Below are 137,222 nucleotides of genomic sequence, written 5' to 3'. Positions count from 1 at the left end.
GCTGTTCATTTTACTGAACTTCATTTGAATGTCTCTCTCACATCAACTGGAAACTTAACATTATAGACAGCTTATATACACACCCTCTTGTTTGTCTTTAAGATCTCAATCTGCTTCAAAAAAATGTGATGTGTGGTCCAACCACGTCTAAAGTCAAAGTCTTTCTACCTATGCCCACACTGGAAGGTGGAGTGAAAAGCCTGCTGTCATAGCTACATCCCACTGCCTCCAACAACTTTGTGTCTTTTGTAAGTCTTTGTAGTCTCAGTCTGTCCTTGAGACATTCATGTAATTGTACTCAGTTGTTCAAAAGTGCCAAAGTGACAGAAGTAATTGTGTGAAGAATGGAAGAACTTGAGACAGAAGTTCAAACTCTGCCTACCTGCACACCTACATACTTCTGGCTTCACTGTGTGAAGTGTAAAGCTTCTGGATTGTCTGAAAATTACATGATTTCTTATTTAATCACATCTCTAGTTTAAACTAATCTAATACAATCTAGTCTAGTTTAATCTTGTTTAGTCTCTAATCTAATGTTGTCTATTCCCTAATCTAATCTAATCTAATCTAGTAATGTAATAATATATTCTTGTCTATTCTCTAATCTAATATGACCTAATCTAATCTATTCTAGTCAAGTCTTTAGCCGAATCTAATCAAATATAATCTAGTCTAGTCCAGTCTTAAATGTAATCTAACCTTGTCTTATTCAAATCCAATGCAGTTTTTTCTCTAATCTAATCTAATCTAATGTAATGTAATTAAACTTATTCTCTTGGGTAATCTACTCTAGTCTAGTCTAATCTAATATACTCAAGTTCACTCTAATCTTTTCTAGTCTAGTCTATTTTTTTGTCTATTTAATATAATATAGTCCCATCTATCCTCATGTCTAATCCAATGTAATCTGATTTATTCTAATGTAATCTAATTCTATCAAATCTAGTCTCAGGAAACTGAACAAAAAACTACAGCAGCCACCAGCTCTATCACCAACCCTCATAAATAATCCCATGAAAATAACCAGGAGGTCAGATGCAGGCTGAGTGGGCGTCGGTGTCACCCAGCAGCAACACAGATGACAGAAAAATATGTCCATAAATCGTGACACCAACCTTCCGGCAACCTCAGGGGCCAGGAAGAGGGGGAGGAAGAGGAAGAGGAGGAGGAGGTGATTTACTCGTCCTGTCCACCCCACAGATGAGCTCCATCATCCCGGTGAGTTTCAGGCCAGGCTCCGAGGAGTAGTGGTGTTATATGGTATTGTTGCAGACAGAGAGCCGAGGGCGTGGTGGTCTGTGATCCAGACTGAAACACAACCTGAGCTGTCCTCTGCTCTGTGGTTACAGCTGTTCATTAAACTGACAGCAGCTCAGTGTAAAAACAAAGAAAACTACAGTCTGCTCCAGGTTCATGTCAGCAAGTTTCTACCAAGAAACTGGATTTATCCCGTATTTGCCCTTTTTAAAAAATGTATTTATAGAATACATGCAGGGATACTCAAAAGACCCAGATGATGCTATTATTTATTATCATGATACGATCATTTATGTGAGATCAAGATGTTAACTTGTCCCACAGTTCATCATCATCCTAATGATCCAGATGATTTTCTACTCTATGTGGACTAAAAGTCTACAACAATGCTATTGCTAGTATATAGCGTACATACTACATGTACTTAATGATAAATGCTAATGCTAGCATGGCAGCATGCTCACAATGACAAGGCTGACATGGTAATGTTTAGCAGGTATACTGTTCACCATCTCAGTTTAGCATGTTAGCATGCTAACATTTGCTAATTTGAACTAAAGATAAAGTACAGCTGAGGCTAATGGGAATAGCTTTAGTTTTGCAGGTATTTGGTAACAAACAAAAGTAGTGGACACATTTTGACCTGATGATAGCGCTGGACGAAAAAGTTAAGGCATCACAGTTATTACAATTCATCCAGTAAGGAAGATGAATGTGTGTACCCAATTTCATGGCACTTTTCGGTTATCTTTTCCAATATAATACAGTTTATGGTCGAACCCTGTCTCCTTGAAATTACATCACTGTACTATTAAACATTTTTCATTTTCATTACAAGGAAGCATAATTGGCTTCTGGATTATGTTGATGTAATCTACGAAGTACTTCATCTCTGTACCGCATTAAAGTTGCAAGGAGGTGGTCAGGATGGATGGTTGGATACACACAGTGCAGGAGATTCATATCCTGGATGTGGTTAGAGCTAGGCTATTTAAACACTTTGGTGAAATATTAAAAAAAGTAAACACTTTCTTTCAAGTCACTGTTGACATTTTTAATATGTAGCCAAGACCACCATCTTTCCTTTAACCAAGTGCTCTGAGTTGTCTAAACAGGACCATAAAACTAAGATCATGCTTTGGTTGGTGGACATTGAAGGAAAACAAATGAAAAACATTGCCACAGAATATTTTGCAGTTAAAGTCAGTATGAACATTTATGAGCATTATTTCTTAATGTTGATTAAAAAAAAACCCATCTGAGCAGCATTGGATTTCTTCTTACATGCGTTTGTGTTGCACATTAGTAGGATAAAACTGGATTTTATGGGAGCCAGGGTTGTACGATACAAGCAGCATTGTATCCTACATTAAAGTTGGTAAAGAAAATCTCACCTGCATCACAGCTATTGTTTCTCATAATGTTTTGTATATTGTATTATGTATATGTGTCCTATTTCTTTAGTGGTATTTTTGGTATAATATCCAGAGGCAGAGGAGAGTCAGTATGGATCTGTTGTGGCATTAAGCCTCTTGAGGCTCAACCCTGAAGTTAAAGTGCATTTTTTTTAACCAACAGCAGCAATTAAGAGGTGGTGCACTTGAGAAATGTCACTGAAAACTGCTGGCTGCTATATTTTTCTCTCACAGTGCTTTTCTGTTCCAGTTCTTTTAACTGAGCGCAATTGGCTGATTTTAACAGATATATATCCTTTTATATATCCCTTAATTTGTCTACTTATTTGGTCAAAATTGTACCAAAAAGAAGAAATGTTTATGTAATTTTCTGCCATTAGTTGATGTCCTAGATAAGGATATTAGTCGATAAACCTATAATTATGTAATTATGTTGGTGCAGTATTTGTCTGAAACCAGCTAGCCCTCCTCCTTTAAATAATGCAGGTTGAACACAACACCGAGTTGACATTGTGGGAGCTGCGAATGACTCAACAGGTGTTGATATAACAAGAACCAAAGATAACGTCTGGTGGGAATCTTCCAAAATGTTCAGATTACTGACTGTGAAATCACAATTCTTCTGCTTATGGAAATGTTTTTATTTCACACTTGCTTTGGCAATGTAAACGCCTGATTCCCGTGCCAATAAAGCCCCTTTGAATTTAATCGAATTGAACATAGTCAATACTGTGCGCTTGCTGAAACAACGTTTCGTGCAGTGAAACCAGTAGGTTTATTTATAGATGTGATGAATTAGATGTCAGCATGACTTTTAAAAGTAGACCGGGCGTCAGAAATCTTTTGGCAGCCCCCTCCTCACACAAACCAGGTTATCAGCTGGTTTCTCTCTTCTCTCTCTCTCTCTGGCTTGAGCAGATTTCTTCCCTCTCTGCTCAATGAACTCGAGAAGCCAGATTCTTGACTTAGCTTTTACAAACTCTCTCCTGTGGTCCCCAGAAAATGTTAAAAAAACTAAAACCTCTATCACCAAGTGCACCTATACCTAAACATGGCAACTTCCACATTTCAACCCAGAAAAAAACGTTGGTTCAGAAACTGCATTAAAAAAGTTTTCTCAGAGTTTAGTTCTCAGTCATGACTGACATCCATCAGTGAAATGAGTCTGGAAAAGCTGAAGTCGAGGTAATTGATCGCAGAATTAATACATGAGTTAACAGTGTAATTGCAAATAACATTTTTATGAAGTTAATTGCCGCAGGCGGATAGTGAGAGAGAGACAGACTTCAGCGGTGGATCATTTCCTTGATCAACGATAATGTGAAGCAACACGTTGGGAGCGTGAAAACAACACAACAATGAGGAATGAAGGGCTGGATCATTACAGACACAAAGCATCAGAGAAGATCTCAAATATAATCAGGCAGACAGAAACACCAGCACAGGAACATTCATTCTGAAAAGTTTGATGAAATGAACATTCACTGGAGGTCAACAGCACGGAAACCACAATCATCAATAACCTGCCAAAAGATTTCAACAAATTATTTATGTGATGGGCAGAAAATGGATGAATTAATAACATATTTAAACTTTCCTGCTCTGACATATATGTCAATTCAGGCCTTCAACACACAATTTCAGCTCTTTACTGTCCGTTAAGATATAAAATGATGTAACATGATGCAAAATGCTTTGGTGAATGTGGTGAAATCAGAGTCACATCATGACTTTGGTGATCCCCTAACTTTTTTTCTAGTCGCCACCACAAGGTTGACATTTTTGATTTTTATTGAAATGGATGGATTACCATGAAATTTGACATTCTATGATAATTGACATTATATAATATGTTCCTGTGTTTTATATTCTCAATAATTCAGTTTATGAACAAATACCTGCAACAGTGATGATATTCCCATCATCCTCGCCTGTCACCAGAAATGACAACTGTCACAGGCAGATCCTATCAGCTAGCTAGTTAATTAAGTTAACCTGCTCCATCTGTTCATCATTACACCACAATATCTCATTTCCTGCCATCTTTGATGGAGCAGTATTATTCAGCATATGGCTACGTACCAAACTGGAACCTGTTGTATACTATTTCAAACTTCTGAGCATATGTACAGATGTTGACGTGTGATACAATCATCTAACAGTCGTTCTTCTTTGATCATCAGACAAGTGAAGGTGTTGCTGTGAAAACTCTGGGCTGTCGAACAAAACGAAAATAAAAATCTAGTTAATTTTGAGCACAACAGAAAGTACAGTACTTCCAAAGGACTGTATTAATCCAAATATGATGAAGACAGACCAACTGGAGGTGGCGGAGAACAATAAATTATATTTCTCTCACTTTCTGTTCAGAGAGCCGTTACTTCCAGTCAATTTGGACTTCATGTCCATTACTCGAATGTTAGAGAGGCCAAGCTTCCTTCCAGCAGCTGTGGGTGAATAGCCGTACAGTCACAGACTGACTGCGAGCTCAGCAGACCTTCCCGGGGTAATAAAGGTTTACAGCAGAGCGGTGACCGTTAGCGCTCTCAGCTGGTCCCCGGTGGCTTCCTGCGGTGTCGACACCTCCTCCGAAGAGAGTCATTATTCTGAGCGACGGGCCAACGGGAAGCCTCAGGATGAAACCAGCGTGGTCTTTATGAGCTGCTGCTGGACCAGAGGTGCAGACATAACGAGACCAAGGAGATGGATCATTATGGAGCTGGTTCAGGAGTGTGTGAAGTGTGAGTGGGTGTGTGACGTTTGAGAGCAGTGGAGTGTCGTGTTGAGGCCTCCGGTCAGACAGAGGTGGTTAGTTAAATGTCTTTAAGTCTCCAGAGTGTCGGCCAGTCAGACGAGCAGAGTTCGGCGAATCCCGGCGGAGAGAGTCTTCATATTCAGTTATAACATGCTGTTATACAGTTCTTTAATTCTTTCTAATTCTTCTCAGTCATTCAACCGAACTACAAATCACTTTGCAGAATCGAATCAATTCAAAGATTCACAGTCACTGACTATCTAGTTTGTGAACGCGTCACTATGCATACTGCTGCAGAGATCTGCGCTGATTGTGGAAGACGTCCTGTGCCGAAGACGCCGCGTCCCAGTGGCTCCAAGGACTACAGACCCGTGGCACTGACCTCCCACATCATGAAGACCCTGGAGAGACTCGTCCTGCAGCAGCTCCGGCCCTTGGTCAAGCCACACTTGGACCCCCTTCAGTTCGCCTATCAGCCCCGACTTGGAGTTGAGGATGCCATCATCTACAAGTGGAAGCACTAGCTAGGAAGTCTTCCCTCACAAAAAGTGCTATGTTGTTGACAAGCCTCCAGCAGCCCCACTTCGCTAATTTGCACATTGAGATCCGATCACAATGCGGGCACAATCGAGATAACCAGAATACATTTTAATGCCAGGTCTCCGTGCAAAGACCCATGGATGGGATGCCATTATCCAGATACAGATCACGCTTCAGGCAATTAATCAGACTTCACGCAGCTCCCTTTGGAGCTACAAAATGTTTTACACAACATTTTTCACATATGCAACAGTCCTCCCCAACACCTGAAAACAGATTTTGATGGAGTTCCCCTTCAGTAGCTCAGCCGGCAACTATTTGAGTTATCACGTGATTGCTCCAAAAACACTGGATTGTTCTGCCTCCTTGCCTGTTTATTTATTTTTTTTGTTTTACTTTGGTAAGAGGTCAGATCTTGGTGCCCCCCCCCCCCCAGACCAGGGCTGCAGAAAAGATTTCAGAGATACTGAGGTCATGATTCAAAATTTCCCCGAATAAGTCAGGACACTTCCTCCTGTTCACTGGTTGTTGTTTTAATGTTAAAAAGTTGCTTAAATTGCATACTGAACCAGTGTAATAACAGCTTACTGATAATCCCTTTCGTTTGGGAGCTTGGGAGTTGAGTTTAGCCGCCTGCTTCTCATAATGACACTGTGTGGAAACAGACGGGGGGGCTGTTAGGGCAGCTCCATCATCAGCACCATTACAGAAGCTGCAATATTTGTTCAGTTGTTTAATTAAAATTGTGTGTGTGACAGGGACGCTCCTCTCAGTCTGATAAGACTCTGAGGATGTTATTTGTCCGAATACTCTTATTGGGTTTCATGTGAAAGATGAAAGCCATTCACCTCGTACAGGATCTCAATTATCATACTTCAACAGTGGAGCTGTGCTAAAAGAGAAAAATGGCTCATTATTGGAATTGTTCTGGTGTAAACATTTGATTAAAGACAGTCAGCGTTCTGCTCTGCTACCCAATAACTTACAGCTATGAAGTGGTTTAATGTGAAGGAGGACAGCTTCGCACCGGTTAGATTTAGATAATCTCAGAAGCTCTTTTGTCTATCAAAACTTTAAATAACTATGAGGAAAAAACTTCAAGAGAGGTTTTTTCAAATTTTAACAATTCTTCATCATGAAATATTTTGCAATTACAGGACAGAAGTCTGCTGTGTTTGGCGTTTTGCATAATGACTACAAATGTGCAGAATCCAGGGGGAGACCTACTCTCCTCCTCCTGTTGGATCACAGATTCAGAGTTTAAAACCGAGAGCGTGAACACATTTACACACTTTTACAAATCCGTGGTGCTCATGTTAAAATCAGACTGTCAGTTAACATGTTCATCTCTTCACACATGTAGTAAAACAGCTCTGAAGATGGAAAATATCATCTTAGCTCTCTTCATCTGAGAATGCCAACCAGGTGTCTGCATGTAAGTGCGACACGAACATATGTGTCAATTTAAAGCATTAGCACACACCAGATGCGCCAGGCAGAAGGAGTAATGACGGTAAAGTAATATGGATATGTCCACAGGGAAGTGTATGTGATAAAATCACTGCACTGCAGGTGTTTTGACATGCTTCATAGCTGTCAGTGTGTGTCGCCTTTTAGACATTTAACATTCATTTTACATTAGATGGAAGGAAATCTTTGTGACCCGTTGGTAGGTCCACTAGTCCAGGTGTGTTGCTTAATAGAAGAGGCCTTTCTTGGTCAGGACAAATCAGGATTTTTGTTATTTTGCAGAGTTAGGGTTAGGTCTTGAAGAAGATTGCCTCCCAGAGTGGGCAGTGCTGATGTGCTGCTGATGTCTCAGGTCTGATGTGGATTCCCAGTAAGGAAAGAGAAGTAACGGAACCTAAAACTGGGGTTCACATGCAAAACTAGATTAGCAAAACTAGATTAGCATTAAGGCAAATACCCAGAACAGGGACGGTGCCCACTTGCCTAATTGATAAGCAGCCTCAAAAGGATCCCACAAAAGGCCAGGTTGGCTGTTTTACCTCCTTGCAGCATGAACTCACACTCCGGTTTTTTAAGTTGTTGCTGTAAAAAAGGGGAAGGAGGTTTTCCTGAGCCTGTAGAGAGTCTGAACTCAGCTGTACTGGAGAGAAAACGCCTCTCTAACCTGTAGGTAATCTTTAGCAGGCATTTTATCAGCATCATACAGATGTTCGTGCTTGATTTGATGTCTTTTACATGTTTGATTTTACCCTCTGCTCTCCAGGCCGCAGTAAACTCTTATTCTTTGCCTCTGCAGTGACCCGGCCTCGTCCGCATCAATATTTCACGTTGCCTAAAAACCTTAAATGTGAAGCGTGCCAGTCTTTAATTCCAACACATTAAATAATTGATGCTGTTGGATTCTGATGCACTTCAGAGCTTTAGTAGCGTCTCCACTGGAGGAAATTTACATCCACTTACCCACTGATCGACATTTCCCATCAGGCTTAGAGAGCGCCTGCCAAATTCTTCACTAAACAGAGAGACAGAGACGTGAACAGTATCAAGTTAATTCATTGTTCAAGTCCTGCAGTTCTTGATTTCCTTTTTCAACAGTGAATGTTCTTGTGTTGATAGCGCAGACAGAATTCAGTCATCTGAAACACCACTGTTCAGAAGTGTTAGAGGAAAAATGAGCCTGGTGATGTTTTTCTTCTTGCCAATAAATCTCATCTGCAGACCTAAACAACAATGAATTGATCCGACTAACAAGTTTTATTTTCTGTGTATCGAAGCCTGTCTTATTCCTCTGTGCCATAGAGCTCCATTGTTGTCCAAAAACTATTAAAACACATCAGGGAGCCACACTGTTGCACTGGGTGACGATTTCCATCAGTACCATGAGCACAAAGATGATAGTGCTATTTGTTGTTGGCAGCTTTACATACATTAGTCAACTATAACTGACCACACGATCAAATGTCAGACTGTCAGCCAAACATCTAGCTAAGGCGATGGATGTAGAAGCAATATGAACAAATGAACACAAGTAGTTTTGAATGATTTACTTTACTTCTGCTGAGCAAATGAAGCCACATTCGAAACATCGACTGTGAGGAAAAGTTGCAGTGCAGGCAGAGGTCAAGCTCGTCTAATAGGCTAGGCTACGTAGATCCAGTACAAAATATGGATCAGGTGCATGCGCCTCAGGATCTTCTTCTGTGACGGCTTAGGAGTGATTGACAGGATGCAGTCCCACCTTATGCCTCGGACCTCTCCTCATTGGTCGGATTGGTTTCTACACATTTCACACTAAAATGAGACGAGTAGAGGAACAAGACTTTTAAAACTCTCATATTTTATCTTCCTCTTTGTTTACCAAACACAGTGATTTATTTTTATCGTTCCAAAATAAATCTTAACTCCTGAAAGTTAAATCACCTGCAGCTTTAAACCCAAACACCAATGGGGGTTTTCAGAGGACAGTCCTGGATTTGGATCTCTGGGTTTCTCTCTGTGCGGTCTGTTTACCCCTAACATTTTTATTTTTTAATACAAATTGCTTTTTACTTTTCAGCTTGAATTTTCCATTTTCTCCTTCAAAAGGGTTTTAAACTGCTCTTAAACTTGTTTGAACTTAGCAATTAGACATGCGCTCTGAAACGTTTCACTGTCCCTTAGATAATTCCTCTCAACTTTAGATGTAAAATGAGCGCTCACACTGTCTTTCTCTCACTATCTACTCATCTCTGTCAACATATGATTGATTGTGCGCAGTGGATATAAATAATAAGCTTTATATGTATATATAAAGCTTATTATTTTCAGTTTTTTGACATTGCCAGATGATTGAAGTCTGTGGTCATTTTCAGCATGCAGTTATTAGTTAGGTTGCATTATATTTACAATTATATAATCTGTATATGGACAATCTGTGTGATATATGCTTTATATATTTATATCAAGTTTGTTTCCAATGTCAAGAATGACCTTTCAGCTAACGTGGACGAGAAATCCTTAAATTTCTCAGAAAGCTCCAGAACAGCTACTGAATGAACTTGGCAAGACAAGACAAACAAGGTAGAATGGGTTAGTTAGTGAGCTTTCGGGGTGTTGGTAGGTGTGTTTTTTTACCTTTTTGATGGCTAGCTGTTCCCCTCTGCTTTCAGTCTTTATGCTAAGCTAGGCTAACTCCAGCTCGGTTTTTAAAGAGAAACTCAAAGTCTGTTTACAGGTCTTGGGGAGTACTACTACATATGTGAACAAAGTAGTATAAAGCCTTTAGTGTCTCCAGAGGGAGCTGTGTGAGGTCTGATAAATGTCCTCAAGTTTGAAAACGAAATCAATCTGTTGGTGTGGAGTTAGAAAGAAGGGAGCTTACCAGACCTCTGTAGCTCCAGGCTACATTAGCCACTGCTAGCATAACACACCCCAATCTCTGACCAAACTGTTGGAGGGGTGGTTGCATCGTGGGTAATGTAGGCACCAGGTTTTGACAAGGAAGAAGAATGCATGGAATAAAGAATGATGAAGGTGCCCCCTCTGGACTATTAAAAAAAATGATTCAAATAAAACAAGTGAAAAAATCTGAATCATCAACGATGACCCCTGTTGAAGAACACAAGCTAAAACATGTTGGTCTCACGTGAAGTTGTGCTTTATAGGACATGAGCTGCTGGAGTTTTGACCTTGTCGTTGTAAGGGGACACCCCTGGTGGAGCACACACTTGTCATTTGTTGATGTAGCTTGGCTTTATGCAATGGATCTCCTTGCTAATGCGGACATGACAGAACCGCTGTCACCTCAGGATGATGTATAGAGGCGTGAATGAAACCTGCTAACATGAATCGTTCAGCACGACTGCCAGGACCGTTGATTCAGTCAGTATCGGTCTCATTTGATTTAGGTCTTCATATTGAGTCGGGTTTCAAGACTTTTGGGATCTTGTGACTTTCTTTTTTGCCAGAGAATAAAATCACTGTGGAGAGTTTCGCGCCCTTTGAAGCCTCTGAACGGCATCTCAAGAAGTCTTTTTGGTGACACAGCAGCCTTTTTTATACAGCACTAAAGTCTACACTATAATCTAAAACATCTTACTTAACCCTGCTCTCTCCACACACATCTGGTTCCATTATGCATTTTGTTCTTGGAGAATAAAGTGATTCAGGGTTCTGCTTTGGTACTTGCACTCTCATGTTTTCTTGTCTGTAAAATCATTTGTGAAGCTCCAGAGGTGTTTTAACGTATCGGCAGGAAGCTGCTGTTTTTCCTCCAGCGGGGCAGAAAATGTGAAACGCTTCAGGGAGTTTCAACAGGTGCTGAACCGAGACACAAACTCCTAAAGTGCTTTCATCACTCCCGGGACAAACAGGATTTCACAGCTTTCTGCAGTGAATCCTGCCGCCTGGGACTGAAAATGGCTTTCTGCTGTGAAATACCTGTAAGAGCAGCAATAAAAGGAGCGATGATGGCGCTACCTACTTTAATACTAATGACTATCCTGATTTAAAACCATAGGCTGAAAAAGAGGAAGTTAAAAATCAATAGATTCTGAGTGCATTTGCCAATTATGGTAAGTTGAAGCCTGTTTACTCAACATTAAAAATCACACATCTAATCTGCTTTATTATGTTCATTTTATAATACTGCTTATACTTTGGTGATTTCAAGTCAAAGTAAAGTCTAGTCATTAAAAATGTGCTAAAATTGGTTGAAGAGTTTTAAAAGTTTTTTTTTACATTTAACGTTTTCAAGAGCATTTAAATTATTTAAATTTAAATATAAATTAAATTAACTACCTGCGCTGGAATGTAACAAAGTATAAGTACGCTACTTAAGTACAATTTTGAGGCAATTGTAGCCTACTTAAGCATTTCCATTTTATGCTACTTTTTACTTCTACTCCACTACATCTCAAGGGGAAATACTTTTTACTCCACCAGTAACGTGCCCACTTACTTCCTGGAGTCTCTGCTGGTTGCCTTGCAACTGCTCAGAACCAAGAAATAGTCACATAACCCCCCCTTTAAAATGGTGAATACATGTTTTTACGCTTTGATTTTTGTAAGGATCAAACAAATGAAATACAATGCGTTAATTAGTGAACTTTAGAATACTTTATATACCACTTTACAATAAAAAATAAACATACACAAAGAGAAAGAAACAAAGTAAAAGCCATGATAATGAACGCATTATAAAACACAAAGACAGTAGAATGAACTAAAATGTCGTGTAGGTCGTACAACATGAATAAAGAGATACAGAGTTCGCCACCCTGATGTTACGTTCTTTATTGTCTGAACAAGAACACCACAATGTTGAAACAACAGCTTACAGGGAGGTCAAATCTTTGCTGTGTATGAGTGAAAAGACGACACTTTCCCGTTTCTGTCATTCATTTACCTGACAGCTTTTGTTGCTATAGTGACCTCGGCATGTGCTGATGACTCAAATGACACACTAAATAACACGTGGACGAGGTTGGTGGAGAAACAATGACAGACTCGTGCTGCTGTCTCACCCTCGATCTTGTAATGTCATTAAATATTGATTTAATTGAAAAAAAAATCAGAAATCTGACAGCTTTCTTCCGTCAGACAAAGTTGTGTCTTCAATTTGCAAAGTCTGATGAGTTTGATATGAATTTGACTGACGGGGTTCAGGCTGTTATGATATAGAAGTATTATTATATGGAGACCTCCAGCAGCTTGCAGCAGCGCTACCTCACTCAACCTCAGAGACATCAGAACGGCTCGGTTCGTCTCCTCAGTCTGTCAGTCTTTTTCTGTCACCAGGTATTACTGCACTGTAACTGCACCATAACTGTATTTCTGTTCTAATTATAGTTTTTATCCATTTGTATTTTATTTCATTCTATAAAATGAACGTTAAACATTTTTAAAATCTTGTTTAATTTACTTTAATTGCCTTTCCGAGTTGCACTGCTATTTACACGGCTATAAAGTATGAACAGTACATGAGTTGTGTACTCATGTATATAGATGTATAAGAGGTCCAGCTTTTGAATTTAGTTTCCTCTGAACTGGACTGAAGGACACAAATGGAGGTGATGGACTCAGTTTCCAACTCTGAACAGAAACATGAAGAGAAATAAGTACACACTTTCACACTCATGCACACATGCACTGCATGAATAAACACACACACTGTGAGCCACCCACAGACAATTACAGTATAATTACAGAGCTCATTATTTGTCTCTGCAGGAGGTTCAGATGGTTTCTCTGTTAAAGAAACATTTTTAAATCAGCAGCTGGAACAGAAGACAAGAAAAACCAGCAGACTATTCAGCATCAGCAGCAAGTACCAATCAGTACATAGGTTTTTTTTAAAAGGTCCCATATTGTAGAAAGTGAGATTTCCATGTATTTTTGATTATAAGCAGGTCTAGGTGCTGTATAAATACTGTGAAAGTTTCAAAACGTTCAGTCCACGTAGAAATACACACAGAGGCATTTAAACGATAAAACAGACAGAGGGGGAACTGAGGGGCTGCATGAAGGGCAAGTGTAAGATAAATAAGGACTTTTTTGAATACTGAATCATGCAAAGCTCCTCCAGTAGAATCCCAGAATAAAAATATAGAGCTGAAATGAGCATAATATAGGTCCTTTAAAGATACACCGCGGAGTTTTTGACCACGAGTACCACTGTGGAGCAATGTTTCTACGACTGGGTCCCTGTTTTGTTTATTGAGGACACATGCATGCACACGACCACTCAGGCTGCTGATTTACTTTATATGTATTTCATTATAGTTCAAACACCTTCAATATATTGTTATTCAGCTCATACAAAACAAACTATCGAAAAACATTCTAATGGTACGATTTGTTAAATGTTCAGCAGGAAACAGAACAATTACCCTGAAATGTTGTTTGTTTAATTGCATGTTGTCAACTTGTTTGAATTACGTTCTGTGGTTCTTCAGGAATAATGACCTGAAAATCCAAAATGTTTTCGTCCGATCAGAGCTTCAGTGTCCTTGAGAAGCTGCAGGACTTTGACCGTCCTCTCACTTTTCTGGGAAACAGAACAATTTCCTTTATGTCAGTCGCAGGTAGCGTAACTATTTTGACACTCCAAATTGAATTTCCAACTTTTGTCTGGCTCTGGGTTTTTCTCCATCAGAGGACTTATTGAAGTGTCACTCTGAGTGGTGCCACTGCCCATTTATTTTTCCATTATTCCTGCTGATAAATATTTTGATGTCTCTGTTTTGTTGCGGCAGCGTTTTAAATGTCACTTGAAAGACACAAAAAGAGAAGGACATTCTCAGGAGACCACTTTTTTTCTTTGTTTTATCAACCGCACTTCAAATCTGACTCATATTAAACTGATTTCAGCACAGATGATGCACACAGTTAACAGTGTTTGAGGTCAGGCTTCATTACAAACAGCACACTGTCACTTCTAGTTAATTTGTGAAAATTAGGATTGTATCGTTTATTTCTGAACACTCAAATGAGATGCATCTTTTCTTATTTTTTTGTGAAAACCAGCAGCTACCATTAAGCTCTCCTCTAATGTCCACTAGATGTCGCTACAGAAAACATTAAAAGTAATTGAAGTGAAGGGGAAAACCTACAAGTAAAAAGTCAATGAAATATTTTGTACGAGTTCAACTTGCAGTAGATAATTCCACCTCTTTTGATGTGGGTCTGAGTGGAAAATTTCAGAATAAATGTTCCAGGTTTTTTCTCCTGGAACATAAATCTTTCAGGAACCTGAAAATACACTTTATTAAGTCACCTGTTCTCTCAGGGGCTCAGTTGGTTGTCTCGCTGGCTGGTTTGTTGGTGAGTTGTTTGGTTGGTTGGATGGTTGGTTGGATGGTTGGCATGATGATTTGTTAGTGGGTTAGTTGGTTTGTCAGTTGGTTTGTTGGCTGGCTGTTTGCTTTATTTGGGTGGTTTATTTGCTGGCTGGCTAGCTGGTTGTTTGGTTGGTTGGTTTCTTGTTTGGTTCATTGGCTGGCTGGTAGATTTGCTGGCTGGCTAGTTGGTTGCCACCAAAGGTGACCGGGCCTTTGCTGTTAGAGCCTCCAGACTGTGGAACGCCCCTACTGAAACCAGACAGGCTACATCATTAGCATCTTTTAAATCCTCTCTTAAAACTGTATTTTATAGGAAGATGACTGTGAATTCTTAAATATAAGTTACTGGGTTTTCTAACATTAACATTTTTTAACTTTATTTTATCTCCTGATGCTTTATGATCCCTGTGTTGTTTTTCTTTGGTTCTTCTTTACCTGCTGTTCTGTACCTGTGTTGTTTTTATCTGTGCTCTTTTATCTGTTGTTTTCTTTTTCTGTGAAGCACCTTGTAACCTTGTTAAGAAAAGTGCTTTATAAATAAAGTTTATTATCATTATGTTGCTGCCTGCCTATGGGGACAGTGTGGTAACAAAATCAGTTGCTTTCTGATTAGTCAATGAACAGCTGTATGAGTTTGATCTCATGATTAATACTATTAGTTTAGTTTCCTTTTGTGTAATAAACCTTTTAGCCCCAAAGGGCTGCTGGTAGTTTACAGTACCACGAGCATGAAATCTGACAGGATGTGAGTTTCATTCACTGCTCTTCACTTCCAGCCATCACTGTATGCGTGTGTGCTGAGATGTTTCTGAATGTGCAGTTGGATGATCTTTATGCGTGATGGCAGTGAAACGATTGAACTTTCAAACTTTGAACTTTCAAAGCTCAAATCATCAACATTTAAGTATGTAATTCCCTCCAGTGAATGTTCAATGTTGTGATATCTGGTTCTGTTACAGTCAGTGATGGTTGTCAGGGGTAACAAAGCAGATTAGGTGAAGTATGAGAGCTTCAAGAGACGGATTTCTTCTGACTTACTGCTGCATGTGACACAATTGTATTTACAAAGAGGTGCGTTTGATTTGTATGTACACAGACAAGACGATGCGGTTCAGCCGCTCCGTCTCAGCATGAATTGACCACTGAAGACATGTCGGATGACAGCGGGAGACGACTGATGAGTAACAGCTGAGCTAAAGGCTCCCGTGCAGCTCCACGTCTCATCTGCACTGACAGATTCAGGACGGCAACATCGCAGCGCATCGCGACCTGCATCAGCGAGACACGGGACAAAACAACAACAATAACTGCATCAGTTATTTTGAGATTGAGGAGTTCAGGTTGTGAATAAGCACGTTGCATAATCTGAATTTGCCAGGCATAATAAATGTACAGGAGCTCATGCCGGTGACACTGTAAAGAAGCAAAAAAAAAGACTTTACACATTCATGTATTTTAAATGTAATTATTAACACTAAAGTTGCAGCCTCTCAAGTTTCTTGCTTTTGCTTGTCTTCTTTGATAGTAAACTGTTGGTCGACTAAACAAGGAATTTGAAGATGTCACCTTGGGCTTTTTTACACTACTATTTTACAGACAAAACTATTAATCCATTAATAAACAAAGTGTTTGGCTGATTAATCAAAAATACAAATAATAGGCAAAACATTCATCTATTCTGTCTTTTTTTGTTCAAATGAATATATCAGCATTTTACAACCCATGTCTTGTTTTTCTAGTCATGGAAATTGCTGGAAAAAAGCTTTCTACGATGCACACGGTCACGGTGCAGGATGGGTGGTCTTCTTGTCTACTTGTGCTCTTTTCCTGTCTCTCTCTCTCTTCCTGCTCAGTTTATATTTTGAGACATTGTCCTCGACTGTGTTTTCAGAAAAAAAAGGCTCGACATTGAGTATATTTAGCAGCTCAAACCCTGATATAGGCCTATGTACAGAACAATACATTGCATGTCTGTAATTTCTGATCAAAAGGTATAACCACAGTGCGTCGGTGTCGTCTCACTGGAACTCCCATGATCCTCTGCTGGATTTCTGCGCAATCACAAAAGCATTTCTTTGTTGAATCTGTTTAGGTGTTACTCATCGCACTTATCTGTCCACAGCATGTGTTCTTCCCGGCTCCTGCCTCATTCTGAATGCATTACACCAAGAACACTCATCCCCTGTCAAACAGTACACCTGTACACCCAGATACACTTCACTGATTCCCTTCTATCCCCGCTGTCCTATTTACATTCCCTCCACTGCTCATCTGCTGAGGTGGGAAAATAAGCTGCTGGAAGGCCTGCAGCCCAGAATTAGTGTTGTGTAGTGTTGTTTGTTTCTGTTGGCAAAAAACACACAAGATCACTGCGGAGGAATTTTGAGCAGTAAAACAAGTGGCACACATCAACATCATCAGCGTCTTTGTGTTCGTCTTGCAGTCAGGTTGATCCATCACTGAGCCTGAGGAATGTTTCCTACCTGACGGATAGTTTGGAAAGTTTCCTATGAACTGTGTTTCTGACCATCTGCAATATCAGCATTTTACTGAGTGACAGTTACAATAACTGGGTGTTAAAGAAAGTTGAGGCGATTCAAGATAAACCATTACACCTTTGCAGGAGAAGATGCCGCAACGAGATGATTTGATTAAAATTGCAGCAGTCAAACCTCAAACGGTGGAAAACAGTATAGAAAACGTTTCATGCATTCATTTAAGAGACGTTACAGTCTCCTCATTGTTCCACACGGATCTGATGTTTATGCTCCACTGTCTTCATCATGATGTATTTCCTGAGTCTGTTTTCATTGCACTTTGTCACATTTTGCTTTTATCAATACACCAGCATTTCCAACTCAGTGAAGCATGCATTTTTTGCAATATTATGATTTTATTTTTTAAATTTCAGTGTTTTCACTCCATTTTTTGGGGGGCAAATTGAAAATGGGCCTAAAAAAGAAGTGGATGGAAACGCTTGCCACTCTAGCGGATCTGTAAGGCTGTACTTTGAGCTAAATGCTAATGTCAACATGCTAACATGCTCACAATGACAATGCTAATATTCTGATATTTAGCAGGTATAACATTTACCATGACCATATTAGTTTAGCATGTTAGCATGATGATATTTGCTAATTAGCAGTAAACAAGTTTAGCTGAAGCTGCGTTGAAATTTTGACCTGATGATATCACCAGAAGAAAAGTCAGAGGATCCTCAAAGTTATTATGACAAATATTATGATAGATTTTGTGCCAGTTAGTCCAGTAGATGTTATATTTAGAGGCTTATTTAGAGTCACAAGTCAACATGACCTGGCGTGAATGCATCATAGGACTCATTGGAGGTGTCAATCTAAAACTCTACGGCTTTCTGTCTTAGTTTTTTCATGTTTCAGGAAGAGTTTGATCTCAGAGGAACAAATTACCTTCACTTTTATCTGCAGGATCTGTACGAGACTCGGAGGAAGCCTCGGCTCAACTCCCTCTGAGTCTAAATCAATAACAGCAATGATGTGGAAAAGAAATGAAAGTGAGTGTCCTTGTTATGTTATGAGGAAGGTTATCTTAATCAGAGTCTGTCAGAGAGGCTGAGTGTGTCTGCAGGTTCAGGAAGGTAAACGTGACACTCGATGTCAGAATTCAGTGTGATCTCTGTCATGTTCATCGTCCTCTTCATCTTCATCCTCCTCTGTTATTTCCTGTGAAAAATTTGGGCAGAATTTCTCTTTGGTACAAAACTTGCTGCTGCTAATCTCACAGTTCTACAGTTGGAGAGTTTATTCTGCATTTGATCAGTTTTGTGTTTTCATTTTGACCACTTGCAAGCTAGCTAGCTAACTGCTACAGCACCTGGATTTTATGGAATTAGCTAGCATGCTAACATTGCAGAACAGGAGGAATTTGTCACTGAGGTGTCACTGTCATCCACCTGAAATTGAATGAGATTTTCAACAACGCTAAACGCTCATGTCTTTGTAAATTAAAACAGCTGAATGTTTGGGGCCACTGTGTTATGGAAGTAGCATTAGCAGCCAACACTTCTCTCAGGTTGACTGCTTCTGTCTGTAAATGCACCAAATCCCGACATATATCAACAGATTTTACAGCTTTAAAGCCTTTTAAAATATACAGTAGGTATGGCCTCATAATAATTTGAATAGGATTTTCAAGCTTAGTTGAAAAAGTGAAAAGTTGTTTGCACTAGCCTTTTAAAACCATCTTACCTGCCCGATCAAATAAAATGAGAAAGAGAAAGTTACTTGAAAACTTTTGGATCAATTCTGTGGTATCGACGTAAAGTATCTCTGCCTCTTGTATAAGTTTTTCAATACCTCCACCTCTACATAACAAAAAGGTCAACGGGCAGGAAGGAATTTCCATACTCGAACATCAAAGACGGTTTGAGTCAGTATGTCAGCCCGATTATTGCAAGTTTGTTTTTAAAAGTTAAGTCAAGATGAGCGGTTTTGGTTTTTTTGTCACCAGTTCGAGCCTCGTCTGCTGAAACCACCTCGTCCTCTCAGCTCAGACTATTGTTAATGACATCTGCAGACAGATGGCAGGATGGCGAGGAAGGAAAAAAAAACAAACCCCAACTAAATCCACAGCTATTAGCGCTGTAGTCGTCCTTGGTTCCAAAGCCGGTTTCTGTCTCCTACAATCCTCGGGGTGTATTTGTGAATAAACACTCTGCCTCGTAGCGACGCCTTAATGAAGAAAAATGCAGTGTTTCCTTCACAGCCACAGTTAACAGTAAATAATGCACCGTGTGCGTGACAGGACAGCATGTAGATCATTAATTTCAGGGCGTCCAGGATGGGTCATCTGCGCCTGCAGGGGCCCCAGGGGGCCATCGCTAATTATATCCTCCACCCAGGAGGGAGATGATGGAGAGGAGGCTGCTGGAGAGAGTGTGTGCGTTTATGTGTGTCGGGCTGATCGTGTCTCTATGCAGTGTGTTTGTGTGTAATGTGTATTCAGCACCTGGGTGTATTTTTAGTTACACTTTACTTGACGTGTTAGTTTTCCTGTATATCACCTGCCGTGCATCATCAACAATATAATTACATTACACGGCTCTGAGGTTGAGCTAACGTCAGCATGCTAACACGCTCACAATGACAATGCTAACATGATGATGTTAAGTAGGTATAATGTTTACCATAATCACCATCTTAGCTAATCACTAGCTAATTAGCACTTCACACAAAGAGCAGCTGGGGCTGAAGGGAATGCCATTAGTTTTGTAGGTAAGCCGATTTTTATCAGGCAATAAATCATTTTACGTTGTGGGGCAAAAGAAGTACAAACCTGTGTACAACCACAGTATTAATCAAACCAGCCGTCTCCCTGCTTATATTTTCACCTTTCATTCATGCCAACAGAATTCTCCATCTGACAAATGATGAAACTTATGAGAGGCTTAATTAAGAGACTATAGAGAAACGGGGGTAGGCATCACTCACACTGGTCCTCAACTAAGGCGTCAAATGAAAAATACGCATTGCACATTTAAACTGTTTCCCAGCAGTGATACCGCTTCCTCTCGCACACAAAGAGTACCGCACCTTCATGCACACACCATAGGCGTTTTTCATCAGGATGGGGGACAATTGTTTCACCGTTCGACGCCATCATCAGGAGGCCACAAACACGACTCCGGTGGGATGCTCATGTTGCTCTGTGTCTCTTCTGGATGTGGAAGTGGGCTGCTGTTTGCTAACATGTTTTATGAGCTGATGATATGTGTTTTCAGCTGTATACACTTGACTTAAAGCCAGTCCATCCAACAGACGCCTCAGGGAACAGTTTGATGTGTTTCTGCTGTCGAACAGTAAAGACCTTTCTGCAGGAATGAGCTGCTGCACCTCTGCGATGTCTGCAGGCTAATGTATGTATGAGTTTGCATTTAGAAAAAGTCAATTTGTTAAACCACTTTTCATTGTGCCGTTTATAAATAGTCATCACAGACGCCTGCGAGATGCAAACAGCAGATTTCACATGCTAATCATCCGTCTGATTTACATGTTAATATCACACAAGAATCACACTGTGACCAGCCTTGATGAATATGAATATGTTCAATCTGCGAAAATAAGTCACCCAGAATGTTTGGAAAATGTCAGGCATAATGTGTTTTCACAAAAAAACAAAAAAAACAAAAGAAGACAAAATGTGGAGTGTGACAGCAGTTCAGTTTTGGAGAGCTGACGGTGAGGCATAAACAGACAAGCTGTCATTTCAGCCACAAGTGTAGTTTTATATTTCATGCCTCGGGAGGGTTTGTAGTTTATGGACGCTTTAAAGAGCAGAACTGGAAGTCACTCTCTGCTTTACATACTCCTGCAGTTTCATCACAGGTGGCATTTTGAGTTCAGGTAAAAAAAAAAAAAAGAAATCTTTTCCAAAGTCGGCTCAGGTCATAAATCAAGAGTGTGAAATGCAAACCTCAGCTCTTTGGGATTCACCTTTCCAGATTTATATCTTTGAAACTCTCATTTCAGGCCCATTGAATAGTGAAAACTTCAAATTGTATTATGATACCCAATCTACCATTAACCCTCATGTGTGTCTAGTTATTAAATTTTTTTAATGTGTGTGTGTGTGTGTGTGTGTGTGTGTGTGTTTGGAAAGGTCCCTCCTCATCTTGTGAAACAATGTTTTTGATTCAGTTCTTGGGATGTGTCCACGCTCATCAGCGACTCTCCAGTTGTGTTTCGTAACGTTTAATCTGCAGCTCCAGTTGTGTGTTTCCTGTTTGGAAAAGCAGTTAAAAGAAAACAGTATCACAGAACAAAATAAAGTTTTTTATTTGGGCGGGGGGGTTGACTCACATTGTACCTCCTCTCTGTCTTTGATAAATTAACGATACATTTTTATTGCCCATCCAACCTTTTTTTTTTTTGAATCAGTTGTTGATGTGGTAATCGTCTCCGCTGTTTTGAAATTTGGTGCCTCTTTTCTGATTGGTTGTTACAGCCTGTGGCTTGAGTACAAAGATGTGTTGTTTCACATTGGGAGTCTGATGCCTGACTAAAGTCCATGACGTGCTGACAGTGTGCATCAGACAACACTTCCTTTGACGGAGACAACTTCAAACTGTGCATGAAAAGTGTCTCTCTCACTTTCTAAGTACTGTGTGTATAAATGTTATGCACAGTAAATAGAGTAGATATGTACTGAACCCAAAGCCCGGTGAACATGTGGTCTCTGAGTGGGTCATAGAGGGTGAGCAGTGGATTGTGAGCTGACCAACCTCCTCTGAACCACTACCACTGAATGTGTTGCTGCAGCTTAGAGACCACCTGGGACTGAACCCACCTGAAGCCAATTAAAACCTCCAAGAGTCAGAGAGAAGCTGTGACCCCCCTCCAATACACACACACACACACACACACACACACACACACACAGAGCCGTGAATCGATATCTGCGAGGTTAAAAATAAACTTTCTTGTGTGCGTCAGAATCCATCAGCGCCGGCGAGTTGTGAAATCAGCTGACAACATGACGGGCAGGTTCCGGCGTCAACGTTGGGGAGAACACAGGATCAATAGTTATACTCTTAATGTGAAAACTGATGAAGCAGCAGTTGAACTTGTGTTACAATAAATATTGATTATCGAAGATGACAGAATCTGAGCAGCAGATTTGATCCTTCGCTTCCTGCTTTCGTCAGCAGTCTGGAGGTGTCGACAGGAGAGCTGCTGTGGAGCCGTTTAAAGGAATATTCCGCTGTTTTTCAAACCTGCTTCTGTATTCTCATCAGGGTATCACAGCAGCTGTCGTCGGTGCCTTATTGTATTCTGCAGTAGTAGAATTTCAACATCATTAACGTCATCACGCCAAGCTGCGATCATAATATTTATTTATTTACTATTTATGTTGACAAAAGAAAGAGAAAGGGTGCAAAAGAAAGTTGTCTTCTTGTCGTCTTTGCTGCCAAAATGCCAAAATATGATTGGCTTAACTATATAGAATAAAAGCCTTTGTGAATGTTCTTTCTATCAACACTGTGAAGCAGTGAAGACAAGACAGAACAAATGAAAATTAAGAGCACTGACATTTTAAAGCTGGGAGCAGACAGAGTGTACGGCTGCTATTAGATGTCATTTAATATTGATGTTAATTTGACGGATTCTTGTTGAAACAGTGTTTGAGTTTCCAGCGCAGCTCTCTGCGTCAAACTGTAACCGACACCAGTCGATGTTAATCGCATAAAACGGGACTGTTTTCAACATTTCGCCTTCTCAGTATTAAACTAATAAGCTCTTCTTTGGTGTTTTATTGCGGCGGAAGCCTGTTTGAATTGATCTGCGGTCCCTCGTATCCTCCTCGTCTCTGGAACGCAGATTAGTTAAAACAATGTAAACTCTCAGGGAGTAATTGGCCCCGGGGCCACCTACGGCGTCTGGATGAAAGTGCTTAGTAATGAGAAAAAACTACAGTGTGTCTGTCAAAGAGCCAATTAAGCTGATGGTGCAGGATTTCCCGCCGTTGTCAGACTGGTTTACAGGAGATATGATACAGAGAGGAAGAAGCTGAACCTGGTGGAGTCACTGCCAGCAGTCAGAGAGGACAAACTGACTGTTGTGTCTGTCGGATAAGTTGTGGTGTTTTCAGGGGCGCAGAACTCGTTACAACCCCTTAAATACTGTTAAATATGGGTGTGACACTCGTCGTCTTACTTACAAAACTTTAGTTTTTTGTTTTGCAGTTCACTTAAAAGACACCTGCAGCCCTCTTCATTATCGTTGTTCGCCTGCTGCAGAAGTTATGAACTTCCATCATTCTGGATATTTGTTACGTCAGCATGGATGAAAATCTTCCTCAAAATATATTCATTATCCAAATTGTCGTCTCTTCGGTTCAGACTTTGAGTCTTGACCAGCGTGTAAACGGTTTGCTTCGCTCCTGTTCCCATTTGTGTCCATAGCTGAGATGGAGATCATAACACATGCGTTTACTGTCCTTTTTGCATGTCTTAGCACGACATCTCTGAACCACTTACAGGTGGACCAAGATGCTGCTGCCGAGCTTCTGCCCAAGTCCTCCAAAAGGTCTCACTTAACTGGCTTCCCATCAAATTCGGAATCCAGTTCAAGACTCTTGTAATCCCGTTCGGGGCCTTTCGTGGTCTGGCACCTGCTCACACGAAAGAGCTACTGCAGCCACATAATACCAGCAGAAATCAGAGATCCTCTGATCAGGGTCTGTCGGTTGTTCCTCGCTCCAGGTTCAAGACTAAAGGAGGCTGTGCTTTTGAGGTTGAAGCTCCTAAACTGTGGAACTGTCTCCCATTAGATGCCTTTCAAAAGCAGCTCAAGACCCATTTGTTGACGTCTGCCCTTGAAAGGTGTTAAATAAATCATTATTATATGAATACATATTAATATTTGATGCCCCCCACGTGTGCATGCATCTCACTGATGACTGTTCAGATGCAAAATGTTAATATGATCACCTGGGTCGGCTTCACTTATAGTAGCAGTGCTGCTATGTACTAATTCTATTCAGTATATACTCCATACTAATTGTCATAGTATACAAACAAATCAACATATTTAAGGGCTTTATACTAACAGGAAGAGTTGTCAATGTTTATTATTATAAATTAAAATTTTTATAAAATTTAACAGTCAAAACTGTCGAATCAATGAACAGAACATGTCGGTGATACGAGCATTGTTTACAGCAGTGACTGTAACTCTTTAAATCAATTAAATCGGTAGGTGAGCGCTCTGTCTTGTTATTTAAAATTCTTATTTTGGACACCTCGTGGGCCTGAATTTAATTTCCCTTTGGCTGATTATTTTGGCAGTGTCCACCCTGGAGCTGATTGCTTCCTGGCAGTCACTTCATGAATACAACCAGTGTGTTCTGCCAACCTGCTCGGCCGATTCTTCCTCCGTGGGAACAGATTCAGACCGGTCTGTCACATATCTGCTTCAGATGGTTCCCCCTCAGACGGAGCCCAACAGTCACTGCAGACAGAAGCACTGCTGATCATTATTATTATTATTATTATTAGGAGATGGATTGAGACTTTCTGACACACACAGGATGTTGAGAGTCTGCATATTCTTGACAAACATCTGCTGACAGGTCATACCTTCATTATTTGGCTCCAGCAGGAGAAAACAGATCCTGTTCATGACTTTTTCTTGGTGTCAGGTCTCTGAATGTGCAGTCAGTCGGCGTTTGGTGTGATTTTGGAACATTGTGGTCCACAAAAGATGATTTTTCCTTTGATATATTTTGTCATAAAACAATTATCAGAGGCTCATGGAGCAATAAAACATTTTTAAATGCAACAAAAGGCAAATTTGTTTAAACTTAAGCGATACACACAAATGAGAAGTCACAAATTAAGTCAATCAAGTGATGCTGTCACTAGCGTCACCTGATTTTGTTAGCATATTAGCATGTTTGACGTAGCTGTTTATATTGACCAGACAGTGTTGCTTTAAATTAACAATGTTCAACAATGTTTTTGACCTGAGAAGTTGAGGATGCTCAGCGTTACCGCGGTTCGAGTCGACAAGTTGTTGCTTTTCAAAACTTGCGAGTTATCGTATTTTCTACATTTTATCGGCATGCTAGGAGCAAAAGCAGCGCAGACTGGAACAAAAATAGGGTTTGGGTTAAGTAACTTCCATGGGTGTCGACATTTTGAAAAACAGAATTTATCTTCAACAATATGAAGATTAGATTCCAGCAAACTAATAAAGACTGCAGTTTTTTGGTTCATATTGAACAGAAACTGCAGGACCTTGCAGGATGAATACATGTTCAGCCAAACACAAGCTGACAGTGATGAAGGTCATGGCAACCTGCGTTCAATAACAAAACGCACAACTGTACTATTAATATTCCTTTTTGAGGTGTTATTGACGCGTCCCTTTCATTCCCTCTCTCTGTTGTCCATCTGTAATTTTCATTTTCAATTGGCCCCCTTGTGTTTCAGAGCTGTGGGGGTCCGAGGTCTTCGCCACATTAGTTCCACTTCACTAAACGAGCCAATCATGTGACCCCAACAAACAACCTCTGAACCCTTTTTTAAGACGTATTCAGCAGCTGAAGGTTTGTTTTTGTTTTTTTCCATCAGGTTCAAGCTCCTCATCATGTCTTTCAATAAATGTGAAAAAAACAAAAACAGACTAAATAGACTCATTGGGAGCTTCCCATTAAAAAAATCACACAGTGTGAGCAGTAAAAGATAGATACTGTACACTGTGGTGCTTCTGCAACTCTTAATGGAGGAAAATCAGAATGATGCATTTATCAGAGTAACACTGAGTGTACAGCAGAGAGACTGTACGGTCGCTTTGGGACGACAATGTCAACATTTATCAGCTGCTACTTCAGCTGAAATGTGGACAACAACAATCAGATCAACTCATGAATCCCTCTGTCTGAAGCATCAAGTCTTTCCTATTGGAGGTTAGTTTGGGTGGTTAAAATACCAATCAATACCACTCTAACGTCTGTCAAATATAATTCTAGAGCCAGTTAGCTTAGCTTAGCACACATAAACAAAGTCAAAACTGAGCAGAAAAAGTTCAAAGTAGTTTTCTCTTGTTTGAGAGTGTCACATGTGTTGATTTGTTTTTTTAGTTTCACACCTCATCAGAAGACGCTGTGTGCACAATATTACAGAAACAGAACAATATAATGCAGCGTACTGTTGGAACCGTTATAAAAAAGGCAGATAAACATGAAATCCTACTTGTTTCTCTCAGTCTGTAGAGAGTACAGACGTCCCGAAAGCAGGAAATACAAACTCTTACCTGAAGGCTGTTAAACTGTTAAACAGATGAGCCTGAGGACAGCAAACAGCTGATCAAACAGAAAACCAAAAATGAAAACCTGTGGAGGAATTCAGATGTGCCGTTTCATCTCCAGTATTTATTTCAGTGTGGAGGTGGAGGTTCTTTTCTTTCACTTGGCTGCAAGTGCGAGAAATGAGAGCTCTGTCTGGGGAAATAAAAGCAGGATGCCCGGACGCTTCATCACTCAGGCTCTACCTGTCCTCTTCTTCTTCTCTGCCAGGAGATGCAGAAATATTCATTACATGCATGAGGAGTTCTCTCTGGCAGCTCGTATTGATCCGGCCTCTCCTGTTCCACAGCACGTATTGATCACATCGACTGTTGTTTTTTTTTTAAAGTCTGGAATGAGGCGCATACTGTTCTGAGTTTCCTGCCAGACTCAGGTCTGTGTGGCGCTAAAGGTCAAATCCAGTTTCTGTTCATTTCCTGCTCTGCAGCTTTATCATGTTGGGACGTGAAGTATTTGCTATTGTTTCATATCTTGAATAAACACTTAATAAACATCTTCTACTCACACAATGAATATGATTCTCTTGTTAAAGCAGAACTCACATTTAAACACTTCCGTCTTCTTCCTTTGGACAAATGTAGATGATGTCCAGCAGCTGGAGTGTGTTCTCTGTTAGGAGCTCTGAATAAACACTCGCTGATTCAAGGTTCTGGTGTTGTGCTTACTGTTTCCCCGGTTGCAAACACAACCATCTGAATGGTCGTCCTTGGAAACTGTTTGGAAAACACTTGGCAGGTGATTGGATGATCACTGTCAATCACGGGCTAACTTCAACCAATCACATTGCGCCGAAGAGGAAACACAACAAGCTGCAGGAACTTTGGAAGCTAGCAAACAGTCAGTGTAGCTACCTTAGATGATTCTTGCCATCTTTGTAAGGACAATTTGCGCAGAAAAGGCAGTTAAACCTCGCCGGTAGCTGCCAGCAGTTCCTTATTGGACGCTGATTGGTCTCAACTGCTGTCGTTCGGCCACAAGCGCATAACTTGAAGCCTCGCAAGATCGATTCTCACACGATCTCACAAATCCAGCTGCCTTGCAAGGTAACATCCAGCAGCCATCTTGATGAACATTTTGTTACTTTGGTCCTGCGAACCCCAACAACCATAACAAAACAATATATTTTCGTCATTTGTCCTCTTGTTCAAACTGTTCCCCCTCAGAAGGACACAAACATGGCACAGATTTGTGAAACATTCCTTTATTATAAATAGATCATTTGTATAAAAAACGGGCATGCTTCAATTCAACCATGGCATTTAGACGTTTCACAACCAAAAGCTACCGTTCAGTTAGCCGAAAACAGCGATGGACTCATCTCATAATGCAGGTCGACGGACGGACGACATGAGACAAGAATCAGAAATTTTCACAACCACAATTTTTTTTTGTTTGTAACGTACAATTAGAATAACAACAAATATGGTTGGTCCCCACAATTTCTTTTTTTGTATTTCTTTTTGAAGATTTGTTTTAATTTTTTTATTTATTTTTTTTTGTCTTTCAGGTTAACCATCCTCCTGCTTCCTCTCGGACGGTTTTCAGTTGTGATCCTTTCAGGTTTTTGGCACCGTTCAGGCCTGTTTCCTGCTGTCTGTAAACATAAAAACACCACAGATGTGTTGGTTCAGTTTGTCAGTTGTTCTCATCCTTCAGATTGGGCTCCGGTGACGTCTCCTCTGAGTCTGACAGAAAGCTGCTTGTTAAATGTCCCGGGGCGTCCTCGTGTCGAAGGGGTCATTTTTTTTCACATGGCATGGTTGGTGTAGCTGACGTAGGTGTTTTTTGTTGGCGGCACTGAGGAGAGAAAAGCAAACAGTAGATCAGTATAGTGACACTTCAGCCTACTTCGAGGCTGATTTCTGATCAGTGGATGTCACAAAAGTCAACAGATAATGTTACGCCCCTAATAAAATGGGGAGATAAATACAAGCAGTGACGATCTTTGCCTCAGCGATAACTTTGCCGTAATGAGGAAAAGACCGCGACTTCCCCAGGTATGTGGGTGGAGACCAAACCAGTCGATCCTAGGATCTCAGATTGAGGCGATCAGCTCACTGACACAAAGTGAACAATGCAATACAAACAACTTCTCTAACATTTTTAAACATTTTACATTTTACCCAATCTTCTATCATAAGTGTATGGTCTTGTTTTTAACATTACAGATTTTAACATTAAAGACCATGAACTTAATGTGCTTTGGACCTATAACACAGACTATAAAGTGCTGTATTTATTGTATTTCAACTTGTCACAATAACAAGGCAGAATTTCCTTGGAAGATCCTCTCTTCAGCTCCCCTATAGCGCAAACAGTGTGCAACACTTGCTAACGTTAGCTTAGAAATGGAGTCCGCTAACGTCAACAAATGACACCCACCAAAACACAGAGTCCAACAAAAAGTCCACGTAGCTTGCTTGCTAACGCGGACAAATTGCTAGCTAGCTAACGTAGCAAAATGCTGTCTTGAGTGGATAACGTCAGCTATTTCATCCAGACCCCCCGGGGCTGATCTGGCTGGCAAATTGTCTAGCTTGCCGTTTGCACATCACTTCATCAGCTCACGATACAAAGCAACCAACACCAGATCCATGCAGCGTAGCTAAGTTACAGCTAGCTGGCTAACCTTAGCTTGCTCGCTCGCTAATGTTATGGTTAGCAAAATACAAACTTTGTTTGTTGGTTAACCCTAGCAACAGGATGCTGACTGAAAATACCCACTTTCTGCGACCATATACTGTATGTTTGAGCTAAACTCCTACTAGCATCCCATAGAGGCTGCAGTGTTAATTACAGCCACAATATGATCGAACGACATCCTGATCCATTAGCTATTCTTAGAGACTCATCAGTAGTGGAGCTGAAAATGTAAAGTTTGTCCTGAGGGTGATGCTAGAGGAAAGGTCACCAATATTCATACTAAATGTGGTAATATTTAAGGTAATATATCCATCAGCTGTTGAGATATATCGGACCAAATCTCCTCTCAAGCGTTTTCATATCATGTAGTTTTTCACGATTGAATCTTTGTGACTTTCACACTGAGTTCAGCCTTGCGTAAGGTTGAGAAAGTAAAACTGATGCGAGAGCTGCTGCTTGTTAGATTAAGCAGATCAGTTCAGTCAGCACATCTCTGACGAGTAAACAATCCGACGTCTCCCACTTTTCTGCTGACTGAGAAGTAGCTTTGAAGTGTAACTCTGAGATGTAAACAGATTGGCTTCATCAGATCTGGTCTCAGGTGACGTCTGAACAAATTCAAGTCAACTTCCTGTTAAATCCTCATCACTGCAGAGAGGCTTCACTCTCCGCATGGTGCACCTTACAGAGAAACTCTTCTTACAGTACCATTGTTCAGGGAATAATTAACAGCATTTACCTTTTCTGGTTCATCAGTACTTGCTGCCTGAAGGTAAATGCTTCTAAAGGAGCGAGCCCCACATGTAGGTAAATCATCTTGTTCTCTGCCTACTCCACGATAGGAGGAGTTTGTTTTATTTATTTGAATTTTGTATTTAGTTGAATTTAATTAAGAAGCAATTTAACATAGTTCCAAAACAGAGCATGAGGCTGATGAGAGTTTATAGCTATTGCTAATTTTCAACTCTTGTCCCTAGTTGGGCTTTTATATGTACAGTGTGGTTAAAATATACAGCTTTCAGTATCATATGTAAATACAATAAAATACACGTACCACAATACACAAATGCACATACACCAAGAGTACAATTAGCTAAAAATGGCTACAGCTTTTAGCCAGCACTTAACCTTTGTTTTTTTTTATATATATCTGTGTCCCACAGTTCACAGCCCTTTGTGGAAAAAGCTGATTGCCCAAATTTAGATCTACGATGTGGTATTTTACATCTTTCATCCAGAACAGAAATACACCATAGGGCCAAAGGTGTGTCGACACCTATTCTCATCGGTTCAGCTGCCTCAAGCGTGGCTCATCGTTAACAGGTGCATCAAGTCAAGTATACAGCCACGTAATCTCCATTGACAAACATCTGCGGTAGAGCCAACTGACTCAACATGGCTCCGTGATGAGACGCCGTCTTTCCAATACGGTAATTTATTGTCCTGCTAGAACTGTACTGTATACCTGTGAGTCCTGCCTTTGCTTTTCTTGTTTATTTTTTAAAATTTTTCCTGTACAGCGTTTTGTAACTTTGATGAGAAAACTGCTATACAAAGAAAGTTTTATTATTACAATAACATGTTTAATTTTCTATATACTGACTAACTTATTTTTCCACCATTAAACCATAATGCCAGCTTTCAACCAATCAGATTTCAGACACCATATTAAAACATGGCGTAAGAAGCCCCTTGGCCCACTCACCGCTGGCCTCCACACCCTCGCACAGCTCTGTCTTCACCTCGCCGTTGGGCCGCTCGGCCGCCAGCTGCGACAGCTTGCTGGTCATGGTGGCGGCGGTGACAATGGCCTTGAAGCTGCGTTTGCGTTTGGGGACGTTCTGCTCAGGGTGGAAGATGATGATGTAAACCTTCGGCATGTAGAGCATGCCCAGAGAGACGGAGGCGCTGAGGCTGAGGGAGACGGTCAGCGTGGCCGTCTGGATGTACATCTGAGGAGGAAACAGAGGGGGGGGGGGGGGGTCGATGTCTTTAACAATCATGGTGATAACCTGAGAAACTTTTACTGTTTACTTCCTGTCAAATGTGATGTGAAAGAAACCTCAAAACTCCACTAATGGAGCTTTTCATGTTTTCACTTTGACTTAATGTCAGTGTCATCATGTCATCAAATGAGTAATGTCATCTGCTCTTAAAGAATGTCAAATAATGGGTGAATTCCCTGAATAGGTCTGTTTTTTTCTGTATGCCGTGTATGTGTGGTGCGATGTTTCATGCTCCTCTGCTGAGCGACGGTTGGTGGCTGTGATGTCCAAAGAAACGTAGCAACCAAAGCGAGAAAGAAGAAGACTGCAGGCTCGCAAACCGGGATGAAAAACAATGAAAGTTTCCAAATATTCAAAAATTGTCTTTGCAAATATTTTCTGATATTTTCTGAACATAAGACCATTTAGTGATTTACTAATTCCATCCCTGAAATGACTAATTTTGTGCCCTCAGACTCTTTAATGTTTAATTACTAATTCACTCCATGAAAATAATCATTCATTCCCTCAAATGCTTCAAAACTTGCTTATTTGTGTCCATTTTATGGAAGCCTGCAGGTGTCATTGACGGAAATTTTTTTTATTGTTTACTAGTATTACTACTATATGCTCCTGAATTAATAAATGTTATTATATTATATTATATTATATATTATATTAAGATATTGTTAACTTTTTCACATGTGTTTAAGGGATGTCGATCCCTTGGGTGCGCATTCCAAACTGACAGGAGTAGAAACAACACCCTTAACTTTAGTTCCTGCTGCTACAGAAACTTAAATTTGTATTAAAACATACGTCTGATGCCTGCTGACCTCCATACAAAATAAGTTATTTGTTCCCCTAAGACATTTTCCTTAATGATTAAAATATATATTTCTTATATATAATTTATTTTCTTTATATATAATTCACTCAAAATATCAATTTGTGTTTGCTATACTGGTTCCTAAAATATTTCCTTTAAATGAATTATGTCCCTCATTTGTTGCTCAAAGTACTTAATTTGTTCCCACATTAATAACTGTCACCTACAATTTATTAATTTCCTGTGCCACCCCATCACTCTCTGCCTCGAGTTACGTCAGTATTTGCTTTTCGTGTGGATACAATGTTGTTTCGTCTTTAATGTCCATGAAATGTATTTTATAGAGACAAACATTAAATTAAAAAATATATAAATATATCAGAAAAAACTTCAAGTATCCGTCATTGAACAGTTTTTATTGTGGGACATATGAGGTTTTCAGCTGACAGGACTGACTCCACTACATGCGGATAAACCTGATGATCTGAACAAGAGGGTTTATTCAAATGATGGTCTGAAGCACTGAACTCAGCAGTAATAACTCCATCAGCCTTCATTAAACCAACAGATGGTCGACGGCTCGCTTCATTTACTGGAATCAATCTAGTGATCATTTTGTCTGCTCAGGCAGATACTTTGGCTCCTAACCAGCCAAAGTTTAGAGTTTTTACTCTCCAGCTGACTGGTGGAAAAGTCAAAGTGGTGAACACTCGGCTGTAGTTTCCTGTTGTGATGTCAAAACAACCTCCCAGCAAAGTGAAAACTGATCCAAACCCGTCTGTTACATTACTAATAGGCGCCTTTGCTGTCTTTTTGATCACTGTTACCGCTAATGAAACACTTCCTGCTGATTTTACACATAAAAAGGGAAGGGATCGATTAAGCCCATAGACTCTATATAAAGATGGATGACATGACAGCCAAGTCAAAAAAAATTTTCCCAAAGATGGTTTTGGTCATTTTAGGTAGTTCTTATCAGCTGATATTTGTTCAAGTGGTCGTGTTTCCGATAAGTTTGGTTTTAATTAGTTATTTGATGCTTTAAAAAGGGGGTGAGACATCACGATTGACAGCTGGGTGGGTGTATGGGCGGGACCTCAATACTGTGGCTCCACCCCCCATCACCACTGCACAGACTCTGGCTCCAAATGACATCACCGGCGCAAGATGGCAGCGGCCGTATCCGAAATATTTTGGCTTCGTTTTTGTACAGTGGGAGGAAGCGGAGACGCGCCGGCCATCTTTACATACAGTCTATGATTCATCACTATGAGCCACTGGAAGACTTTAAATGTGCAACATCTGCAGGAAGTGATTAGTTCTACTGACAGTAGCTTAGTTACTGTTATACCCGCTTATCCGTTAGAGGGCGACGGGGGACTGGAGCCAATCCCAGCTGACACTGGCTGAGAACCCGGGTCAGGTCCCACCCAGGACAGGTCGCCGGTCAATCACAGGATAGAGAGGGACAACCATTCACGCACACATTCACACCTACAGGCGGTTTAGAGTGGCCAGTTAACCTGCATGTCCTTGGACTGTGGGAGGAAACCGGAGCACCCTGGAGGAAACCCACGCAGGCATAAATAATAATAATAAAGTAAAACTGAACTAAGAGGGCTCTTGCAGTTCCACCTCCTCTCATCCCATTAACTGTGAGCTGTGCAAATGTTTTCAGTAGTGGACTGTTTAACTGTTGGAGCTCCATCATGTGAGCAGCGGGACAATCATTAACTGATAATCTCTGTCTTTAAACGACGACAGAGCAGAGAAACATCAGCACTCTCTCTGTCCTCGTCTCAGTTTGACAGATGACCCTGAACGCATCATTAGGCTCCATGCTGCGTTTATGAGCCAGTACGAGACTATTGATTCTCTGTGTTGTTATCTTTGTCTGCAATGTGCTGTGAAGGCTCTCAGTGTAACTTTGAGCCTTTACTGGCAGGAGGAGGTATTTAGAGACCTGATCCACAGTCACACTCTGATCCTGGACCCTGACTGGACTTTATACTCACAGGAAACGCCATCAACCCCAAAAGCAAAGTCAATAACTAACGAAACAGAGCAGTAAATATTCATTTCATGTCACTTATCAATAAATACATCTCAAGCTGTGACAGAGCCAAAACGAGACGCAGCCGCTTCCACGTGGACGTCGTGGATAAAAGACAGAGAGCATCTGTGTGCTGTCAGCTGTGGCAGGAAGCATTAACGTGTCGTTTGTGTTCTCTCTCGTCGGCGCCATTAATGCTGATAAAACTCGTTTTGGGGTGGAAACCAACCAACATCGACTTGGCTGAGTTATTGTAGAGAGAGAGAGAGAGCAGCCTGATTCAAGCTCGCTCAACCACACACACACACACACACACACACACACACACACACACACACACACACACACACACACTCCATGCAGAGCTCGCCCAGGCAGCACAAACCTCTGTTTCTGTCACAGCACACCTGTGCACATCGCTCCCGACACACAACACCGCCCACCGCCACCACTGCTCAGGGACCACCCGCGTCGCCATGGCAACCGCCTCACGAAAGTCGAGGCCCGGGTTAATGGTCCTCTGACTGAGCGTCAAACTGACAGCGGGGAGTCCTCGGCGGGGCTCCGCTCAGCCGCCAGGACAGAGAGGAAGGAGAGGAAGGAAGGAAAAGTGGCGACAGATGGCGAGTTTCACCCCCAAGAGCCCAAAACAACGACGGCGCCGGTTTCAGCGACGCATCAAGGAATCATTATGAAAATGTATGACAGACAGCGAAGCATAAACTCATTTGTGGGCCTGTGAGAAAAAACAAGCTCTGAGGTGATTGATGTGGCCTCTCCGACACAAGCTGTTATTACAAAACCAACGTCACGACCAGTGTGAAGGTCAGAGGGGTGTGATGACATGTTTTAGCAAAGCGTAACGGAGAAAGGTGAGGAATCGCTGGACGGAAAGAACAACCACTCAGTCTTATAAAGTCACATTAAGGGACGTCCCTCAAGGTGCTTTTGGCTGATCCGAGTCCTTTAATAATGAGTATCTTCTCCTCGGCATGCCAACACAAGGGAGCGGAAACTGAGCCGAGTATGACCAGAGCGAGTGTTTATGTGCATCTGCGTCTCCTCTAGCGCCACCATGAGGTTGACATGTGTGGTTTTGAGTGAAATGTCTCAACAACTATTGGATTGATTGCCATGAATTGTGATACATGCAGTCGTGCTGAGGATGAATTGGAATCACTTTGGCGATGCCTAGGGCATTCACGACTGCTGCACTTTAGTAGTAATCAACTACTCCTATTAGTTGACTATTCTGTGAAACCCCTGGTGATGCCCTGACTTTTCATTGTCATCAGGTCACGACTTAAATACATTTGAATACATTTTTTAAAATGTTTATGGAATAATAACAATAAAGTTATGTATTACAATATGTACAGTATAGTAAACACTGTATATGTATGTTGGCAAATCAGAGGATATCAAAGTAGCTCCAAACTTCACCTTCAGGAATCAATAAGCAGAACTGAAAAAATTCCCCAATTCCTACTAATTTGGAATCAGTTTCCATTCAGAAAAGTTGATTGGAACATACTGAGCAAACGTGGACAGCATAGAGGTGGACTTATTTTGGGGAAATGTGTCCAAAATGAGGCGCATAACGTGGAATGGTGCAGCCATGAAAAAGTCTTCGGTTTCACAGAATCATCAAACTTTTAAATCCTCGGAAGTTTTGTGAAGGTTTGGGAGGTTAATGCAAGGTGAATCCTGTGTCTGCACAGCTCTCTGTCTCTCTGACCTGGATGCCACCGTCCTGCCTGATCAAAGCGGAGCTGGTTTAAAGCTCAGGTCTGTGGTCTGATCTGAGAGCAGCTGAGGCCTAAGTGAAACTGGAGCGGCAGATCTTTCATTTCAACGTCTGCAGCGGGTTTCAGGATGGAAGAAACCAGGTGGAACACTAGAAGACCGCAGCACGTTGGTCCAAACTTGAGTGTGACCCTGATTTTGGAGATTGGACGCTCCAGCCCGCTGGTTCGATTCCATCTACTGAACTAATACGCTGCTGTGATCAAGTTTCATGGACAAGTATTAACACTGACTCTTCTCTACTCTGTCTCTGTCGTGATTTCACATTCTTACATTTGGCCCTTTCTCTCGAACAAAAGCTCACACTGTACCTCAAGCTGAAATAACTTTTCAGATAACGTCTATATTTCGTGTGCAATCCAACTCACAGCACATACTGTACTTCAGCGAGACCTCCAGTACAGGCAGATCCAATTATAAGGCAAAGAGTCGGGATGTTCCGGCAGTTTTAATGTCACTCATCAGTTATTTGTTGGAGCGAAGCTAAAGTGCCTTAAACTGCAGTTTCATCAAGTTCTTCAGAAAAGGGAGATGACATTTGCAGAAGAAACCTAAGCCCCGTATTCCTCGTACATCTCCGTATCTGAATGTGTTTCAGTGAAAGTTAATAATTACATGATCCCTCACTGGCTGCCCACCCACAAACATGGCCACTTGTGTTCATTATCACCAGGCTGGAGGTACTGCTACTAGATATTACTGTGTTTACTACTGTGAAAGGTAAAGAAACACTCCCGAAAGATCATCATCATGTAACTTTTATTATATCCTGCAACAGCTCCCCCAAATCCCTCAAGGTCCTCACGGATGTTTTAATACTCAACTGTTGTTGGTGTTTAGTTTCAGAATGAGAAAGTTTGGAGCTTTTAGGGGCTCTACTGAACGCTACATTCAAAATTGTGCGTATCTGTCAGGTTAGACTGAATTATTGTGGTCACATCTAGGTTAATGTTAAGTTAATGCTTTGTCAATGCAGGCCTGCTGGGACATATAAATCCCTCCAGGGTGTTCTGCGTCTGCCCCAGGATCTCCTCCCAGTTGGTCGTGCCTGGAAAACCTCCACAGGGAGTCGTCCTGGAGGCACACTTGTTAGATACTGAGCAACCTCAAAGGACTCCTTTCGACTTGAAGGAGCAGCGGTTCTATTACGAGCTCCTCCTGGATGTCTGAGTTTGCAGAGCGTCATGCCAATTGAGGCCCGAAGCTGTGCCGGTCCGGGGAGCGCATGTGAGGAAATGTCTGCTGCATGTTCAGCGCGGGGAAACAGGGTCGTGGTGTATCCCGGCAAGTTTACAAGCATAAACCACAGACTGTATATAAAGATCGCCGCCAAAACGTCTTGATCGCCCTCTGTGGCTGGCTGCAGTATATGTTGTTATATCCATGTTAGCAGATGGGACATGGGCCAAAACTAAAAAAAATCAAAGTACGCATTGAAATAAGTTGTTCTTATTTCTTTCATGTTTGTTCAAGTGTTCATTTTTCTGATAAGTTTAGTTTTAATTAGTTATTCTTCATTTTCGTACAGTGGGAGGAAGTAGAGACGTGTCATCCATCACCTGCAATGACTCCCGTCCTGCCTTCAGTCTCAGCTCCCTCTTTACAGCGACAGCTCGGTCCAACGCCCCGCCACACCAATCCACCCATCAACCTCCGAGTCCATCTGACTAACAAGACAACAAGATTCTGGAAATCTGTCACCGTCGCAGCAGCTCGCTCTACCATTCTCCCCTCAGACTTTAATCCAAATTGCTTCACACTCAAACGTTTTCCACTGGAGGTCACAATTGGTCACATTTAGGCTCAATTATCAATGTCAGTTTTGGCCCACGAGGTCGGTCCGGCTCTCTTCTCTCATACCTCCTAACATCCCTGACTTGCACGTGAATTCATGTTAATTGCTATCATCACTTATTCATTACTTTCTCTTCTCCCTCTCGCCTCTTTTTTCTCTTATTCATTTTCATCCCTTCAGTTTTCCTTTGATTCATTATATCTTTTACTTCTATCACTCTTTATCATTCTTGCATTGCCTACCTTATATTTGTTCTCATCTTGTTTTTGTTTCTGCAGTTTATTGCTTTTCTATTTCTATTTCCACAAAAAAAAAGCAAAATAAAAGGGAATAAATGGGTGTTTATGTAAAAACAATGCTCCCATCGAGTCAAAGTGATTGACATGGTTACAATGACGAGAAGATGGAATACATTTTTGTATAAATACAGTAACACTGAATTGCCCCAGAGAGATACACAAAGAATGAATCAGCTGTAAGTCCAGCATGAGGCTGTTTGATGTATATTTCCTGTGAGATTTTGGAGACATTGGGATTCATCTCATGCTCATCTCTCTCTCTCTGCCGTAAACCGGTGATATGTCCTCTTCATTTGGCCCCGAGCGAACTTTCCCCTCTCACGAAATAAAAAAAACACCACTTAATCGACAGCTATGGATGGCAGGCAATAACACTGTGGTTGGTATTGACTTTCTCTCCTCAAGTCTGACGCTCACGAGAAAGATAAGCGGCGGAGCAAAGCTAATCGCTGCTCACACACACAGTTTTTTATTTTTACAGAGAAGCAGAATGAAGTGATGGCAGTGAAAAGGCACCAACAGCAGGTTTTCATGTTGTTCATCTCCCATAAAAAAAACACCTCAGTTGGTGTCTCTGTTGGTTCGGGCTGAGACCCCTGGAGCTAAACAGGCCTTACAGCGCATTTATTTTGGGGGAAAATGTTTGCTTTCTTTGTTAGTTGACATTTGAAAGACATTTATGGAAGCCCACAAAAAAAACAGATGAAAACATAGAAAGTATTGTAATTTCTATGTTTATTTAGTAATTATTTATTATTTCGATTTTATTAACTATTAGATTGATTGCGATGAAATTGAATACAGATCTCCATGATTCCTGATCTTTATGGTGAATCCCCTGACTTTCCCTGTAGCGCCAACATGAGACATTTTTGTCCCCCTCAGGATGAACTGAAATAACTTTGGTGATCCCTCCAAAAATAAAATGTGTGTCCACTACTAAGTGCTTGCAAAACTAATGACATTCCCATCAGCCTCCACTGTACTTCGTATTCATTGCTAATTAAGAAATGTTAGCATGAACTAAGCTAAAAGTAAACTAGCTAAACTAAAACTGTTAACATTTATCTGAAAGCACTTCTTTGTCTTTAATAATTATATTGAATTTAATAATAATTATAAACTCAGACCAGCTCAGATACAGTAGGACACACTTTACATCTAATAACAATGAGGAGGGACGAGGAGAAGAATCAGGAGGCTCAAATTGTTGCTACTTTTCACTCGTTTGGATCCCGAACATCCCGAACTCTGGCTGTAGGATCAGCCATAATCAGCACTGTGGGACAAATATTGCCTTTGGAGACCTTAGTCCACGTGAGTGTGCAGGCCGTCCCCTCTTTAGACAAATATGTGGAAGAAATGAAACGTTTTCAAAAAGAAATGCTCCAGGTACAATCCAACTGTAACCTTAGAAATCTGACAATCCAACAGAGTTTTAAGTCCATGAAAACTTTAATGTCTAAATGAATCACGATGATCAAAAATAGTCCATTTTGTTTTCATTTGGGGCGGATCACCTCCAAAAAGGGGGGTGGGTGACAAGGGGTTCAAAGGGACGGTGCAGTGAGTTTCCAGATGAGGTTTTGAGTCAGCACTTTGATCCACATTTACATTCACCACAGTACTCTGATTACTGGGAGAATTTAATCTCTGAGTCCAGATATAGGTCCAGAACATGTTTAGTCTATTTTAGCACAAAGACTGGAAGCAGGGGGAAACTGCTAGTCTAGCTCCATCAAAGGAGAAAAAAGAAATATAGCTTCTAACTCCAAAGCTGTTTAATTTACATCTCTGTGGTCTTTACATGTCGCCATGTGTGGTTTTGGCATCTGGAGATTTAACCTACAAGTGCCTATGTGTGTTTTTTTTATCCTCCCTGATAAATCCTGGCAGTGTGAAGTAGCTGTAGACACCGATAATAACACTAATAATAGTACCGTTAGCATATTTATATGATAAAGTAGCTCATCAGTCGAGGTCAGAGGAGCTGGATTCCCGGGAGGAGCTGCTGTGGGTGGAAGCTGCATGTTAATCTTCTCTGGGATGCTCCGGCTGAATATCAAAGCCTGGTTCATTATGTATGGAGGCAGCGTGACTCTCTCCCAGCGGCCCTGACTCCTCTACCTGCCTGTGAATGTGAGCGGCTCCTCGGCAGCCCATGCTGCGTTCAGGGCCCCTCTGATGTGCTTATTAGTCATTCTCTGGCTTCTCTCTCTCTGTCGGCCACGCGGCCGAGCACTGCTGCTACTGTAAATGTCAGCAAGTTAGCGTCCTGCTCCAGATTCACAGCCTGACCCAAAAGATCAGCTGATCGGTTCTGGTGCACCTGATTCTGGATAGAGTCCAATTATCCTTGGATCTATTTTGGACTGGTTCTGGCTGTCTATTCAGATCAGATTTAATTCATGCACATCAGGGTCAGGTACATTTTCCACAGGTCAGTTTTGGATTGAGTCCAAATGTGAAGAGCTCTATGTTACGGTTAGAGCAGCGGCCAGCAGAGACACAATTTGAGATTGAGTGAACAGAAACAAAGCATTCAGTGTGTTGGTGATGTTCATTTGACTGTGTAATAATAATAATAATAATAATAATCTGTTATGAGTTAATTAAACTGCACGGGATGACAGAAACCCTCCTCATTGACTGAAAGGTCCTGCGGTCACACGAGTTCAACAGAAGATCTGCGGAACAGAGACCAATAAATGCTCTGTTTCTGTTTTAACAAAGCATCTTAATAGAGACCTTTATAAAGTCATGGTGTGACAGAGAGGAATAGAGGAGGTTTACAGAGACGCCTCACTGGTGCCCCCTCCACCAAAACCAACATGGAAACTGCAGACGATGCGGTCGCAGTTGTTGCCGTACCCCTTCCCGAATCCCAAAGCTGGAAACAGGGGGGCCAACCCCACAATACGCAGTGATTAGCCAGGCGTGTGAAAGGAGGAGGGGTTTGAACGTCTCCCAGTCTTTTTGTTTCCGTCTTGGCGCAACTACTTCTATCACTTTTCATGGAAGTGCAATGACATGAATGTCTCCGAGGACAGACTGCCTGAACGCGTTCGCCGTGTTCATTGTTTATACGATTCATGAGGTCCAGACTACAAGACTGGGGGGATGCAGCCAGGACTGTTGGATATTCAGAACAGGTAGGAGTTTGTTCCTGTGAAGAATTAATATCTCCAGCTGCATCGACCCACTTGTTAGATGATGGCGCCACGCCCCCCTTTTCCCCTGGACCTCAAGAGAACAGTGAAAAATCCCAATCCCAATCTCCCAAGAAAAACTGGGAGAGAGAGGGAGGGGCAACTAATAGAAGACAACAAAAGTAGTCTCAGGAGAGAGGAGAGAGAGGGGGCCGCCAGCTGGTCCCAGTGGTAAAAGTAACAATACGTCAATAATAGGCTACTCCAGTACGAAGTAATGTAAGCGTATTTACTTACTTATTTATAACTACTTTATATACTGATGGGTTGTTTATTCAAGAGCATTTCATCGTAATTTAGTAAATCATTGTACATTTTATGTCAAATCTTTATCTGGAAAGTAACCAGAAACTCTGGCTGTAAGATAAATAAACTATAGTAAAAATTACAATATTTGCATCTGAAATGTAGTGGAGAGGAACATGAATGTAGCAGAAAAGGAATATACTGACGTAAAGTATAAGTGCCTCAAGACTTTTACTTAGATGCAGTACTTGAGTAAATGTACTTTACGTTCCATCACTGGCTGCTCCATAGAGCAGTTCATGTTCAGCAGTTTGATGGGATTAAAGGGAGGAAATGCTCGACATCATCTCCCATCTCCCTCTTAAACTCTCCGGTCACATCTGATTCATTCTTTTTAAAGTTTAGTCTCAAAATGGACATTCGTCTGTAAACTTTTCCTCTTCTTTTCAGAGTCAGGAAAGCAGAAAAGCACAAAATCAGAGCAGATGAGCAGAGAGCAGTAACCGGAGTCCTCATTGACAAAAGGATACCGTTTCTACCTGCAGCTTTACAGTCGCTGTATGTGAGAGAAATGATGATGATGAAACTCTGGGAAATGATTTTTCTCCAAACAGCATGTATAACATTATGGAGAGAAACCTTTCTGTTGATAAATGAAAAAAAAAAAACAACATGAAATAAATCTGGAGGAGTCTGGCAGAGGGACAAAGACTTCTGAAAGTAAAAAAACGTTTCTGAATAATTCAACAGAGAGTTTAAAAAGTTTGCAACTACGAGGGTAGTTTTCATACGTTTTTTCCCAAGATGTGTTCATGAAGTATCGGCAGTCTGTCAGTACAAGAGGGTGGACAAAATAATCCCTCATGGAAAGGTACTAACTTGTGATCTGTATCTGGATATTTTGTCTGGATCATGAAAAACACACGTCAGTACATCTAAAACACAACGACAGTGTTTGTTTAAGTGCAGCAGCTGCAGATTTTATTTGAACTGAACCTGGCTGAGACTCTCTGAGCAGCTCCAACCTTCAGAGTGGAGCAGTGACTGAAAAAGCCGAACTGACAGGCGATCGACAGCACTGATGCCTCACTAAATGAACAGGCTGACCTCCTGTATATTTACAGCCCTGCTCTATATTTTCATTTTGTGATTCCACTAGAGTACCTTTGCATGATTCACAGATCAAAAAAGTCATGATTCATCTTATTCTGACCCTTCACGCAGCCCTCAGTCATCCTCTGTCTGAAACAAGCCGGTTGAGCTCCTGTCTCTTTAAGGCCCGCCTCCCTAAAAGCCCACTTTCTTCTGATTGGCCGGAACTGTAAACTGCAAACCTAACGTTACTAAGCAACGTTGACATAAACATAAACAAGTCGTCTCTCCTGGAGCAGAGATACCATATAAGGACATCTGTGCCTATCTGACATCACGGCGGTTGAAAAAAATGAAACGTAGCGTTCAGAGCGGTCTGCAGCCTGAGCTTTTGGCTCACAGGGATTACTTTTACATACATTTACCTCATTATTTGGCAACGTTTAGTATGAATAGCTGACATTACATATGACAGAAAATAAGGAAAAGCATAATATTTCCTCTTTAATCTTTTCTTACCTTTGATTTGTGCTTGTAAACAAACTGAGCTAAAGTCACCAGCTGTTTGATTTTCTTTTGGTTTTCTATTTTCATTCATCATCAAAACGAAGATCCCTCCCTGCTCTAACTGAAAGTAGAGTACTAACATGTTGTTGGGATCTCTATTTTGAGGGTTTCAGGACCTAAACCTTGTTTGTTTGGGATATAAATCAGGGTCATGTGCCTGGGAAGGTTGAGGAACGCTGAGCTTGGTGAGGAAAACCCAGCACCATGTCCATACTGACATCATCTTTGTTTTTACGCTTGAATAACTTCTTTCAGGGTTTGCATTTTCACATCTTCCAGTGCTTAACCTTTGGCTGAATCTTCAGTCCTTTCACTTCAACTTTACCCAATGCTTACACTCAACAATTACACTTAAACTGACACTTAAACTTCATTGAGTGATTACACCTAAACTGACAGCCACCTCAGCTTCTTTGACTAAATCTATTTTAATTGCCACTTCAACTCTAAACTTTAAACTATTTCAAATGTTTCAACCACAAATTTTGAAGAAAAGCAGAGATTTGATTTAAATTTGAGATATTTACTTGAACCCGTCACATTATTCATGTTTACAGCAGGTCGGGTCAGTTTGAGCTGCGGCAGCAGGTTGCAAAGAGTCGATCGGCAGACACAACAGAGTTCAGTGAATAATGAGTAAGAAGGCCTGAGGTGTTTGTTGTGCTTCCCTCCACAATTAACAGTGTGGATGCTCCAGGGCTTTAAAACAGGTCTGTCTGCTGTGTGATTACAGAAAAATATTAAATACTTTTTTCTCTCCATAATAAAGAAAATGTTCTTCTTAGTCAAATGCATTCTGTTTCTTTTGGCTGCAGGTTTTCAGTAAAAACCTGCTGCAGTAGAAGTGGCTTCTGTCTGCAGACTTCTGTTCTGTGAAGCCTCGGGGGGGGGGGGGGGGGGAGCCGCCGGCTGCTTGATGTGACACCTCAGTCTGTTTGGGGATGGTGATGTAATCTTCATCTGAGCATGTCTGAATGTTCAGTCTGAATCTGCTGGGTAAGTCCTTTCTCAGGGTAAAAATAACCCAAGGTAAAACTAATACCGCTGTTGGACATTTCTAGTCCTTATAAGATCAGGGTATCAGACGAAACCTTAACATTTCACTTACTCAGTTGTTGCTCAAAGCTCCACTTACTAGCTATCAACGCCCACCTTCTTCCTCTCCCCAGGTGCATCTCACAGTCTTTATCAGCAAATGGAACTGGCTAAGGTGTCATGGGACCTAAGTAGGGGTGTAACGATTCAACGATACGAATTGGAATCCGGCTTTAACGTTAAAGAAACGACTACATCGACACGCGGATCCCTGGAAGCTTTGATGCTAATTCTGCACAGCGTCTCCACTCTTGTAAAAGGTCAAAGGTAAACGCGAGACTCTCGCGTCACGAGAGTGACTCAACAAAACATGTCCAACACGGTTTACAGTGCACCATCAAATCTAAAGTTTGGAACACTCTCAGCCGAATGCGTCTGTTGTTGTTGTAGTCTGATTTGATTAGTCTTGTTTGAGGAAACGTGTCACGTAGGCTTGTTGTTACAGAATTGGTTGTCACTCTGTTTGAGCAACAAACACACTTGGGTTTCACTGGTCTTTTACAAAATATACAGTATTTATTTGAAGGTAAGCAATGCTACTATTATAGAATTGGCTTATTCTAATTTTTAATGGAAAATGAATGCCTACGTTAAACAAATGTTAAGATCTGTATCAGATTGCATCGTGTTGCACCAAATCGTTCTGTATTAAAATGTATCGTCCCTGAATCGTATCATAGCCCATGTATATGTATCGGATCGTCTTATAAGTGAGAGACGCACCCCCCTAGACCCAAGTATGGGACTTCAGTCTCATGTTGTATGAGACTGAAGGTGGTTGTACAGGGATTGGAAACCCCTTTAAGTGTTAAAAGACAGTCTCTGATGTCAGATGTGGAAACAGCAGTTGACAAAACAATCACCACTCAAGCTCCACTTACTTGCTTTTTCTGGAGCTTTTACTGAGTGTTCAAACAGGTGCCGTGAACTGACATGACGATGCTTCCACGCCTGTTTCACCCTGAGCAAAAAATAAATCCCTGAGCTTTATAGTTTCTACTTCATAAACTTGCAGAGACGAGAGGAAAAAGGAAAGAGACTGGAGGGAAATAATAAGAAACAACTGGAGTTTCTGGTGAGTTTTGAGTTCAGTCAGACGCTGAGCTAAACACAAACACACACTGACATGGCCAGACTGTCTGTTTGGGGTGAATAATAAGACAAAGTTGTCCAGCGGTCAAGTCCGTGCAAATGATGCAAGGCAAAAATTAGCTTCGCTTTCTGTCTGAACACACCTTTAGACTGTATCACATGGTCCTCATCAGCACACTATTATATATTATACAAGATTTAATGGCAAATCCATCAAACAGTTGTTGAGATATTTAACCAAAAACCAAATAATTAAACATCATGGTGGCACTAAAGGAAAAGTCAGGGGATCACCAATGTCAGGATCCTCTGGGATCCATGAATGTCTCTTCAAAAGTTCATGGCGATCCATCCAAAGGTTGTTGAGATATTTCAGTCTGGACCAAAGGTGGGCCGACCAGCCAACAGGCAGACTGACAGTCGAACATTTTATTGCTGTAAGTTTGAAACATCCCAGTTTGTTAAGTGGAAACACAAGATTAAGGTTAAGTTCTTGCAGTTGAAAATGGGCTAATTGTCTCTAGGTGCTGCTGCTGTCAATCAAACTTGTATATTGAATTGCCCACTCAGAGGCTTAAAGGCTAAAGAAGCCTTTTATTGGCTTTATTAGAGATTTGGACAGAGAGACAGAATACATGGGGGGAAGAGATGGGGAGCAGCATGCGACAAAGATCCCTGGATAGACGCGAACAAGGGTTCCCTCGCAAATTGTAAATTTGAGAATCACTTTGACCTGACTGTCATGGGATGACTTTTGTAACTGACCTGTCCAGAACTCTCCAGGTCAGCGACTGTTAGTTTCAGGCTCAAAGCAACACTTTGCTTTTACTGACTTTCCTCCCAAAAATCAGATGTCACATCCACATGAGGGTTATTGTCAGTGTTCCTGGGTTAAATCTAAAACAACCCTTCAAATCCTCTGTAACTGAACAGTAGCAGCAGAAAAAGACTGATAAACTATATTTAGAGGAAATCTCAGTGAATCGCTCCACCTGTCCTCTAGATCTCCCCACAGACACGATAATGAGCAAAATCTTCCATCTGGCAGCTCGCTTTCAGCAAACTCAACCCAAAAAACTGTTGTCTGAATGTACTAAATTTAATTCTGCTCTAATTAGTTTTGTGTCGAGAGGCAGCAAAGCAGGCTGGGCTGCGCCTGTGGTGATCAGAAACTAATCAATCATCCATCAGTCAGTCAGAACAGAGCATTAACTCTGAAAACAAATAAACCGCTGTATTTAACACGTGTAGAGACCGAAAATGAGACGTTGTAGTTTTAAGTTTACACAAGCAGCCGGCCTTCATGTGTTGACCATTAGCAGCTAACGGTTTAGCCCATGTGACTGCTCGTCCTCATTAAGCTTTGTATTTGTTTGGAGGGTCATGTTCATTTTTATTTCCTTTCCAAAGCCAAAAACACAAGGGATGGATCAAACTCTGTTTGTTTGCGCTATCGTAAGCTGCAGATGGTAGCATGTCCGGCTAACTAGCTCACTACTTATTGTACTAGCTAGCATAAATGCCAAGGAACATATACGTTTATATACAGGTGAGTAGGTTCTAACTAAGCTCTGAATATAAAAGTGATGGATTAAATTGATTGCACTGCAGCCACTTATTTGTCATGTGAAATGTAAAATATGTTTGTAGTATTTGTTTTGTTGTTTGGTTAAATGTTGTGTTTTCTTCTGTAAGTGAAACAGTAGGGTTGGGCGATGTCTACATACTGTAGTTGGCATACATAGTATGTGTGCGAGTAAATGTAGATGCTGCTGACAGTATGTGTTTCCATATATAAACTCTGCTCAAGGGTTGAATATTACATAAAACATGACAGTACATTATTTATCAGAGAAGGCGCTCACCCGCTCCGCCGACTGTGCCGTGCCAAAGAAGATGGGGATGAAGGCGAGCCAGATGATGCAGGTTGTGTACATAGTAAATCCAATGGGTTTGGCCTCGTTGAAGGTCTCTGGCACGCCACGCGTCTTGATGGCGTAAACAGTGCATGTGACCATCAAGAGGATGCTGTATCCCAGCGAGCAGATGAGCGACAGGTCGGAGATGTCACACTTGAGGACCCCGCGAGCGTTCCCAGGATCCTGCGTGCGCTGCTCACCGTAGTCTACAAAAGTGTGCGGCGGGTCGGCCACAAACCACACGAAGACCCCCAGCAGCTGAACTGAGATGAGTGAGAAGGTGATGACCAGCTGGGAGGCCGGTGAGATGAAGCGCGGCGCCGTCACGGCTATCTTGCCCTGCTCGAAGATGCGGTGGATGCGGTTGGTCTTGGTGAGCAGCGCAGCGTTGCTGAAGCACATGCCGAGGCCCAGGAAGATGCGGCGGAAGGAGCAGACGACAACATCGGGTGCAGCGATCATGGGGAAGGTGATGATGTAACACAGGAAGATGCCCGTCAGCAGCACGTAGCTCATCTCCCTCCCAGAGGCTCGAACAATTGGTGTGTCATTGTAGCGGACGAAGGTGGCGATGACAAAGGTGGTGGCGATGATACCCAGGATGGAGATGAAGACGGGCAACAGCGCCCAGGGCGAGTGCCACTCCAGCTTGATGATGGGGATGGGCTGGCAGCCTGTGCGGTTCTGGTTGGGTCTCTTCTCATAGGGGCACAGCTCACAGGTGAACTCGCTGGCCTGGAAGTGGTATCCCTCGCAGCGTTCGCAATGCCAGCAACACGGGACGCCCTTCACCACCTTCTTCCTCTCGCCGGTCTGGCAGGGCAGGCTGCACACGGAGGCCGGCAGGGCGGAGTCGCCGATGGTCCACTGCAGAGCCTCCATCTGAGGGGAAGAAGGAGGAACCAGGAGTTCAAGGTACATTAAACTGCAAACTAGCAACAGTACTGATGCTCTGCTAACTGACTGGTGGAACTCACCTGAACATGGGTTAACCTGACGACAAACACACTCTAAAACATGGAGGACGATTTAAACACAGCCGATTTTCATTCCTTTAGTCAGTGGACAGAATGTTCTCTCAGGTGTCCACGTAAACAAAATAACGAACTCCCACACAGAGACAGTAAGGATTCATAATGTGGAAATATTGCAGGAGTTAACAAAGTTAGACAGTTATTCCAAAATTAGTTTTTTTTCTCACTCTTGAGAAAAGAGATAGTGGAACCACAGATTTCTCCCCGCTGGCAAATGTAAACAATTGAGTGAAATGAGTTAATTGCGTTGTGGGTCTCTCGTCGCAGCCACCATGCTTATCATTTCGTGTGTTTTGAGTCCTTTAAAAACAGAAAATGGTCAAAATGCTTTGCAATCCTGACTTGACTCTTGACCAGCAGGGGGCGACTCTGCGATTCGCTTTTCTCAAGAGTGAGAAAAACACAAATTGTGGCTTTTTTTTAAAAACATTCCCTCCTGCTGATGTGTTCGTTTGGTGCAGAGCAAATCAGGCGTGCCGAGAAATTAATTTGATCTTGTATGGGACAAACAACATGCTTCATTTAGAAAGTGGATCGTTGAACTGCTGTTTCCAAGGTCAAGAACGAACCTTCGGTCCGGAACAAGCTCGTAAGTGGACGTTGAGTTGAGATTGTTTTGTCGGACTACTGTTTCTAAGGTCAAGAGTGAAGTTATGATGTTTCCTAAGCAGCTTCTTTAGGTTTGCTAATTAAGAGGAGGACAAGTTAGTGAACAAACTTGGAAGAGCTGGATTTGAAACATGTCGTTCGCTCCATTAAACTCGGGTCAAATTCACTGTTTCGACGGACGTTGAAAAAATACGACAGATGGAGATGATTGGTCCTCACGTTTAGATGCAGCTGATTGGTCCAGTGTCCGATGACCTTGTACTCTGCCGTCGACCTGTTGTTGATCTGATACTGGAAGATGTCGTAGCGTCCGGGAGCGTCGCCGTTCTCGTTGAAGGTGACCGGAGTCCCTGCGCTTCCTGTAAAAACACAGATATTTATTTAGGTGTCTCTGTTAGCTGGGACAGTCATTTTACCAGACCTGCCTCCACGGAGACCGAGCCATAATGCTGCGATAAGATACACCAACATTTTTTGTTTCTGTCATGTGACCAAGCTTGTGTTTTTAGACTTGTGAGCTGTAGTTTCTTGATGCGAGACCACTCGTGTCTCTCTTCTATTTGTCAGAACTGCTCCATCCTAGATCTATCATTGGCAAGTGTCACAAACGTACCTCATTTGTAATTGTTTTAATTGTAGCTCACTGATTGGCTCCTGGTACTGTCACTCATGCTTCTTCCTCTACAGTTTCAAGACAACCTGAGATGCAAGACGTGCTACTTCTACTGAAGTAGGTGGAGTACGTGTCCCGAGTGTGTTGTACGTTTATATCACAAAAAAAGTCTTCAGTCTGTCTGTGTTGTCTTTTAAAGCAGAAAGCTGTTATTTCCTCTAGTTTCCATTTGCAGGTTTTCCTGAGTCATCCTCTTATCACAGTTTCCCCGCCGCCTCGTCACCACAACATATTGACTAAATCCCTCCTGCCAAGTTATAACCGCATGCTGTCTGACACTGTTCACACTTAGCCAGTAGTTTAATAATACAAATAAAACGACTTCAGTCAGGCACCAAGGTTCTTGTTTCCGTCATGTAAAAACTGCCACACACTGTAGTAACATGTAAAATAATAAAAATCCAAATACTCAACTATAACGTGTTTTTTCACCTGACATAGTTCACAAAATAAGCTCCTTTATTATTGTGATTAACGACGCTTTATTTTGTTTAGGTCATGAATCTATGAGTAATAATAACCCCCCCCCCCCCAAAAAAAAATCTGTGAAACTGAAGTGTAAATACATACAAGACGCATTCAAGATGGACTGAAATCGGCTGTTCAAACTACCTCGGGAGGTGATTTGAGACGCAATGTAAAATCTGTTTGTATAATCTGTAACTCGTTCATGCCCGCGACACAAGAAATCAAATTTTAAAATCCAACATGTTGGATTATCGAGTGTTTGAACATTACAAAGAAGACGCGGTTGTTCAGTTAATCCTTCCAAACTTGACGTTTTGTTTTCAGATTCAGTCTCTTTTCCTCTCAGCTGCTGTAGTCACTGTATTGTGTTACGATACAGTAGTGACGCATTCCTCGCTACAGGGCAAATTTAACATCGGGGACAGAGTCCTGAACGTGAAGCGGATTAGTTTGGAGCTGCAGAAACCGAGAGGAAGAGCAGCAGATTGGAGTTAAAGAGCAGAACAACAACAACGAAAAAAAAGAAAAAAGAAAACAGATTCATAATGAAGTGAGTGGGCGCCTGTTTGATTCTATTCTGCCCCGATTTCCTTGTTAAACATGATAAAAGCATCACAAATCACATCAGTGTGGCGGTGAATCACCACCGCTCGCCTCAGGAAGTAGAAACCACCACCACCTCGTCCTCTCCATCCCCCACTTCACTTCACTTCACTTCACTTCAGAGAATCTGTGTTGATACAGAATTAACATCCTCGCTCCGCATTATTTCCAAACATGGTAATCATGATAAATCTGTGGTAACACATGCTCCAGCTTTGTCATTAAACACAATACGAGACCCACAAACGAACAATCGGCTAGAACACAAAACAGATGTTGCAGTCGAATCCAGGACCAAACAGCTGGTTTCACACGTTTCAGCTCATTTGCTTAAATGAATACATATTTTATGTTCACTGTAAGGTCACGTCATGTTGAGGATGTTGATTTCTGCCCGTCTAGATAAGAGGTTTTCAAACTGGAGAGGGAGGGTCTCACCAGCTTTGTGAAAACAACAGGAAGTTAGTTTGTAGTTGATGTGTCCATCGCAAATAAACGTCCATAAATCTGCTTAGAAATCAGAAAAAAAGATGCTTCAGAACTGAAAATCATCAAGTTTTCTTCACTATCAAAGTAATCCAGTGATAGTTGCATACATGGAGTCCTAATAGCTAACTCTGCTGATTGTGCCAACTTTTGCCAACAATTACAAATATGTCAGAATGTCGAGAATAAATGGAATTAATGGAAATCAGTCTTATAGTTGTCGAAACTCTTTACTCTGGACCAAAGTGTTGGTACGTATCCGTATCCGCTGTAAGATACAGGCAGCTGTAGGTTCCTACATGTTTCCACTGAGACTTTCCCTTGACATTTACACTAACACTCGTTCAGTGTGTATAGAATAACTGACTGGTTGCGAACTTTATTTCCAGGCTGTCGATACTTTGCCGCTGTCATCAAATCAGAGCAGAAAGAAACCTGAAGCTCCATTAATCCACCTGTTTCGACCTGAATGCATCCGACAGCAGCAGCTCTTTGTCACCGCGCTGACAGGAAGCGGCGCAAGGCCACAGAGTTTTATTGAAGTGGCTGTTTCTGGGGACCTTGGCAGATGGTGTGGGTGGTCAGAGCTGCAGCCTGGCAGCTCGTCTATTTATCTGTGTGATAATGCCTCTGAATGCACACATTCACTCTTACCTCTGCATCCTCACTCTGACGGCAGCTTTACATTCAGGTTCCTTCGCTCCTCCTTAAGCTGTTGAGCTGTTCTGTTACCATGGCGCTTTTGTGCGTCATTCCCTTCAGATGCCGGGATCTCACATGTACAGAGACAGATTTGTGATGTGATCTGCTTTTACAAAATTGTTGACAGGTCGGAGTTCTTACTTTGGTGTTGGTGATGATGTTGGTTTGTGATAACGTTTATATTTAAATCATGTTTCAGCTTTTCAGAAAGTTTGTGTTTTGCGGTTGTATTTTCAATGAAAAGTAGCTAAAGCAGGCTCGAAAAGCCACCACATATCATTGGAAGAAGTTAAAGAAGTGATCCAATTTTTACATATATACAGCACAGCTTCTGTCATGAACTTGTATTTAGTTTGTGAGAGACGCTGAACTGCTCCTTTAATCCTGAGGTAGCAGACAGCGGAGCTCTCTCTGGTTGTTTCCTCTTCCTGCTTTGTTCAGCAGTTTCTAAAAAGCCGCCTGTTTGAGGTGAAGTCACAGAGGGAGATGAGCTCCTCACATATTCATCACTTCACTCACCTACAGTATCTGCCCCCCCCCCCTCCCAACACTGATCTGACTGTAAAGGGTTTCTCTCCCTGCAGCTCCACAGGGTCAGTCATGCTTCATCCCTCTTAAAAACGGCAACAACAAGCTTTTATCGCCTCTTAGTAAGCATCCGCCGTCTAAATGAATCAGGGGGGAATCTCTCTGACGTCCTCCCCCCTCCTCCCTCCCTCTCTCTGCTGATCGTGTTCAAACAGGACTCTACTACAAGATGGCCTTAGCACAGCGAGCAGTAACATTAGCACAAGCGTCTCGATTAGCCTGCCGACACTCCTCTAAAAATAAGCACATGGGCGAGGAGCACACGGGTGAGTTAGCGATTAGCCCCGCGGCCGCCGTCGCCACAGAGCCCCGCTTCGGCCTGGATTCGCCGCATTTCATACATGGAATTATGGGTAACCCCGCTGCCCCGCGTTCAGAGAAGTGAAGCATAAAAAAACAGACGCAGCTCGAGTTTGATTTATGTCAACGTTTGATGTATGTGAAGGTTCAACCGAGCATGCTGTTCACAGATTCACACAGGAAAGCCCCAAACGCAGCGTGGCATGAGTGTGTGTGTGTGTGTGTGTGTGTGTGTGTGTGTGGAGGCCCTAATAAGCCTAATCAGGCACAGACCACACATGAGCCACATGCTGCTGAGCCAGGATTCAGCAGTGATGCACCGTGTGCTGCTGCAGCGCTCAGAAGCTGAAACCTGGACCTTCACAGAGGAGCTGTTCTCTGCGGCTGCAGAGGTACACATCATTATCACCTTCAGTGTCTCCAGATGTTGTGTGGGGGGCTGTCTGACATTAAGTGGCCTGAATATTAGAACAACATTGAACAAGAACAAGTCCTCCTAATGAAATGAGAGAATACGTTGATGGTCCATGCCCTCCAAGAGCGACACCTATCAGCACTTTCTGATTTGATGCCTTTGATGCATCACATTTTCTGATCTTTCTTTTGTCAGGTTTAGGCACAAAAACAGCGTGGTTAGGGAAATTGGGATCATGGGTTAAAGTCACTTCTTGCTAAAGGTTATCAAAATCACTTTTAAAAGAAGTCTCCCGCGTTAGTCTGATGTTTTTTTGACCCACCCATCCATCCTGACCTCCTTAAGGACTTTATGACACCAAAGTTCCTCCTTTTCTCCCAACAAGAGCCGCTCGAGGGCTTTAACATGAACATGCCGTTATGGGGCTCAAAGACTGACGCTGTTGTGTTCTTCAGTCTTGACAAGAAGGTTGTTTGGTCAGCCGCCGGATCGGCAGCATAAATCTGGGTAGGTGAAAGTGAAAAAGACGTGCTTGCCCCTTCCTTATGCCCTTGTGCACGGCACTTAACCCCTTACTGCTCCACTGGAGCTGCTCAGTGACCAGCAGGTCAGACTATGGTATGTGAGTGTGAGCAAGGACTTCCTGATAAAGAGAGCACTGCTAAAAGACAAAGAAAAAGTAATGTGCTATATCTGCTCCTGCTATCTGCTGCCTCCTCACCTGGTGGGTGTAACACCCACCTGCAGCCCCACTAAGCAGCTATGTTACTGTATTTGCAACATATGCTACGAATCAAGCTGTTAATTTTAAACGCTGTAAAGTCTTACATTTTTTTGATGCATTTCTCCTGCAGCGCCAGGAGGATATTCATTTCCTATACTTTCTATATTACATTTTTGACATAACATAATGTAGTCTTGAAAGTTCAAAGCAAGTTTTGTTCTAAAACTGGTACGATTTTTGAAGATCAGCCTTAATCCCGAACAGCTGTGAGAAGAGACCAAGAAGTTCTGCAATAATGAAAATCAAAAACTGGTCCTCACAAAGATATAAGTACAGGAACACAATCCTCGCTGGATCAGCTGTATTGTCATGAATTCCTCCACAGTGAAGTGTCTCCTCGAGGCTTTAATCTGAAAAGTGACTGACTGTGAAACGTTTCCTGTTTCTGTTCCTTGTTTGCTTTAATTCACCGAAAGAGGCAACAAACTGTTTAATGTTTAAAAACCACCATGTGCGGCCCCGAGTCCGGCTTTAACTGAGCACAGATTTACCGTTTCAGCCCAGCGGGTTGAAATTCACCGCTGATTCAATGTTTAATGTCTCTCCTCCTCCTGCAGAAATAACATCCAGCAGCTCCTCACATCCGTCAGGCCCAGAGAGCTGAAACCCTGAGAGCTCAACGCGTCCGCTATAAAATCTGCACAATCTCCTCTGTTTTATTTTTGTCTCGTATCTCTCTCTCTGTGTGCTGAGCAGGTAGATAGAAAAATTATTCAAATTGAATCCCCGTCCGCAGGTAGGAGGCTGGGAGGGAGGGAGGGAGGAGCCTCCTGTCTGAAGTTTTATAATTTACAGGAGGATCCCGGTGGAGTGGAGGGTAAAGACACCGGAGAGGAGAGGATTTCTGTTTAGTTTTTTCCTCCATACAGAGGAACAGATGAATAGATTTTACTGCATTCATACATTCTTTGATGCTGAGCTGATTCCAACTAATACCAGAGGAAGATTCATTATATATTACTACAGACAGAAAGTGAAGCGCGTTTTTCGGCTAGCGCCATTTGCTGGAATTGAAACGGCCAAACTAGCGACTGTACAGACGGAAGAAACTAGAAAAGGAAAACAGGCCGTGTGTGAAACTGTATCTGTGTGGAGCTCAGTTATTTCCCTCCAGTCTGTCCTCCTTTTTCCTCTCGTTTCTGTGCGTTTATGAGTTTATGAAGCAGTTCCATGAAGCCCGGGGATGAGTTTGAAGTGTTTGAACTCACACGGATGAGTCTTCCAAAGTCATTCGGATGCATTCGGGCACCACCGGGTATCTGTGCGAAATGTTTTGGGCCCAATCCATCCAGCAGATGTTGAGATATTTCACAGGATAAGTGAACACTTCGAGCTGCTGGTGGCGGCAAATTCAGTGCCAGAAAAAAACAGTAAAGTAGTAGCAGTTGTGGAAATGTACATTATACTGAATATAAAAGGGTAATATTTGAGGATTTACAGTAGTTGGTGAATAAAACGAGCAACATATTTTGTGAACTCCAGCTATTAACCCTGTTTCCTATTTAAAGTTACACAACTGGAATAAAATCTCATGTGGAAAACAGTTTACTAAAGAGGCAAACTGAAACAAATGACTGAGACGAGAGAGGAGAACAATTTAAAGGTTTGTTCCAGTTGAAATCCCAGCAGACTGTTGGTTCACTGAGACTCCATCCTGTTTTGGTTTCCTTTGATTGGGGATTATTTCCCTTTATTTTTATATTTCCCTTAGTGTCTCTTTTAGTCATTTGTTATGAATGACTCACTGAGTTTAATTTTATTAGGAGTTTGGGTTATACTGTGTGATTGTGTTGTGTAATTAAATGGTCCCTGGGAAGATTAACACGAACACTCTCACCTTGAAAAAGAAATTAAAAAGTCACATTCAGCTTCAGCCTTCAGCGGGAGCGAAGAAACTGAAGACCGTTTCTGGAACGTGTGTTTTTTATTTCTCCACTTTAAATGGCAGAAATTCTCCTTGCTGAGTCGTGAAAAGAAAGTCAGCCTTGGCGATAACTGCCGGCGTTCAGGAGCCAGAGAGGGAAGAGTGGGCTTCATCAGAGCTTTTGTGAAACCTACAGACGGCCTTGATTCAACCAGGGAGAGAAGGTTCAATCACGAGTTTGAACAAGCCACTTTGGCGGGTCGGGGAGAAAGACAAATAAATCATAAATGATATTTTATTTGGAGCTTCTAATAAATCAAACGAACGTGGGGGGAATTACTGGGGTCTCTCACACGTTTCAAAACCCTATTTAGAGGTTCAGACCATCTGTGTTTCCACAAAAAAGGGACTCCGTCTGTGTTGTTCGGTCTTTTCTGCTGCTTGTTACCACCTTGCACCTGCATTTCAGCAGAAATCTGAGCAATTTTGCGACATAACATCCAGCGTGAAGGACAGACGGAGCTGAGAGACAATGAGACGTGTTTGTCCACCGATGTGCTCTTAGTCTTTGAGCGCTCATTTTTTTTTGTATTTGGTGTTACATGTTTTCCCCAATAATAATAGAAGAATAGACAGAGGTGCCTCTAATAGTATATATATATGAGTCCGTTATGAAATACAAACTACTCGGGGTACATTGTACATACTGTGACTTTTCTGTATATATATATATATATATATATACTGCGATTTAATTAGTAATAATATCAGTTCTGCTGCACAGTTCTGGGATCAGCTGGTCATGTTACTGTTATAAAAGACAAAACAGAAGTGACATAAAACTCCAACTACTGTGAGAGTTTTAAGATGACGATGACATCAAACTTCCTCAACCTTGAAGAAAAAAAAAAGTTTAAACTATTTAAAATCAATCTCTCTGATTGTCCGACTGCTCGTATTTATTTTCAGTGTCCCAGATCTCAGCCAGGAACTTGGTGAATGCAGCAAACTACTCAAATAAGACATCATAACAAGCTGGAATTCACCGGCCAATCCATAGTCCTTCCCTCGTTTTCCCAAAAATACCGAAAGCTCTATAGAAAAACGTATATTTCCTGAGATGTGTGACAGTGGATCTGTAAAACGAATGCACACATGAGGAGGAGTGTGAGATTTAATTAATGAATCTGGAAACAGGAGGAATAAAGAAACGGGCGGCCATCTTTGGTGTGTAATAATGAGCGGAGGATTCCCTGATGACGGCGTCAGCATTCACGCTTCCTGCTGACGAAGGCCTTCTCCCGCCGGGAGGTCGACTGCGATGACGAGGAAGATGAGGGGGAATGAATGGAAAGACATTTTAAAAAAGGGTTAATGTGGGAATGATGAGATGGAGGGCAAACAGCAGCTGGAAAAAAACGAAGATGCCGATGAAGGTCGGGATGATTAATAACATCTTCGTTTTCTTCAACCTTGTCTTCCGTCACATCTTCCTCCTGCGTTCGATTGTCTTTTCCCAACGTTTTCCAGCTCACGCTTCATCGCCACACTGTTCGTATCTCTGAGACACATCAGACAAACTTCAGTCGCCTCCTCGCTGTTGGCTGATTTAAATGTTGGGGATCTCGTTGGCGCTCACGTCACCAGATGTGCGTGAAAACGTGGAGAAATTCAAGAACAAATATTTGTCAGAAAAGTGTGGAGACGCTGTCAGATGGCTTTTTCAGAGAACTCGCTGGACACCGAGGTGTTGACTGTGGAGGAGGTGACAATTCAAACTCACAGCCAACCAAAAGACTTGTACCCACATGAAAATGTTCTACTTCCACTTCTTCATATTAACCTTTATTTATCCAGGGAGACTGGAGATACTGGAGGAGCAGATGAGCTGATACTAACCCCCAAACTAAATGTTACTGTGAGTCTCACATTTTACCTGTAAAACTCACATTAAAGTGCCTTTACTGGCACATTATCTGTGATGTAAAATACATTTGATTTCACTCAGTCAGAGAAATAAAATAAAATCCAAACAGCTTGCAGAGTCTCTCTTCTGACTGTCAGCTGAGGTAGAGCTCAAACAGGATGAAGCAGTATCAGATCCTGATCTGGTTCAGGTGCACATGCGGTGCTGCCTTCGCTCTTTCCATTCCAGTTATTCTGAGTTAAGACTCGATTTGTAAACCTTTGTCATGCTGCTTTGCAGTGTTGGTTTGTGCTTCACCTGATTTATTCATTGATTAGTGGGCAGGCCTAATTGTTCTCCCTGATCCCTCAGACGTTGATGAGAATACATGAATGTGAAGACTAAAGGTATGGTCACATCATCCAACGAAACCGCCGTGCAGTCAGCCCAGAAAAAAAGACGTGATGCCACGATTCTGTGGCCGATAAACGAATATTGATCAGGGATCGGTCACAGAAAAACCGAGGGTGATGAGGCAGTTTCTGGTCCGGTAGACTGAACAGAACAAGGTGACGGCATGTTGCTAGAAAAATGTGTTTGACAGAGCAGGTCCAGCTGTGATACAGTTTTTGGGGGTTTAAGATTTTAAAATAATAATGACATAAACAGGAACAGTTTACTTCCTGTAAACCTTTCAGTGTTACATTTTATGAAGTCTGTTGTGTTCATTTTAAACTTTGAGGAGAGGAGCGCTGGCCAAACACCTGCTTTAAAAAAAACACTACGAATATGAGGGCGAATGATGATGCTGATGAAGATGCTGCAATCACTCAGCAGTAGCTCTTACCGTTGAAGCTGACGCCGCGGACGTGGGCCAGCAGCTCCTTGCCGTCGATGTTGGCCATGCGAGGGCAGAGGCCGGGGTATCCGGCACAGAGCTCGCGGTGCATGTGGTGCAGGGCGTGGGCCATGGCGTAGACGGCGTCCATCACAAACTGAACCTTCCCCTCCTGCTCGTAGGTGGAGTCGCGGCCAACTTTCTCCAGCCCTGGCACAGGAACAGAGAGGTGTCAGATGATCAATCACATAAAGGTACACTATGGATTGAGATTGAAAGTTCATTCAATCACTAAACTCCTCGAGAGCTGCAGAACAGCTATCGAGTCGACCTTGAAACTGTTTTGTCAGCTGTTGTTTCCAAAAGCAAGACTGAGTTAGAAGGTAGAGCAGACACAACAGCGAGGCCTGTTAACAAACTTCACTCATTCCCGTCTGCGCTCTTCCTGCCTCCTTGCAGAGTTTGTCCTTGCCGCCAGGCAGAAAGTAACTCAGGATTATGGGAATGTGAAACGAGACACATTTCCGATAACTAGCCCATTAACATAAAAAAATACATTTGGCTCCATCTCATTAGCTGTGATTAAATAACAGAGAGGAGAAGACGTCGCCATCTTTTATTTGAAAACTCTGTAAAGTCCTTCCAAAAATTTTCAGTGAGTAATTACCGTTATTAGAGCCGCAACGCTCGGCGATCACGCCGCCGGCCGGAGAAGCAAAGAGGGAAGTGAAAGAGAGGAGGAGGAAACTAACTGCTGGACTGGACCCTCCATCAACAGACAAGACTTCTCTGAATTAATAGGAGCTTAGAAATGAAATCCAATTTAATTTTAATGGCAGGCGGGCAGCGGGGGATCTGTCCGAGGGGAGACATTTGCTCCGGCAGTAAAGACTGATTACACGTCTGTACGGCGGTAATGAATGAGCCTCGAACGGCGAGCGGAGAGCCGAGGATGTCAAACAGCCGAGGCAGGGAGGAGATGTACGGCCGGGCTGCAGATGATCGCTGCTCCCTGCAGATGATGAGTCTCCTCAATATTTAAAGAATACACATGTTTGATCCTGGAAATTCAGATGGTGCCTGAAGGCAGCGTTTTGAATTTACAAGAAGCTCAGTGTCCCCCGGTCTGACTCTGACTCAGAGAGGTTTTCCAGGAGCTCTGAGGAAGAAGCTTCTGTGTGCTGGAGAGCAGCAGTGTTCACAAACAAGCAGTAAGTGTGATGATTTTATATTTAGATTAAAATCTAAGCTGACTTGTTTTGAGTAAGGATTGAATCATCTTGTGGTGACTGTGCAGGCTGTTTGACCTCATTCCGGTAGGTCTCCCTTTTCTTGTTTTAGTTTTAATCTTTTTTTTTTTGGTTAGTATTAGTCAGATACAAGGAACATATCTGTTGCAGATCCTCCAGAAATCATTTAAAGTAGCTATAATCGATATTTTTACAATCATCAGCTGAATCTGCAGCTCCACTCGGCTTTATGGAGCTTCATAATGAGTTTCAGGTTTAAATATCTGACCCACAACTTTTCTGTTTTGCTTCACTCTCACCGCCCTCATAGTGTTGCTGTGTTGTTTCAGAGACGACGCTCTAAAAAAACCACCGTACACGACCTGCTCAGCAGCAAACAGCAGACAGACACAGTTAGAGACTAGCTGGTCAACACAGTGGAGCATTTAGCAGCTAAAGAGCCAGATATTCCTCTCAGGAAGAGACCAAAAACAGATAAAAACAGAGTAAATATTGGACTTACTTTCACCAGATCGACACAAACACGACTTGAAATGAATGATAATGTTGCTCTGTAATGGCTAAAGTTCATCATATCAACTTAAATGCTGATGATGTGTCAATGATGTGTTCAAACCTTGTTTCTGTTGTGGGTAAAAAAATCCTTTATGGCAGGTTTAAACCTAATTTTAAGCTCTGAAGTATCAAGAGAAAAATATTAGCTATAAATATTATATTTTCCATTGATGTCAATAGTGCTTCAGGTGGTGAATGAAAAAACTACAGAAGCTCATAATCAGACCTAACAGCGTTCTCAGTTGATCAAATAATATCGTCTATAGAATAACACATATTGTACATCTACAGCACTGACCACAGACAAAATGATGTAAACACTTAATAAAAAAAAGGACCAACTTTGATGTAACTACATCATTATTGGTCAAAGTTAATGTTATTAAACCAGACTAAGAGCCTACAGCCATGCCAGCCGCTCTGTGTTATTACAAGGTTATTACAATTCATCTGGAGAGAAATGTGAAACGTTTGTACCAAATGTCATGGCGATCCATCCAATAGTTATATAGTGAAAGTATTTCAGTCTGAATGTGGAAAAGGCTCCTAGATTCTCTGATATAAACACTCACTGGAAGTATCTCCTGTAGATTTCCTGGAGCTGCAGCCTGTAGTTGTGGAGATACTTTGGAACAAAACGTCTGTTTTCTGATGTCTGACTGACATCGACGTTCTGGCTGTATGTGTAGAAACGATGTAGAAACGGTTTCACACGACTGCTTCATTTCAACCAGTTATTTAACAAACTCTCACTGTAATTATGTCCCTGACTAAAAAAGGAAAACCTGATGAATTATCCATCCTCCCCAGAAACGTCATGAATGAACATGATTTCTGAGAGAAAGTGGAAAGTGAGCAGCGCGTCTGGCCGGGCCTTGATGACCGATGATGATGATGGTGGTGAAACACTGACTGAGGTGAGGCGGCGCGCTCCACAGACAGCTTCATCACGACTACCGGCATTTCAATTACACATCACTTACAGGGTAAATTTAATTCCTCCTCGACAGGACGGACGTGCTTCTTTTTTCACGTCTCTCTCTCTTTCACAGGCATCATCCTGTTTCAATTAGATTTGGAAATTAGATAAACGGCAAACTAATTAGAGAGGTTACCGGTGATGGGATGAGTTCGGGGGGGCGGACCAGCTTAGCTGGATATACACCTGAATATATTTACATTAATAGAGTTTTTTCTTTTGCTCTGTTGTTTATCAGTAACGTCAGTCTGTGTCAGATTCATCAGCAGAGGATTAATAATGATGTTTCCTCACAACACTGATTCTGGCCGAGAGCCATAAAAACATGACAGACACGCATGAGAGCTGATCAAACATTCATGAATTCATCCTGCGTCCGTGCCAGAACTGAAGGCAATTCTCCACTTTATGGTAAAACAGCGTTATTCATTTTCTGCTTATCTTTGTGTTTAGAAACTGATTTGCATGAAAAAGAACAAACAGCATGACGCATTGGAAAAATGAAATCACAGCACATGAGAGGAAAAGTGACATAAATCATCTTAACGGTCGTTTTTTTTATCATCAAGAACAAACAAACCTTCAGTCGGACGTGAAAGTTTTCTCAACCTTAACAGTGAAGTACCGATTCAAGACCCAAGACAAGGCCAGCAAGGCCTAAATCAAGACCAACAAGTCCTAAATCAAGACCAGCAAGATCCAAGTCAAGACCAACAAGATCCAAGTCAAGACCAACAAATCCTAAATCAAGACCAACAAGATCCAAGTCAAGACCAACAAGTCCTAAATCAAGACCAGCAAGATCCAAGTCAAGACCAACAAGATCCAAGTCAAGACCAACAAGATCCAAGTCAAGACCAACAAATCCTAAATCAAGACCAACAAGATCCAAGTCAAGACCAACAAGTCCTAAATCAAGACCAGCAAGATCCAAGTCAAGACCAACAAGTCCTAAATCAAGACCAGCAAGATCCAAGTCAAGACCAACAAGATCCAAGTCAAGACCAACAAGTCCTAAATCAAGACCAACAAGATCCAAGTCAAGACCAACAAGTCCTAAATCAAGACCAACAAGATCCAAGTCAAGACCAACAAGTCCTAAATCAAGTCCAACAAGATCCAAGTCAAGACCGACAAGATCCAAGTCAAGACCAATAAGTCAAGACATCCAAGTCCCAAGTCAAGACACTTAAGTCCTAAGTCAAGACCAACAAGTCCTAAATCAAGACCAACAAGACCCAAGTCAAGTCCAACAAGTATCATGTCAAGGCCAACAAGACCCAAGTCAAGACCAATAAGTCAAGACACGCAAGTCCCAAGTCGAGACACGCAAGTCCTAGGTCAAGACCAACAAGTTCTAAGTCAAAACCAACAAGATCCAACTCAAGATCAATAAGTCAAGACACACAAGTCCTAAGTCAAGATCCACGTCAAGACCAACAAGTCCCAAATAACAACCAACAAGTCCAAAGTCAACACAAACGTTAAGTCTTTTAAAGTTTAAATTTTTGAAATCAGCCAAAAACTGCTGCATGGTCCTTTGAGGCTCAGTAATTCCACCGACTGGTCAAATCTCATGACTGTGACTGAACACAAACACGATGTGTAGAATTGTAGGGGTTAAAGGTCAGATCAAACCAGCTTGATTAAAAACCAGCAGCTCTTTGATCTGCGGCTCCAAATCTGAGTCCTTCATACCAAAGTCATCACTGAGAGGGAAAAAGAAAGCTGCTCAAAACGACTTTCTCCTCTTCAAAGTGTTAACAAAAAAAAACCACACACACTTTACAGCCTGAGTGCTGCTGAACTCTAAACAGCTGCTCAATTTCTGATATGAAGGCAGCTCTTTTCCCGCAGAGATCATTGCTGCTTTCAAACAGAAGAAAGACACCCGGCCCCTGCTGACATCACTTCTTCACCTGCTGACGTTTCTAACCAAACAAACTGCAGCACAAAGGAAAGAAAACAACATACACAAGAAAACACAAAGAGGTGTTCAAATGCAAATCTGGCTTTCATATCCACTCAGCGTATTTCAAGGGAATCTACAACAGAGGAATACAAAAGGAGGGAGCAGTGCTGTAAAAAGGTGAGGAAACAATGAGGCTCTTAACTCAACAAACACATCATTCAACAAAGAAGAGAACATCCATGTTCTCTGGTGAAACAGGTGGGAGAACTGATCCTCCGAGCAAAAAACATGGTTTCCCCTGAATGAAAGAAACTGTATCCTCCACAACTCCATTTCTGATGTTAAGGGAACAGTTACGCTGCAAAAAAAGATCCCCAAAGCAACTGAAATGTTTGTTACAAGCCCACAAACAAACAACATCCTGGTGATTTAACAATTCTCTAGAGACTCACCAGTACTGGTAAGCAAAGTTTGTCCTGAAGGTGACGCTAGAGGAAATCATATCTGGATCTTTAAATATACTAAAAAACAATTTATGGACTGGAGTCCAACCAAGAAACAACAAACTTCCATGTTTCCACCTTTTATTAATTTATGCATTTGAATCAATTGTCTTTTTTCTTTTTGTGTAGCAGGTGAAATGAGGGAAATAGGAATTTGACACATTTTTTATGCTTCTGCAAGATATGCAGCAAAAAGCATGTCTGCCTGCCTTTGTGTAAAGCTGAAAGGCGCTATAAAAATGCAAGCTATCATCATCATTATTATTATTATTATTATTATAATTACCTGGTGATGGTGGAGACAGGGGATAAAATGATGGTAACTGATTATTTTCCAGAGATATAACTCATTGATCCAACTGGACTTCATGAACCATATTTAATCCTCTTTTTTGGTCTGAATGCTCAGTAAGCAACTTTTACTTTACTCAAGTAAAAGATCTGTGTACTATATTTTGTGTTATCCCATTGTGCTGCAAAAATCGCTCGTCTTCGTCGTAACTCATACAGATGAAAACATGATCAGCATATTTTTTAGACTCACTTGGAATTACACTTTCTGAGGATATCATTATCTTTGATCACAAACGCCTATAAATCCTAAAGAAGTTCTTTATAGCCCTAGAACTTGCATGAGAATCATCAGGTTTTTAAGTTTTCTTCATTATCAAAGTACTCCAGTGATAGTCGTCGGTACACTTAACGGCTACATTGCAAACAGAAACTTCTAATAATTAATTCGGCATTTTAATGGTGTCAATTATCCAAAATGTATTGGCTAAAACAACAGGGCTCAATTTGTAGCACACAGATTAATCAATGAATCAATCCAGGACCACTGAGGTGGTGCTTGAGGAGAAGTTAGGGGGTCCCCAAAAGCATCAGTACATTTTATGTAAATCGCAGATAAAGATATGTTGCTCTGAAAGTGTTGGACCTGTGACACCTCCATCCTCAAAATTCTCCTTGAAGGTTGAATATGAGAAAAGATAACTTGCTTCGCCGCTGCAGCCGATCAGAGAGCGCTAACACGCTGTAATCAGGATCTTAACACCTGAATCAGGTGTTCAAATGACTAACGTGTCTCCATTATCCAAACAAGCCTGTCTGTCGGCTGCTGCTGCTCGCGCACAAACAAACAGAACACTAATTATAGATCACAATCAATGAAAGGCTGACAGGGAATCCATCGGCTGGAGGCTGCAGAGACCAGAGACGACAGACAGATGCAGATTATGTGGTTGGAGGGGCGTGCCCCTGTACGTTTGATTGAAAGCAGCTGCAGACGTGAAGTAAACAAACCAGTGCTGTAGCAGACAGCGCGTTGTTAGTGGTAAGATTGAGATTAAGAACTACAGCAGCATCTAACAGGACCAAAGTGACATTTGCAGGTACGTTTACAGCTGTTGAACACTTTCACCTGGTGAGTGTTTGTCCGGTGGCTCGTTCAAGAAGCCAACGTGCAGGACAAGACGTGAGTTAGATGAGAAGGAGACTTTAACACGAAGTTAATGTGGTTGTAGCAGGCTGCTGATTGGCTCGGAGTGACCGTCTGCTCCGCCTATGAAAGACGCTGACATTGCTGCTTTATGCAAGATTTGATTGGCTGTATTGAAATAACGTCTCCATATACATTGGTGGATACTGGAACGGTGTTCTGTCAAATTAATTCAAAACTAGAACCAAAAAATCCATTGATAATTAAATCTGGTAAAAATCTAATCCCTGAATACCGACTAAGAATCCCTTAAAATATCATTAATTTGCAGCTAAAAATATTTCAGAGCTCTTTTTAGAGCCAACTTTAATAACACCTTAAAGTAAACATTTATGGATTTCTCAAATATTCCTAATTGATGTGTAAATTAAGGGGACAGTCACATACCCCTTAAAATCTACTTAATTAATTATTTATAAATTAAGGTGCTTTTAGAGGGTCCAGATTTTCGAATGAATGGACAAATTAAGTGAGCTCAAATTTAGATTATTTAGATTTAGGTGTTATGTGTGCTTTAAGGGCTAAATTAAGGATGAATTATTATTATTATATGAGCCATTTTAAGGGATTGTTGTTTCATGGTGAAAGTCTCAGTTGTGAGGAGGCGATTAATGACGTTAACTGTGAAAAGAGCAAGAAAAGGAGGAGGAAAAACTGACTTTCTAATTTACTCTCATGGGGCTGCAGGTGGAGGTTATTGAGGGATTGGGGGGGGGGTCTAATTGCAGTATTGTATTGCTTTTTAAAAGCGACACACTCTATCTGGCAGGAAATGAGGTGCTCAGAGGTGGTGGCGGCCATGAACGTGGCTTCGGCGTGGCTTCGGCGTGGCGGCGACATTATCCCTGAGCGGAGGGTGATGGAACGTGTCCCTCAGACCGCAGGCCACCGTGTCTCATGGATATTTAATTATCCTAATTAATTACAATTAATGAGCCGGCCTTCCCCTGTGCCCTCTGGAGGGATTGTACTGAGCGCGCTCTAATCTATGTCAGCTGGCGAGGCGCTCCTGAGGATGCTTCTTCTTCTCTTGTGGAGGGCTTGAAGCTCCGCAGCTGCAGACATACAGGAAAACAGATGTTTACAACAAACACAATCACACACAGATGTGTATGATGTTTGAGGACTTTGCTCCACTGACCTCTCCACATTTATATTCACAGAAAATGACGAGAGGTCACAATTCATTAAGGGTCCAACGTGATTTCATTTTGCTTTTACAAATACATAAACTCACTGTCTCATAGATGCATCCTATTCTATTCATTGTGAGCTTTTTAACATCCCTGTCTCCTAAAAATGACCTGATTTGCAGGAAATATGTTTTTTCTCAACATAACAAAGAACCGTTTAATTAACATATCTGGCAAGTCGTCAAATGTTCATACAAAACATATCTAAAAAATGTTTTTCATTTGTTTTCCTACAATATCTGCTTGTAGCAACTAAAGCATAATTAAACTTGCTTATGTTGAGTCACTCACAGCTCTTGGTTAGGGTTCAGGGAAGATTGAGGTGGTTAGTATCTGAGCACATTTACTCTACTACTGTTCTTCAGTTCAGTTTTAAAGTACTTTTCAAAATTTCATGGCAATCCATCAAATAGTTGTTGAGCTATTTCAGTCTGGACCAAAGTGGTGGACCGACTGACCGATACTGCCATCCATAGAGCCGCTAGCATTTCTAAAAAACACACATTCACAGACGTGCATGAGTGTCGAGTTTTAGGAACCTCTAACATGCTGTGAAGAGGAAAAAGCACCAGTGTGCAGTAAACTCAACCTGAGCAGCTGTTAACACCGAACAAGATCAATTTATTGAAAACATGTGATTGCTTTAATTAGGGGAGGTTGTTTTTTCTTTCTGTCTTTGAAGTGAATCAATACAGTCATGAAGCTCCTAATTTCAGATCTCTGCTCTGAGATAAATGTTCAGACTGACAGAAGAGACAGACGAATGTGCTTTGGCACGAGGGTCATATGAGTTTGACAGTTTCATGATCAATTCTCAATCACAAAATGATGCCCAATGTCTGGAAGTGATCCAGCTAATCTGCACCTCCTATACAGCGTTCTGAAGTTAACAATACTTCTTCATCGCATTTTGAGAAATGGTAGAGAGTTACATGAGAAGGTTGACGCCGCTCTCATGTCCGTCTTAAATATAACAGGCAACAGCCAGCAGCTGGTTAGCTTAGCTGGAAACAGGGGGAAACAGCTAGCCTGGCTCTGTCAAATGGTAAAAAAAACAAAAAACAATTCTGCCTTCCAGCACCTCTAAAACTCAATAATTAACACGTTACATCTCGTTTGTTCAATCCATTCAGAGACAAAAGTGTAAAAATGACAATCTGCCGTTTTTATGAGGAGTTATGTGCCGCTCTGTTTCTCTGCAGCAACAAATAACTTCATTGAGTCTCTGCTGGTTGCCTGGCAACTGCTCAGAGCCAAGAAACAGTCAGGCACATTATCCCCACAAAAGGCTGCAAGGTGGATTTTGTTACCTTTGGACAGAGCCAGCCTAGCCGCTTCCCCCCGTTACCATTCTTTGAGCTAAGCTAAGCTAAGCTAACCAGGAGCTTTCCCAAACTGTCAAACTACTCCTGTAAGTTTATTTCCTGTCATTTAAACACATAAAAAATGTATTTATTTGTCCTTTTGAATATTTCTGTCTTTCTTGACATGTTGTCTTTAAACTCCACCCTGTGAAGGTAACACACAGTGAAGCATCTTTATGATCTTTACGTAAATGAAAAGAGACGTATGCATGACCATTACAGTGGTGCAGTGCGACACAAACACACACATAACGACACAAACATCTGTGTCCCCCCCCCTCCACACACACACACACACACAGAGGTGGACGCTGACCTGCTGACTCAGCTGTTTGTCTGCTTGTGTGATGACTCTGCTGCGGCTCCAAAACTCGATCTGGAGCTTCTAACACAATCAGTGGAGAGCGGCGTCCTGACAGCAGCAGGCCGATCAAAGCCGTCCACTGAGCTCAGGTAAAGACTCGCAGCGTTATCAGCAGCTGGGACAGAGCAGCTATTCTCAGAGAGCTGACGCTGTTGTTCTGCTGTTTCGTTTCACGTCTGCACGCTGGCCTGCATTTACCAAACACCTGCCATAAATCCTGTTTCGCGTGTCGGACATGTTTGTAAGGGATTTGGCCGTCAGTGGCCCCCTGTTCTACAGAGAAAGTCCTCCTGAATCAGGGAGGATTACATCCTGCTGCAGGGTCTCTGCAGTCAGCACAGAGGGACTCAGCAGACGGCCGCTGCACGTGATTGAAGAGGAGAAGAAGAATTCACATTAACCACTTCTGACTTACATCTGAATCCATCGTGACTTTAACAAAGTTAGGAGAAGAGGAAGCCACTTTTAGTTCAAATGTAGAAACCACAAGAATCAGAACAGCTGACGGGTCAAACCACTGTTCTCCCCAGACGTTTACACACTTCCGATAATCTCATTACGTTTAAGCATCAGTTTGTCTGAAATATAAATCCCGGACGTTCTCTACAAAACCCAGAAGTTCAGTGAACAACGCTTAAATAATTCTCCCGGACTCATCTGTCCACGTGGATCTGAAAATATTCCGTCCGCTGCAGGATAAAGAATGTATGTTCCTATCTCCAGAGCTGCATTTATTCTGTATCCTGTTTGATATATATAAAGTACTCTCCTTCTACACACCAGGACTGAGTTTCTGATGCATGACGCCTTCACTTCTTATTAAAAATACAAACTACTGTTCAAATGTGGGAGACAATTAAATATTCGGGCTGTAATGACCTGTTTGAATTCAAAATTCACAGTTCATAAGTGCAACAGACCGTCACTCTTATCTACTGACGACCTGTTATTGTATCAGTAAACTAGACTGTTGTTCTCTGTGTTGATGGAAAAAGGAGGAAACTAGATAGATAGATAATCTTGACATCAAGCGTCATTGCAAAGTAATTAACCAGGAGTACCTGGTACCCCCACTGGACTGGCTACATTCAAATGAATAAGGGGCATGTGTTGTTTCCTGCAGGGTTAGACTACAGAGGTTAACCGTTCCCTTCACCAGTCCAACAGCCGAAGCAAACTAGTTTACCTTCATGTGGAGACGAACTAACTGGTACGGTGTGTGACTGATCACAAGAGTTTCGCTCATCTCAAAAGTCATTCACACGAATTTGACCACTGGACTGTTTGCGTCGTCTGTGTTTATTCACCCCAAACAGCCATTGAACCAACTGCACAGTCAGAGTTTAGCTGTAATCCAGCTAGAAATGATCTCACCGGCCGACCGCGTCTGTGTGTTTGTGCTCAGCTCAGCTTCTGACTGAACTCAGAACAACTCAGAACCAGAAACTCTCCCTGCTATTTCCCTCCAGTCTCTCTCCTTTTCCCTCCCGTCCCTGTACGTTTATGAAGTCGATTCAAAAAGCTCCGGGATAAACGTACATTTTCCGGTAAAGTTCAAGAAACATTTTGTGCGGATGTTGCCTTTGTGTCACTTTGAATTTAATCCAATTGTTGTTCTTTCTTTTTTTTCCCACAAGTTCTTGTTGAATTTCTGTTCTTGGCTCACTTTGGAGACGCTCGTGACAAAGGTTAAGGTTACATTAATATTACTTTCAGGCTTCTTGGAAATCCAATAGATCTTTATAACTTAAATCCTAAGGTCTTTTGCAGAAGGTTAAAGAAAGCACTGCCTTCTTCTCTTCCAGCTGACTGTAGTTTAACTCTGCTCTCTTCTGACACTGATGAATAATCTCCTGTATTTTGTGCTGATTGCAATCACTTTTTCATATTCATTGTTACACTCGGCATGATTGAGTGAATGCTGGATTAATTACCGGCGGAGGATGTCAGAGACGCTCCGTGTCGCGAGGTCAAGAGCTCGGGCCCCAAAATAATTATCCAGCGTGTTAATTGGCAGTCGGCGCCGGTCAGAAATCCAGCTCATGAATACAAATGGAGGGGAAGTCGAGTGCTGGAGCGGCCCAAAGAGACAGCAGAGCCTGTAAACCCTCCAACATGGAGAAGATCCAGGACAGCCGCGATGTAGTGACATACCTCGACCGCAGAAAATATAATCCCTCTGAAATGAAGATGAAACCATATTCATATCTTTTTCTTTCTGTCTCACTGGGCTGTTTTTGTCGACGCAGTCCCACCTGGTCGCTGTCCTGCTCCAATCAGGCCCTGAACATAACTACAAACGTCATTCCAAAACCATCTGCATTAATGTGCTGCTGTAACAGCCTCCACTCTCCTGGTTTCAGTCTTTGCATCAGATGTTGGGACCTGGCTGCAGAGGTTTTCTCCCATTCAGCAACAAGAGCATTAGAGAGGTCCAACACTGATGTTGGGTGATCAGGACTCACAGTTAGCAGTATTATGTGAATGAAAACTGAAATATAGTTGTAAACTACTCTTTTTCCCCTCATGATGTAGAGGCGATGTTCACAAGATGAAACTTTGTGTGTAGCTAAATATCTGTATGTTGTAATTGAACAAATCCAGGTTTGTGGTATTTTATTTTTTATATTGAAATGGCGCTTTGAAAGTGTGCAATGTCTCCATCTATAAAGTCAGCTGTAACTAGCTAACTTTAATCTTGTGAGTTCGCCAAATTTCAAAGCTAAACTCTTGCGTTACATCGGCCGGTTTGAGAAAAAGGATCCATCAACAAGCAACTTCCTGATTTGATCTTGTCTCTGATTATGTTCGATATAAACATATTTTTAAAATGATTTTTCTCCGAAATCGTGGGGAGAGAGAAGGGTCCACAGCCGGAATCGAACCGTGGACGTCGTGGTTATGTGGCGTTCTCCTCAGCTATTCGGGTACCAGGGTGTCAACATATCAAACATATCATGATTAACATTACGCAGACAATCGATGCAGGTCTGGAGTTTGATTTATAGAAAACAATCTCAATTTAAATCAAAATATTCATGAGAACCGTTATAAATTCCTGGTCCTGTTGAGTTTGACAGACGGACCAACATCACCACCGGCCAGAAAAAAAAACTTTCAGAAAATGCGACAGTTCTTATAAAAACTTTTAATGTGAAAATAACTGCAGTCGCAAATCTTCTGGAACTTTCTGCATAACAGACTAAATAAATGCTGATTCAGCAGCTTCCGCTCTACCTTCACTGTCAGTATCTACAATGCTGCTGAATGTGCTGATTTTTACAGAATGATTAAAAAAAAATTTTTTTTTACAGGAGCACAAACAGAAAAACCTCCAGAGCTACAACAACCAATCACACAGCTCCACCTTATAGCAGGAAGTGTACGGGTTTATGTCATCGTGCTGTCACAGAGTGAAATCAAAAAGCAAACACGGATCTGATCACACTGCGTGTCTGACAGGTGAATCTGTCGGCAGCTCCTCTTCATCTTCCTCACGCAGAGAAGAAAGAGAGATGGAGTGAAACGATAAAAAGATGGAAGGACGCAAGGGTGGATAATGTACAGGCGACAACAATGTAAATATTTACATTACTTTCAACGCGTTTGTTGGATTCGAATAAAACGACACACGTCTGCCTGATTGTTGCATATTTTCTTTCTGGGTGGAGATAAATGTGGAGGTAAACATGCCCGTACTGCATTAATAAACACACGAAGGACAAGAGGACGCAGAAGAAGTGCAGTGATGGTACATTTACTGCACTGTACTTCTACTTCTCTCCATCTCAGAGGGAAATAGTCTACTTTTTACTTACTTCACTACATGTATGACAACTACAGTTACCTGAAAAACACATGATACGCTTATAACCCCTCACCAGGAACCTCTGGACTGAACTACCTAACTTGTTAAGTATACGATCTGAGTAGCAGAAGCTCCAAATGCTGTATCTGAAGCATAGTTTACTTCCTGTTTCTGCCCCTGAACTTGCTCTCTGCCTCCCCAGAACTGCTGAGTCAGGAACAAAAGATTTAACCCAATCACGGTTCTGTAGTTTAGAGGCTTCTGACTGCAGGCGAGAGCAGAGTGAAAGCAGAGGAGCACGTTTGATTTCCATGATGTGATTTCAGTTGTTGCTTCAGGGAGAGGATTAGAGGGGTAGGGGTGTGTGTGTGTGTGTGTGTGTGTGTGTGTGTGTGTGTGTCGGGTGCAGCAGAGAGTTTTCGGGGTGTCTAAAAAAATCATAAGAAGGAAAGTAAATGATTAACTTTCTGAGTCAAGTCAGTTTTATTTTGTAGCCCAAGATCACAAGTCAGCCTCAAAGGGCTTTAAAAGCCGAAGAAACTGGGACTGTTTCTCTGCGGAGGAGGTAGAGAAGGTGAGGAGGAGGAGGAGATAAAAGGAAGGAAGGAGGAGGTAGAGGAAGGAAGGATGATGTAAACAAGGGAAGGAGGAGGTAGACAAGGAAAAGATGAGGTAGAGGAAGGCAAGAGGAAGCAGAGAAGCGTTTGCTGCTGAGATAATGAGGTCCGTGTTGACCTTTGACCTGTGTTTCCTACCTGTACATTTCTTGGGGCTGCCGGGTCTCTTGCCATGCATCCCCAGCTTGCAGACGAAGTTCTCCTCCCAGAACTCAGCGAACCAGACGTTCCTGCGGTTGTTGGACAGCGAGCGGCTCTTGAAGTAACGGTCAAACGCTGTGGGAACAAGGAAGGCATCATCAAACTGATGATCTCGGGTCTGTTACGCGACGTGCTGTTCTGTGCTCTGTTTCCCGCCTCACCGTCCACGGACGCCCTCTTGGGGAGGATGGTGACGGCGCCATCAGCCACCTGCTCTTGCTGGACCACCGGAGAGATCTTGGAGCCCCAGCTGTCAGAGCCCACCCACAGGAAGTGACCCGTCAGGTTGTTGCGTTTCGCCGCATCCAATATTCGCCTGTCAGGGTCACAGGTGAGACAGTCGAGGCAGCCAATGAGAAAAAGCAGAGAATCAGTACCCACTTCCCCTTAAAATATAAACTACTTTGTTCATTTTTTATGAAACAAGACTCTAAAGTCATGCTTTACTTTATTCCAGGTCGCTTGTTGTCCACTATGATGCGCTTCACGGGATAAAATGATCAATTATTGCGCCCAACAGCTGTTTTCATTCCCGACGGGGCTACAAATCATGTAACCCGGCATGAGAGGCTGTACTTAAACACAGCAGTGTTTTGAGATAGATGCTAATGTCAGGATGCTAACATAATGACAATGCTAACATGCTGATGTTTAGCCGGTATAACGTTTACCATCTTCGTTCAGAGACCTAGCATGATAACGTAATTAGCACAAAGCCACTAAACTAGTGCAGCTGAGGCTGATGTCTTTAGTTTTGGGAGTATTTGGTCATTAACAAACGTTATGACATGTTAACCTGAACATGGACGTGTGCACCAGACTAATGGTAATCCATCAGATAGTTGTTGAGACATTTCACTCAAAACCACAAATGTCAACTCTGTGTTTTTCTTTTTGTGTTTGAATCAAATGAGCGATGATCGGTCTGCTCCTTCACATTCTCATCCGTCTCTTCTCGTCTGTGAGGCCTCAGGATGAGTGATTTCTCTCTCTGCGTGTGAATCAGAGCTGCAGATTAACATCAGCTGTTACTCTGATATCAAGCCTGTGTGTGTGTGTGTGTGAGTGTGTGAGGCTCTCAGTTCACTTAAATAATTGGAAGCTTGTTATCTTAATTTGCACTCAACAGTTGGTGGATGAACTGATTAAATAAATTGAGAACGTATAGATAAAGAATGTATGTGTGTTTGTAATGAAGTCACAAAGTAAGTGTGTGTGTGTGTGTGTGTGTGTGTGTGAGAGAGAGCCCTGTGTTATATTTGGAAAGTCATTTGAGATGAACTCAGGGGAAGTGGGTGTTAGTGGTTTGTATTCATCGCAGTATCTTTCAGAAGATGATCATCAGATTGTATTTTGTAAAACAGTGAGCAGAAATCGAATAATAAATAACAATAATACCAAAAAGGTCAAATGAATAAATTGGTCATTGGAAATTGGAAAGACCGACCGTCTAAAGTCAAGCTAGCTGTGTTTGAGGTAAGTGACACTAGCAAGTTCACAATGAATGCTAACATGCTGATGTTAAGCAGATGTGATGTTCATATCATTCAACATCTTAGTGTAGCATGTTAGCAAACAAAAAGTACAGCTGAGGCTGATGGGGATGCCATTCGTTTTGCAGGTATTTGGTCATAAACCAAAGAATTAGACAAATAAAACATTTGACCCGATGATGGCGCTAGAGGAAGAATTAAGGGATCACTAAAAAAGATAAAAATTCATCCTGAGAGTGACAAGAATGTCTGTACAAAACTTCATGGCAATCCATTTTGTAGTTAATATCAATCAAAGTTTTTTGTTAAATTCCTTAAAGGGACTCTGGTTTATAATCTCATCATAATAGCAGCTCATTTATGACTTCGTAACTCTTTAACTTTCTGAAGACTTTAAGTTGTGCTTCTCTAGTGCATTTTCATCAATCAAACTGTGTGTGTGTGTGTGTGTGTGTGTGTGTGTGTGTGTGTGTGTGTGTGTGTGTGTTTTTACCGGATATCGTCCTCGTTTGCGAACATGATGACAGCGCGAGCGTTGGGAGTCTCCAGCAGACGCAGGACGATCTTGTCGAACTCGCCGGGTCTCGGCTCCCGAAGAATCTTCAGAGACTGAGCGATACAAACTCCACCTGAGAGACAGAGAGAGAGACACACCGAATAGTTCAAATGCAAGACTTGAAACATTGCATCCGATCAGCCAATCATAGTCGTGAATTGAATATTGAATATGAATATCTGTACCACATTTCATGGCAATCCATCCAATAATTGTTGAGATATTTAACTCAAAACTAAAAATTCTAACCTGTTGGTGCTTTATGAAAAGTTGGGGATCACCAAAGTGATGAGGATTCATCCGCTGGGGACCATGAATGTGTGAAAATGTTCATGGAAACCCATTTAATAGTTGTTAGCGCCTGACACTAAAAATACCAGGTTAATAAAATAACCAGATGCTTCCTGCTTCACGTTACCAGCTTCCTGTCTGACAAGTTAACAGCGAACTTTCTCTCAGGTTTCTGCTGACATGTGTGACTCTGCTGGTATGTTCGTTCAGGAGTGTGAACATCTGGCAGCGACACATCACGCCAACACATCTGCTTCTAAATGTAAATCTGTTAGTGAACACATTGACTGTTTGACTGTGGTATTATTTTGTCTGCGTGCTTCATTATCTTTGTAATGTTCTAATTATCTTCACTATTTGTCTCCGCTGCTGTGACGTGTCACCGCAGAGATCATTAAAGTTTTATCTGCAGACACTGAAACAAAGCTTAGGCAGTTTATTAATGCTGCCAGACAAATTATCACTAATATCTAACTAATGATACTGTACGAGTAGGAGTCCTTTGTGCAGCATTCACTGCAAATAATTCACTTGAGGAAACTACTGAATCAAATACAGAGTTGAAAATCTAATTTTTATCAAAAAACAATTGATCTGATTTATTCTTGTCAGGCTAAAGACGGCTGAAGAGGAAGATGAGGACGAGAAGGAAAAAGGGGAGCAAAAAGGAGGAGCAGCAAGTGGATGATGAGAAAGACGAGGAAAGTAGAGGACGGCCATTAAGGTGATGGACAATGTGGAAGAGGAGGAAGAGTGAAGTGGGAAAAGAGGAATAGGAGGAGGACAGAGTGGAGGAGGAGGAGGAGAGAGTGAAGAAGAGTTGGAGCTACAACAGAACAGGAGGATGAACAAGTGTGAATAATGGTGAATATTTTTACAGCACAAACTACCCAGTCCCTCTTCTTCTATTAATTAGTCCCGAGTATAAGTCAAACTCCAAAAACACTGGATCCTACATTCCCCATAATGCAACTGAAGAGTATCCTTCATCAGACCTTCCCTACCTGGTAAACGTCTTTCACCTAAACACCTTCAGTTTATAACGTTGGCTTTTCTGTTATAAATTTGTATTCTCCGCGCCGAAGCTGAGATGACCCTCATGACATCACTGTGACATCATCAGGGTTCTCAGTCTTGGATAGACAACTGTTGATGCCGCATGAGTAAAATCATTGGCGTGCCACATTAATTTGAATTCTTTTTTGTTGTGTCACTAATATAGTTTGATCTCACGGTGTTCTTAGTCCTTTAAAGTCATGACTATTTGTTCTGCTTCCTTTTTGATTCTGCTGCAATCAGCTGGTTTCCCTTTAAGGTTCAGTTATAAAAGTTGATGTTTTCTCTTCGTCTCCTCTTCATCACATCATTAAACACTCTGCTTCGTCCTCGCTGATGACTCCGCTGCTAAAAACACACTTTAAGTTTGTCCCCCCCCCCCCGGGACAGATAAACGAGAGCAGTGGTGGAGTTTTGAAGATGAACTTTGTGCCTCTGTCATGCAGTGAAGTAAAGTACAGTAGAGGCTGCAGGAGAACCAAACCTCAGACTGTAAGATGTTACAAATTAATTGGCTCTTTCATTTTCAAAAGACGGAGCGACTCGCCGGCCGACTGTCGCAGGAGATCTCCAGGGAAAAAGAAACAAGAGTCACAGCTGAAAATAATCACGTCTGGTTGGTCTGACCTCGATTGTTTAAACAGCAGAGCCGCCTGAGAGGTTATTTAAGGAGGTAGAACTGGAGCTCGAGAGTTTAAAGATAAAAAGGTAAAACTATTTCTAAGAAAGTCTGACTATACGTGTGAGATATTCACACTGAACCGAGCAGGTAGTTAAAGCTTGTGTTTCCAAAGATGTGACTTCAAGTGGTGGAAAAAAGTTTGTTCTGTCAATAATGTGCGTTTGACAAATTAAATCTGTGTTTGTCTAATAACGTTTCAAGACTGAGAGCAAGAGCTGAATTCAGTGAACGATCTGAAACAAACAGCTCAGGCTGAGGTCACCATAACAACAAAAGCTGTGAGATAGAAGGTGAATGACAGGAACAGGAAACAAATGTTCCTATAAACTACATAGTTCTCTCCTCACAGCAGTGTAGCCCTAAAAAAAAGAAAAATACAGTATAATATCACAGAAATGTCATGTGGAGTTGAAGTTTTATCTCTGCTGAAGAAAGAGGAGCTCTGTGAGTTCAGATCTTGTCTGTTCGGGCTGATCTCTGAGGCTTCAGGACAAAGGCTGAAGATACACTGCAGCGTCCACAGCGAGCTGAGGGTCCGCCTACAGTCTCGCCCCCCCCCCCCAGACACAGCTTCATTCAGACGCTTTCAGAGTAAAATTGATTCCATTCTGAGGTCATTACTACATTACACGGGTCCATCAGACCATCAGATTGGAGCTGAGCATCTCTCTTGTACAGGCCCTTCTTTTTACGAGGGTTTGGGATTATATATTTGAAGGTCTGAAGGTCAGGCTGCTGAGAGCGTGATGGCAGCAGTATCATCTCACATCTTAGTCAGAGGGTTTTCTTTCGTTTATATAGCGCCAAATCATAAAAGAAGTTATCTCAGAGTCTAGGCCGTACCCTTTATAGTATCATTATTCAATTTAACATCACTTTCCTTGACACCTGAAGGCCAAAAACACAAATTACACCTAATTTATTGTATGAAAGACTGAATGAAAGGTCACAGTCAGTGAGTTTACCACGAGAGCTGAATGGTAAAAGGTGCTGCCAGCTCACCACCAACAAACCTCATCGCAGTTGTGCCTCTAAAAATAAAAAATAAAGATTAACGCTAACAAAGCACATTAAAATGCTATCGTGAGCGTGATGATCTGCGTCTGTGAGTTCAGACTGAAAACAGCACTGCCATAAGAAACTCAAGGGTCTGTGTTGTTTCAGGTACGAGTGAGACATTAAAATACAACACAGGAAGTCCATGTTGAGTAACAGATCCATGAGTTTGAAGGCTTAGCAGACACCAAAACCTTTACTGTGCTAAATGCTATGTCTGAGTTTATCTAATATGGGGCGGCTTGAAGCGCCGTTGAGGCATTTTCGTAAACAACCAAAATGGCTGCCGCTGATGTGGAACGTTCTGAATAAAAACCAAACTGACCTGATGATGTTGCTCGATTAAAAAATGAAGGGATCACCAGAGCTGCTACAATTCATCCGTAATTCATTTGTGAATTTCAGTCAGTTATTTCAGTCTGGATCAAAGCGGTGGACAGAGTGATTGACAGACTTGGCATCCATAGATAACAATAGAATTACATCCATAGCTACATCTTTGCTCAAACCCTCTTTTTGGAAGTCGTAGATTTGTTGGAATCTGATCCTCCGTGGTTTGAACAGCTCTTCTTCTGCATCTCCTGCTTGTCCTTATTTGTTTTCTGTGTTTCCCTTCCTTCATGTTTGAACTACATCATCCATCCATCCATCCATCCCTTCCTGCGTAGTACCTGATAACTGCTCCAGAGTCGAGATTTTAATTTGAAAGTACTCAAGCCTCTGTGCTGCTGCAGCACGCTGCTCAGTAAAGTAAAGCACCTCTCATTTGTATGCAAATATGAGGCACAGTGTAGAGAGTGAGAGATAATGTTCACCTCAGAGTGAACTGAATATTTAAACCAGACATGTTGAGATGAAGACGCAAACACATGGCAACACGAGGTGTTCATCACCAGCTGTAATGAAACCTCAGGGATACGTCAAGTCGCAGAATACTGATGTGACTGCCCTGAAAATAACCTCTGGTGACACGTTTTAGTTCCTCACAGGCGGTTTCTACAAGTCATTAGGATTCATCCTCTGGGTACCATGAGTGTGTAAAATGTTTCAATTAATCTATTCATTATTTTAAGTGACTGTCACCTGCTTTTTGAATCTTAACCACCTTTAACCCTGAAGGGGAGAGCTGCCATTTTTGTTCTCCTGTTTATTTGTATTGATAGGGAGTCCTTTGTTTTTGGGGCAGTTTATTTAGTATTGTGATTTTGTTTCTACTGAAGGTTTGACTGTTGACTGGAGCTCTCCCTTATGTTTCATTTAAGCAATAAAATATTGAAATACTGAACAAACTGACACCTCGTATTCTTCATCTACTTTTATGTTACTCACATCCTCCCTAGACCAACTTGAGGTCGTAACACAGACGCAGATTTTATAGAAGAAATTGAACAAAGCCACAGAAACACAAAGATTCAAATACCTGCGTGGTAACACTTTTACTTTCATAGTTCTGTCAATCATTTCTATAAGTTATATACATGTCTGACCTCTTCATAGTGATGTTATCATGTTTCCAGACATTAATTTGATAAGTGCAATGTTATTATTACTGATAAACGTGGAAAATTGGACCCATGTTGTAATAAACCTAAATTATACTTTTGTCTTCTTTTTTTGTTTCTACATTTATATTTTTCTTTGTTTTCTTCATATATTTTTTTTCATCTTTTTTTACGAAGCGTATTTTTGTATAAAATTAAAAATTATTTAGAGAAATTTAAATCACTTCATTTTCTCTCAGAACTTCTTTGAGATGATTCCTGCTCAGATGTACTCTGGTTATTTATATTGTATGAAAGACTGAAGGGCGTCTCTGCTGATACACAACCATGTGGTGTTATTGCATCACACATCATTGACAGCAACACTGAGGATTTTACAGCCGGCAACTAACTAACCCACCTTTAACATCTGTCAATCACCTGTCCGTCAAACAACACTGATGATTTTCCTCCTTAAAGTTTTACAAAGTTGTGATTCTCCTGCTGCTCTGAGACGTCAACAGGATGAAAACCTTTCACTCCTTGATCTCTGGTTTTAAAGGATAAGTCTGTTATATTGTATTTTTCTTATTGTCAATAAATCCCATTAAAAGACCCGAAGAAACAATGTGTTAGTCCGTCTCTCAATAGAGTGCTGCAGGAATGAGTCCTAAAACCCGGAAATTAGTTAGCATCTTTACACTTCCGGTTCCCTCGTCTCAAAGTCTCAAAATACGTCAGTAGATACCCCACTCGTGAATTTTGAAGCTTTTACGAGTGGCTAAATGAGACTACAGTGGTTGTCGCGGACATTAACGTCTTCATGCCGAACACGGAAAGTCATCAACTCACTCGTCCGCCTTTACAGCCTCGTTGTGTTTATACTGTCTGTCTATATATCTGTATCTATCTATATTCTCTTAAAAGTGAAGCTTAGTGGTGGTGACGTTGAAGTAATGCGACCGCGCTGTAGTTCGTTTACAGCCTAACGTTAGCTTTTTACTTCTGGCGATTCCATTTACGCTTCAAAAATCACAAAAGTAATCCCATTTGCTTTTTTTTCGAGGGAACCAGGGCGATGCTGACTGAAGCAGTGCAAGCAATGAGTCCTCAAACCTCTCATTTTTCGTTCAGGTATGGAGCCCTTCGTTTCACAGCAGCCCTTCAAAATAAAAGGTCTTACGTGTCCCTTCTCCTCCGCTGTCACCGTATCTGTTGACGTCTTTTACATTTTCTTGTGCTATTTTGTCTCCTGTTCATAAAATATGACTTGTGACACAATAAAGAACATCTGCATTTAGCCATCAGCGGTTGCCGTGGTAACATGGCATTGCCCAAATACCTTGTCTCTTTACATTCCAGCAATTGTGTGTTACCTAACAGCACGTTGGATCTCTTTATCAGTGATGGATTTAGAAGAACGTGGAGACTTTATCTTCAGAGTTCTCACTGATGATGAACCGTGTTGAGGCCCCGCTGACCTTAACTCTCTGATTTTATCTCTCAGCACAACAGAGCGAACCGAACTCTCTTCTCACACTCTAATAGCTACAGAACGTTTTTCATTACTGCTCTAAACAACCTGAGATTTTTATCTCTCCAAAACAATTTTACTTCTCCCCACTTTATCATTTCATTTTTCACCTTTATCTAAAGACAACATCAAGCTCCCTCAATGCCCTTTTTCACACTGTATGAAATATGTATAGTTTAGTGACAATTAGCACGCAGCGTTTCAACTACAGAGCCCTCTGTGGTGCACTGCCAAACAAAGAAAGAAAGAAACTTCCAGAATGAAATGACGGAAGTGGACGGTAGAGATGCTCTCATCTTTGTTCTGAATGGTTCTATACAGTGAAAAAAAGTTGTTTGTAACACACAACACACTCTCCATTAGGACATTAGGACAGTTACAGCCTTGATACAAATCTGACCTTCAGCTCCCATTACAACAGTCCAGTTAACTAACTCCACACAGGCCTCCATGTGTGTCATTGTAAATGGGTTCATACTGATCAGGTTTGGCACATTTCCAACCTTATCACCAGACAGAACTGCTATTGATATTGGACGATTCTGCGAAACGCCAGATTAAACTCAATTATATTTTATAACCGAAGTGTATCTGATAATAAACGCGTTTATCTGTATGAAGCTAAAGAGAGTGTGAAAACCCAGGGTGGCTCTCTGGAGCTTCCCGAGGGCACCGCTGCAGATAAATGTGGAAATAATAAAGATGGACACACACGACATGATTTTAATGAGTTTTAGCTTCGGCTGAGACTTTTCCAATAAAGGAAAACCAAAGCTGCTGAGGCTTCTTCTGCTGCACTTAAATCCACTAAATTAACTGTGACAAAGTGAAATAGTCAGTTAACAGACCCTGCATGAAATGTTGTCATCTACAATTTACACTCCAACGTGCAGCACAATCATACACACACACACACACACACACACACACACACACACACACACACACACACACACACACACACACACACACACACACAAACACTCACACACAGATGTGATAATGTGGGAATGTGCTCCCATCTCCTGGGAAACAGATAAGGAAATCCCTGCTGCCTCTAACAGGCTGAGGATTTAGTTTAAGCTCCGCAGGGAACATCTCTGCAGTAAGCTGCTGCACTGAACTGAAGGAGTTAATTCCTACAGATATATATACGTTTTCTGGAAAGGAAAATACAAAAATCATTACCTGGTGCTCATCATTCAGCACCTCTTTTAAAAGACGGATAAAAGATGAACTTGAATTGTTATCGTCTGGACCGAAGTTAGTTGCAGTCTGTGGAATGCTTTTGACATTATTTCTTTATTTAGTCTTTATTTTCTTCATTACCGTCTGCTTTCTGTCACAGTGATAAATCTACTCTACGTTCACCTCAATTTCACAAAAATGCCTGCAAGTCTGAAAAGACTTAGAACAAAGAAACATTTTTCTCGCCTGCAGCTGTTTTATATTTTATGAAATGCACTAGATCAGGGGTATTCAACTAAAGTTCGAAGAGGTCCAGTTGTCCTCAAGCAAAGGTCCGAAACATCATAATGTCTTACCTGCGTTGTGATTTAGTGTGATATATATTGAAGTAGCCTTGTAGTTGTATCAACGTCTGCATGTAATCAACAACTGACTGTCAAATCAAATAAAGAAAGTACAATTCAAAAACATTTTGACAGAATTTGCCACTTAACATTGAACTATACAGATATATAATACTGTAGATATGTATAATGTTCTCCTCTCATTAAGTAAAAGAAGGGCTGCATTTAAAAATAAAATAGAGAAAATAAATAAAATAGCTTTTGAAAAATTGTGCGTCTTAAAATGAAGTGCTTAATTTTAGAAAAACAAAATAAAGTGTAGCAGCATATTTGTGTTAAAAAAGAAATTGACATTATACTGACTTAATCAATACAACAGTTAAACACAGAGGAAGTCTCTTAAGATTGTATCAACAGCAAATTAGACCGTGAACAGTAGATAAGAAAACAGGGAGGCTTCTTACTAAAATATACTCATAAAACAGGGGAAATTAGAAATAAAGGCTGTTCAAATACAGACCTGGTACTGGTACTGTGCGATAAATAAAGACCTCAGCCACCATTTAACAATACAGAAGTACGCTCACGTTGGAAACGTGCAAACCTCACATGAACGTATCTGGATTTTTCTCTTCTAAATTATGGCAGCGGGGAGGAAGTTCTACATAATGTGAGCTAAAACATGATTTTTCAAGCTTAGGCCTTTGTCTTTCACACACAAACACAAGCTCTAATGCAGCACAGTTTTAATGATGTGGAATCAAGTGAAGCGTATTAGAGGGACAAGGGACCAACAAGAGGGAATAATTCAATTTCACTTTGCTTTTCGACTCAGCTGAGGAAAGTCTTCACAGCGGGAGCCACTGATCTCAAAGGCGGACCAAATAAACACGACTGCAACATTCAAAGGCACGTCGTCTAATGGAATTATGGGTAATAACAGATGTCATTAAAGCTAGCCTCGGGCAAAGCCTTTACACTGACCTTTCAATTAACAGTTCACCATGACAGCGAATGTTTATCCGCCCCCCCCCCCCCACTTCCCTCCTCCAAATGCTGAGTCAAAGTGACAGATAGAAATAGGACGTATGTGCCCACTCGCCTCTTTCATTCCTCGCCTTTGAGCCGCTGAACGCCGGACCATGAAAGGTTTCCTGGGTAACACATGCACAGCCTCGACTTGAAAGCCAGATGAAACAAGCGAAGCAATGAGTCCTCAAACCTCTCAGTCCATCTTAAAAAAATCTCCCTTAAATTTCAAAGCGCATTCCCGGCGTCTTCGAGATTCTTCGCGAGTCTTCTCTCACGTCAGATTCAGGAGACGGACTAGTTAAAACTTCCATTCATATAAAATCAACAATTATTTAAGCTGATCAATTTAATACTTCTGAAAGTAACTCTGGAAAGAGAAGGTGTGTAAGTGACCTCCTTAATAGACTACCACTAAAAACTGAAGTGTGCCTTCTCTGACTGCAAAATGTGACTCAGAGATCTCAACAGAAATCTTTAAGCATTATTCACAACTTTGGTTACTTGCAAATGTTATTGCTAAATGTGCATTTGAAGGAATTCAAAAGGACCAATGAGAGGATTAGATGTGGATTTGGTCGAACCCCTACCCAGAAGGATTGGTCAAACCATTATTTGATTACATAAAACGATGCCGTGGACTAACAGCAAATTGTATTGAACTTTAAGGGAAAGGAGAGCTGGAGTGTCAAAAATGGAGGAAGCTATATCTATTAGCTGCAGCTAGCTTCAAGGGCTATTGTGGCTGGGTCACGCATGTTCCCAGCTGGCTAGCCGGTTAGTGTTTAGCTAACCAGCTACAGTAGTCTGTCGTCTAGCCATGCGAGTAGTCGGTAAGTCTGCAGATTTCGCGAGCATGTGAAGAGGAATGTTGCAGTTAATATTTAGATGTTTCCACCAAATCAGGTGGAGTCTGACAGAAAATGTTTCAGTAACAGTAAACATCAGACTTTGGTATCAGTCCCTCTGAATTGTTGGATTGTTTCTAGACCTGCCATTTTTAAACAGATTTCTCTCTTAAACTGGTTTCTGATTTCTCCAGAATCACTGGCTCTGCTCCCTTTAATTACTCAGCTGTGGATCAGATATTATAACCCTGGAAGTTTGGACTAGAACTTCACACGGCTCTAAAAATACCCACAGAGCAGAGAAGAAAAGTCAGAATTGGGACACTTTCAGCTGCAGTGTGAAAGGTCTTCTTTTGGGCGGACTCTGGGCTCGTTGTTAAGAGGAGCAGAAATTCTGGCTTGGAATCAGTGACCCACATGTGAAACTGCTTACAGTGTTCTCTGAACAGTGCCAGAGGAAGGCTGGACTGCCAAAATTTCACAAAATAAGCACCATGTCTTGAAATGCAAATGAGGAGGAGAGAAATGTGTTTCACAGACAGTAAAGATTTAAATGGGAGTAGCTTGTAATTGAAAGTGAGGGTGTCCAGACGGACAGACATTTACCTTCAACACTGACAATCGAAGTTACCTGCTGGGAGGGATTTGATTTGATTTCATTGATTTCACCTAAAGCCTAAAATTAACCACAACTAAGTGGTAGTTGTTGATAAACTGAATCGTAGCTAGCCTGAACCAAACAGCTGCTAAACCTCTGAACTGAACCTTTAGCTAACTTGTACCAAACTGTTTCAGCTACTAAACTCTTAAACTGAACCTTTAGCTAATCTGAACCAAACTGTTTCAGCTGCTAAACTCTTATACTGAACCTTTAGCTAACCTGAACCAAACTGTTTCAGCTGCTAAACTCCTGAACTGAACCTTTAGCTAGCCTGAACCAAACTGCTTTAGCTGCTAAAATCTTAAACTGAACCTTTGGCTAACCTGAACCAAACTGTTTCAGCTGCTAAACTCCTAAACTGAACCTTTAGCTAACCTGAACCAAACTGTTTCAGCTGCTAAACTCCTGAACTGAACCTTTAGCTAATCTGAACCAAACTGTTTCAGCTGCTAAACTCTTAAACTGAACCTTTAGCTAATCTGAACCAAACTGTTTTAGCTGCTAAACCCCTTAACTGAACCTTTAGCTAACCTGAACCAAACTGTTTCAGCTGCTAAACTCCTGAACTGAACCTTTAGCTAGCCTGAACCAAACTGCTTTAGCTGCTAAACTCTTAAACTGAACCTTTAGCTAACCTGAACCAGCTGTTTTAGCTACTAAAACCCTAAATTGTTTTAGCCAACCTGAACCAAACTGTTTCAGCTGCGAAACTTCTAAAGCAAACCTTTGGCTGACCTGGACTCCTCAATGCTCCTCAACCAAACTAGCTAATCTGAGCCAGATTTTTTCAGTTGATAAACTATTAGCTGAACTGAAATTGTTTAGGCTTAACATGCAAACCTTAAAAACAAACTGTTTTAGTTTAACTCATAGAGTGAACCAGCCAAATTGAACCACGTTGTTTATTATATTGTTATTGATAGTGTTCAAGTTCAGAAACCAATAGTCATTGAACAGCAAATATTTCTTTCCAAAAATCTAAAACAACAATGGATTCTCATGGATCACTGAAAGTGTACCGTAGATCTATTTGCAGGAGCTTCGTGTCAAAGTCCATCTTATCAACACAGCTACAGGCCTACTGGTTTCTACAGATGAAATCCGTTTTTTGGCATCAAATCCACATTTTTAAACCAAGGCAAAGATATGAGTGACTGAATTTCCACTGTCTAAACATGAATTTCAAACATTTAACTAAAGACACAAGAAAGCATCTCAAGATCCTGAAAACTTTGCATCTGTTTGAAATGTATTAATCAGAGAAAGTAAGACAGCACATTAATATTCTCATTCCTTCAGGTTTCAGTTTCGCCTAAAAACTGAGTAGTGAAGCAAATGAGGGTGTGAGGACGCTGGTGGTGGTCCATGTCTGCTGGCTCTGGTTCTGCCTCCCAGCCTGCCTCAACACCTGTCTAATCCACTGACAAACGGGAGGAAATTGGACGAATAATATGAAAACCCATCAGACCCAGAGTCGGCTCCTGGCATAAGAAGTATAGGTGCCAGGGTGCTGTACGGGCGTACGGCGTCCAGGGGAAACAAACAAATACACAAAACCGAAATACAGTTTGCAGAGGGAGAAGCACCCTATGTTGTTCACTTTAGGTTTCTGTCTGCTCAAACACAAGGAGCAGCAAAATTAAATGAATGATTGAAAATCTACGCAACTTAGCAGGTGTGATGGAGGAATAAAAAACGAATTTACGCGTACAAATTCCTTCATTAATGCTCTCGAATTAACAGGACGTTAAACAATAAGAAGGGGACGTCAAAGACAACACAACTTTGTTTAACAGGTAACACATCAACAAAAAATAAACTTAGAGATTTACATTAGATTATTCATCCATCTGATAACTTTATCTACATATCTCTTAAACATACTGTGTGTTAAATTTAATTCGTTGTTGTTGACGGTGACGGTGATAGATTGTCTCTCTGCAACAATTTTCAAATCTGTGTCAGATGATTTTCATAGAAATGCACTGAAACCAATGGCTGCATGATCTAAAATGTACTGTGATTTTTAACACTCAGCAGTGATGAAAAGTACGCGTGATTTGTATTTAATCGACTAAAACTAGTGAAAACACATCGCAGGGTCAGGGTCGGGTTATGTCAACTTCGACACCATCCTCCTTTGTGCGAAAATAAAATAAGCTTTGATTTCTGTTTCTGTCTTTCAACGCTTCCTTTTGTTTGAAGCCTACGAGTGTTCACATCCATTACACTTGTTACCCTCCGTCTGCACTTCAAATACCGCTGCTGCTGCTGCATGAAGCGTCAGGGCGGCGTGGGGCGGGTCTGTCCTCTCACAGTGGGAGTGGGTGATGAAATCCACCGCAACAGCTCATCACTGTGACTCAGTCAGGACCTGTGTGATACCTCTCAAAGTTGTTCTGCGTGTCCGTCACAGGAGGTGAAAAATCATTCATCTTCTTCTGTTGAAACACAAGGAGAAACTCTCTGCTGATGGAGCGAAATCCTTTCTTTTGAAACAAGAATCTCTGACAAAAGGAGTCATTTACCGTATTTCATAACACTGCCACTGACACTCATGTTGTGGGTGTTTTTGTGGTAAATTTTGGCTTAAAAGTTCTGTTCAACTTTAACATCCAGCTGTTTCATGAAGCACAAAGTCACAAGTTTGTTTCAGAGGGCTTAACGTGATCTCCAACATCTTTTATTAACCTGATTCAGATGAAGAAAACTCAAACATTTGGTCTCTTTTTCTGTCAGATGAGGGATATCCGATTCATCAAAGATAGGTCAAAGATGTGTTTAGCCTAGCTGACCACAAAGACAGGAGGCAGAGGGAAACTGCTAACCTAGCTCACAAATAGAAACAAGAAGAAAGAAAACCTGCAGAAAATGTATTGATTTTTAGAAACACTGATCACAAGGTTTTGCTGACATTAATTAGCAGGAAAATGTTCATTTTAGTGCATCCATCGTGCACAATCTTTGCTGTTTTAATAGATTCCCTAAACCCTGACACACACTGCTCTCCCATGACCTAACATTTGTTAGCTTGAAAGCTAACATTATCTAACTGCTTTGTTTGCTTGGTAGCTACGCAACCGCAACTCAACAATGTTTCAGATGGATATCAGTTTCATTGCTGTTTGTCAGGTACAGAGATAGGTCCAGGAGGTCTTTAGCCTAGCTTAGCACAAAGCCTGGGGGCAGGGGGAAACTGCTAGCCTAGTTCCATCAAAGGAGAAAAACACACAACAATCCAAGTCTGTCTGATTTACATGTTATATCTTGTTGTCCAACATGTTAGTCATCTTGTAGAAAGGTTTAGGTTTATTTAAGATACTGCTCAAACCTGACATAAATCAGTCATCATAGATTTTTGGTAATACTGATTGTAAAACATGTTTTTTATTTGTATTTTGTGGATGAGTGATGGCTACCCATTAATAATATGCATGATTGATCAGCTTTCGTCTAACCCATGAGGTGGTTTTCTATTTTTAAACAAACAAAAAGATGTAAACAGTAAAACCATACGTCACAAAGCGAGCGTGGGATTTGTGTGTGAAAAACTGTTTCTCTGAACAGAGCTGTTGACAGAGACGGACAAAAAGAAACCACTGTTCCAATTTGTCTTTCAGTGCGTCCTCGTCATTGTTACAGAGCTCTGGATAATTGGAGCACTCGGGTTTCCTGCAGCTGATTACGTATTCAGAGAAAGCGGCTCGTTCTGAGCCTCCTCCCTCTCTCCGAGGACTCGGGTACAGAAAGAAAGAAAAGGCTCCGCAATAGGATCCCTGTTTCACGTTTGATTCTTTAACTGCGCGTCACAAAAAGGCACAAAAATTTCATTGAAAGCAACAGAGACGTCACTGAGACGCTCCTGTGGAGGTTTGAGTTTCTCTGTAAAAACCAACAACCAGGAACCAGAATGAGAAGGCTCAGCAGCATTTTTGATATTTTGGCACCTTTTTGAAAGCTGATAGAGATAAAAAATAAATAAATAAATAACAATAATCCAATAACTGACTACTAACTGACTAAATATGAGGGTGTTTTCATCTATTTTGTATTTTGGGTCAACAGTGTTTGACTGAACCTGGTGATAAACACTGTATTTACTATAATTTATTCACAATTAAAGCCTTTCAATGGTTTGCAGGTGCCTTTAATGTGAAGCAGCAGTAACTTAAAACAGATGTAATACAGCTGAATGTACAGGCATGAACACAGGAGTGAAGCCAAACTCCTAACCACAGAGATTCAGTTACAAACTACATAAATACTGAGAGCTCGGTGGGCCGGCTGTCCGGTACTGCGTGCATGTCTGACTGGACTCTCTGGCCAATCACAACCAACTTAGTTAAACTTGTGGTTGCCTCATTGGCTCCGCCGTAGCCAACTGCTACTCGCTGCTCGCTACTGTTGTGGCTGCAAAGTGGTGAATACATTTTTTTGAGCGTCACAACCCCCACAAAATGACTTGTTTCACTATCAGAACTTGATCCGATAACATTTGGAAAGTCTAGAAGAGCCGCGCGTTTGAGGTTTTTTTTTTTTATGTCCCCATTCAAGTTAGCTAAACCGGAAGTTAGCCGGCTCGGCCAGCGGAGGTCTGTGGTGCGCATGCTCCGCCCGTACAGCGTTCTTATTTCAGTAAGTAAGAATTAATAAGAATGTAAGATTTGTGCTGTTTTATCTTCTTTGAAAGATATTAAAATAAGTAAGAATAACAATTTCAGTTCTTGTTTCTGTTTGTGTGCTTTTTTACTTTGTTTATGTTTTTCTTTTTACTTGCATTTGTGAAAATAAGGTCAGTCCTGGTCTTGGAGCAGTTTGTTTTTGAGCTCCTGAGACAAACCTCCTAAATGACGGCCTTTTTCCTCTGAGTGCCGTCTCTCACCTGCTCCTGACCTCACCATGTTAGATTGGCCGCCGCTAATGGACGGTGAGTGTTTTATTTGTTTGAGTAAAGGTGAACTGCGGACTACTGTTGAGTCATGTTGCTCTGTTAACTTGTTCTCAAGGGAGGAAAGGTGGAGGGATCCCTCGCCATGAAATATTCATCCACTCCTCAGACTGCATGCAGAGCAGGAGGACAGGAAAAAAAAACGCTGCTCGAATGGAAAGAAATGAATAACAGATGACAAGAAAATTTGGAAAAAGTCACATTAATGGACGACCAGGACAGGAGTAAAAAAACAAATACATGACACTTTTCTCCTGGATGGACAAAAGCAAACAGCAAAAATGAAAATCAACTTAATAGAGACAGGTGAGGTGACACAGAAAGCATTTATGTCTTACAGGGAGAGGCAAAGAAATAGTTTAAGGGATGAAGAAGTACAGAAAGAGAGATGGAAGAGGATGAGAAGTGGAGAGAAAGAAGAGAAAGAAAAGCAGATTATCTCCTGCAGGCTTTCATACTTCTGAGGAAGAAAAAAAAGACGGGAGAGTTTTTCCACAGCGACTGATCCGACAGAACGTCAGCGAAAATACAACACACCATCACATCCTCCATTTAATCTGCTGCGCACACACAACAAACACACACATGTAACTGAGAAATATGTGCCATACTAACTACTTCCTGTGAAGGTTCAGTCTGAGTCAAGCAGAAGAACTGACAGCAGGTACACGATGTCCGTCGGCTGTTCTCTGCATCGTTTCTGTCTATTGACGGCTGAAGTTTCCCGTCCGCTTCTGCTGTGTTTTCATTTACGTTTCTGCTGTGATACAAAATAGTTTTGGGGAATAATAACTGTCTGACGTATTGGAAGAGTCTACTCGACTGACACGTGTCATTATCAGGGCTGTAAAAACACAGTCTTCATTCACGCTAAATCTTTGTCACTGAACCAATGAGAACTGGACATAGTGCCTCTAAAGGCCAACACAAAAATATTTAAACGCACACAAGAAAATGTTACCACAGCATGAATATCCACGAAAATGTAAGACAATATTAAATATATTAAAACCCTCTGGAGTCCAAGTTCATTTTGGTTCATTTTTGCCGACTTTCCATTCATTTTGGTCTTTGTTTGTCTGTTTTAAACTGCCCTTACCCCACATGCATGGTATCCTTATTTACGCACAGAGAAAAATGACAAATCTTTTGTCCGTTCAACTCACAGTTGGAGCACTGGACAGTAACATTGTCCTCAAATTTCCTCATAAATAACACATTTCCCCAAAATGAAAAACATATTTGGTATCTTTTGAGTCTGTTGAGCTTTAAACTTTTGAACTCCTCACAGAGTTCCTCCTGTCATAAAGCAGCCGTGGTTATCATGAACTTTCAGCCTCAAGACAAATGACGCTCAAGAGACAAACAAACAAAAGGCAGCTCTCTGAAAAGCCGAGACGAGCCGCGATATCCAACACCTGCTCGCGGGTTTTGAAGACGAACGTATAATTAACAGCTGCGGAGCTGAATTTAGCTATGAGTTCAAACAGGAGTCGACTCAGAGTTCCCGCTGAGAGAGCAGGAAGATCCCGTTTCTCCTGGCGGGGAAACTCTCGGCTCGACTCAACGGCGGTGAGACGGCGACCACGGGCAGAAAGCAGAAAGACTCAACAGTTTAACCCCGCTGTCCTCCTCTCTCCTCACAAACCCAGGAAGAATCATTTCTTTTACTTGTTTAAACTTTTATTATGCTTAAATGTGGCACTATCACCGTTGACCTAAACAGTGTTAGTCCGTCTCTCAATACTTACAATACTCTCAGCTCCAAGAACACTGATTCCCACTGAAGACGTAAATCTTTCAGTTTCATTTTTAAAAAAGATCAGTAATTTCCCAAATCAGCTGGTCACTGTAGTTTTTAACAAACGTTGATGAAGACTATTTTCAGCGACAGATTAATCCACATTTGAAGACCTGTTAAGATTTTTGTGTCAAACGCATCAACTACTTGAATAATACCTGAATAAATATTCAGACGTCTTATTCCAGAGATTTGTCATTGTATTCTTTTTGAACACACAGAATTAAATAATAACAACATTTCCCTCCATAACATAAACTGTGGGAGAGCCTTAAATGCAGATATGAGCAAGGGTCATGACTCCGAGGCCACGAAGGCCTCCAAATGAATTCTGCTCCAGCAGAGCGACCGCAGAGCTGTCAGCATCGCAGGAATAATAACCCCAATAACGATGACGGTAATTAATGATAATAACAATGGTCCAATAGGCTGTATTTCTCAGTGCTCAGGCCGGTAATAATCAGCACAGAGTGCAAAGTAATTTATAAAATCCATCTCGCTCTCTCTCTCTCTCTGTTTCTTTCCAACAGCTCGTTCACTTCACCAACTTTCTCTAGCTCCTGATTCAGAAGAGAAGTTTGTGTGTTGTGTCTGCACAGCGTGATCCAGTCATAGATAGAAAAAGACATCAGTGAGCGCAGTTTTCCCTGCTGACAGTGGGCCCCTGAACGTATCCTGAAGCGATTTTTCCTCCAGTGTGGTTCCTGCTGTTTTGTTCACAATGTTTCCAGACTTTAAGTGAGGAGGGGGAAACAAAAATGTCATTAAATGGAACGAAATAATTCACTTCTTGAATACAAACTCTGATGCTCTGAATGTTTCAAGCTTGGAGTTATAAACTGAGTTCCAGATTGTCGACAGAGTCTAGAAAGAGTATTTTGATTTTACATTATTATCCAGATTTTACATTATTCCTCACTTCCCCCTTCAGGCTGAACTATACAGGCTATTTGGAGAGTTTCGTGTAGTTGTTGCTTTTATACTTGAGTTGATTTTGAGTTTAACATTTACCTGTTTCGTCTTTTCCATTTTTAACCACCCGCCTCCTGACAACTCCTTGATGTCTTGCTTGATGCTCTGGAGCAGATTTCAGAGCACTGCTTAGTGATCACAATTAGCGGCAGAGTTGTGTTTCACAAATGACTGCAGATACATGTGTGAGTCTATTGAACGGACTGATCGATCTTTGGTTACACTCTGACTATATATCTAACGCCACCATGATGATCCCTTAATCATTCACCATTCACTATCATCAGGTCGACATGTCAGTATTTATGGCTAAATACGTAAAACACTAATGACATTCAGCCTCAGCTGTACTTAGTGTGTTTAGTGGTCATTAGCAAATGTTAGCATGCTAAACTAAGATGGTTAACATGGTAAACATCGGTATGTTAGCATTGTCATTGGGAGCATGTTAGCATGCTGATGTAAATGCAGCTTAGAGCTGCTAGAATGCATGTAGACTCTTAGTCTTTTAATATTGACGTTATACTTTAAGTTTGGCATTTTGACTTTCGCCATCTTGGTTTTTTGGAGCCACAAGTGACCACAACCTGACTGCACCTGGCTCCCGGCTACGCTGTGAAAAGTCACAGATAATGAAGTTAGCTTGTAAATGTACTTGACAGGTCGCATGGTAGCGTCTTGTCAATCACAAGGTAACCCCTCCCTTAAAGCATACCCTGCTTTATTGTGGGACCATAATTTAATAATTGAACATCATGCTGTATTGAAGAAGACTTGACACGAGCGATTGAGACCATAAACTCATTAGGAAAATGTTTACTGAGGTAATAAATCAAGTGAGAAGTCGGGTCATTTTCTCATAGACTTCTATACAGTCTGACTTCTTTTTACAACGAGTGCCTGCTTCTGACTATTAGAAAGAATTGTAAGGTTTAAGGCACTTCTGCATTGGTTGGTGCTTATAATAAACCCAACATAAACCTTGACAACCAGCTGAAAGCATCAGTACCAGCATGTGAGGCGGCGACTGTGACTCAGCTGAGCGTGCAGGAGGTCGAAGCGTTCGGGCCTGAGAGGAAAAAGCCTGCAGCTGATGGAGTTCAAAGACTTCAAAGGCAAACGGACAAGAAAAGATATTTAATCTACGGTTAATAGGATTATCAAGCCGAGGAAATTATCATTTAAAGGCATTTTGAAATATCCTACATAATGTTAATGAAGTGTGATCGGGGGCAGTTCAGACGAGGAAAAAAAAAAGAGTCCTTTTTGCAGTGATATTATGTAAATGCTCCTTTAATCTGTGACAGCTTCTCCCTGCCAATGAGGTCACTGACTCTGCTCCCTGGGAGACTCTGCAGCCATCTGCCAGCTGGCCTGGCACAGAACAGCACAGCATGGTTCGGCCTGGTGGAAAGAGCCACCTATCAGTCGACCCACCTGGGCTCATTACAGTAACAAACCACGGGGAAACCTGGCTGGACCTCTGAGACTTCTTCAGCAGGAGTCGCCGCAGAGTTCTGATCCAGGTGTCGCTAATTGATTATGATCCGGGGGGGACCAGCTGTGGCCCCCGAGCAGCTGATTTTCATCTGGAGAATGAAAAGAGGTGAGCAGGAACAAAACAAAGCTCTGCTGGAGAGTTTCATACTTCCAGTTTGTAATGCAGTAGTCTCCAAGCCCAAGCTTTGATGATGAGTGGGATGTCCCTTTAAAGCAAGCACCAACCTCCGGGTCTGAGAAGTGAAGCCAATGCTGAAGTGCCTTAAACCTGCATTATTTCTAATGGACAACAGGGGGCGACTCCACTGGTGGCAAAAAGAAGTCCGATTGTATAGAAGTTTATGAGAAAATGGCCCGACTTCTCACTTGATTTATTACCTCAGTAAACATTTCCCTCATGAGTTTATGGTCTCAATCTCTAATTTCAAGTCTTCTTCAATACAACATGATGTTCATTTAGTAAATTATGGTCCCATTTAGAGGAAAATAGACGATTAAGCAGGGTATGCTTTAGGGCGTGGCTACCTTGTGATTGACAAGTCGCTGCCACGGTGACCCATCAAACAGGATAGAGGCGTTCAGTTGTGCTAAAAGACACGCAAACAAGGAGTCGGCTGTACATTTTCAGGCTAACTTTGTTAGCAGCTATTTAGCACGGCGTAACCAAGAGCCAGGTGCAGTCAGGTATCCGGTATAGGTAGGCGTGCATAGTGTCCTCGGGTTCTCAGATCCCCAGCTCCACCCTCCAAATATGGTCACTTCTGGCTCAAAAAAAACCAAGATGGTAACGGCCAAAATGCCAAACTTGAGGCTTCAGAACGGTAGTCCATAAACCAGTGGGTGATGTCACGGTGGCTACGTCCACTTCTTTTATATCGTCTAAGCCAACAATGTGTCGCTTCACACACAGACACACTCCTGCAGCCTCCTGAGTCTTCTGTCAGATCCTCTTGGAGTCGAGCGTAAAATCATTTGTCGAGGTGAAACAACCTCCCAGCGGCCCAGAGGACCAGCTGGTTACATCACAGACAGACGAGAGCCTCGCTCCACCTGTCTGCCGTCCCAGAGCTCCGCCCCCTGCGGGTTAACGCGCACCTTAACCTGCTGACCGGCTCGACTCGAGTGGGGGGGGGGGATCCATCTGTCCCCGAGCCGCTCAGCACACTGCAGGGAAATCTGCAGCTGTTGTCATGGAGACGGGTTCCGTGGGGCGGCAGCGATCCTGCATTGTGTTGCAGCCATTAGCGCAGGTCTCTGTGGGCCGCAGGTTACAAACATCAGCAACATCTGTTCACGTCTCAGCAGCTGGATGGTCACAGAGGTGACATCATCAGAGGGCGCAGGAAGTTACCTCAGACATGTGCTTCCTCCTTTCACTCAGTATCTGCTTCTCCCCTCCTCCACCTCCTGCTTTTCTTCTCCAACGCTTTCTTATGACCTCCTCTGCCTCTTCTCTTCCTCCTTACTCTCTCCGTCGTTTCATCATGTCCTCCTTTCCTTTACCAGCTCCTTCTTTCCTCTTCTACCTCCTCCTCCACTCTTTACCTTTACTACCTCCTCCCTTTTCTTCCTTTTCTCCATGTATCTTGTACATCATCATCCTTTCTTTCATCCCTACTCCTCTTTTCCTCCTCTACCTCCTTGTGTCCTCCATTCTTTATTTCCTCTCCTTCTTTTCTCACACTTCTTCTTTTGTTTCTTCTTCTTCCACTTTATCTTCATCCTTTTCTCCACCTTCATTATTGCTCTCACTACCTTCAGACCCTCCTCCTTTTCTTCCTTTTTTCTTTCTCTTCATCCTTCTTTCTTTCATCTCTCCCTTGTGCCTCCTCACTCCTTTTGTTTGCTTTTGCTAACTACTTCTAACCACTTCTAACTTTTTAACCTATTCTGCCTCCTATTTTCTTCCTCTTCCTCTTCTTTTTCATCACATACCTTTGTGTTTCCTTTATTGTCCTTCTCTTTACCTCCCCCTCTCCTTCATGACTTTCATTATCTAACCTTCCTTAACTACCTCCATCCTCCATTAGCTGCCTCATCTTTTCTAATAATACTCCCTTAAGGTTACTACCTCCATTGTTTCCCCTCCTACTCTCTTTTACTCCTTTCCGCTGCTGTATCCTCTTTTCCTTTCCCACTTCTTTCTTTTTCTCCTCTTTTAATTCACATCTTCCTCCATTCAACCTCTTCTCTTTCACTTTTCTTTATTATACTTTTCTCCCCTATATCCCATCCTTTACCACCTCCTCCTTTTGTCCACATTTTGTTACCCTCCTTAGTCTCTCCTCTCTCCTGTTACAGATCTCCTCAGATCTATGCTTTATGGATTTATGCCTCTGCATCACACAGTATGGCTTTACCACCACTGGTCCCTCCGGCGTAGGAATTGATTTGTAGTTCAATGTTGGATTTTACCCGTTTATAGCCCCACTGGACACTCGACAGATGTGTTGTATAATCAAATAATTACTGAAGACGTGTTGTGCATTAATTATATACCCCAAAGTAACGTTCTTTCATTCACCTGATACTGATTGAGAGCAACAATCGAGAATTGGCGAGGTACTGACGGAGCAGACTACTGAGTCGTTCTTCAACTTGCTTCATGTTGCCTTCACTCTCACCGATCTCCACCGCCATCAGAAACATGTAGGAGAAAACGCAACTCTAGATGATGTATCGTATCATATTGTGTTAATTAAACTCCCCACAGCAACTGTGTTTACAGTCTTTTATGAATCCGTCCACCTCGTTTCATTGCTGATTAAGAGACTCTTCCATTCCTTCACTGTGATGGGGAGTGGGGGGTTGGGGGTCTTTTTTTTCCATCTTGCATCATGTTTTCTTCACTCTAAACAATCTGCACCAGTATCAGACATTTATAGGAGAAAACACAAGCAGCCCAAGCTGACCAATCACAGCTCTTGCTGTCTCCATGTGGTATCTCTGCAGCAGGCGCAGCCTCCTGTGTAGCTTCAGCAGCTCTGTAGCTACGCTGTAAACATAAATCAAACTTTAAGCACAAATCCACCTTTCTGTCCACGATACTTCCAGAAGGACAAACTGAAGGTTTGTGAATCTTAAAACAAAACCTCCATCTGCATTCAGACTGACACTCATCAGAGCTGTACAGTATTTAAGAGAGTTCTCTATAAAAACTGTCAGACTCACGATGGACAGTAGAAAAAAAACTGATAAAATTGATGCAGCAAAACCAGAAATATGGTGGGTTTTTTTTTTATCATTCTTCTTTCTTGTCACACTTCCTTGGTGTCTACATTACCCACAATGCAACTCATCTGCACACAGTTCATTCAGAGGTTCTAGTATGTTATGCTAGTAGCAGCTTATGTGTCCCGGAGCTGCGAACCTCAAGCCGAGAAGAGCAGCGGGCTACAGAGGTCTGGTAAGTTCCCTTCGTTCTGACTCCACACCAACAGATTTTTGTCAAACTTGTAGTCTTCAGACCCAACCGAGACTGACTCCAGTGACATCACTTGAGGACATTTATCAGACTTCACGCAGCTCCCTCTGCAGACACTAACGGCTTTATACTACTTACAGCTTTTCTTCACATATGCAGTCGTACTCCCCAACACCTGTAAACACACTTTGATGTGTAAAATCAGCAGAGTTCCCCTTCAAGGGAACATAGCTGCCTTTTTAACAGTTAAACAGCTGTGATGGGAAACAGTTGTGAGGCTAATTATCACGACACAAAGAGGCTTTTCACACCCAGAGTTTAAATACCTATTTTTGAAAAAGTCGGCCTCATGAGTCATGTTCTGTTGGGTTGAGATAAAGTGTAAGATAATGTAATCAAACTGTATATTCAACAAAGAAGCGCTTCACTAATATCTACCCATTAGAGGTTAATCAGCTTTCAGCTCTAATCAATACATCCTCTGATCATCCCAGAGGAACTGTGCAGCCTGTGGTTCCTGCAGAGGCTTCATACCATCAGACCTCACTCCTGTTGATATAAATACATATTCAGGCTGCTAATGAAGCCATTTTCCATGTGCAGCAGTGTGTGTGTGTGTGTGTGTGTGTGTGTGTGTGTGTGTGTGTGTGTGTGTGCAGAGACAACAGAAGCAGCAGAGATGAAAGCTCATTGATCCCATAGAGGAGCCACAGCTGCTCTCTGCACAGCGTCTCGTTATTAATCTGAAGCTTTTAAACGCCTCGATCGCAGCCATTCTTCATGATTACTGCTGCTGCTGCCATTTACACCCAGATTACAGCAGTGTCGCAGGCGCAGGTAAATATGTAGGTATTACAGCAGCAAGATTATAAACCCGGTTACAGTGACAGAGAGAGAACCAGAGAGCGTGGCAGGCGGGAGATGAAAAATCTAATTTTATTATATATTTTGTTGTGTTTCTGTGTTTTTATACAGTGAGCTGAACTGCAGTGAAACTGGTGTTTTCTGTCACAATAAACTAATTCAGCAGAGTTGTTGTTTGGAAGAGGAAACATGAGCCGCAACATGATGCTCATTAGAGTTCAGACATATAATCAATACAGCGATACCTCCTGATACATTCTGTGTTACTGAAACAACTCGACTGTTCTGCTTTTTGGATGTGAATTTCTTTCCAAAAACAAACAACAAAAACACACAGCACCTGTAAATTTATCACATTAATACTATCAGTTAAAAAAACAATTGCTCCTGGGAGACGACTACAGCCCCCCTCATCAAGCTGGATCCTCTTCACTAGACAAACCCCACAGCACGTCGACACGTTGATATTTCTGAATAAAAACCAGAAGACAAGCTGTCCGCGGGTCAGGACGGAGGTAGGCCTGGCCTGTTTCTTTTATTTTTTATGAAAAATACGACTAGTTTCCATTTTGTTAACGTGTTAGCTGCTTTTGATAATTAATTAGTCTATTAAAAAAGTCTGGCTACTGTTTGCTAGGCTATTTATTTTAATAAGCTATAAAATATTTTTCTAAACGGGAGATGCGATGTGTGAATCCTCGCGTTCTGCTGTTGTGCTGCTATTAGAGGCACATAGAAAAAATGTTTTAATGGGTCACAAACATTCGTCCAATCCAAACATACATTTTAATCTTCGGTTAACGAGGGTCGGCTATCGGTCAGATAAAAAAATCAACATACACCGTATAAAGTTACTGCTAATGCTAACCAAACATTTCCCACAAGTGTTAAACTGGCAAAACAGTGTTAAACAGTGTGATATATTTCTCACTGTGGTTAGCGGTTAAATATTGCAGGGAGTAATGGAAGAAGAAGGAGCAGCCACAGTGAGCTGTTATATGAAGAGCTGTAGGCGACAGGCTGCACACCTCCGACTCCTCAGCGAGGAAACCAACTCTCTTACCGCGTCCTGCTGCTGTGTGGAGGACCACTGTGTGCAGCATGAAGTGCAGCTGCTCAAGCAGTGTTTGCTGTGGCATTAAATCACACTTGCACCATCAGTAACCAGGGGTGCTGCGAAATCAACAGAAATCGTAAGGATCACAACTCCAGCGGTGCTCCATCACGTCTGATCAAAGTACCAAGTTCAAATCAGAGAGTTTACATCGCTTTCTTGGCAAAAAATCTTTCCCTAGCCACAGTAGCCACATCCACATCAACAGCCACAGCTATTGACACAACTGATGAAAGTATTTATTAATAATATTAAAAGTCTACAAAACCGAAGTGTCCCTCCGATACAGCATTCACTCCTCAGCTGAAATGTATGCAAATGCATCATCATACAAGTGGGGCCAAGAGGTACCGCTGAACCTGAACTCAACTAACACACACAAGCGGCGCTAATCTCCAACATACATGCTACCGCGGATTAATCTGAACACGCCACTTACAACGTAATTAATGTCGCAGCTCGTCAGGGTGCGATAACATTTTAATCAGCGAGAGCCGCATCTGATTACCTCACAGTGACCAGCCGAGGAGAAAACAGCGTCGACTTCTGCTGTAATTACATCAAGAGTCGATTACACGACCTCTCCTCCTGTTCACTCATCAACACACGCTGAGCAGGAGAGCAGCGAGTTTAACAACCAGCAGCTTAAAAACCACCACAACATCCGCAGTGGCTGTTCATTCAACACTCTCCAGGTTTCATCATGTCAGGGGGATGCTTGCTGGTTTGTAATACAACCTCTCAGATCTCACTAAGTTCAGGAAGAGAACATCCAGCTTCATCGAGGTTTCCTACCTGACTCTCTGGAGATCTGGACGAAGGCCTCGACGCCGCTCTCGCCGTAGTTTCCCTCGGAGGCGAGCGTGGACACGTAGTTCCAGCCCATCGCTGTGACGATGTCCAGCATGGCCTGAGCCTGGTAGGAGTCCGGAGGAACCACGCGGGAGAAGAAGTCGTAGCGCGTGTTGTCGCTGAGCTCTGGAGCCGTCGAGGCGTAGCTGATCTGAGGAATCTGTGGAGACACGGCGGGTTAGCGGTTAGCTTCAAACCCACTCGTACTACTTCTGCTTACTTTAAACCACTCAGATGACACAATGAATCAGTCCGATTCGAGGGAATCAACAGTGATTTAACAGCATGTTCCTTGTTGTTACATGAGACTCAATATATTTGCAGTTGCTTCCACTTTGCCGTTCACTCACTGCTAAGTTACAGTCAATGAAGCTGAACACCTCCTGCAGATGTTTCACTTTCACTAAAAGCCTACAGAGAAAGGGAGGGACAGATGTGGAAGACATATTCAGGTCCTTTACTTAAGTACAAGTACCAATATAGTGATATAAAACTACTCGATTACAGGTAGAAGTGTATTTTCCATGTTGAACTATTCCTTTAATCAGTGGTTAAACAGAAGGATTACAACGATCATCATCGATTTAATCACCACGAGCAGACACTGTAGGAAAACAAATATAAATAAATATGTTGTCGGTGAATATTTCACACATACGTTTCTAAAAAACTTTCTCCTCATTATGTTAAAGAAATGTGGAAAAAGAAATGTAATCCGATCGGTATTAGGTTTTCTTTCAAAACGTGTTTGCTGTAATGTAAAGTAATGTGTAGGAGACATGAAATTAATGGAGGAAGGAAGCTGAAAACCAGCCAGAGGCACCAGCAGCTGGTTTGTTGAAATGTGTTCTGATTGTTAAATGTTGTTCAGTGTCGCTCCCAAACATCCTGCAGTATATTCATTAATTCAAACAGATCGAGTTTGAACCTTAAATCCTGACCTTCCTCTGCTTCCTGTTGTTGGGTTTCTTGTCAGAGTCGAGTTAGCGAGCTCTGCTGTGTGAATTAGAGAGGCGGATCAGGTCATAGATCCCGCAGCAGACAGGCCGACAGGCCCGGCGGGGCAGGATAATGGTCCTTTAGAGAAGGATTGAAGGGCTGATTGATTTCACTTCAGTCAGAGGCCGGCGTGTTGGGCCGAGCGCCGCCGGACGCCTCATCAGGATTCACAGAGGAGGAAGAGGAGGAGGGAAGAAGACGGACGTCCGAGGGCCTGACAGCAATACAAATGTCACTCAGCCTGACTCGCTCAGCCACAGGCGGCAAATTAAAGGCCTGTACTGTAAATACAAACCTGTCTGAGTGCTGACGCTATCAGAGCGCTGCAGCTTTAACCAACAGAGGGAAGTATATTTCCTCCAGAACTGAACACAAAGAACTCGTCTGAAGTTCAGATGCTTTACTGAGGTTTTACTCCTTAAAGACTTGATGTTTCCTGTTTATCTGACGGCTGTCGATTACTGTGGAGATTCACATTTTCTGTTCGACATGAGATAATGAAAAGTCCTCAAAATTACACAACAAAATAAGTTGTTACAGGTGATAAGCGTTTCGCCTGATCTTACATCATAATGGTTAAGGTTCGGTTAGGTTTAGGCACAAAAACAATATTCATCCTCATGGTCACAACAGTAACCACTTGGCCGTGGTCATGGTTAAAAGAGACCGTTGTCGCCCACCGCAAAGAACAAAAACATATGTCGCTTTTGAGCATCTGCTGAAACTGCGTGCAAAACAAATCTGAACTCAGTATCCACTTCAGACAGATGGCCCAGACTGGGCAAGATTTACCATGTCAAAACAAATCAAAGAAATTAAAGTCACAAAAAGAGGGGTGAAACAATCTGTTCATGTACGGATTATAATATCGATTGGGAGGATTAATGTCTTCAGTCAAAAAGCATGTAAGCACCAACGTCCTGCTCTGAATCCAAACCCTGAGACAGATCGGATCAGAAATCATGGAGATTCATGGAGGTGATGCTCTGACCTATGATACACACACACACACACACACACACACACACACACACACACACACAGTACAGTAAAGGCTAAAATAACTGCAGCTACATGAAGATATAATAAGGACCCCCATTAGTATTAGTGATGCATTATGGGCTGAATAAACAGCAGCATCCGGTTATTGATGCTCCATTAAAGCACATCAGCTGCTCTCATTAACACACTCCTGTCTTTAAAGGACCACACTGCTGTTCCTCAATGCCGCTGACCTTCTTCTGCAGCACATCACAGTGTCCTGACATCATCAAGTCATGGCAGTAATCATAATAACAATAACAATAATAATAATAATAATAATAATAATAATGACTGTGATGTGGTTCGTGAGCATCTTGCTGTAGTCACACAGAGCTTTTCAAATGTGTTATTAAATAAATCGCAGAGAGACTCTCGGGGAGAAAACTTGCTGGTGGCTTCTGGAGTCCCTGCCACGAGTGGAGGACTGCAATTTTAATTAGCAGCCTAATTGGACACCCTGCTGATCAGCTCCATCCTCACAACGGCGCACTCACCAGCTCTAAAACATCCCTGTGAAGTCACACTGAGGGTCTTGAGGTGGAGGATTATATCCAAAAAAGGTCCTCAACGTGGGCTTTTACTTTCACGGCCGCTGCTCCACACAGGGCTTTTATTTTGACAGACATCTGAGCCGATCTGAAGATACAGATTCTTATCTGCAGGTTTGAAGCCATTTTGAGAAAATCCACCGGCGATGGAAAATAAGTTCCTTTCTGTTTTCAGTTTTAAAAACCCAAACATCATTTTATTTAGTGCGTTTCCATCGCCAAAAAAAAACGTTTTTACACTTGACTTCTGAGTAGAAACGTTGGTGCATTGATGGAAACAATTTTGTGACATCGTGTCAAACTGAGCTTTAAGGAGAGCTCAGAGAAATTAACTCTAGTGTCAAACTCTGCGTTAAGGTGAAGAAACGATGAGCAAAACACATATTTGAGAGCTGATCTCAAAACTCACCACATCTTAAACTCACTGCATTCTGAATACACCTCCAGTGTTGTTTTATAATATATAATTATTTCAACCAGAATCTTATTTCAAGCCCACGACACCCTTATTGTAGGAAGTTCTTGAAACAAGTTGATTTATATTTGAAATGGGTTGAAATCATCTTAATGCACTTGTTTTAAATAAAATGTACTTTTTTATGAGAGACAAACGACATGTAAAGCCGGAGGTTTTCTTGCAGCGGTGAGGTGGCTGAAGAGGCTGTGGTCTCAGTCAAAGCCAGAGTCAGAGGAGGTCTCGGTGGGACAAACGGCTGATCTGGACCTGGACGTTGGCCCGCCGTGAAGCGACAGCAGCAGCTGATGGAGCGGCGTGCTGATGGATGACATCCTGACAGCGCTCATTACCCTCAACAACAAGGGTACTTTACTTTACTTTAGCCCGCTGAGACCCTGCGAGCTGGATCAGTCCTGGTCTCACACCGAGGACAGATTTCTGTGTGTTTACACGTCTTTACATCAGAGGACACGTTTGCCGTTTTCTGCGACAGTGATTGATGCTCGTCATCCTGCGACAGCCTCAAGCCGAACGATGAAAGAAGAAAATCCATCTGAGGCGACAGCACACGTCCATCATCGCTCACTCTGCGCTCTGATTGTCTTATTTAAAGTTAAGCTCTATTTACTGTCATCTGTCTCTTTCCTGGACAATAAACAGCTTCGTCCTCCAGGTGAAATATCACACGACTCCGGCTGTCACTGCTCCGACTCTCTTCGTGTTTCTCTCTCGCTGTGATCAAATTGAATTCAGGCAGAAATCAGAATGACTCACAGCCAAACAGGAACTCGGCTTAAACACCTCAAATAAAGTCGACACGTCATTTATTCGCTTCCATTACATTTAAAATAGATTCTTTTAAATAGCTTTTAGAACAAATTATAGACTCAAGTGTTGTTAAGACGCCTAAAGAAAATAAAACTGCACCATTTAGCCATGAAAATGTAACGCAGGGAAACATGTATTTAATACACAATGCAGCCACGCACAAGTCTGTTCAGTGAAATGTCAACGCTTTAACGTCAACAAGGAGGCAGGAAACTGTCCTGATTGGTCGACACAACCTTCATTCAACAGCTGAGCACAAACAGCTTTGATTTGGGGAAAAAAGTCTGAAGCTGTTTGAAGGAAAAACAGGAAGTGAAAACGCACTCCTGTGTGAGGCGGCCTGACATCGACCTGGGTCACATGTCTCTGATGGGGTTCGGTCTTTTGAAGCTTCAGTGTGTGATTAGAAACAAGCTGAAACGAGACCCGATCCTCCGTCAACATCAGAAGAGGAAAATAAACTTGTTTGTGTTTTTTCGCAGTGAACTGAGAGACTCCAGACGTCTCTGAGCTGTTTCAGACGACACAGAAACTCACAGGCAGATCAAACAGACGCCGGAGAGACAACGACGCTCAGTACAAGCAGCAACACAAAGCCTGAAAAAACACAAATATTGATACAGCCTGTAATATATTAGCCATGTTTTCATAAGGATACAACAAGTTCAAGTTAAGAGCCCCCTCCCGGGAGCAACTTAGGGTTCAGTGTCTTGCTCAAGGACATGTCGACATGTGGACGGGGGGGGGGCGAGAGTCACGCCGCCCATTATGTTCCCCTCAAAATGTACTTGGCAAAACAAGTCAGCAATAAATAAACGCAATTTCTAGGAGAGCAGCTCTGAACATCAGCTGATCAGAATATTAAATCAGAATCACAAGAGTCAACATATGATGTTTCAGCATCATTACATCAAATGAGGGTATTTCTCTCGTCTGCTGCATCATTTTTTGACACGTTTCCCAAAATTCAGCCAATTCAGGTTTAGAATATTTGGAAATGTTGGGATCTCCACTGGAATCTGAAATAAAGCTCTGTAAGTTTGAACAAAGTTTGTACAAACAGCATGAGTTTGTAAAGATGCTGAACAGTATTATCAGGATTCACAGTCTGTATGTTTCATGTTTACTTTCCCTGCTGTTCTCCATCTGAGTAAAATGCTTTTTTTCCCCTCTCTTTTCTCTGATTCTCAAAGTCTGAAATGAATATCAGAACAAATGTACTGGTATTGTTTTCTCCTAAAAATAACTCAGACCTGTCCTCACTCGGATGCTGCTCACTGCCACGTTGTTCATCTGAGAAACAAACCAGCCGACCGCCAGAAATCAATTGACTGAGCCGTCAGTTCCCCCCAGTCCTGTCTCAGACATGTCTGAGCCGGAGGACACTGTGGGAGGTGTCTGTCCTGCTGCTGGCTGGTCCTGACATGGCCGGCTGGCTTTTCGGCCTCCAAAAACCAGCAGACAGCAGCCGTCAAAAAACATGAATACACCATTTCAAATATAAACCTGTATTTCAACCTCTCTCTCTCTTCAATCTGCGTACAAAAACTCCAACTGTGTGTGCAGGTGATACACCGATCCTTCCCATTAACTTCTATGGAGAGCACCAGCGAGGCCCCAAAACTACTCAGTTATGTTCAGAAGAAGTTCACGTTCATAACTGACGTAAGTTAAAATACATCAACTTTGACTTTTGGTTTCACGCGTAGACTGTATACAACTTTTCGGATACAGCCGCTGTCATCTTGTGTTGGTGACGTCATTTGGAGCCAGAGTCTGTGCAGTTGTGCGGGGGGGGGGAGGGGGGTTGGCGCGGTGGGAGGTCCCGCCCTTACCATACTTACAGCTTTATAAATGTGGCCCCTGGTGTCAGCCGTGAGGAGCTGGTGCCACCGCAGACAACGAATGAGAGAGGCCAATCAGCATCCAGCCTGCCCGCTGAGTAAACAAACAAACCAGAGGCCAGACGTCAAACCGTCCTCTGAACGTCTCAGCTTCAAGTTCCCAGTTTAGACTCTGTCCTCGTCCTGCTGAAGACGCCGAGCGCTCATCTCATCCCCGTCCTGAGGGGATTATGTAAAGTGCTCATCTTTAAGGACGGCCCCTCTGTTCAGAAACATTTTCTCCACTCGTGTTCTGCACATCAGCTCAGTGGAGTGTGGAGCTGCTGCATTATGGATGTACAGTCAGATATGGAAGCACGTATGTGGGTGTCCCCCGCCCTCAGACAGTGTAAAGTGGAGTGGTGTTTGAGGAGGATGTCGAGCAGCAGCTGTGGGTATTTCATGTGTGAACGGCTGTTTTGCAGGTTGTCGTCAGTGCGTTCACACCTTCAGTCTGTTTGGATTTTACAAAGGAGACATTTGGTTCTCTGAGGAAATTCAAACTACAGGTCTGCATCCAAAATTTGGACCTAATGTGAAACAGACCCGTGGAAAACTACCAAAACACAAAGTGCACACATTTATCTCTTCAGAAAGGGACCCGAGGATATTCAGAACTGAGGATAATTAGGCCCAATCAAAACAGCAGGATCCAAGAGGGACCGAGAGGATCCACGAAGACCTCGAATCAAAACCAACATGACAGAAGAGGAACAAACAGATGGAATCAAATGGAGACGCATGAATAAACAAGTCCTCCAAACTAAACAGCTGTCGGTCAACGCCCCTCAGAACGACGCATCTGATGCTATGATCCATTATCTGATCTCACACCACATGGTTTAGGGTTTGGCTAGGTTTAGATATAAAAAACGACTTGGTTAGGTAATCAGGACCCTTATAATCCTGTTAAACTTGTACCAAGGCTTTTATATACACATATATAGTATATACAGAGTCTTGGCTATTTCATTACGGTTAAGGAGGGACCAAAGAAATCGGCTTAACTGACCTTTTAACTCCAAGGAGATGCATACAAGCTGGTCTTAAGCAGAAAATATTAATATATTATATATTATAAATCATCTGTAATGTGCCGACATGACTCAGCTGTGGCCAGCGGAAAAAATATGAACGTGGTGTTCTTGTTTAACATCCCTGGTCGTATTTGGTCATTGTGGGCAATGTTGTGTCGCAATAATGGCTTTCCAGGAATGTTGCAACAGTGCGATGAGAAACCTTGAAGGAGCAGAAGGAGGAGGCGTATGCACACACGTGTTGTTTGTTAAGACACAACAACTGAACCAAAAAATCCTGCATCCGAACCAACATACAGATTGAACTGTCACTTCAACAGTGGCAAACTGAAACTCGGGCAGTTTAATGTCACATGGTCTCCACAACCTTGTTTATCACGCCGTCATTTCAGGATGTCTGCTCTCGTTCCTGCGATACAGGGTGAAGATAAACAGCCAGCTGGTGACAAAAGGAAATTGGAGAAAACCTTTATTTGAAGTGAATGTAATCTTGACAGAACAGCATATGGGCAACACTAATTGGTTGGCACTCACAATGATCACCTGCACAGAATAAACCATTGTCACCGTTATCACAGTGCAGTAAGGTGTAAGGGTTTTTTTTGTCCTTTTACATCAGTATTTTATCTGCATAGCTGTTTACTTATATTCGTCTATTCGTCTATCGTCAACATGGTTTGGAATCCTCCTGAACCTGACCAGACTATTCAGACTTTAGGTCAAGTTAGGATTGTACCAGTTTGGGCATTAGCCGCTCATTCACTCCCCCTACTTTGGCTACTTTGAGTGTGTTTGTATCAGCTTCATCAGCTCAGTGTCAACCCACAGAAACTGGATCAGGACTGCACCAACCAGTTTTCACCGGGAGCCGCCCCACACCTGTTCTGCTGTCATTTATTTAGCACATTCCCATCGTAAAAGCTGTCTCCCTCTGTTATAGTCTTAATATAAAAACAATAAAGGGTCTTTTTCATTTAAAAAAGTCTTTAAACGTCTTCAATTTGAAGACTTGAGAACCTGCAGGAAACATGTCATGAAGAAACTCTTCAAGTCTAACTGGTGAAATAATTTCACCCACTGGCAGATGATCTTGTTTTAGGGTTAAATAGAAGATTCATTTAATGGATGAAGCGGAGCCTGTTTTGTTCTTTAAGTTAGTTTTTCTCTCAGCGTGTTGAGTCGACGGGGAATAACCCAGAGAGACAAGCCCCAGCAGCCTTTTCTGCATTGTAAGTATATTTTTACATATTATTTATTCGGGCTGTCCCAGTTTAACACATCCAGGCCTCAAACACTGACTGACCCACTTGCTGCTGTGAAGCCTCAAACACTCAGAGTTTTCTTATATGTTCAGACGACTGATGATCAGACAGGAGGACAGAACGACTGTTAACTGCTGTGGAAGCAGACCTGTGAGCCGTGTGCACTGGTCTTGTCACGATACTTAAATACTGGCTTCTACACAAACACAGTTTCAGTATTCAATACTGTTAGTTTTCATACAGTCCAGTCAGAAACATCATAACATGCTCAAACTTGAAGAACGATGAAGAGAGTAAACAAAATACCATCAAGTGTAGCGTGTTAGCATGCTAACATTTGCTAATTAGCGCTGAACACAAAGTACAGCTGAGGCTGATGGGAACGTCATTAGTTTTACAGGTATTTGGTCATGAACTAAAGTATTGGACAAAACTGATGATGGCGCTAGATAAAAGCTATTACGATTAAGTTATTACGATTCATCTCCATGAATGTTGTTAAGACATTTTACTTAAAACCACAAAGGTCAACCTCATGGTGGCACTAGAGGAGGACAAGTTAGAAGATCACCAAAGTCGGTAGGATTCATCCTCTGGGGATCATGAACGTCTGAACATAACTGTGTTGAGATATTTCACAGAATAAGTGTAAAGTTTGACCCTCTGGTGGCGCTTGAGGACGAGTTAGAGGATCAGCCAAACAAAGCCACGATGTCGCTCCTTACTGAAAAATATACAGCAGCTGAGATCTCCAGATCTGAGGTGTGTCCATAAACACTGCAGAGAAAGTTAAAGCCACAATTTGCGTGGCTTTAGTTAGTGGAGGCACACACACACACACACACACACACGGACCTCGCTAATATTATAAAATGCCTTCATGCATGTTGAGTTCAGCCTCTTTCATTTTGCTGAGTCTGTGTTCACATGTCACTGAATAATCAGTTTATTATTCATTATTAAATACCTGCAGCCATCACACAGCAGTGGGATCGACACAAGGCAAAGCAGCATTCATTACTTATGAGGGACAGTGGGAAATGGTTGGGGTGGGGAGGGGGCTGAATCTTATATTTCATTATATATGTAAAAAAAAGAAGACCCTCCCGAGCCTCCCTATATAATTTCTTTGGAACCGGACACAGGCTCCTAAATGTGCCTATTTAATAACAAATATAAATAAAACCAATTATTCAGTGACATGTGAACATAATCTGTAAGATTTATTAATCTAACACTTTACAGAAATCAAAGAGGCTGAACTCAACATACAGTGTGTGAAAGGTATTTAGTGATTTAGGAGGTCTGTTGCTGGAATGTGGAAAAAAAAACGTTCCAACGTTGTGCAGAGGAAGTCCAGTTAACGTACATAATTACTGAATTATTCAAGAGCATGGATTAGTTCAACGACACGTCCAGGCTGTGTATATTTGAGATGCTCTTACAACCCCTGTCCCTACCACTTGGCCCTAATCCTGCTTTTTGCTGCCGCGTAGGGGAGGGCATTCGAAGGCTATCAGCCCTCATCTAGCCCTCCAAAAGGAGCATTTTCAGATGTAGACTCCAAACGAACTGAGGCATTGTAACATGAAGAAGCCCGTATCTTTGCAAATAATCATGCAAAAAAGTGAAAAGTGATCCATTGGAGTATCTTAATTTAACGTAGATGCAAAGGAATATCGTTAAAACAAGCATTTCAGAAAAATCGTTAGTCACGATGTCAATAGACGTGTAAACGACGAGTGACAGCACAGCGTAACATTATGACCACTGACAGGTGAAGTGAATAACACTGATTATCTCTCCATCATGGCGCCTGGGATATATTAGGCAACAAATGAACATTTTGTCCTCAAAGTTGATGTATTAGAAGCAGGAAAAATAGGCAAGCGTAAGGATTTGAGCGAGTTTGACAAGGGCCAAATTGTGATGGCTAGACGACTGGGTCAGAGCATCTCCAAAACTGTAGCTCTTGTGGGGTGATCCCAGTCTGCAGTGGTCAGTATCTATCAAAAGCGGTCCAAGGCTCATTGATGCACATGGGGAGCGAAGGCTGGCCCGGGTGGTCCGATCCAACAGACGAGCTACTGTAGCTCAAATTGCCAAAGAAGTTAATGCTGGTTCTGATAGAAAGGTGTCAGAATACACAGAGCATCGCAGTTTGATGCGTATGGGGCTGCATAGCCGCAGACCAGTCAGGGTGCCCATGCTGACCCCTGTCCTCCGCCAAAAGCGCCTACAATGGGCACGCAAGCGTCAGAACTGGACCGACCACGGAGCAAGGTTTCTTGGGTCCTTGGGTCCTTGTGGGATGTGCTGGACAAACAAGTCCGATCCATGGAGGCACCACCTCGCAACTTACAGGACTTAAAGGATCTGTTGCTAACATCTAGTGGAGTCCATGCCTCGACGGGTCAGGGCTGTTTTGGCAGCAAAAGGGGGACCAACACAATGTTAGGCAGGTGGTCATAATGTTATGCCTGATCGGTGTATGTCCATGTCCCGTGTATGAAGCTCATCTGTAACACCACATCTGGCACCGGCATCGTGGAAACCTCTGTCCAGAATGTGAATGCTACACGCTACAGCCTCGTCACTGGCGTGTTGCCATGCGCTCATGACGTCATAACGTCATAACATAATTCTGGAAAGCTCCATTAAGATCTGATCATTCTTAACTTTCTACGTATTGATTTACGTTTCCTGGTTGCTCACAGCTGCGTTGGGACGGGGGGGGCAGATAAAGTATCCGTCCTGCAGAGAGGAAGGATTACAGCCGGCTGAGTCAGCTTGGAGGAACAAACAGAATTAGAAGTGGTGAAAACAAACACTGAAGTACTGCAGAGAATAATTAGCTTCAGTCACCGTGTGAGCTGTCTCACTTCATTAGAGAGAGAGACAGTTTATCAGAGAGACAGATCATTCACAGACCAGCAGGTATGAAGCCACAGGTTTCTGACTTTTTCTTTCTTTGTCAGATGGATGCACCAACCTTCAGCTAATCTAATTGGAAACGCACTGCAGCTCACACACATTAGCATATGAAAGGCTCAGCTCTCAGAACGGAGGTAAAAACATCATGAAAACACAGTTTAACCATTTCAGGAGCCTTTTCAAGCTCATAACAGCGCGAATACGATCCTGACGCAGCCTAAATGAGCTGTTGTTGGTTTTTCTATCAGTTCACCTTGACATGAGCCGGGAATGTTTACAACATTTATCTTCATGGCTGCCACTCATTAGCTCCAGCGTTAGCGTCATCCCGACACTTTTAATTTATGACCATGTGAAGCAGCGTCGCTCTCTCTCTCCTTCCTCCTGAAATCTATCCATCCTGCTGATGGAAACCTCAGTCTGTCAGGTCGGATCGTTTCTCTGCTGTAATGATTATCTGCAGCTGCTGCTTCGAATACAAAGTCATTTAAAAAAGCCTGGACCTTTCCTCCTTTGGGGAAATGTGAGCAGTTCAGGAAAAGTCTCAGATATTACAGCAGTTTTGCCTGTTTAACCTTATTTACTACAACATTATACCTATTACCTACTATGAATAGTTTGTCTCAACTACAGAGAAAACTATTAACGAATGATTATTTTCATTATTGATAAGTCTGCCAAGTATTTTCTTGACTGATTGTTCCTGTCTTACTTCCATTTGGGGGATGACCATGCTCTAAGTTTTGGAACTACGGCTCCCATACTGCTTTGAGAGATATAAACAGGAAGTAAAATGTTGCCTTGGAGTCAGTTAGCTGTGAGACACCTGTCATTACAAACTCTTTTGTTTATACTGAAGGCTGTTTTTGTTTTTGTTGGCAAAGATGTTTCAAACTGTCCAGAGCTGCAATGTTCAGCCGATTAATCACTTTTTCACTCATCGGAAAGTAAAGTGTCTGTGTCGTCCGATAATTCCTATGTTAAACTAGGTTAACATAAGTATCAATCGATTAATTGAGAAAAAACAATCAGCAGATTAATCGAAATAAATCGTTAGCTTGAGCCCTAAAACTGTCCTGATCTTCATCATCATGATCATCATGATGCCTGTGAAGCTTGTGCTCGTCCTCCTCATTTACTGGGGAGTGAAGATTAGGATTTTACTTTCCACCGTGTTCAGCTCGATATCTCCAGCAGTGAGACGCGGCCCGGTCTCCAAAGGAAACAGGCAGTTCCTCTGAGAGCTCGGCTCAATGCGGCTAATTACTGACCATTCTTTAAATAACAATAGGCTCCAACCACAGGCAGATTTAATTGTGGGGTTTTTGGGGGGCGACTGTGAGGCGAGAGCAGAGGCTCATTATGTGTGGGTGAGCGCTGGATTTCAGCACGAGTGGGGGATTTACAGAGGAAGGAAATTAGCACCTTTTAGAGAGAAACAAGGAAAAGTGTTGGTGTTAGGTGGTTAACATTTTAAAGTAAAGAGGAGTTGCAGGAAAACTTCCCCTAAAACACTGATGTATGTTAGATTTCAGTCTGGATTAGTTGTACGTCTCTTCTTCACATCGATCAAAATGTAGACGCGGTGATACCATGATCATGCTGGCCATTTATTCCCACATTTCCGAATGTTTCCTGAAGCTTCAGTGGAGTCTGATGTTTTCAGAAATGTCTTCAGTGATTTAATTGACAGGAAACATCAGGTTTTTCCCTTTGAATCAATAAGTGATTCGACAATCACAGAGAAATCCATCAGAGGAAGCACAAAGGAGTTCAGAGGCTGTTTACTCCCTCTGGCATTTTGTTCTCAGGAATGTACAACATTTCATTCAATAAAGGTTTTTATTGAAGTGGGGAAAAAAGCTCTCTGAGCTTGCTAACCATGTGCTAACTGTCATTAGCAAGCACGTTAGCTTGGTCGTTGACGGGACAATGAGTTCGAAGGACGTATTTGTAGCATCAGTTGCTTGTGAACCATGTCTCTGTCCTGGAGAAGAATAATTCATATTTTATTTCCTCCGAATAATAAACTCTCCGTTTGACATTATGGTCCAACACAACACCAGATTTGTTCTTCACAGTTCATCTTCCAGTCTGAGTCTGGTCCATCTCTCGTATATTACAACACACTGAGGCCCTGTTAGGCCAGTCTCTGTCCTCCTGCAGTCGGCCTCCATCTGATCCAACATCCCGTCGCCTCCTGGGAAGCACTTTAACAGGATTTATAGGCCACTTTCTGTCCTGCTGATATTTTTTGGCCAGCTCGATGGTTTTCTAAAGCTGGGCTTCTCCTCCACCGGGGATCTATGAAGTGGACTCTCCATCCTCCATCATTTTGTAATTATCAGGGAATGGTTTGATGGCCAAACAGAAAGTGATGCTGCCCTGCAGTAAATCCTGACGAATAAAAGCGGAGACACGGGAAGAGAGAAGAGGGAAACGAGTGGGTCACGTTTATCGTACGGTGGGATCGCTGATCTACAGAAGTGTCAGTTTGGCCTTTGAAGTCATTATGAAATCCATCATGAGGAGTCAGACGCTCAGTGATCGCCCGTCAGCTGAGGAGCTGGAGAGGCAGGAGGGTTTCACACGACCAGGCTTCACCTCGGTTATAATTACTGCTCTGCGGTTGTGGGTAACTACTGACATTTTCTTGCTGGGGCTAGATGGGAGTTTAATTAATTAAAGAATGAATGATAATATTCGCTGCCCTAATGTGACTGGTAGATATGACGCAAGTGCAGACAGAAGTAACTGAAGACAAGCTCCCACTTTACACAGAAAACTGACTGAAAAATCATAGAAACAATATGTTTTTATCACGCTGCTAGTGTACCAAAGAAAACTGAACAACTTACAGCTTTCATTTACTTACAGCCCCTGAAAACTCCATTTAAAATCTGAAGTATTTCTCAGTGACATTAAATATTAATGACTAAAGGAGCAACAATCAAATTCATTGAGAGTTAAGACGCAGAAGCTTCCTCAGGACTGTAATAAGTGTGGTTTGATCAAATTTGTGGTCTGTCAGTATACAATCCCCACAGCTGTCATCAGAAATAACATTTAAAGAAAATCAAAAATCTCATTTGAATTTAAAAAAAAATTACCAAATAAATAAAATATGATAAAAAAATAATAATAATTGGCGTTTATTGTAGAATCGGAAATCTGGAATATAATCAGAATTAAATGAAAAAAGGAATAACTGAATGAGAAAAATTTATTTAAATGATAAAAATAGAAAAATAATTATGAATTAAATAGATTCAATTCAATAAATAAAGTAAGTAAACACATTTAACAAAAAGACAATATTTTGAATTACAAAGTGTGTCTGGGAGCTTCTTCTTGATGGGAGATCTGAACTCATTTTGAGATTTTAATTCACATTTATCTTTCCTTTATCAAACTGCAGAACTCCACAACTGCAAAACACCATCAGGCTTCTGAACGGTTTCTGCAGGTTCTGCTCAGAGTCATAAATCAGTTTAATCACCAAAAACAACGACGCAAACAAACAGAAACGGTCTCTCCAGAGGAACACGACACCAAGAGGAACCCACCTGATTATTTCTCTGTTGGTGTCTAAAAAAACTGGCCGAAGTCTGGCAGAAAGATCAGCTTCATCGCGATCGATCATGAATGATTTAGTTGGAAAAAACAAATAAGGGAAGAGAAGTTGGATGGATGAGGTTCTTTATTTCACATATAACGAGCACTTTATTTGTCTCTTCAGCAGCTCTGTTTCACATTCCACTGAGCCGACCTGCCTGACCTCCCACTGTACTGATTTTAAAGGATGTTTGAGTTGAACACGACTCACAGCTTCACACCTCCTATAGACCAAACACAACAAAGCTGAAGTGGAACATAATACAGGAGGAGGCTGCAAAATGGCTGCCCATGTTGTCAGTGTGTGGGAGTGCTGAGGGGGCTGCCGCATAATACAACCATCAGTTAATGAAAAGAGTTGAAACTTGTGTTTTCCCCCTTTTTTTACTGGCATATATTTAGTAGCTGTTGTACACAAGAGATCAAGGTGTCGAACATCTTAAAAAATGTCTGTGGTGGTAGAAGTACTCAGATCTTCTACTTAAAAGTGAAAAAGTACAAAAGTATTATCATCAAAATATACTTACAGTACCAAAAGTAAAAGTACTCATTATGCAGAATGTATTAATGTACATTACTTACTGTTTCAGCTGGTTACGGTGGAGATGATTTAAATTACTTTACAGTGTATACGGCCATGTAGCCTCATCTTAACCTGTGATAATAGCTCACATTTATTACATTTAGTATTATTAATTAGGATCTCAATCAAATAAATGCAGCGGAGTTGAAGTACAAAGTAGCAGAAAAGGGAAATAATTTTGCAGGTACGTTTATAAAAAAACATTTTCTCATTAGGATCTAATCGGATTTCATTACAAAGTGGTAGTAGTATTTAAATATCATTTCTAGCAGACACGGTTGGTTGGTGTTTTGACAGACGCCAAAAGCAAAGAATGTGAAAATGCCACATTAAATACATTTAAACTTTACTAAAGACCTCTTTTAGCGGCTGTCTGACTCCCCAGCAGGCAGTTTAAATTCTCTGGCTAAATGCACACGTTGTCTGTCGCATCCTGTTGCATGTGTGCAGTTTTTTGCATCTGACAGACTTCAGGAATGAAGACATTTATTGTCTCTGATGAGTAAACCTGATCTGAGTCAGTCTGCAGGTTTTGCTGAGGGTACAAAAGTGTTTTTATCACAGAGGACAAACTGAAATGCCATTGAAATGCCAGCGCTCCGCTCTTTATATTTGGCTCGTCATTTAGCGCGTTGAAGGAAAGCGGCGGCCCGTTCTCGTCTCGGCTTCTTCTCTTAATGATGTGTTTCAAATGAGCGGCGGCGGAGCGCAGGTCAGAGGTCAGTTTGAAGGAAAAGGCCACGAAAAAGCTGCTTGATCTCTGCAGACTGTTAGTGTGACTCACATGTTAGAAGGTGTAGGAGCTGAAGCAGGAAGTGACATCGTGCACAGGTAAAGTGCCCTTTAGCAACACACTGACATGAACTCTTTTCTGCTTTTGGTTTCAGAAACCTTTCGGATACAAACAAAAATCTGCCAAAACAGTCAGACTGTTGTTAAACTGTAACACCATACAGAAGTGTTACTGATAGTTTTTTACATTTTTGTGAAGCTCATATTTATTAATACAGTTAAAACTCTGATACCAAGCTAACGATTTCATTATCTTGATTATCTCCAGTTACGCTGCAGTCACAGGAAATCCTGCTCTCTGACTGGCTGTTCGGTGTTTGTTAAAAATCATATACGTGTTGTTCAGGTCAGCAGTTTAGCCATCAGCAGGTAACCATAGCAACAGTACGGATACACCAGGCTCTGTTAGCAGTTAACTCACCGGTGAAACCCACCAGAAGTTTTCAAACTGTGAGGCAAAGACACTGAGTGAGGTGAAAGGTGTTGTCAAAAGGACAGGAAGTGAGTTTTTGTTGTCTGGCTGCTGATTTGGCTGCTCATCAACACGGTCAGCGGCTGGAGCTGCAGCAGTGATTGCGACAAACAGCTCGTGGAGGCAACGAAGGTACTTTAAACACCCGGGTTCCTGATTGCCGTTAATTCGTCAAAAGTGTGACTGTTCTAATGTGATTTTGAAAACGAGTCGACTGAATGTGAACCGTTGGTACGTTCACTGTCTCCCTCTGTGTGACAGTGACAGTGCGATGACAGGCAGCAGGTTTTCAGCTGATCTGCAGTCAGGCGGTAGGATCGCCCCGAGGAGGGGGGAGTACGGTCAGTAGACCAATCAGCAGCGGGGAGCTGTCAGGACCAATGAGCATCAGCGCTGAGGGAGCGCTGCAGAGGATGATGGGACAGAGAACAGATCTGACCTGCGATCAGCAGTAAATCCTCATCACCGAGACATTTAAAAACAACAATTAACATCGAATTCAAAGTCAACCCGCGGTAAAATGTCATATTTTTTATATATTTATGTTCTTAAGAGAGGGGACTTTTGTAAAGAGAGGACATTTTGAACCCTTCTAACCAATAGAAGAGCATTTCATCACACTGTTTTAGCTAGAATATGTGCTGCTGGACCAGACTTCACCCGAAAACTTAAGAGTTTCAGGGTTCAAACATTTTGTTAAAAAAGTAAATGTCCAAAACTAATCCTGAGAACATAATAATGCCAATGAAAAAAACTAGACTAACTAAATCCAGAATACGCACAGCCTTGAAATCACTTTGAAATAGTAAGCCTGAGAGTCTGGAATAAACTTGAAAAGTCAGGGATAACCCTGGAAAGTCCAGAATAAACCCTCAATTCCTAAAAAATAACCCTGAAAAGTCTTATATAGCTCCGTCTCATCACTGTACTGATTAAAGGGTTGAATCAAATACTTTTGCCTCAGTAAAACATCTAAAACCTGTAATCTCCAACTGCCCCCTGAGGACCAAAGCAGCAGGCAGGGGTCGTGTCTCCGTCCACCAGGCGGTCCACTTCAAGAGCAGCGAGCTTCCGCTGAACTCGACATGGCGGCTGAGCGACGGCTCAGTGTCGGCAGACGCCTGTCAGCGAGCATCACGTCCTTTGGCAAGCGGGGAGCGCCACCCTCCCACAGCTTAACCCCAAAATGTCACGGCGACGCTCGCCTGCCGCAGAGGGACGTGAAGAGACGATCTGAGGAGCCGGTTGATGATAATCTGGAAGAACAACGTTAGCGACGACATGCTGTGACATCATCATCCCGAGGCTCGGAGAGAAACGACGCAACGCGTTTTCATTTTGACCCGGCGTCCTGCGACCATCTGCAGCCTGCAGCAGGAAACATCAGGATTCATGTTTGTAACAACTCAGTCCAGTACACACGTGCAGACTGTGACTGGTGTGCTGCGTTCAAGACCAAATAAATCCAGACCAGGTTTTAAATCAGCAACATAAAACTTCTGTAAAGACGCATAAAACCGACAACAAAATATCTGCGTATTAAAACTGTAGACGAGACATAAAACGAAAGGCTTGAGACTTAATCAAAACTGGTGGAACCAGAAATCACATTCTGTTTTTTTCTCGTCAGGCTCATAAGAGTCATGAAAAGACTCAATCAGCTCTGTCAGAGTAGCTGTTTTGTTCTGGGCTGAGTCACTGCAGGTGGATGAACACGTCTGGATGGATTAATGTGTGTTTGTTGTGTGGATTCAGATCATTCAAAAGTAAACAGTAAATGTTTGTGTCGCGTTGTGTCAGGATGTCTTTATTAAAGTCACAGATCATCACAGTGGAGTTTATCTTCCTCTTTAACCGCTTGAATGTATCAGATGAACTGAAGGAACCTCTGAAGTGAAGGAAGCCCTCAGATATTTGACTTTGTTCATTCATGCTCACAGATTTATATTTAATCTCATCCGAGTCTCGCAGGAACAACTGTGTGTAAGACAGAAACACTGAATCAAAAACAAATGATATTATGGATCAAAAACAAAAAAGAAAATCTCTGATTTGACTGGAAGAAAGTGGCTGAAAGTTCAGAGGAAACCATGAAAAGTCCAAAATAAACCTAAAAAGTCAGACGTAATCGTGAAACCTCGAGAATAAACCTGTTTAATAGCCCTGAATTTCCAGAATAACCTTGAGAAGTCTCAAATAACTCAAAGTCAAGAAAAAAACGAAGGCTAATCCTGAAAAGTCTGGTTCCAAAGTAATCCTGAGAATATATTAATGAAAAGGAAAATTAAGAACGACCATGGAAAGTCAAAAAAAAGCTTGAAAAGTCCGGGATACAACTATGAAGTCCAGGATAGGCATGAAAAAGTCAAGAAGGTTCAGAATCACATTGAATTTGTAAAACTGAAAGGCCAGGGATAATCCCGAAAATATGGGAATAAATCTGATAAGAATACACCTGAAAAGTGACCCTGACATTTTAAATTAAATGAATAAAAAGTCCCAAATCCCAAACTCCAACAGGTCCACCACGTCTGTCCCTGGAAGGTAAAATAATCCTGAAACATCCTCAATCACGTTTAAAAGTCTGGAATCAAAATAAAAAGTCCAGAATAAACTTGAAAAATGTAATTAAATCCAATACAACAATATTGTAACCTGATAATCAGACTCAATTGCCAAATATACTCCTGAAAAGTCCAGTATAACAATAAGTCAGTTATAAAAGATCGCCACGGAAGGTCCAGAATAAATCCAGAGAACTCTGGAAAAACAGGAATATCCCTCGAAACGTATAGATTAAAGGTTGCATTTACATAGATATGAATGTAAACAGCCACAATATACCGTTTCTTCCCGGGGTTCATCATACTTTGATGAACAGAAAAAGAAAAAACAGGATAATTAGCAGGATTCGATGTTAGAAACGGTCTGGAGAAAAAAGGGGGGGGCACTGTGATTAAACCATCACTGAAGGTCTCGTCCAGGTAATAGCCTCCTCCGCACAGGAAGAAAACCATTTAGCTGAAAGCCGGAGGCGCGGCGGCGCGAGCGGTGATTTGTTTGGCGGCCTGGAAAAATGCTGTTAAAAGGTTTTTGTCTCTGTTGTTGAATTACTTTGTCTTCTCTTTCCCCGAAGCATTTTAAATAACAGAGAATCACAGACAAAGAAAAGTCTATTTGACAAACCTCAAGAGCTCCTGCCAAAAAACAGACAGAGGAGGGGGGGGGCAGCTTCGGTCCAGGTTTGGGATTTAACCAGCAGACAAGTCTTGTTTGGTGAAGGCACATGAATCCTGACGTCCTGTAAAGTGATTCAAACCTGCTGCTGCGCACTTCAGCTTTAAAATGTTAATCTGCTGCTGTCAGACTGTCATTAGTTCTTGTTTTTCAGTCTGCAGTGTGAAGCCACAAACATCAGGAAGAAGTCTGATTCTTCTTCCAAAAACCAGCAGGGACCTGAGCCTCAAACATGCCGCTAACATGATGATGTTAAGCAGATATAATGGTTATACCATGCCCATCATCGTAGTTTAGCATATTAGCATGCTAACAAAACCAATGGGAGAAGTGAACGTGAGCGCGGCTTATGACCGATTCTTTCGCCTCGTAGTTACAGAAATAAATACTGGACCAAAATTTCACGAGCCACATGTCTTCCAAACATTCACTAAAATGGCATTTTTCAGACAGACTGTTAAAAATGAATGAAACTGGGTTAAAATTAGGACATTATAATATGTGCTGCCTGGGAGATTCTGCTTCTGACCAGTTCTGAAATCATTAGTTGACATAGAATTAATGAGAGTTGATTAATTAAGTTTAAATCGATTAATCTATCAGTCAAAAACACCAGTCATCGTCTGGTTGCAGTTTCTCCAAGGTGAGGATTTACAGATTTTCTCTTTTACACGATTGTAAACTGAAACTCTTTGAACTGTGAGATGGAAAACAAGACATCTGCATATCAGGTCCCATATTTTCTGACATTTTACAGACAGAACGATTAATCAGTTAATCGAAGAAATAATCAGCACATTAACAGATAGTGAAAATATCAACTGGCAGCTCTTGGATGCAGAACAGAAAGCGTCTCCCACAGCAGCTCGAGATGCCGAAACACTCAGAGACGTGACGGCCGAGCAGCAGCGACGAGCGCGGGAGTGTGGAGGAAACGCAAATGAAGCATGAAGTGCGCACAGAGACAGAAGAAGAAGATGAAGAAGACGAAGAAGGCGGCTCCTCCACTTATGAGCGAGCCTCCCGAAACGACAGCTCCTCCTCCGACGACTCATTCATGCAAAACATGATTCCATCTGCAGCCAAATAAATGTCAGGTTACCGTCTGCGCTCGTCAGCGCCGCTTCACGCTGTGACTCAACACGCATTCACAACATGTCAGAGAGGAAGGGCGGGACGAGAGCGGCGCCTCGGGCTGACCTGAAAAATCAGGGAGCAAAGAGGACGACAAAAAAAACAACCACCCCAAAAACTGAGCAAGGCACCCCACCTCCGAACTGCTGCAGGAGGAGTTATAGGCCACATTTACACCAACTGTTGGAGGGGATTTGATTGTTTTTGTCCTTATGGCTCAGACTAATGCTTTCTTCCCAATGTTTTCCTCATCTGAGGGTTTTCAGGAACATCTCCAGCAGATTCTTAAGGTCAAATATTCAAATATACAGTGTGACTCAAAGCATTCCTGTTTTATAAGTCTGAATATTTCACATTAACATCTGTAAAGCCATGCTGCTGGCGTGGCTAAAGAAAAGAAACATTATGTGGTTTCAACAGTTGGGGCACAAAAAGGTTTCTTCAACTCAATTTACTGCATTTATAAAGTACATACTTATCAGCCTAATAGCACATTATGATGACATTTGTTATCAGGCTTTCCATAATTATGGAAGTCTAGCCCTACTGATAGAGACGGATAATAAAACCGCCCCTTTCATTATCTTGATTGATGCTCCATCTTGTGTCTTAGCCAGAGAATATTATAATTTCCCCCAAAACATACAGAAGGAGACGGCAATTTTTCAGCTCTGTAACATCAACATTTGTTAACATTTGCAGATTGCTAATCAGCTAAAGTCGATTGGAATGTTATTAGTTTGCAGGTATTTGGTCATAAACCAAAGGATTGGGAAAGATTTATGACTACGATGAAGGCGCTAAATGTTAAGTTAGGGAATCACTAATGTGATTACAATTGATCCTGAGGGGAACATAAATGTCTCAATCTTCATAGTTATCAACCCCATGGTGACAGGAAAAGTCACCAGTGTCTTTAGGATTCATCCTCTGGGGGGCCATAAATGTCTGCACAACATTTCATGGAAATTTGTAAACTAATTGTTGAGATATTTCAGTCTGGACCAAAGTGGTGGACAGACTGGCATCACTATCCCTCAGCCATCCTGCTAGCATGGCTAACAATCTGGAAAGCCATGAGAATGATGGAGAGCAGCTTATGGATCAAGAACACCTTGGAGCTGTCCTTTAACAAATCAGACACTGACAAAGCTGCGTTGTTTTATCATCTGTTTATCCCGCAGCACAGACACTCAGTGACTGACAGAATCCACTGTAGGAACATCTCCACTGACTGTAAACTCACACAGAGCGGGCCGATGAGGCAGGGGGGAGGCGGTCGGAGATGGATCGGTTGGTGGTGATGAGTGAGCCGCGGTAGCTTTGACATTCACAAGGACGAGAAACAAAGCATGTTCAACTCCCACAGGAGGAGGAGGAGGAGGAGGAGTCGAGATTCTCCTCTGAAATTAAGACGAGGAAGAGGACGAGGCGATGGAGAGAAGTCAGGTTTCGATGATTTGTAGGTCAAAAGATGTCTAAACATCTACATTAAAACTGGACAAGAGTGTGAGAGGTGATGCGTATGTCCTCTAGAAAGATAATCAATAATTAATGATGTTATGTTCTTATTATTATTGACCGTGTGTTGGACGTGAAATCGACATAATCTGATGAGTTGAGAGTTTGCTGGGTGTCTTCAGTTAAGGGAGGCTGTTACATTCAGAGCCGCACAGACTGGCTTTAAAGACTTTCAAAGGATCTTTCACATTCTGTCTCTGGTCACTAGAACAGACATCCCAGATACGTGTCCTGTCTTTCTAAAGAGAGACAATCCTCCCAAGAGGAACAACAGTATCAGTCGTTTCACCCCAAAACAACACTAAACGTTAAAGTGACAAAGCCCTTTAGCGACTGCCGCGTAGGGAGGAGGTCGGAGGTGACGCCCTCGAGGGGCAAAAAGATCAGTTATTGCAGGTTTAAGAAATAAAACTTCTTCACTTGGATGTGAAGAAGTAAATTAGGATTCAAGAGGGTGAAACATTTAACTAGTATTTCAAACTGCTGCAATCAATGGCACCCATCAAGACTCTTACATCACACAGTGAGACAGGGTCAAAGGTTACACAGGGTTAAACCACCTCTGAGCAGTAAGTTCAAAAGTCAACATCTCTGCCCTGTAGATACTGTGACTCACAGCGGAGGGTTTCCTTGAGCGTGTCCTGAACCAAATCCAAAATAACAGTCTGAGGAGACAGAGGAGGAGGGAGGGGGGGGGGGGGGGGTCACAATTATTCTCGTTACGTAAGCGGGCGCCTGTAGGGCTCCCGTCCACCAATCCACCAATCAGGAGCTGAGAAGTCTCCCTCCGTCTGTTAGTGACGCTTAGATTCACCGCAGCGGGCCGGGCGGTGAGATCTGTGGGAAACCACTGCAACCCGAGAAAAAAAAAAACAAGCTGCCGAGGGTGGAGGAGCACGAGAGGCAACTGGTGCCGCCGATAAAACAAGCTGAGAGCCGGAGACGTTTCAATTCAATTTCATTTATATAGCTCCAAATCTATAGAGAGAGGACGTGTGATCCTTCCTCTATCTCCACATCTGGAGCTACACTGATAGTTAGAGCTTTTTAATAAAAATATATGTCACAATTTATAAATAATTAAGATACATTTATTACTGAAAGAACAGAATGGACATGAGGGAGCAACAAAAACAGCCAACAAAATAATGATACCTGTGACTGACTGTGCGGCTGTTTATTTTTCCTGAATTAGCCATGAATGGATGAACTTAAAAAATCTAAAATATAAGAAAAGAAGAAGAGAGGCATTTTGGCTCATGAAGAAAAAGTAGACAAAGTTTCTTAAACACATATTTCTTATTTTATGAATGAACATTGATCACTATAGAGCCGCCGTAGGTGCTTTTATTCCTGCTTCCACATGTTGTTTTCTAATCTACAGTAATACAATCATACAATGTTATTAATATTACAGTGAAGCCGTTTTACGCAGCAGCCTGGCCGTTCTTTTACTGTCACATCAGATCAGCTAACTAAATACACGGATTTCAATTGAAGGGGTGTTGCCGTCTGGTAAAAAAACATCCACATAGGATACACCTGGGGTTCCTCGCTCCCGGAGCCTCCTCACTCCTCCGACACACATTTAAAGACAGGAACATCCTTGATGATGGCAGACCTCGATCGACATCCGGGTCATGGGCCGGAGGACGAGGAAGCATAATCTGACTTTGACATCAGAGACAGCTGTTCACATCCGTCTCCTACCAAACGTCAACACTGGCAACTAGTTTTTAAACATAACCAGAGAGGAGGCACATCAGCAAACCGCCATGTTGACAGGTGACGTGTTTTGTTGTTTATGTTTGAGGACTTTGGATCAGGCTAAAGGCATCGTCATATATGAAACACCTGTCAGGCAATCCAAAGAGCATTTTCCATTACTATATGCAGGCCTTTTATCTAATAACTGCTCTGTTTGTGGTTTTGGAAACAGAGCACAAGACTCTACATGCTGAGTTCAGGAGAGAGCTGACACCTGTTAACAGGCCAAAACCCTGTTTTACGATGTTCCTTTTATTTTGTCCACCCCATGACGATAAGATGGAGGAACATCTTTCAAAAGAGACAGTAAACACACTTCCTGTTTCATCTCATCTGCAATCAAAAAGGTTACAATTTCTTGTGTTTGTAATAACATGATATGAATCCCCATTGTACTCTGTGATGAATGGAGTCTGACCTCTGACCTTTATCACCGCTCAGCTGAAGATGATTTGCAGAGGCCACGCTGACCGCCCACCGACTCCACAGAAGTCTGAAGTTTCAGAGAATTATCTGAGCTCCACTCAGGGCTTTTTATTCCCACATGGATCAGATTTCTTATCTGGTGGCAGAATGACGACCTTTTTATTCGCAACACAGAAATAAACGGACGAGATGAACCGAGAGCAAGCGGAACGCCTTCACTCCGACACTGTAAAGGTCTGAATATATTACAGCTACGAGCGGTTCTACCAACAGTCCAAAACTCAAAGATATTTAGTTTGAAATCATATGAAACAGAGAAACGCAGCTTTTCACCTGAGAAGGTTTTTTTCTATGAATCACTGACTTAAACTATAAACCTGTGGACACATTTTCTGCTGATAAACTAATCAATTAATCAGCTTTCGTTTCAGCTCTAATTAGAACTGTTATCATAAAGTCTGCCAGGTCCAAGTCAAGACTCGTGTCAGGGGCGACAAGTCAAGTTATTTGAGACAAGTCTGAGTCAAGTCTCAAGTTGTTTAAGACAAGTTTCTCATCATTTGACACGAGTCAAATCTCACGTCATTAATGACAAATCCAAGACAAGTCTGAAGTGATTTGAGTCGAACCTCAAGTCATCTGAGACAGTTCTGTCGAGTCTCAACTCTTTGAAGACAAGTCCGAGTCAAGTTTCTCATCATTTGAGACCATTCCAAGTCAAATCTCAAATCATTTGAGATAAGCCCTTGGCAAGTCTCAAGTGAGTGGAGACAAGTCTCAAGTCATTTATGGCAGATCTGAGTCGAGTTTCGTGTCATTTGATACCGGTCTGAGTTCAGTCTCAAGTCGCTGGAGACAAGCCCACGTCAAGTCTCATCTCACTCTGAGAAAGAAATCAAAGAAGCATATTTCCTGAATTGGTGAACTTTTGAAACATTTCCCACTGCGTTTACCTGTTGTTTTTTTTTAGCATTTTATTTTATTTCATTTTATTTATTTTAGCGTTTTTACTTATCGCTTACATCATGTTCTCACAGCCTTATTAAATTGTGTTACTAAGATGTTTGGTTATAGTCTGACAGTTTTCAAAAAGAGAACGGATTATTGAAAACTGGATGGATGACAAATTGGGGCCATCAGAATGAGCATAAATCACAAAAAGCTTTATTAACAATGACAAAAAAAAACAATGAGGATGATGGCTTCAGACAGCTTAACGAGGTCGTTATTATCAGATCCACTAATGAATTGCCGCTACAATGTGCAAATTCCCCTCAATTAAATTCCATTATCCACCCTCTCCTCTGTCTTTTTTTTCCTTTCGGAGAGAAATTACATTTGTTAGCCAACAATAGAGCAATCAGGTAATTGAGACGGATCAGCTGGCGGACGCCTCCAGCTTGCATTCATTTTTATAGAAGGTGAAGAAGCTTCACCCTCACATTCATTTAGGATGTTAGTATTAGACGAGGTTGCTGTTTGGACGCGATGCTGCTGGTGTTCAGGTCACACTGGTCGGTTAATGAGACATACAGGTCTGATTATCTGTCTGTGATTGGCTGTGGGAGGCTAACTTGCAGTGACATCACCTGCCAGTGGTTGACGGGTATGATTAAGTTTAGGTCAGGATGGTGATCCATCACTAAGTCTCAAGACATTCAAGAGGAGTGTCAGGTCATTTGAGATACGTCTCTCGACATTTATGACAAGTCCAAGTCAAATCTCAAGTCATTTGTCATATGAGATTAGTCTGAGATAAAGCTAAAGGCACTTGACTCAAGTCTCAAGTCATGAAAGGGAAGTCTCAAGTGATTATAAATAAATCTAAATCAAGTCTAAAGTCTCAAGTAATGTTATGAGTCCACGTCAAGTTACAAATTGTTTGACACCGTAATGTTGTTTCTCCTGTAAAGTCTCATATCTCTGGAGTGAAGTGGCCATTTACAAGAAAAGTTTGAGTGTGAGGCAAGTCATCAAGACACGTTTCCCATTATTTAAAACCGAGTCAAGTCAGAGTCTCACATCACTGCAGAGAATTCTGAAGTAATTTGAAACCAGTCTAATTTAAGCTGTAAATCTCCAGTTAAAACAAGCCTCTAGTCGTTTGAGACAGGTCGGAGACAAGTCTCAAGTAATTAAGACATTACTCAAGTAATTGGAGACAATTTCGAGACAAGTCTTGATTGAGTTTCAAGTCTCTGGAATCAAGTCTCAACACACCTGGTTTTGACTGCCTCTCCTTTTCTTTTGTCCCACAGCTGAAATGTTTATACCCTCAGATGAACCATCTGCTGCTTGTGATTTGTCAGGAGTTAGCACAGAGTGGTGTGATACTGGCAGCTAACACTTCAGAGAGTGAAAACCAGCCTTCACGCGCCTTCAGACTGAACAAAGATCAGCTGCGTGAAAACTAAGTGAATATTTCTGGAGACCTCTGAAGCCTCTCAGACTCGCACAGTAAGTTGAGTATTTCTCTATCTCAACCTGGAAACTTTTTGTTTGGCTTCTGCTGATCTCCATCACCTCTCCGAGGATGAGTTGAATCAGCTGATGGGCCAGGTTTCCCGCCTTCATGGAGGTTATAATGTTCAGTTTTTGTTGAAGCTGTTTCAGAGAGGTGTCGATTAAAATTGTATGGCAGCTACAGTTACAGTGCAAAGAAGTGTTTCTAATATTTTGTCCATCCGATTTATATCAATAAGGGAAGACTAAATATAAAATACAAACACCGATCGATTGTGAGCACCGCAAACTACAATACTGTTGTATTAGACTGCATTAATTTAAGCTGACTGCTGTGGCTGAGCAGGTGATGTGGTGATGTGAACTCATACCTCCGTTTAAAGAAGAAACGTGCTCAGGTTGAACAGTTGGGCGTCTTGTATTGAAAATCAAAATGGTAAACTGATAAACTGTCTTAAATCAATATATCTTCATCAATAATGAATCCCATGACCACTTGTATGTAAAGTTGTCACTCAGAGGGACAGACGCAGATAATTCTTTCCAACTCTGCAAATCTACTGAGCTTTTTAGCCTCTTGTAGCTCCTACTTCACTGTGTGGTTGCTGTTGAGACGTTGTTTGGGAGCGTGATGTCCCAGACAATGTCACAGATGATATTGACTGACAGTGATACTTTTCTTCCTCCGTGGTTTGAGGCTCGACTCTCCTCCTCCCTCTGACTGTTTATATGAAACGATGTGGGAAGGTTCCCTCTGTTTTCATTCCTCCCTCTGTTATTTTCTCACCTCTTTCATTTTTTATTTCGTGTTTTTTGGCCGAGCCTGCGGCGAGCTCATAGACAGAGACTCTGTGCTGCTGTCTCTCCCACGCAGAGATGGAAATATAACGCAGCAGCGTGAGCGACTGTCGCAGCAGAGAGTCCTCCTGAAGACCAGGCCAGGATCAGACTGCGTGTTACTGTGTGAAATGGATGTGCAATCATTATGCAAATGCACTGAGAGCATATCACGGTTTCAGATGGAGGATCTCACCTCTGACACCCTCAGTGAAGTTTCTGAGGAGAGAGGAGAGAACTCCTCCGAATCAAGACGGGACAGAAACTGATGATTTATCTATTCTTACAGCCAGGACATGTCAGCACAGTAGTTGAGATAAGTCAGTAAAATATATTTACTATCTACTATATTCAATATCAATTATGGAGTAATGTAGTGTACTAGTAATGTCATATCTCACTCAAAAGACAAGCAACCACACAATTCTATGTAAATCTTTTCACGTACAAACAAGACAAATTTGTGATTATTCGTACCTCTCCTCGACTTTTCCTTCTCCTAAATGTCTCCTGAATATCTCCTGAATGTTTTCCCAACGTTGCCATTGCTGCTCTCATTAAACGCCACCATGCAAATGTACAATGTGATTGATCAGTCAATCCCCTGATGAGACACATCTCACTGATGACATCGTTAACGATTACCTCGTTATAAAATAAAATATGTGTGTTTTGCGGCGTGCTGTATTTCCCTGAAGCTCCGCTTTTCGTAAAAAAAAGTAGCAATTTGTTGTGACGTCAGTGTGGACGGTATTTATTTCAGGCTGTAATACACAGCGGAAAACCATGACAGTAAAACTCTTAAAAAAGGGGCCTGCTGGGAATTTGCTTCTCACGCCATAGCTGTCAAAGTGAAAATATGCAACAATAGTGTTACTTCCAAAACCAGTAGCAGACAGTAGCTGGAGTCAATGTTATTCATGAGTTCATATCTAATAACACTTTCAATGCAGAACTGGCTTGAAACCTTTAACCTGAGAGGGCGGTGAAACACTGTTCTTCAGCCGGGTGTTAAGTTACTCTTTAAGTTAAGGATCTGAATATCTCCTCCTCTACTGTCCCCCGCAAGACAGGTTCTGTTTTCTTTCATCCTTTTAATCCCATTTGACTTTGCATGCCTGCATCTAGAATATTTTAATTTGATGAGACGGTGCAGCCACAAAAAACATGGCTCAAGGACTTTGTATTATGTTACCTTAACTGAGAACATGTTACCGACTAAAAACCAACTCCTGGAGTCAGTCCCTGTTATCTGTCGGAGCTGAAGGTTGTGACAGCACTGGTGAGCGGCAGCATGGGTGAGAAAACCTCTGCATCAGCAAAAATCTGGCAGAACCCCCCCCCCCCCCCCCCCCCCCCCCCGCCCCCCGAGGGCCATCTCCAGCTAATTTTAGATAAGTGATGTTGTTGGGCCTTTCTGTCCTCATTAAGCTGGCCGCGCTCTAACACATACACATGAATCATACAGCTCATCACTAATTTAACGCAGAGGAATTTGTTTGCTGCTGTGCGCAGCAACACGCCGCCTCCAGATACAGTTTGTCTGCATGTGCAGAAGAAGACAAGGCAACAGCTGGGATCAACTTTTTATGTCAACGCACAGCGAGAAACGTCCGTCTGAAAACGTTATGGATGCTGCTCAGAGGATGAAGCTAATGAACACCTTCAACACTCAACTCCTCCCTCTGAGTGTCAGAAACTCAGAATAAACAGACTGAAAATCTGGACCTATTTCACCTGTCATAAACTACCTCAGTGCAATACATATATTTATTCATACGCAACAGTGCATACATACTTTTATTTTTCACTTAAATATTGTAAATGTGTATATTCTTTATATCATTTTTTTGTACATACTCTCATTTCTATATTCATGCTACTTTCTACTCTTGAATGGGAGCACCGGTACTGTATAATTTCCCCCCGGGGATCAATACAATATTTCTGATTCTGATGAAGAACTAAAGACCTCCACCACTAAGTGACCTTCAAACCAGGAAGTAACTGTGTATCACAGCTGAGATGACAACACTGTCATTCACCTGTGAGGACGTCCACTGCTAAAAGATACTGATTCAGTCGGAGACCAGCGTGATTCAAGGTAGTCCGTTCGGTTTGAAGATTCAATGTTACAGATCTTCTAATTCAAACTGTTAAATGTTAAAAAACAGTTCAGATTCTTCTCATCGCCTAATAATCTATATTTTTCCTCACAGATGCAAAATGTGACTGAGGAGTTAAAATGATGGTTCACAAGGAACAGAGAAGTGAGGAGAGTTGAAGACAAAAAACAAATCCATCGGCGTATCTGTTTCTCTCTCTGTTTTAAATTATTGTAGAAAGTGAGATTTTCATGTCTTTTTCTATCATAAATTAGCTCTTGGTGCTATATAGATATTGTGAAAATATCGCTCAGTCCACGGAGAAACGCACACAGCCCGTATACAGAAACTGTGCCTTTAAACGAGCCGTCAGGACATCTGTAAGGTTGTGAAGTCACAACCCTCAGCCACGCCCCCAGCAGGTCATCTGCTCCAATCACAGCACGCCCACCAAGTCCAGGGACACAAGTTGTCTTCACTGAAAAGTCCAAGTCTGTGACCTGGAAGCTTCAAGTTTCCACATCCCACTTGTGTGAGTTTCATACGGACCACAATTAGTTTCCAATCTAGTTGTGAATTTGTGATTTGTGAAAATCAATGCTGCTCATACACGTGTTAAACTGAGATTTAAAGTGAAACTTTAAGAGAAACTTTCTTCAGCAGATGAACACGAAAACAAACACACATCATTCTGCACAGTGAAGCTCTCAAACATCCAAGTGAAGTAACAATAAGCAAAACACATTTTTTGGCTGGAGAGGGACTTTAAACTGGACAAAATAAGGTAGTGAAACATTTAGTTTCGTCCCAAGTACGGAGACTCAGGTGTCATTGCGGCATCAGCATTGAAAATGTCATCGGGCCCGGCTGAACGCCAGCATCCCTCTCACTGTTCAAGTGATGCTTGAACACGAAGCGATCGGTCGATCTTTGCTGTCAATAACATATCAATAAATATGGTCCTCGTGAACAAAATGAGCTACTTGTTTGTAACTTGTTACTTGAGCCACGCAACATTTGAGCATCACTTCTGGTGTCTCATCCTCCCTGATGGGACATGATGCCGTACACGAAACAGCTGGTTATTTGGTGAACTATGTGTTGACTTTATGCATCCTGAATGGAACTATTCACATTAAAAATGCAGTTTTTGACCTGGAACTGAAAGGGTTAACTGACAATTTTTAAATGAGTGCTCTGTAACTCAATCACGTCTCCTGAGTTACGGGTTAACCGACAAAGGTCACGGGGCTTTACTACGAACGACAGCAGACAGATGTTTGCATTCACTTATGTTGTCTGAGCAACACCTGCAAAGAAAACCTGTTTGTCTCTCTTCTGTTTGACTCGAGCAGCTTCAGGATTTTTGAATCCACTGAACACGAGATTTATCCGGACAGTCAGAACAGCCAGCAGTCGCTCACACTGATAAAACACTTCATATTGACACCCGTCTCCTGTACATCACATCTGTCTGTCTTCTCTGGGTTAAAGCTGCTGTTCCTGTTTTTTTTTGAGGAATTTCAATTACAATCGTCTGAAAAGCTCTTCAACTACATTCTCTTCCTGTTCAGCTTAGAAAACTTAAACAAACAGAAGCTGAAGGAGCCTCAGAGACGATCAAACAGAAAACTGTCACGGTGACATTACAGATCTGCTCTTTTCACTGCATCCACCCAGCTAGTGACAACACATCAGCGTTCTCTTACCTTGAACAGTCGCAGGATGTTGGCCACCATGATCGACACAGAGCTGGCCGACGCCCCGATGACGCCCACCACTTTATCCGGCTTGGCGAAGATGGGCGGGTCTCCGTTAGCGCAGCGGACGTCAGAGCCGTCCCTCTCGATGAGTGCCTGGACGAAGGTGAGCGACTGCTCCAGGGCGTAGGTGTCACGCGAACACGTGTCCAGGATGCGTGCCCCGAGCGTCACGTTGGGCAGCAGCTCCGGGTCCTTGTTGATGAGGTCGATGGCGAACAGCATGGCCTCCAGCCGGTGGATGCCCTTCTCCTTCTTCAGTTCGCCGCAGGGAACGCCTCTCTCACCACGAGCGTGCACGGGGAACAACCCGCCCAGGATGATGTCACCATCGAGCCGGATGGAGTGGGCATACTCCTGCTGGGGCTGCTGGGAGTCCGCCAACACGGCGGGCTTCTGGGTGGCAGAGCCTAGCAGCCAGCAGCTCTTAAGCATCAGCAGAGAGAGGAAACAGTAGCTGGAAACGCTCTGAGGCTTTGAACCCCTCGCCATTTTGCGGTGGGTCGAGCTGCAGGGAAAGAGAGCGGTGATGTGATCGCACAATCAACAGGCAGGTGGCCGCAGAGGCGGTGCGGGCAGTGTGGCGAGGACAGGAAGAGCCAGACCATGGACCCAGGAGCAGGGTCAACCACGGTGGGCAGTCCCACCTACGAACACTGACCCCAAGGTGTTCCTGCAGTACAGGTTCCTGTGTCGGACATAGCTGTCTGAGGCAGCGGAGGAGACGGAGCTTCAGGGTCTCAGCAGCTCCCGTTTTACATTCTTCCAGTAACCTGTTGGAGATTCAGACAGAGGAGGAAACAATCAATGCATGATCAATAAACCAGAGATCCTGAGCACAGGTGCACCACAGGGTTGCTGTCTCTGTACTAAACCAAAACATCTCAAATCTGCAGATTCTTTCTCACACATTTAAAAGGTTTGACCCGTTACATGACATCTTACTAATTAACGTGTCGTATCTTGTTTGTTTAATACGTACACAAACAAATAGTAAATCAACATTTGTGGTGGAACTATCAGTTTTATATCCGTTGTACCTGTTTTTGTTTCCTGGCTTCATGTTTGAGTCCTCCACCAACCAAAAGATGCAGAATTAGTTAAGATGGCCTCTGACACTCTACAAGCAGGAAGTGGAACAGACTGTCTACGTTCAGGAGGGGGTCTATCACCTGGAATGCTTGTTAAATCTGATTGTTTTGGACCCTTAATGTTGTATCTGTGTAAATACTTCCTGTTTGAAGTTTTATTTTTAGGAAAGATACGTGAACAATAAAAGTCCAAGAAGCCTGTATGTTATTTGTCAAATCCATAATCTTTTCCAGAAGTGCTGCAGTAAGATTACTAATAAATACATTGTCCAAAAAGCTTATATATAAAATATTTATGTTGACATAAAATATTAATGTACCGGTGTAGTTTAAGCCCAGTGTCCACTGTGGGCTCATTTCATGCGATTGGAGAATGACGTTCAATAAAATATTACTTTTATTACCTTATTAGAGTTTCATGACATGTTGTAGATACATTCATGGTTCCAAGAGGATGAATCCTAAAGACTTTGGTGGTTCCCTGACCTTTCCTCTAGCGCCACCAGCAGTTCAAAGTGTTTACTTATCCTGTGAAATACCTCAACATCTACTTAATGGATTGGCACCAAATTTGGTACAGACCTTCATGGTTCCAAGAGGATGAATCCTAATGACTTTGGTGATCCTCTGACTTTCCCTTTAGCGCCACCATCAGGTCAAATGTTCTTTTTGTCCAATACATTAGTTTATGACAAAATACCTGCAAAACTAATGACATTCCCATCAGCCTCAGCTGTATTTATTTCTAATTAGCTAATGTTAACGGTTGACATGGTGTAAACATTACACCAGCTTAGCATCAGCATGTTAGCATAGTCATTGTGAGCATGTCAGCATGCTGACGTTAGCATTTAGCTCTCGTTGAACTCTTGTTCAATTATTCTCTTCTCTTCTTGTCCCACCAACATTTGCATCACTTAAACAAATGCTTCAGCTGCAACACTTTGGAAATTGTCAAACTGCACCAGCGACATTTGAACCTTTGGACGTCTTCATTTTAATTTGACACAACATCTCAAAACAGTGCGCTTCACAATGAGTGAAACAAGCTTTGGAGCTTCGGTATCATCCGTCCATCATTAGTCGTAACAATATGACGTGAACACGGCATTGGATCACAATGTGAAATGACCAGCGCCTGCCGGAGTGGGCAACAAATCAAATGACAAAATACGTCGTTTGGCCAAGCCCTCTAGAAGTGTTTTCTGATCTCACGCCCCGATCACCACTGATGAATAAATCTGTGTGATGATGTGACATTGATGCGGTTAGGTTTAGGGAAGAATCCTGGTTTGGGTTAAAATGACTACTTCTCCGAGGTTGAGGAGGCTTCATCGTCACGGTCATGCTTAAAATAAAGCAAAGTGGACTGTTGGTAGGAAACAGGAAACAGTCGTCTCCGATGTTTTGTTGACCCATCCATCCACCCCGACCCCCCCCCCTCTACACAGACTTTGATGCTCTGTAACTCTTTGGAATAAAGGAAATATTTTGTTTGGAGTGATGAATCACGTGTCTCTATCTGTCTCTATGTGATGGACAAATCTGTCTTCAGCTGTCCACATACTTTTGGCCATGTAGAGCATTTAACCAGATGATGGTTAAACTGTGAACTGTCTGATCACCCCCCCCCCCATTACATTTCTCACACACACACACACACACACACACATCCTCAGGCAAACACAATTACAATCACTGCCACGCGCGCACACACACCACGTTTACAGACGCGCGCGCAAACACATACATACGCTATCTCAAAGACACCCGCGCGCACACGGACACACACATCCAGAAGTGTGCACGCAGCCAGACCCCGTGAACACACACACATGCACGCGCACGAGCTAATCAGCACGAGCTCAAGTTACATTCCAGCAGAATCAGCTGAAATCAGAAAACCCCGAATCCCGATCATAAAACCAACCGAAACACCCTGAGATCCATCCAGCAGTCCGAGTGCCTCAATACTGATCGATAGCCTACTGATCGATAAACGACTTGATTGATTGATTGATTTTACTGGTGGATTTACAAGACAATTATCTGGGGGACCTGACAACGAGAGCTCGTATCTCCAACATGGTCCCATCCCAAGACACCAAGAATAACACAGATGGACTATTTTGTGTTATTAATAATAATAATAATAATAATAATCTGCAGCTCTTTAATTGAACATTAATTGTTTTTAAACCTGATATATCTGAATTGTGAATGTGATGTGTTCAGGTACCTCTTCTCTCCTCAGCAGGAGCAGGTGTTTCCTCTGTCAGTGTCACAGGTCAGACAGATGTTTTCTGTCTCCAGCTGTTTGTCACATCACACAAACATTTTCCGTTAAATTCCTCCGCGGGGACTCGATCCGGTTCCGCATCAGCATCCATCAACCAAAAAAACATTTAATCCAAATCCACTTTTTTCTGTCCCCGCAGTTACAGAGCAGAGCTGATCCTGATCCGGAGACGCGGTAAATTCCTCTGAACACTTCTGACGCTCCGGACCACCTGCAGGTGTCGACTCCCCGCTTCTCACCCGGGGATGACGCTCCGGAGCTCGGGTCCCTGTCCTCCCGCAGACAGCACTCAGATCAGTGTGTCGGACTGGTCACCACAGTAAAGAAATGTTCACATCAGGGTCGAGTGGTTACAGAAGACCGAAGTCACGGACGCGCTTTTTTTTCCACTTCTCGCAGCTCTCCGAAGTGCGCGGTGCGGTGCGGTGCGGCGCGACGCGGCTGTCCTGCGTCACAGGAAACACGGGAGGCTCTCGTGCTCATCACACCAGCCGTGCCCCGGCCGATGCGAGTCTGAGGGTCTCATCAAGTTCCCAGGTCACCGAGCCGGTCTCAGGTCGGAGCTGGGTCGGCATGCTCCCTGGTCCTGACGGAGGGGAAAGTGCGTCCAGACGAACACATGAAACCGGAGAGGAAGAGCGTGTGCGCGGCTCGTGCAGTAACAGCTGAAGGTAATGAGCTTCATTATGCAGCCAGTCAGAGAGAGAGAAGCTGCCGAGAGTTCCAGCGGCAGGCATGGAGGCAGGACGCCCCCCTGCGGACAAACACCGCAACGACACAGAAAAAGCTGCTGCAGTCCAGGTTTTCATTGTTTATCTTTATATAATATATATATTTGGACTCCAGGGTTGTTGTTGCATCATGTGACGAAGCTCTCCATCAGTCCCCAGAAAAGATCATAGTGATTTAAACATAATGAAGGACAACAATTTCCATTTTGAATCTCTGGTGCACTTAATGAGAGAGTTGGCTGCAGAAATTATAAACTTTGTTGTCACAAAATAAAACCACTAAGAAGAACAATAAGCATAGTCTTTAATTGTATAAATGTACTGACATTGAATGTACAGTATGACACTCAGACTTGGTCCAGTTTGTCTACAGATCTCTGTTGCATTTGCGATGATAAGGTTGCAACAGGGTGAACAGATTCTCCCTCAGGAAGGCCAGCGTCTTCCTCCAGGCGTCTCCCTGAGCGTGAGAATGAGCGCCCGTCTCTCCACCCCACAGAGCTAGTACTGCAATGACAACAGGCAAGAGACAATATGTGGAGCTGGTGCTTAAAGGCTGATTGGTTATTATCTAATTAAAGCCAAATTAATTTCTCATCTTTTGCATATTGTAACTCATTGTACTCTGTGTATGTTAGCCCTGTGCGGGCAGCAGCAGCTCTGAGACGGATGACAGAGAGGATTCAGGACCACATCCCACTGAGTCCAGGGAAAACACCAAAGTTCTGCCACTGAAGTGGGAGGCAGGAAACAGGAAACCTGCTTCCACTTTCATCAGAAATGTGCTAATTAACCAAAGTAGTGTGATTAGCTCAGACATTACAGAACTTTGTTACAGAAGGATTCGATGAAAAGCAACTAAAATGAATCATGTTTGTATTTATTGTACCAGTTTACTTAAAGGATCTTAACCCCTTTGGTTAGTGTTCGGGTACGACAGGTTGGTGAGCAGGTGGCTG

At 42.1% G+C, this 137,222-nt stretch overlaps 1 protein-coding gene across 1 annotated transcript; it reads right to left on the bottom strand.

The window, feature by feature from the left end:
- Positions 1-28,339: 28,339 nt before the first annotated feature.
- On the bottom strand, positions 28,340-132,634 carry LOC139287168 (metabotropic glutamate receptor 8-like). Its single transcript, XM_070908164.1, has 10 exons — positions 132,092-132,634; positions 100,382-100,598; positions 74,731-74,866; positions 72,906-73,060; positions 72,682-72,819; positions 58,510-58,710; positions 49,093-49,232; positions 47,177-48,112; positions 30,949-31,195; positions 28,340-28,397 (listed from the first exon to the last, which is right to left on the bottom strand). Exons 1-10 carry the CDS (start codon positions 132,632-132,634, stop codon positions 28,348-28,350), a joined length of 2,763 nt encoding a protein of 920 aa, XP_070764265.1. The 3' UTR covers positions 28,340-28,347.
- Positions 132,635-137,222: the final 4,588 nt, after the last annotated feature.

The sequence above is a fragment of the Enoplosus armatus genome, chromosome 6 (genome assembly GCF_043641665.1).
Source record: "Enoplosus armatus isolate fEnoArm2 chromosome 6, fEnoArm2.hap1, whole genome shotgun sequence".
Lineage (NCBI taxonomy): Eukaryota > Metazoa > Chordata > Actinopteri > Centrarchiformes > Enoplosidae > Enoplosus > Enoplosus armatus.
Note: the sequence above shows the minus strand (reverse complement) of the source record. Positions and strands in the feature narration are given on the sequence as shown.

What these genes read in the sequence shown, in the direction of transcription:
- LOC139287168 (XM_070908164.1), bottom strand. Translation starts at nt 132,634, where the DNA reads ATGGCGAGGGGTTCAAAGCCTCAGAGCGTTTCCAGCTACTGTTTCCTC. An exon ending in CCGCGGCGTCAGCTTCAACG is followed by an intron (nt 49,233 to 58,509) that starts GTAAGAGCTACT and finishes GTGTTTTTACAG; the next exon opens with GAAGCGCAGGGACTCCGGTC. An exon ending in CCAATCAGCTGCATCTAAAC is followed by an intron (nt 48,113 to 49,092) that starts GTGAGGACCAAT and finishes TCTTCCCCTCAG; the next exon opens with ATGGAGGCTCTGCAGTGGAC.